Raw genomic sequence first — 105132 nt, 5'->3', positions numbered from 1 at the left:
ATCATTTACAACTAGCCGGTGAATATGCATTTCCAGATTAGACACTCAATAAAAAACCCCCATGCTCTTCCTTTGCTCCTTTACTGGTTATCCCATTGCTAGTGTATTTCGTGTTGTTGTTTAAGTCCCCTATCTCAATTTGTGGTACCGTAGCTGACTCTGTCTTTGGGTTTTCAAGTGGGCCTGGAAATTTGGCCTGATAATAGTAGTTGGTCTTTCCCTTTTGGTTTGCTTATTTTCAGTTTTTCTTCCTGTACTCCTTGTGCGGTCTTTCCTTTCCCTCTTCTAGGGGTGGGAAAAAGATCCGGAAGACCGCTATCCGACCCGTTCGACCGAGATAAAAAGTGTCCATGGACACCCGATGGTCATAACGGTCAGTGTCCGACCGGCCCGAAAGAATTGGCGGACGGTCACGGTCAAAATTCTATGTCGAAGGACCGACCGCTGACCGACCGGTACGAGTGACCGAATAGGTTGACCGACTAAACTGTCCTCATTTTTAGAAGTTGACCGTTGAATTTTCTAGACATATGAATATATGATGATCGTTGGCTATAGTCATATAGTCCTCTGGAAGACCAAACATTAGTGCATGGCTTAATTATATCTTGTCAAATGATGATCCACTGTGTTTTTTCTTTTTTATATTTACTTTTGATTTCTTGGCTAAACATCTTCATTTGTAAGTAATTTTGTTTGTGGTAATAAAAATAAAGTTCTGAATTAAGTAAATTTATTGGAAAGTCCGGACCGAGACCGTCCGGTGTCCGACTGGACCGGTAAAATAAACGGTCTTGGACGGTCAATGGACAAAGAATTCTTGAGAGTGACCGTCCGAGTCCGCCCGAGTAAATAGGTGGTCACCAACAGTTTATGTCCGAGTCGACCGGTTCGATGAAGTTAGAGTCCGATACCGACCGGTCCGGACCGATTCCCACCCCTACCCTCTTCTTCCTGCACTCTTTCTCTTTGAGTTTTGTTTGCCTTTTGTCATCTCTGTGACCTCTAAGTTTTCTCACCATCTCTGCCTTCTCCTTCCTCGGGAGTGTTTCTTCCTCCTTCGGCCTAGCTTATTCACCTATCTTACATGCCCATGGAGAATAAAATGCATCAATACACTAACACCACAATACTCCCGTGGAATGTCTGTGGTCGCGACAATTACCTCAATAGAAAACACTTAATCTCTTTTATCAAATATAAGAACCCAGATATCATTTTTCTGTCGAAATTAAAAAAAAAAACATTAGAAGTAAAATCCAAAAATCCATTAGTCTAAACAAGGATTATGAACTTCATACTATAGAATCACATAACAAGGCAGAAGACCTCGCTCTGTGCTGGAACCGGAAGCTTAAAATGAGCATCATGTACTCTGATAATAATATAATTCATGCCAAGGCTACCCTTTGCGACCTTGATCACAAATTCACGCTTGCCGGTTTCTGCAGGAGCCCCTATAATAACAACTAACTCAGACCGTGGAAACAACTTGACAAACTTACTTAAGATATCTCTACACCTTGGACGGTTATAGGAGATCTAAATTCTACCTTTCACAAAAGAAGGCATTCCCTCGGTCTCATCCAAAATCCAAGCCATAGTTAACCAAACGGGCCTTCCGGACCTTGGTTACTTGGGCTCCCCCTTCACTTGCTAATAATAAACAATTCTATGGTAATTCAATCCAAGAGAGACATAGCATAACTCTCTCTAACAACGACTGACTCCTCCATTTACCTAATTGTAGATTCACTCATCTTAACGAAGTTGGTTCAGACCAATCCTAATTCTCCTCACTACTTCCCAAACAAACCATACCAAACCCAGGGCCTTCAAATTCCTATGAACTTGGGCGTCACGCCTCGAATGTCATCAATTGATCGAACATAACTGGCCTCAGTGTCCCCTTCGTAATAATAGTCCCAACATTCAATTAAAACTCAATAACCTAGGCAAAAAGTTGGCCAAGTAAAACAAAATAGTTTTCGCAAATATTGACTAACAAATTAAGACTATTTCCACTACTCTGTAGAATACGATGGGAAAATCGGCTTATATTGCCCTGAATAGCCAGTTAGAAATTTATATTGCAAACATAAGAGTATTTGGAAAGAAAAATCTCGAAACTCTTTTGTTAACCTTGGGGATAAGATACCAAATATTTCCACTCCACGGCTATTAGTAGAAATGGCAGTACTATAATCTATTTGGTATCTTATCCCAGATCTTCACCTCGCACCTTGATGCATACGAAAGGTTGCAAATCCAACAGAGATGTCAAGTAATATCGAGGTCAATCCATGGGGATAGGAAGATATTTTGAATATCGGGTGACTTTTGTTTGCTCAAGGCCCTAAGTGTTAAAAGATAAACTTAGGCCTAACCTAAGCACCCAAATAAAAATAGAAGATAGGGGGTTTTTATGATTGAGAGAAATAATATGAAAATAAAGTGCACGAAAAGTAAACAGATTGAGAGAGTTTCAAGAAGAGTCGAGAAACGGTTGAGAGAGGTATCGATGTCTGGGAATCCGTCATGATGATCCTACAACTATGTATTGTCCAATCTAATGTATCGATGCAAAATATCTAAGTTCGACCCAGTGCTACATACATCCGGAGATCATGTGTAGTCAAACAAACATATTAGTGGATTAAAACCGACTCATCGAGAGTGTCGTCTAGTCGCCTAACTATGTGAAGTACATGACAAGACACATGAAATGTTGATCTAGACTGCGATCGATATCGATTACTTCGCTTCACCTATTAACTATGTGAGGTGCATGACAAAACACATGAAAATACGATTGAAACGATAATTCAAATAAAATGAGTATCGATTTATAATTAAAACATTAAGTCATAACATATACAATTATAAAATTTATCACAATTTCATCTCATAATCGACACGCAAGAGTTAGCTAAACATGGCGAACAAATAATAAATGACAAGAAGATTAAGAAAGAATCCCTTTTCCGATGTTGCGCGAGGCTAGGATTGTCAGAAAATGTAAGGTCATTTTTGGCGCGGGGAATGTGATTCCTGGAAATCACATTCCCGTAACGTGATTCATGGGAATCATATTATTGTAGTTTGATGTTTGGTTTGACCAGGAATGGGAATTCGATTCCTGACATATTTTTAACTAGGTGTTTGGTTCATACAGGAATAAGATTGTAAATTTTTGTAAAAGTTCACTCATATCCTTACTTAAACTACATAAATTACACATCAACTTTGTTATATATTTCAATCAGTATTATTTGTTCAAATTCGTATATATGAAATAGTAACGCGATACACCAAATGGGTAGTATTTAATGATTTATTTAAAATAAATAAAGGTCTTAATAAAAAAATTTGTTCATAAACCTAAATGAAAATTCATCTAACATAAAATTTTCTTCATAAACTTAAATAAAAATTCATCTAAAATAAAATTCTGTTCATAAACCTAAATAAAAATTTATCTAAAATCAAATTTCGTTCATAAACCTAAATAATACTTATTAATAGTTAATTCCATAAAAAACAGTATAAATAACTTTTTATATCTAGGGCTTATTTTTTCCAAGTAGTTGAAGAACTCAATATAGACGACTTCGGTTATAGTTTCATTTTCTTGGTTATGGGTAAGACCTATAACCATCTTCTCCAAATATTTCATCGTTCCTTCAACAATTCTTTCAATCGAACTAGCAATATTGTTATGACCGAGCGGGGTTTTCTATGACAAACACGAGTATCCAAGAAAAGCAATAGAAAATAGTAATGAAACAATCAAGAAACAGAACACAGAGAGATTAATCGTTCTTATATGTCTGCCACTTATTGAACATTTTAGATGCTAATTCGTCCCTCCATGTAGACCACTGTCCTAAAGAATCTATATAGGATATTGGATCACCATATGGGTGTGTATAATTTAACATATTTTGGTCTAATGCTTATTCTAATGGATCGACTAGCATTTCTTGGCGTATGAGACTATGCAAGAGACAACAAGTCATTATTATCCGACTATGCGTCTTAACGGGATAAAATGAAGGACTTCTCAAGATGGTTCATCTAAGCTTTAGTAACCCAAAAAAAATCTTTCTATCACATCCCAAGCACTTAAATATTTCATGTCAAAAAACTCTGCAGCAGTGGTAGGTGTTTGTCGTTCCCGCCAATCATTTAGATGATATCGTTGACCTTTATCCGGGGCAAGAAATCCTTTACTATTAGGATATCCAGCATCAACGTGCTGGAATATGTGTGTATCTAATACAACTATCTAGTGTTCTAAGCGAAATCTCAAACATCTATATCTTAACACTAGATTACCAGGATCGATAAAGCATGAACTAATCAATTAACTAGAAGAGGGATAAATACCTTGAACGCGTTTTTCCCTCGAACCTTTCCAATCACGTGTGAAGATCGAGAGCTTCAATTGTAACTCCTCTACTTGAGACACCGAGTGTGTTGACTTGATCTCCCTTACTTTCAGACTGCTAGGACTTAATAGAAGGTTGAGAAGAACTCTTCTTCTTGACAAGATTAATAGAACGGGAGCTTTTTCTCTACAATCCTCTCTCTCCACTAGCTGTATATTGAGAGAGAGAGAGAGCTGTATATTTTTCTTTCTGAGAAAAATCTACAAGAAAAATCCACACCTTTTCTGTTCTCCAATGACCCTTATATAAAGAAAACCTAATTAGAATCATATTCAAATTAGGTCTTTCTATTTTCCAGGTCACAGAAAAGCCCACAATGGGCTTTACATGGCCGGCCCACTTACCTTGGTCGGCCATCATATGACCGGCCCAAAAAGCCTTGCTCCGGGCACCTCTTTTAGGCCCGGTTCTTTCTATCTTGTTCTGAATCTCCATTCGAACCTTTTCGGCTTATTTAGTTGGATCCAATCCATCTTTAGCCTGTTCCCGTCTAGTCAAGTCTCTCCGATCAAGTTACCACTCTTATGTGTAACCCGTTGTAGGATCCGGTCTATGTTAGCTGCGAATCACCGAAGTGATCCGACGATCGTAAGCGGCTTCTAGCAAAGCATTACGATCCCTAATTGGACCGGACTGGATGATCTTCAGGATGAGTTCATCGTTATCCTAACTGACAAATTGATCGCGTTGCCATCTTGGTCGAAGGACACTCCTTCGGAAGGACATCTCCTTCAGACCGAATGGATATATCCTTTAGTCTCCCATTTGTACTTAGAACAAGTGCAATGCTCGATTCCCATGTCTCTTCATATCTCATCTGATACGTCATACCTTTCAGACTTTCTTGATCTGGAGAACAACTGTCAAAGTAAATGATTAATCATTAATCCATTTGAGTGTGGCCACACATTTTCCAGTTGCTTCTCCTCAAGTGGCCTGGAGATACTAATCCTAACCTAATAGGAGGACATAATCCAGTCTTGTACTCCCACTTAAGTTTATGTCTATCATGTCTCCCCCAGTAATCCGCCTTTATAACCTCCTTTCACGGCACGACGTTTAACGGTATCAAAGTTCGACATTAATACATAAGATTAGTGGAGCACTCATGTTTTAAGGAATCTCTCCAATCTTGCCTATGAGTGTTCATGACGTTTTTCATCTTTTGAGGAACTCTCATGTTTGGGTTATCCAGTGTATATTCCCTAATCATACACCCATGTAATTGACTCGAATACTATATTCCTATAGCCCATGAAACTGCGCTATCAGTCAATCTCCCATTCTAGTCTTCATGAGTCATTGCTGGCCACGCAATGACCTGGACTAGGGACTTAATAATGAATCTATTCCAAGTTCACTTAGCAGGGTTTTATTTACCAGATCACGCATCTGATAAACCTACTCGGAATGCCTCATTATTTTTGGACTGTCTATTAAACACTAAACCAATATTTAATGACTGAAATAATTTTTATTTCTTTTATTGAATGTAGCTAATTGATTTACATAAAACTCCTTTTATTAACTCAATTACATCTCAAAGCCATTCATCGATGCGCTTTATACCAATGCCCCTTGTATGACTCTCATGTTTGGGCTGAGGCAGCGGTTTAGTTAACGGATCGGCTACGTTGTCGTCCGTATCGACTTTGCAAATGACCACATCTATTCGTTCTGTGATTTCCCTTATCACGTGGTACTTCCTTAGGATATGTTTGGACTTTTGATATGCTCTTGGTTCCTTAGCTTGGGCAATAGCTCCATTGTTGTCACAATATAGAGTTATTCCCTTTTCTATGCTAGGAACGACACCAAGTTCTGAGATAAACTTCTTGATCCAAACTCCTTCCTTGGCTGCTTCTGAAGTAGCTAGGTATTCTGCTTCTGTGGTAGAATCTGCTACAGTAGTCTGCTTTGAACTTTTCCAGCTTACTGCTCCTCCGTTTAGACAGAAGACGTAACCCGACTGCGATCGGAAATTATCTCTGTCCGTTTGGAAGCTCGCATCCACATGGCCTTCCACGATTAGTTCTTCTTTCCCGCTATATACCAAAAGGTAATCCTTCGTCTTTCTTAAGTACTTCAGAATATTTTTGGCTGCGGTCCAGTGTTCCTCAGCTGGATTAGATTGGTAACGACTACACATGCTCAGGGCATATGAGACGTCTGGGCGAGTGCAGATCATGGCGTACATGATAGATCCTATTGCCGAAGCATAAGGCACCTTGCTCATGTGTGCTAGCTCATCAGGATCTCGAGGATTTTGAGTCTTGCTTAGCACTGTACCATGTGTCATGGGTAGAAATCCTCTCGTAGAGTCTTGCATTTTGAATCTCTCAAGAATTTTATCGATATAAGTTTCTTGACTGAGTCCAATCATCTTCTTTGATCTATCTCTATAGATCTTGATGCCCAAGATGTATTCTGCATCTCCTATGTCTTTCATTGGAAAGCACTTCCTAAGCCACTCTTTCACAGAGTTAAGCATTGGAATATTGTTGCCAATGATCAGTATGTCATCTACATATAGGACCAAGAAAACTAGGTTGCTCCCACTAACCTTCTTGTATACACAAGATTCTTCTTCGTTCTTTAGAAAGTCAAACTCTTTGATTTTCTCATCGAACAGAAGATTCCAGCTCCTACTTGCTTGCTTCAACCTGTAGATGGACCTTTGAAGCTTGCAAACTTTTCCAGCATTTTTGGAGTCCTCAAAACCTTCAGGTTGTGTCATGTACACATCCTCTTCCAGTTTTCCATTCAGGAAGGCGGTTTTGACATCCATTTGCCATATCTCATAATCGTAATGAGCTGCAATTGCTAGAATAATCCTAATGGACTTAAGCATTGCGACAGGGGAAAAGGTTTCTTCGTAGTCTATCCCTTGGACTTGTCTGTAACCTTTTGCCACGAGCCTAGCTTTGAAAACGCTTACGTTTCCATCCTTATCTGTTTTCATCTTGAAAATCCATTTGCATCCAATGGGTTCTACTCCATCGGTCAAATCAACCAAGTTCCAAACTTGATTTTCAGACATGGAGTCCATTTTGGATTTCATGGCTCCTAGCCATTTTTCGGAATCTGGGCTCGTCAAAGCTTCTGTGTAGGTGCTGGGTTCATTATCTTCTATCAACAAGATCTCTTGTCGTTGAGATAATTCAATAAGTTTTGTAGACCTACGCGGGGCTTGAACAACATGTGAGACACTCTCAACTCCTTGAGGGTTGTCTTGCAAATCCAATTCGCTTTGTGCGGGAGGATCTCCGAGATCTACTATCTCTTCCTCTGTTCCCTTTTCCATTGATTCTGAATAGTTAAGAATCGCGACTTCTGACATCGGTACAACGGTGTCAGTTTGTTGCTCGGATCGAATCTCTTCGATCTCTATATTTCTCCCACTTGTCTTCTTGGAAAGAAACTCCTTTTCAAGAAAGACACCATCACGAGCATCAAACACTTTGTTCTCTGATGGGTTGTAGAAGTAATACCCCTTTGTCTCTTTTGGACATCCAACAAAGAGACATTTGTCTGATCTTGGTGCTAGTTTATCTCCTTGTAAACGTTTTACATACACATCGCAACCCCAGACTTTGAGAAAAGACAACTTTGGGACATTTCCAGTCCATAACTCATATGGCGTCTTTTCTACAGCTTTTGACGGAGCTCGGTTTAGTGTGAAAGCGGCCGTTTCTAGAGCATATCCCCAGAAAGTGTTAGGAAAATCAGCTAAGTTCATCATCGATCGAACCATGTCCATTAAGGTTCGATTTCTCCTTTCGGACACACCGTTCTTCTGTGGTGTTCCTGGTGGAGTGAGTTGAGATACTATACCGCAACTCCTAAAATGATCCTCAAGCTCTTGACTCAAATATTCGCCACCTCGATCCGATCGAATGACTTTTATTTTCTTGCCAAGTTGATTCTCTACTTCGTTCTGGAATTGTTTGAACGTTTCAAATGATTCCGATTTATGCTTCATAAGATATATGAATCCATATCTAGTGAATTCATCGGTGAACGTTATGAAGTAGCCATAGTTACCTCTCGCGAGTGTACTCATAGATCCGCATACATCTATATGTATCAGTCCTAATGGTTCACTCACTCGATCACCCTTTCCTTTGAAGGATCACTACAAAAACGAAGACCATTTATGATGGAAAGGATCCGTCGAAAATAAAGGGAAAGCCGTCGGAAAAGACTTCTTACGACGAGGCGAGACCGTCGCAAAGTGGTCGGAAATGGTGGCGACGGAAATAGTATTTCTGACGACGTCGGTCGTCGAAAATAGATTCTTTTCCGACGAATAACTTAGAAAAAGGCGTCGGAAAACATTCTCGTAAATGTCAACCTGCCTCGGCTTATTCGATGGTTTGTTTCTGATAATCCGTCGGAAATAGTGGCAAACTATTCCCGACGGCTCCTATCCTACGAAAATACTCAATTTTTTTAAAAAAAAAAATTTAATTTTGGTTTTTTCCGCTGCTGCTGTTGCAACAGCATTATCAATTACATAAACCTGTTGACAAAAATAACATAAACCAAACATTCACAAGAATAACAAATTAAAAGTATTGGATATTTCATTACTGAAGTCATATACATGAAAAGTAATGAAGTCGAAAACCAATAAAACTATTGGTTTCATACAAGCATATATACCGTAAAATAACAAAGTCGCTAAGTAATGTAGACGATAAAACCAACCGAGTCAAAATCGAGGCTGAGATTCAAAAATCCAATTGATATTCCATTCAACACCACAAACGACTCGAGATATCATGGTAACTGCATTAACATACATACAAAATGAAGTTAGTAAGTGTGTTATGATTTGAAACTAGCAATTATGTGAAATTCGACCAAGGCAAACTAAATCCTTATATAAGTATCTTTACTAAACCTGAACTAAACATGAGACTCTGAAATTCGACCAAGGCAAACTAAGTAGATATAGATGGTAAAACTGCTTTGCAGTATATATGCAGCAGATTCATCTTTAAGTGACGAAGAAGTTCTCATACTTTTAACGGACACAAATAGATAGAATCACTTTCAAATAGGATCTAATGGCCGATCACTTTCAAATAGGATCGAAATTATGTATAGTTTAATGGTATGAACTGTTTTGTACTAGGTTTCCACTATCTTGTCAAAGAAGTGATTCGAGTGGAACCGTTTCTTTTGGGTGTGTTTTGGTGTTATTTTATATCATAAAAGGAGATACTTTTGCAAATTGGTTGGGTGTAATAGTAATTAACGTAATAAAAATATAAGTTAATTATACCGCTGACGATGAACTTGCAGTGTGTGACTGCATGAATCTCTCAAATAACTCCATCTCTTCTTTCAAAGCCTCAAATTCATCCATCTTCACTTTCATAGCCTCAACTTCTGCCGTTAATGTTTTGTTTTTCTCCGTTAAATCCTTAATGACACCCGAAGATGACTGTCGACCCCATATGTCTTTTGGTTTTACCATTGGAAGACACCGAATACGGCCACCTCTTTCACGTCCCATGACGGTGCCAAATACGTCATTCGGGCTTGGCGAGTCGTCAAAATCTTCTGGAGTACTCCGGGCAATTCTACTTGCCTGTAATTCATCCATTTGTCTCTGCCAAGCAATACAAAGTTGATTACCTTCCACGTATTTCATATACATAATAAGATATTAAACATATCAAATGTTAATATGAAAAGAAACTTACTGCTTTTTTCGCAGAATCCTCATTTAAAATCTCTTTAGCACCTTTAGGAGTTCGAGTGACTTTAAAAATTTTTGTTCGACTCTCGATTGTGATGCCTTCTTCTATTTCGACCTACAAAAATTAAAAAACGAAAAGACTTCACAAGTAATAACATTACAACATAACAATAATGTAAGTTGCCAAAGCATTTTAACAAACTTATGTTAAGTGAAAGATGAAGCTTTACCTCCGATATGACTCGTGAAAAGGATTTAGAACCCGTAGTGTTAAGACACTTCAAGGCAGCTCTATTTCTGGCATTTCTTTCGGAAACTACCTATATTACAAAAATTATAATACTTTAGAGAACACATCAAACTTTTACCTAAATGTGTAAGAAAATAAAATGTTTGTACCTTTGAATCATCAGTTCCCCAAAGCTCAATCAAAGATAACCACTGTGTTGCAACAACTCCTTCAGGTACAAACTCGCGACATCGGTTTTTGTCTTCTTCGTTCTTGTAGTATGTAGTTTTCAAATAATTTTTGTGATCTTTCCATCGTGAATTTAATCTCTCTCTTAAAAAGTTATCAGAAAACAAAGAAAGAAAAACACATGTAATTAAATGACACATTTACCTTTATCGTTTCTACGGCGTCATCGATCTGTTCTCCTAACTCGTTCCACTCTTTCGTGAGTGAAAACCTATTTCCGTCTTTCGCGAGCAAAGAAATATAGTGCGCCAATGCTAAAGCATTTTGTCCTATTGGTAAGTTATTTGCATTGAGTTCTATTACTATTTTCTCGTTTGGCTTCAATTTTTTCAACCACCCATTCTTTCCCTTTCCCCTTCCTCTCTTTTTTTGATGTTGTTCATCACCCATTTCTCATAAACTGCAAACAAAATTTCAATTGTCGTTAGAGGTATGATGAAACAGATACGACTAATGTAGTGAGATAGAGAATCATCAATGCGTCATCTCGTGTATATAAAACGAGTATTAACTTTATTGCATTATCAATACAAAAACTTCAGCCAACACAAATTAGCATAGTTTAGTTTGCAGTTGTCAAGAAACAAATTAGAAATCATTGACGCTGCTTTATCAATAAATATATATGCATAAAATCGACCTACGCTGTATGGAGTCTGTGTTATAAATCTACCATCATTTGAGACACATGGTATGGTACCTTGCTGGAATAATGTGACCTGCATTTGGGAAATGTCTCATAAAATGTTTTGTTGTCCGGTAGAGGGATCTGATGTTGATCAGCCTGAAGCCCAAAATGTTTTTTTTTTTTTGGCATAAATCAGCGGCCTTAAGGGAACCCGAACCCAAAGAACAACAAAACAGAACAAAGAAGGCTAAAAAGCCAGTTCTAACATCACCAAGTCACTGGGAAAACCCAATGGCATAAAAGCACAACCTTAAACCACTAATGCCAAAAAGTAGAAAATCAAATACTCAATCTATTTAACCCTCTGTCGGACTGCCCCTTGCTGTTCTTCTTGCAAAATTCTTTGGAATTCAGCCCCAAGATCTCCAAGTGCAAGCTCCTCCTCACCTATACTAGGTCGTGTGCTAGCCAACATATCAGCAAGCCTGTTGGTCAAGGAAAGGGAGTTTCTGGACAGCAAGGAGGCTCAAAACAGCATGCCAAATAGCGTTAGAGAAGTTGCAGCCAAAAATCAAATGATAATCACCCTCCTCACCAATATTACAAAGCACACAGGTAGCATTTGGCAGAATACCCCACCTATGAAGCTTACTCTTAGTTTTCAGAGCCCTCCTCATAGCAATCCAAGTGATAAAGCTTTGCCTAGGTAATTTTCCTCGATTTATATACAGCCTTAGACCTTAACTATATATCTTTGTTTTCTTATTTTGTATTTGTACTCTTCTACTTTGCTTTTGGTTGTTCGATTGTAAAGAGAAACGTATTTGGTAGTCTATTTCTCTCATTATAATAACTCTTCGTTGCTTTTGAACTGCAGCTCGTTTCGATTGTAAAGTAGATTAGCATAATCAGATCAAAGATACAGAAATTGAAGAAGGGAGTAGTTGAGATGAATTCCGAGAGCTATCGCTCCAGATCTGGTTAACAAATCTCTTACTCAAACTTCCGATTCCACCATGTAAGACCTACAAATAATAGTCATGACACAATTTACAACTTAGGCAAGTATAAATGACAAGCTAACTAGAAATAGTTTTCAATCGAAATGCAAAAGTGTAAGCGTTAATCAGATTCAAAAAGCTGAAATATCAAGCTAACTAGAAATAGTTTTAAATTATTTGAAACAGTTAACCAATTACAAAATCAAAATTTTAAAAGGATAAAATAACAAAGTAATTCTTAAGCTTCATCGTCGTCCTTATCATTCTCTTCTTCATCGTCGTCTTCATAATTCTCTTCTTCATCGTCGTCTTCATAATTCTCTTCTTCATAGTCGTCCTCATCATTCTTAGGATCTTCTTCTTCTTCATAATCGTATTCATGTTCATCACCTACATAAGTACTCATTTCAACATCTTCATATGTCTGATCTGTTACATAGTTGATCTCATCATCACCATCATAGACATTTGTAGGATTAAGGATTAACTCACTATCTAGTAGTTTATCATCTTTATTGTTACTCATGTCAAAAGTATCCCTTGGTCTATTCTTTACCACAACTTGCCAATCTGTTTCAGTCGGATCTTGAACATAAAACACTTGTCTAACTTGCGATGCCAACACATAAGGATCTTCATCTTGGGTCTGCAATAGGTGGTTGAAATTGACAAGTGTAAAACCTAATGGATCAAGCTTTGAACCTCTGCCTTTTTTGACAACATCAACCCAATCACATTTGAATAACACAACTCGGTGACCTTGTCGATAGGTAATTTCAATTATGTCGGTTACACGCCCATAATGTGATAACACTGCATCAACTGGATTTGAATCTTTTGCACTCGAGAAAAAGTTTGATTTGCATCAAGCGTGACGCCACTATTCTGTGTTTTCGCTCGAATCTCATCGGAATAAAATCTTGAAGTTGTAACCATTAATTGTATAACCTTTAAATCGTTCAGCATATGGAAATGGACCATCGGCAAGGATGTCGAGTCCTTCAGCGTATTGTTGTTTCGCTTGCCTAAGCATTTTAAGGTGTTGTTTGAACCACTGAGCAAATTCTTGTATGTGTTTCTTCTCAATTGCAAGAGAAGTCAACTTCTTTTTGTACAACCTATGTAACATTGCTTTGTGATGGCTGCAAATTGAAGCAACGATTTATTATTTTCAACAACTTTTGAAAATTAACATGAAAGTTATATATCATTTCTAAAAATATTTCTTACTCAATATAGTAAGAGACATCGTTGTCATTTGACAAGATATAATAATGCACCCGATTAAGCTCAGCTTGATCTAATATAAATTTGACCCCGCCACGAATCGAAGTGTTGTCTTTGTATCTTGGTGGTTTATTCGACCGCGTTTCAACATTCTCCATATATCTTGTCACAAATGAGACACACTCATCGGCAATTGATCCTTCCGGTTGGGCTCTGTTGCGAACGTATTTCTTTAAAGTACACAAGTATCTATTCGCACAAGTAAATAATCATTAGAGAAGTAAACACAAATAAGAAGATTAATAATTAATGAACGAAATAACATGTTATATACCTTTCGATTGGATACATCCATCTATAATTGACTGGACCACCTATACGTGCTTCTGATGCCAAATGAATAGACAAGTGGACCATTATGTCAAAAAAAGTTGGTGGAAATATCATCTCCAAATTGCACAGAATCAAGGAAATTTTATCTTCGAGTCGTTGATAATCCTCAACTCGACCCACTTTTGAACACAAATCACGAAAGAACATGCTGAATTCCATTAAAGTAGAGCAAACTTTCTTCTGTAACGATTTTCGAATCGCCAAAGGTAACAATTGTTGCATTATTACATGGCAATCGTGACTCTTCAACCCAAGTATCTTCTGTTGTTTCACATTGACACAACGAGCAATATCCGAGGAATAACCATCCGGACACTTGAGATTTTTCAAAACATTGCAAAACAACTCTTTACGAGACTTGTCCATAGTATAACATGCCGCTGGAATGTAAAATTTTCCATTTTCCTTTTGTATAGGGTGGAACTCAGATCTAATTCCCATTCTAACAAGGTCTAATCTTGCCTTCAAATTGTCCTTTGTTTTTCCTTCAATGTCCATAATAGTACACAAAATATTATCACAAATATTTTTCTCGATATGCATAACATCTAAATTGTGCTTAAGCATGTTATGTTTCCAATATGGCAATTCATAAAAAATACTCAACTTTTTCTAGTTATCGGGCATATCTTCTGTGTCCTTTGTAACCCTTCTTCTTTTGCGACTAGTATCCCCTCTCAAACTCTCCTCAAATTTCTAACCAAACACATGTGGTAAGTCTCTTAACTTTTGCAAGATATCAGTACCCAAAAGAGGGTTAGGAGGTGCTCTCTTATCAACTTCACCATCAAATTCCTTCCTCATTTTGCGAAATCTATGATCCATAGGCAAGAAGCGTCTATGACCCATATAACATGTCTTCCGCCATTTAGGCAAGTATAAATGACTTGTTTGCTCATAGCAAGTTGAACATGCCATTTTACCTTTAGTGCTCCAACCAGATAACATAGCAAGTCCGGGATAATCACTAATGGTCCACAATAAAGCTGCATGCATTTTAAATGTTTCATTCCTAGAAGAATCGTAAGTATCTATCCCTTCTTCCCATAATTCTTTGAGTTCATCAATCAACGGTCTCAAATATACGTCAATGTCGTTTCCCGGACTGCGAGGTCCAGGTATTAACAAAGACAATATAATGTTAGGTTGTTTCATGCACCACCATGGTGGTAAATTATATGGCACAAGTATAACTAGCCACGTGCTATGAGAAATACTCATTGTTCGAAAAGGATTAAACCCATCACTTGCCAAACCCAATCTCACATTTCTTGAATCCGCAGCAAATGTCGGATTCCTAGCATCAAAATCTTTCCAAGCTTCAGAATCTGTGGGATGCCTTAATACTCCGTCTTTATTACGTTCCTCATCATGCCATCTCATGTCAGTTGCACTCTTTGATGACATGAATAGTCGTTGTAATCTTGGTTTCAAGGGGAAGTAACGAAGAATTTTTGCAGGTGTCTTTTTCTCCTCATTCTTGTAGCGAGCCATGCCACAACGAGTACAATTTAGAAGCTGAGATGTTTCTTTGTAATACAACATACAGTCGTTTGGGCATGCATTGATCTTTACATAGTTCAATCCCAAATCTGAAAGCAACTTCTTGCATTGGGTAAAGTTTTTTGGTAAGGTACACCCATCTGGTAAAGCATCTCTCAGTAATTGAAGTAGTAATTTGAAAGAGTTATCGCTCCATCCACCAATGCACTTATAATTCCATAGTTTGATAAAAAAAGATAGCATAGTCATCTTATCACAACCAGGATATAACTCTTTCTTCGATTGTTCTAACAATCTATAGAACTTATTCGACTCAAAAGAACCATCATTTTGTACTCCTTCGGTTGAACCATCTATATCTACTCCGACGCCATGAACTCCACATATGTCTCGTACCATACCCTCTAAGTCTTCGTCATCTTCTACCTCGTCGTTGGAAACTTGTTCATTTGTAGCTTCCGTTGGTGCATTCATATGAGTACTTGTCGGTCTAGGTTCCCCATGAAAATACCAAGTTACATAACTTCTCATCATCCCATCCCTTACCAAATGTCCTTCAACTGTATCTCTGTCATAATACTTAGTATTTAAGCATTTGGCACATGGACATTTTATCTTTTTCTTCGGTGACAAACCCGTGAGCGAATGCAAAATCTAAGAATGCATTTACACCATCTTCGTACTCTTTTGTAATCCTATTAGCACTCATCCAAGACTTGTCCATGTTCTACGCAAAAGACTTCAAAGATTCAAACAATGAAAACTAAAATCAAATTAAAGAGGGTTGAATATCTTGAAGATGATAGATATAACATAAACATTCTAAAATCATATGTTCAAATAAAACATAGAAACCAACAAATTATAAATAATACAACTTAAAGGATTAAGAAAAGAAAAAAACTAATCTTTAGGTATATGCAGTTCCATCTTTAGGTATGTATGTGATTCGCTTCCTCAGGTCGAATCTAGGTTTGCTATTTTCTAAGTAGCTATTCGGGAGATACTATCGACATCTCTATGTCAAACGTGCCTTAAGTTTAGTTTTTGTAAAATTCGGACTAATGGCTCGTTTTAGTTTTATCCTATAAGATTTTGAAATTGTTTTGGAAAAACTCCGTTTTGGGCTTTCGGTTGGCCCGGGTCGCTTTCGAAAAAAAAATATGGTTAAAGTCGGAAGAAGAAAAGTTGAAACCTCCCACTCAAGTCAAGGCCCAAAAGGCCTGAGTCAAACTCCAAAGACTTAAGTCAAACTTGGTCAAGGGACCCTTTGACTGGTCTTGGGAAGACCAAGACAAGTCACGGTCAAGGTCCAAGCCAAGGTCTGACCCGGATTGGCACGTTCCAGAACGTGCCAAGTCCCTCGGGTGGACGCGTCTTGGCCCTAGGTCAGGGGTGTCCCATGCCCATAGACGCGTCCTAGACGCTCTGTCCAAGCTTGCACATCTCGGACAGGAAGTCCGAGATGGTCGGGATGCGCCAGACGCGTCTGACCTGGGACGCATTCTAGGTCATCTCGGACTCCAAGTCCGAGATGGCTTTGGTTTCTCCAAACGCGTTCTAGACGCGTCTGGAAGGGATAGTGTCGGTCGTGTCAATTCGAGACGCTCTCGGATTATGCTGGTCGCGTCTGCTGACGCGACCTCATGCGGTGAGACGCGGATCTCTCGGGATCCCAGTTCGAGACAGTCTCGGACGCGTCTCTGTCCGAGACAAACTCAGACGCGTCTCTGTCCGAGATGGTCTCGGATTCCCAGTCTGGGAAGGACTGGGACGCGTCCGAGACGCCCGCGACTGGCCAGATGCATCTTGGGACGCGTCCTGGTCAGTCCGACTCTTGGACAACAGCTTCTCCCTTCCTGTTTTTCTGTTCCAACCAACTTTAGCTGTTGTTTTTGATGAAAATTCATCAAAAATAGCAGATTTTGAAACTTGTTTTCAAAAAACCATTAACTTTTAAAACTTCTTTTTCGAAAACTCTTTGAAAAACTCGAAATTTTAAAGTTTTATACATTAAAACCCTTTCAATTTCTATCCGATTACGTCTAAATCTAATTTAAACTAATCAATTTCACGTCTAAATCTATATCCAAACATAAAATTATCTAATCAATCAAGTTCGAATCTAATTCGTCTAGTCAGAGATAGTTTCATGCAACTGGCTCGTGATGCCATTGCTGGAATATGTGTGTATCTAATACAACTATCTAGTGTTCTAAGCGGAATCTCAAACATCTATATGTTAATACTAGATTACCAGGATCGATAAGGCATGAACTATTCAATGAACTAGAAGAGGGATAAATACCTTGAACGCGTTTTTCCCTCGAACCTTTCCAATCGCGTGTGAAGATCAAGAGCTTCAATTGTAGCTCCTCTCCTTGAGACACCGAGTGTGTTGACTTGATTTTCCTTCCTTTCAGACTGCTAGGACTTAATAGAAGGTTGAGAAGAACTCTTCTTCTTGACTAGATTGATAGAACAGGAGCTTTTTCTCTACAATCCTCTCTCTCCACTAGCTGTATATTGAGAGAGAGAGAGAGAGTTGTATATTTTTCTTTCTGAGAAAAATCCACACCTTTTTTTTCTGAGAATCATATTCAAATTAGGTCTTTCTATTTTCCGGGTCACAGAAAAGATAATTACCAAAATACCCTTTTAGGGTATTTTGGCTATCCCCTTTAGTGTGGCCGGCCAGGACAGCCACTATGGGCTTTACATGGACGGCCCACTTACCTTGGTCGGCCATCATATAGCCGGCCCAAAAAGCCTTGCTTCGGGCACCTCTTTTAGGCCCGGTTCTTTCTATCTTGAATCTTCATTCGAACCTTTTCGGCTTATTTAGTTGGATCCAATCCATCTTTAGCTTGTTCCCGTCTAGTCAAGTCTCTCCGATCAAGTTACCACTCTTATGTGTAACCCGTTGTAGGATCCGGTCTATGTTAGTCGCGAATCACCGAAGTGATCCGACGATCATAAGCGGCTTCTAGCAAAGCATTACGATCCCTAATTGGACCGGACTGGATGATCTTCAGGATGAGTTCATCGTTATCCTAACTGACAAATTGATCGCATTGCCATCTTGGTCGAAGGACATCTCCTTCAGACCGAACGAACATATCCTTCACAACGAGGTAGTTCAACCTAATGAAAAAAACTACGATTTATAATTTTCATTTAAGGTGAGACAAAAGACACAAAAAAATAATCACTGAAACATATGGTTACACCTTGAGGAACTTTCAATATGTTTTTCCTAAGTAAGCATCTTTTGGAACTCGAAAATTTGTTGTTGATCCCTCCCAACCAGCCAAAAAGTGAATGAATTGCATGCCTTGAGAACACACTCCTAATACATTGGTAGCAATATCACTCTTTCTTGTGCGATAACGAGGTTTGTCATTTTTAGCACATTAATTCTTATGTACGTTCTGTCTAGAGTCCCAAACAATTCTACATCAAAGTTAATTTCTTATTCGATTAAGATGTATTTCTTACTTAATCTAACCTAAAAACCTTATTACTCAAAGCATAGATAAGGTGTATACCTTGAACCATTTCTATTTTGAATCAGTTGAATTCTCACAGAAATCGAATTACCCCATCTAATTAACACGTTATTGAAACATCTACTAATTGTTCCGTGGAACGAAAAAAAACTTATTTTTATAGTTTTATTCTTCACAAGTTGGGCAAGTATATGCAAAAATATCGCGACCATTTGTTATGTACGTTCTGTCTAGAGTCCCAAACAATTCTACATCAAAGTTAATTTTTTATTCAATTAAGATGTATTTCTTACTTAATCTAACCTAAAAACCTTATTACTCAAAGCATAGATAAGGTGTATACCTTGAACCATTTCTATTTTGAATCAGTTGAATTCTCATAGAAATCGAATTACCCCATCTAACACGTTATTGAAACATCTACTAATTGTTCTCTGGAACGAAAAAAAACTAACTTTTATAGTTTTATTCTTCACAAGTTGGGCAAGTATATGCAAAAATATCGCAACCATTTCCTCCACATGAACCTCATTTGTGTCATTTACTTTACCAATAGTACGCAACATTTTACACAAAATGGTAAAAGTTTTTATGTCCATCTGAAATTGTTCTCTCCACACTAAATAAATATCTCAAATCATTATCTGCATGTTCTCTCTGCGTGTTCGACTTGTGTGACGACCATTACAAATAATAACGTCAACATATTTAATAATAGCCTCCAATTATCTAAAGTAATCAAGATTTTTTATTTTCTCAAGGTGGTTAGACGAGCCATAACTACATATGAACCACGTGTCAGGTAATTGCAAATTACCATTTTATCTAAGTTATAAAAAAGATATGTAGATGTTATAATATAAATAACACATTATTGAAGTTGTGATTCTATGAACCGAATAAATTCTATAATATTGATCATAAGATATCAAACAAAGACATCATATTGTGTTGATCCTATATTATTAAATAAAGACGTCCTTTATTCGTAAGATATGTGTACAATATCATGGAAAAACTGAAGAGCAAAGAATAACTAGGCCACTGACAATTTATTTGGTTGCATTTAATTTAATGACATGTACTGGAAATTAAAAAAAATAAATACACGCCAAAAAGGAAAGAGGGTTATATAGACAGACACTTAGCAAAGCAATCCGAAAAAGAGGAGAGCTATTTTCATGAATTAAATGAAGAAAGTGGTGGGAGATGATCTTTGTATAGTGGAGTGATTAGAGTCAAAGAAAAAATTACATGTAGGTTTGACTAGTACCTAAAAAAAAATTACACAGGTGACAATTTCCATATGCATGCTTGTTATGCAAAGAGAACTAGAAAGAGAAAGAGATGGTACTTATGACACCACCCACTAAACCGTGATGATTACCACCATCTAATCAATTTATGACTGAATACCAAAACAAAAAAAACTATGTAGGTGAAACTAGCCAATAACCATATGCCTGTTTGATATGAAAAAAAAAATAGAAAAATAAAGAGATAAAACTTACATCGCCACCACTCCATACACAGTGATGATTACCCAATCCAATTAGTTTATATGCCAACACCCAATTCTTTCGATTTGACGCCTACTTTCAACAATTTATAGTACTTGATATTGAAACTAGGCAATTGTTATTTGTATGCTTGATATGAAAAAAACTAGAAGGAAATGGAACTTACATCTGAAGCTCTAACTGAAAAAGAGAGAGAGAGAAAACTCGGATGGTCTGTGCTTAAAACCGTAGTTTACTCATGATTTTCTATCCCACGTGATTTTAAAATTGGTAATTCCAATATTTTGTTAAGGAGATATTTGTTCATAAATATTAACACATGTGATTCCGAGGAATGGGAATCACAAACCCACCCCCTGTGTTTGTTTTACCCCTTTTAGGGGGAATTCTGTTCCCAAGGGAGTATGATTCTCACGCCATTCTCACAAGCCCAATAATGATCTGGATTGTGATTTCCGGGAATCACATTCCATTCTCACGCCACTCTCGCATGCCAAACATGGTCTAAGTGTTTAGATGCAGTCGATTTCCCCTTAACGAAAGTCTAAATACAATTTAGAAATGCAAAATAGGTGGCTCTGAGCAAAAATCAGGATTCCCCATAGCAAATCGGCATCATCTTCTTTCTCTCAATAATAATCCATAATGAAAGCTTCACCCAAGCTTTCTCTCTCTCTAAATTTCAACACCAAACCACAATCAAACACGAGGCATGCAATAATGGTCATCTGAAGGTCTTTGGGTGTAAGGCGTTTTTGCACATTCCCAAAGATGAAAGGTCGAAGCTGGAGATGAAATCGCGACAGTGTGTGTTTTGTTGGTTCTGGTCAGGATGATTTTGGATATAGGTTCTATGACCCAGTGGAGAAAAGCTCATCAGGAACAGAGATGTTGTGTTCATGGAAGATCAAACGATCATTGACAAGTCCAAAAATCCAGCTTAGGGTTATGAAGGTTTGATTGATTTGGAGGTGCTCCTTCTACATCTGTTGATGGTCATGTCGAGGTTGAGGTTCAAGTTGATACACCCGATGTTGATGCTCCCGCACAAGAATATGGTATTGGTGGTCATGGTGACGATCATGATGGAACACCAAGTACCAAGAACCTCCCTATTGTTAGAGGATCTGAGAGAGGTCTGAGACATTCGACAAGGTATGATCCTAGTGAGTATGTGTTACTTACTGATGGAGGGGAACCTGAAAACTTTGGTGAATCTTTAGAAGATGAACATAAACATAAATGGTGGAATGCCATGAGAGACGAGATGTATTGTCTAGAGGAAAACCATGTGCTCGGCTGGTGAAGTTACCTAAGGGTAAGAAGGCAGTGCTTAACAGGTGGTGTGTAGAGTTAAGCATGAGGAGACCAGTTTGCTCCCTCGATACAAGGCTAGGTTGGTTGTGAAAGGATTTAACCAAAGAAAGAGAATTGATTTCGATGAAATATTCTCTCCTGTTGAGAAGATGTCATCCATTCGGGTTGCAATTGGATAGGCAGCAAACCGTGATTTAGAGGTTGAGCAAATGGATGTAAAGACTGCTTTTCTCCATGGTGATTTGGAGGAAGAGATTTACATGATGCAATCAGAAGGCTTTGTGAATAAGGGGAAAGAGGTCTACGTTTTCCACTTGAAGAAAAGCCTTTCTGGATTGAAACAGAAACCTAGACAGTGGTATAAGAAGTTTGAGTCAGTTATGGGGGAACATGGTTATAACAAGACTACTTCAGATCATCGTCTTTTTGTTCAGAGATTTGGAGAAGATGATTTTATCATCTTGTTGCTGTATGTTGACGATATGTTGATTATGGGCAAGAACTCTGGGAGAATCCAGGACTTGAAGAAACAACTTAGCAAGTTTTTTTCCATGAAAGAATTAGGTCCAGCGAAGCAGATTGTTGGTATAAGAATTGTTCGAGACAGAGAGAACAGGTTGATTCACTTATCTCAGGAGAAGTACATTGAGAAGATACTTCAAACGTTTTGCATGGACAAATCTAGAGCTGTCAACACGCCTCGTGCTGGACAATTTAGATTGAGCAGTCAATAGAGTCCGAGTATAGATTCAGAGAGGGTTCCATGTAGCTTCTGCAGTTGGTAGTTTGATGTATGTTATGGTGTGCACCAGACCTGACATAGCTCATGCAGGGCGTACTGTTAGTAGGTTTCTTTCTAATCCGGGGAAGGAACATTAGACTCTAGTTAAGTGGATCTTGAGATATCTTCGAGGGACTTCGGGTTTGAAGTTTAATTTTAGAGGTGATCAGTCATTACTGGTTATTTATACTAACACTGATACAGCTGGGGATATTGATTCAACGAAGTCTACTAACATTTGCAGAGAGAGTTATAGCATGACAATCAAGGCTGCAAAAGTGCGATACACTTTCTACCACTGAAGCTGAGTTTGTAGTCGTAACTGAAGCTTGTAAGGAGTTTTTGTGGATGAAGAATTATCTTGAAGAGATCGGATTCGGTCAAGATAAGTACGTATTTCTTTGTGACAATCAATGCAATACATCTCGACAAGAATTCGACGTTTCATTCACTTTCGAAGCACATCGATGTGAGGTATCTTTGGATACGTGATGTGGTTGCTTCCAAGGAGTTAAAACTGATTAAAGTTCATACAGACGAAAACGAAGCTAATACGATGACGAAGGCTTTGCCGAAGGGAAAGCTGGAGGTCTGCCGACGGATAACGGGGATGGTTGTTCAGGACTGTCGAGGAACAATAGGGCTGGTTGTTTCTCCCACCTAGTCGGAGGGGGAGTTTGTTGGGTTTTCCTCCTAGTGTGGAAACCTAGTTAGGTTTGGTCTAGTAAATTGAATCCGGGCCCAAGTCGAGTTTCTTAGGGTCGGTGACTTAGGTCGGTAGAATTAGGGTTATGGGGGAGTCTATAAATACTACCTTAATCTTAATTAGAAGTGAGCGTGAAGCACCGAAGAGAGAGCACAATTAGAAACACACAAGAGAAGAGGGAGAGAGAAGAGAGGTTGTCGAGAAGAGCGGGGTTGAACCTTTTCAGCACGCATAGTCTTCGTTGTTCGGGAAATCCCACGGTAAGATCTTCTCTGATTAAGCTAAAATTTTGCAGAGGTATTCCTGACTTGTTCATCTAGTATTTTTAAGGTGTCATTGTTGATTGGTGGCCGGAATCCTAGTGAATTTAGGGTCGTTTTGGACTGCATATTTTTGGGTTGTTTTTGTTCTTTCTTGTGAGGGGTTCTTCGTGTTTGAGGTTGATTCCTTTTGGAGTCTGAGTCTCGGGTGTTGTTCTTCTGAACAAGGAGGGCGTAGTCTGTAACATTGCTTATTATAGTTGATTTGGTTGGACTACTAGTCCCGTGGTTTTTACTTCTCATATTGAGGAGGTTTTCACGTTTAAATCGTTGTCTTATTTACTTTCAGTTCCTTGTTTATTGCGCCCACTATTCTTCATATTATCCTCGTAACTAATGGCCGCAGCTTTGGGGAATAAAGAAAATTCTCCAGGGAATAAATTCTCGAGGGAATCCAGATTTTTTTGAAAGTTCTCTGGGGAATAAATTTTTATGGGGAATACAGAATTCATTTTTTGAAAGTTCTCCTCCATCTCATTTGTTATCTCTGCCACTTCATCGTCTCGACACCTCATCATCTTCTCCGGGGAAGTCGCCGGCCGGCCGGCGACCTTCAGACATAAATATTTTTTTTTTTTAATTTTCTCTCTCTCTCTAGAACAGATCTAGAGAGACAGAAGGTCTGTTCTCACGAGAATCTAAAATCCACAGGAACCCTAGAACTGCTCATAAACCCATTTCACCAAAACTTCCATGATATTTACTAATCAACATAAAATTTTACATTTCTATACGATACCATTAGTTTGTTGGATTCTAAAATGCATGAGATCCAAGCTAGGTCAACGCCTCGTGAAGAAACACCCCAAGAATCTAAAATTCACAGGAACCCTAGAACACGCTCATAAACCCATTCAACCAAAACTTTCAGAATGTTCACTAATTGAATAAAGATGTAAATTAACTTTTACATATATGAATCATTATTGAAGTCTATCTAGCAGGACTATATAATATAAAAACCCCTAAATTTAAACTAAACAAGTTCATAAGCTCAATCTGCTGACCCTAGAAATCCAAATCAAAGATAACCCAAATCAACTACAAACCCTAAAAAGTTCAAGAATTAGTAGTTACCAATAGATAAACCGGCTGTCGAGATCAAATATATGAATAGATTGACCCATAGATTGCAAGATGTTCTTATGACTGAAATTAACAGTAGCTGGTTCACTTCTTCTTTTAGGTTTCCGGCTACTACTAGTAGTACTCTCCTTCAGCAATGGAGTTGCATGTCTAAACGAACTAGAAGAATCCGTACCTGGTTTACAGTTTGCCCTACTGGTCTGCTGGTCTTGCTCTTCCCCATCTTTTACCCTGGGAGCAACCAAGCTCGATTTTTTAGGTAAACCCAAGTTAGATCTCTGATTACCATAACCTAATTGAGGTAAAATTTGATCAGTTGTGGGAGGCGGAAGAATTAATTTCGACATTTCTCCAAGGAGTTGAGCATGCCCTGCTTCTAATTCTTGGATCTTCTTAAGCAATTCTTCTGCCAATAGGGAGTCCATTAAAGATTGCCCTTTTTTCTAGAGAGAGAAAATGACAACATCAGTTCAAGGGTTCCTGTGGGTTTATGAGCAGTTCTAGGTCTTTGATTTGTGAGAACAAACCTTCTATTTAGAGAGAGAAGAAAAAAAAATTTAGAGAGAGAGAAATTTATTTATTATTATTTTTTTTTTTATGTTTGAAGGTCGTCGGCCGGAAAATTGGCCGGCCAGCGACTTTCGCCGGAGAAGGTGATGAGGTGTCGAGAAGATGAAGTGGTAGAGAGAGGTGATGAGATGGAGGAGCCTTTTTTATAGCATCTTTTAAATTAGAAGCCCCTTAGCAATAAAAAGAAACATAAAAAGTCAATCCTATTTGACTAGTTTTAAGAGAAGTCTTTATTCCCCGGAGAATTTTCTTTATTCCCCAAAGCCGCGAATACAATGGGGAAAACTTATATTTCCGTTGCATCGACTCGACCCGTTTTTTCCAATAAAATCACCATCACCCTCATACATACACACATACACAGACAGAGATATATGAGTACCAACACACATTTTTGTCTCAATTATAATTCTCAACCTCTTAAAATCTGCATAAGGTGAACACCAATAGAAACTGCAACAAATTTATTGTATGAAATCACATAGTCTTTGGACAATAACTGATGCAGAATATTTCATCCCATAGAAACAAAACAAAGAACATAGTTTTCTGAAATACACTTAGTATTCTAGGTTGTGTTGTTTTCTATCTTCATGAACTCAAGGTATGATTTTCCATCAAGCTCTCGAGAAAACAAGTCATGGAAGTATTTCTCTACTCCAACTCTTTTAAACATAGAAGGGGTGCTTGGAGTAATTAAGCTATCTATAGGACCTATTTCGTTTTCTACTTTTGGGCTAAGGAACGTAGCAATCGATAGCCTTTCTTTTGTCGAGTTCACAACAGCACGATGTTGAACACTGCGATAAATTCCATTCGTCAAAATCTGCAAAGTAAAAGAACAAAAATTTAGTGATAGAGAACAATTTAGGTCAAAGTTCAAAAGAATGACTGTGTATATAAGATATTAAGCAACTAACTGAAAAAAGCATTTGCATTTCTATTTGATGTGAGTTAGAGGTTTATTAATGATTGCCATAAGCTAGTTAATGGTATTCCTGTAGTTTAAGCTTTTAACTACCTCTTCCCAGTCTATAAACTATGTAAACTCTAACTGATTAATACATGAAATTTTATCTCTAAAACCTTGCATAGTATCAGGGAGATACTCATCTTCGTCTTTTTCTTTTTCTCCTTCCTCTTGTTCATATTATACTATTATGGCATCAAATAATAGTAAAGAGCTACCTGCAATCCCTCACTTAGATGGTCATATTGACCGTTGGAGTGATGGTTATGTGGTGTCATGATCGATGTTTGTTAGTTAGCATTATTCTTGTAATTTGAGCTTCTAATTACCTCTTCTCACTTTATAAATTCCGTAAACTTCAATTGATCAATACATGAAGCTTTGTCTCTAACACCTTATACTATATGTTCTCAGTGTTACTATCAAATCTCTGATTTCTCTAAATTCTTAACTTGTAGAAAGAGTTGTTTTTTTTCGTAGTTGTGTAATATATTTAGTGATGGTGATGTGGTGTCATGATCGATGTTTGTTATCTTGTTTACCTCCGGCCACTTCAACCTACTATTACAAATTAAATGTTTGACCTAACTTTGGAACTTTTGTGGTTCAGATACCACGTAAACCCACCCTTTTTTTTAGATTAAGGTTGAAAATTGTGAAAAGTATATTTACTTTATGTGCATGTATGCAGAAGTTGAGACGTGGACCTCGAGAGTGACAACAAAAACATCATTGATCATCGATCTAAGACGATCATCTACAACGGTCCAATGGCCATCTCAAGATCACATTACATCGATTCGGGGAAAATGCAAACAATTTAAAGTCATCATCTACTCGCACATCCCTCGGAAAGGCAATTAACAAGCAGACAAAATTGCCAAATGGGCTCGGCAAAATAATTGTAACCCTATTTGGACTGTTTTTCCTTCTTTTCTTCTGAACTAGTATGTGCATATGCTTTTGTTTTATCTAGTTTCAATTTAAAAAAAAAAAACTAGCCGCAATTGAGGTGGATGTAGTATATGTAGTACTTACCTCAAAAATATCTCCAATGTTGACAATTAGAGCATTAGGGAGAGGTTTAACAGGAACCCACTCGCCATCTTTAGTAACTTGTAGGCCTTCAACTTCATTGAGTTGAAGGAGAACCGTTAGAGCCACCGCGTCAGAGTGTGGTTTGAAGCCCACGACTCGTTCCGGTTGAGGACAAGGTGGATAGTAATTCATCCTCATGCTCTGTAACCCATCTTCAAATAAGTCTTCTATCACGTTGGTTTCTATTTGTAAAGCCCTTGCCATAACTTTCATGAGAGTCATTGCTAGATTCTTCAACTCCAATGAATAGCTTTCTATTGCATCTCTAAAATGATGAAAATTTAAGTTGGTTATAAAGTTAAAGTTCAACTTTAAGACAATATGCTTTGAATAAAGAGAAGAATACGAAGATTAACAACATAAGAAATCTAAGACAATAAGTAAACCTCATTCTCTTTTGGGTTACTTTGGTTTTGTCCCCCAATTTGTGACCAACTCCCTGTTTTAGCTTCAGAAGTATATATGGTAGTTCGATATTTCAATTTTTTGGAAAATACCCTTTCCTTGTCACTAGAATTATTTGAGAGAGAGAGGGAGAGGAATAACCTGAAAGATAGAGGAAGCTCTGGAAACAAATGGGGTTTCCTTCTATAGATAGGAAGAGTAGTCAAGAAAAATAAGTCTGACCAATCAAGTTTCTGCTCTTCAGATACTACAAAGTGTTGTCCAAATCCTTCAACTTCTCCTTCATTCTGCCAATATTTCTTCTTTTCTACCATTGGAAGTTTGAAAAATTCTTGAGTCTCTGATTTTACTTTTTCCACCAACATATAGCTAACTCCATGGTTTACAACCTGCAAAATAATTTCAATCTTTTTAAGCTGAGATAAAACACCTCCAAGAGAGGAGTTGGTTTCTTCTTTTACACATGCATTTGGTAGGGGTTTTGTGAATATAACTTATAATCACTATATAAGTGTAATAGTGTCTGTCTTGTATAAGTGCCAATTATATGTGTATATTTATCACTTACAAGTGTTATGAAACATGAATTCTTCTCCTAGTTTACCTAAATGTATGATTCTTTACTCTTCTTAAGTTTTGGACCGTTCTTAGTAATTTATTTATGAGGGAAAACTTACTTAAGTTCAATTAAACATCGTCGTAACATAGTACTTAAGTTAGTATGAGGTAAGAAATAGAAAATAGGTGTTCACTATATAAGAGTAAGTATCAAGGTGTTTTAGGAGCTCTCTACAAGCTTGTGGCCCATTCATCTATAATTAAAATGTAGAACATTATTTTATATGGTTTCGAGTCCATATTTACTCTTCTTAAGTTTTGGACCGTTCTTAGTAATTTATTTATGAGGGAAAACTTACTTAAGTTCAATTAAACATCGTCGTAACATAGTACTTAAGTTAGTATGTGATAAGAAATAGAAGATAGGTGTTCACTATATAAGAGTAAGTATCAAGGTGTTTTAGGAGCTCTCTACAAGCTTGTGGCCCATTCATCTATAATTAAAATGTAGAACATTATTTTATATGGTTTCGAGTCCATAGTATGTCATTATGACCTTCACCAATAATATCTCTCTCTATAATATTTCCATCAAAGTGGTATCAGAGCTCAATGATTCATTCACAAGTTCTGGATTTATTGATTGTTGAACAAAATGGAGTGTCTCTAACTCTCTGTGCCTTGGACAAACAACGAACAAGTGTAAAAAAACGATGTGGAAAAATAAAGAGTTAGGCCGAATAAAAGGAAGTGGAAGATCTCTCACATGATTTGGAAAAGGGAGATGCTAAAGTGCCCACAAGTATGACCAGTAAATGTCCAAATGACGTGGAATTCACTAAAAGACAAAGTTTTTTCAAAGTTTGACTACAGTATGGACCACTTTTGTTTTTAAATGAGGAAATTTGGACATTTTACTGGTCATACTTTTGGGCACTCTATCATTTCCCTTTGGAAAAATGAAGATGAAGTGCACATAGATTCTGTTAGAGTATGAGATGGTGGTGTATTCAAGGTGTTAACTTCTAAAGATTACAAAAGCTAAGTATGGTGGTATTGATAGAAGTGGTGGGTGCTGATAGAAGAATTCTGTTAAACAAATAGTTATGAACTAATAGTTTGTTAAGAAGTAGTTAAAGTTTGTTAATTTCTGTTTTAGTTTTCTCTTTCATAGGTTAAGAGATTATAAATACTCAAACACTTGTATCTTTTAAACCTAATGAGAAATTCTCTTTTCTTCATCTTTCATGGTATCAGAGCGGGAATCAAATTAGTTTTTTTTTCTTCATCTCTCTCTACTGTAATTTTCTCTCTCTAAAACTCAATCATGGCTTCATCTTCTTCAACAACTCTTACTCCATCAAATTCAAGTTCATCGATCTCTCATCTATCAAATTATGTATCTGAAAAACTAGATAGCACGAATTATTTGATTTGGAAAGATCAATTTGTTTCGATTTTGATAGGAGCTGATCTATTTGGCTATGTTGATGGTTCTATTACTGCTCCATCTCCAACTATAGTTGAAGGAGGAAGAGAGATACCTAATCCTGAGTTTTTCTTATGGCGAAAGACTGATAGTTATGTCAAATCTTGTCTTAAATCTACTTTCAGTCGATCTATATCTGCTGATGTTCTTGGATTAAACACTGCTCATGAGATTTGGAATTTTCTTTCTTCATCCTTTGTTGAAGAGTATGAATCTAGGATTACAACTCTAAGATATCAAATTCAACATGTTAGAAAAGGAGATTCATCTATTACTGAATACCTTCGTTGAATCAAGTCTTTATCTGATGCTTTAATAGCAGTCAATGAGAAGATTTCAGATAAGGAATTATGCAGAATTACTCTCCAAGGTCTTGGCAAAGAGTATAATCAATTTGTCATTATTATGCACAATAAGGATTCAACACAATCCTTTGCTGATCTTCGAACAAGACTTCTCCATCATGAACAGTGGCTTTCTATTCAAGAAGGAGATGATATCAATTCTGCTTATTATGCCAAGAAGGAACCAATTAGGTTTTCTAATCAACAAGCAAAACCACCTAATCGATCTTCTTCAATCAACAGAGGTAATTTTCCATCATCTCAAATCTCATATTCTAATAAACAGTCTTTTATCAATAATTCTACACCTAAATCTTATCAGTCTGGTTTTAAAGCAGCTGAATTTGATTTTTCAACCATTCCTTGTGGTATATGTCGAAAATGGAGTCATTCTGCCTCAAAATGTAGGTTTAGATACCTTCCAAATGATGATCTACCAAATAGCCATAACCAATACTATCAATCCAACAATAACCATAATCAATATCCAAAATATAGCAATAATTTTCATAATAGCAATAATCATAATAGCAATCATAATCATAATAGTAATGAGTTTCAAAATCAGTTCAAGAAACCTATAGCTTATAACAATTCCTATAATCAAACAAAACACAACTTTGCTGGTCTTCACATTTTTGAAGAAGGTGAGTGTTCAGATCAGAATCATCACAAAATTGATCTCAACCCCTTCTCAAATTCCGAAGAGGATATATATGAAGCTAATTTTGGTAGTATGGCTGAAGAGTTTGAACATGAAGAAGCTCATATGGCCTTCTTGGTTCATTCTGAACAAGAGGAGATCTCTCCAATGTCAACACATACCACTGAGTCAGTATGGCTAGCAGATACTGGGGCATCTAGCCATATGACTAATGATATTGCCACAATGTCAAATAAGAAGGATTATGATGGCAAGGACTCAGTCATGGTGGGCAGTGGGATGTGTATTCCCATTAAGAGCACTGGTGATGCTAATTTGAACACATCATCTCACAATTTTCATCTACAAAATGTGCTACTTGTTCCTCATATCCAAAGAAATCTACTGTCAATCTCTCAATTCACCAAAGATAATCAGTGTATAGTTCAATTCTCTCCTTGGGGCTATAAAGTAAGAGATTTGTGGTCTGAGAAAGTGTTAAATGAAGGACCTATGGTTAACAACTTATATCCTATTACTTTCAAAGTACAAAAGCCTTCACCTATAGAGGTTTATACTTCTGTCTTAGCTGCTTCTTCTTCTATTTGGCATCAAAGACTTGGTCACTCTTCTTTTTCAAGCTCATGCTCCTAAACATTTTTGGTTTGAGGCTTATGCTACTGCCATCTATACTATAAATAGGCTTCCTACCAAGGTATTAGGTAGTAAATCACCATTTGAGGTTCTCTTTGATAAGCTGCCTGATTACTCTCTCTTTAAACTGTTTGGTTGTGCCTGTTATCCACACTTAGAGGCCTATAGGGAAGATAAATTGAGTCCTAAAGCTATCAAATGTGTCTTCATTGGATATAGCTTAACTTTCAAGGGGTTCAAATGCTTGGATTTAAATAGTGGTAAAGTTTACATGTCTAGGAATGTGATATTTTCAGAGACTGAGTTTCCATTTCAAACTTTGACTCATTCTTCTGCTCCTAGCACATCTTCTCTTACTGCACCATTACAAGTTCTTAATCCTCCTTTACCATACTTTAATCCTAGTACTGCTACTCAAGAAAGTCCTATTGATAGTCCTACTTCATCTTCAACTTCTCAATCATTTATTCTACCAACTCATGGTATGACAACCAGATCAAGAAATGGGATTACTAAACCCAAATATTTGCCTGATCATGTTACTCATTTCACTATAAGACATCCTTTACATTCATCTTTCTTATCCATTCTCAATGAATCACAAGAACCTAATACTTTCAAACAAGCCAGTTCAAATCCAAACTGGTGTAAAGCTATGAATGAGGAATTCTTAGCTCTACAACAGAACCACACTTGGTCTCTAGTTCCTGTTCAAGAACATATGAATGTCTTAGGGTGTAAGTGGGTGTTTAAAATAAAATATAGATCAGATGGTCAAATAGAGAGGTATAAGGCAAGGTTGGTTGCAAAGGGCTTTCACCAACATGAAGGATTGGATTATACTGAAACCTTTAGTCCAGTAGTGAAAGCAACCACTATTAGGACAGTATTGAATATTGCTATTTCCAACTCATGGCATATACATCAACTTGATGTATCAAATGCTTTTCTTCATGGTATTTTAGACGAAACTGTTTACATGAAGCAACCACAAGGTTTTGTTGATCCAGATAGACCCAATCATGTTTGTCTTCTACACAAAAGTCTTTATGGACTGAAACAAGCTCCAAGAGCTTGGTTCAATCGATTTGGTGCTTATCTCTTAACTTTGGGGTTTCTTAAGAGTGCTCATGACCATTCTATGTTTATTCATAAGGTCTCTTCTCATATTGTAGTTCTTCTTTTGTATGTGGATGATATTATCCTTACTGGAAGTTCTAACACACTCTTGGATCAACTAATTGATAATCTAAGCACAGAGTTTGCCATGAAACATTTGGGGTACTTACACTACTTTCTGGGTATTGAGGTGAATTATGCTCCTACTTCATCTGAAATTTTACTAACCCAAAAAAAGTATGTCCTTGAATTGTTAAAGAAAGCTGATCTCTTGGATTGTAAGGCTAGTTCAACCCCTGTTTCTTCAGGCAACAGACTCTCAAAATTAGATGGTACTCCTATGACAGATCCAACTGTTTACAGAACTTTAGTAGGGGGCTTACAGTACCTGGTTACAACAAGACCTGACATTTGTTTTGCTGTTAACTATGCTGCTCAGTTTATGCAACAACCATGTGATTCTCATTTCCTACTTTTGAAGAAGATATTGAGGTACTTAAAAGGAACAGTGGACTGTGGAATTACTATTTCAAAGGGTGATATTACTAAAATTGTGGCATTCTCTGATTCAGATTGGGCTGGTTGCCCTGACACTAGGGGAAGTACTACTGGTTTCTGCATTATGTTGGGAAATTCATTGGTTTCTTGGAGCTCTAAGAAACAACCAACAGTAGCAAGATCCTCAACAGAGGCTGAGTATAAGGCACTGTCCTTTACTGTTGCTGAAGTTCTATGGATCTCTTATTTGTTGTCTGAGCTTTATATTATTCCTACTATGCCTTTTATGCTCTATTGTGATAATATAGGTGCTAAGGCAATTGCTTCCAACCCTGTGTTTCATGCTCGAACGAAACACATTGAGGTTGATTATCACTTCTTAAGAGATTTGGTAGCAAATGGCTCTGTGGTGATTAACTACATTTCTACTGAGGATCAGCCAGCAGATCTATTTACCAAAGGCTTGCTTTCAGCTCAATTCATTCATCTTCGAACCAAGCTCATGTCCCTCTCGGTTCCTGATCTTGAGGGGGGATGTTAGAGTATGAGATGGTGGTGTATTCAAGGTGTTAACTTCTAAAGATTACAAAAGCTAAGTATGGTGGTATTGATAGAAGTGGTGGGTGCTGATAGAAGAATTCTGTTAAACAAATAGTTATAAACTAATAGTTTGTTAAGAAGTAGTTAAAGTTTGTTAATTTCTGTTTTAGTTTTCTCTTTCATAGGTTAAGAGATTATAAATACTCAAACACTTGTATCTTTTAAACCTAATGAGAAATTCTCTTTTCTTCATCTTTCAGATTCGACCCCAAGACAAGTACGGCAGAAAGCAGATGGATTGTACAAAGATAAAAGTCACAACCGTGAAGGAGAATCCTGAAGAAAAGAGTCTTTTTTGTAGAGGAAAAAATTCCAACGACTGAAAAGGACATGAAAATGTGTGTAATCACTGTGGAATTAAGTAAATACAAGGAAGACCCAAAAACGGGTGTCTCAACCACGTGATTCAAGGGACAGAGCCTCAGGTCAGATGTGATCAAGCTTAATAGAGTGCGAGAAAACCTATGAATCCATTATTATCAAGCCTTGAACAGCACAAAGAAATGCAAAATGTGTGGGAGTTTGTGATACTACCAAAGTGGTCATTTGAAATACACCATGATGCGAAGCTTTGATTTAGATCTTGAACGCTTTAGGTTCTGATTTAGATTAAAACGACTTTGTCTCTCTCTCTTCTTCTTTATATACGAGTCTTCATCTCTCTCTCTCTCTCTCTCTCTCTCTCTCTCTCTCTCTCTCTCTCTCTCCTTCTTTGCATCAGTTTCCAAAAGTAAATATGTGATATACTTTGGCTTCAATGATCTGTTTTTTGTTTATTTATTTGTAACGATTTCATAGATTTATAATGTATGATCTAACTTTTGTATCAATGATTTGGTATTTCATAATCTGATGTGTGTTCTAATTTTAAAAGTATATCTACGATCTTGTTTCTGATTTGATCTTATTTATGATCTCACTTTTTATAAGAGTATATTATTGGTTCTGATATTTTTGTGATCTATGTTACAGACCTTGTTTCCCATAACTTTTGTGAACTCCTCTCCTGTTTATAACCATTTGATAGTTTGTTGTAGTTTGATCTTCATCATCATTTTAGTTCAATTTTGTTTTGATTCCATTCTCTTTAGCTTGTGGTTTTTTTTTTTTTTGTTAAGGAGTGTGATATTATTAAATATTAAGAGTGTCATTACAATAGAACTTTAAAATAAAGAAAGGTATTCTGCTCCAGGATTCCGATCTTTGTTTTTTCCGCGCCCTCTTTGCAAGCTTATCAGCCGTCGCATTTAGTTTCCTGCAAGTGAAAATGAAAGAGACTCTATCTAGCTGGCATTTGATTTCATTGATCCTTTTAATGTGTGTGTATGATTGCCATTGCACTGTGTTTTTATTATTTTGGATGTTCTGGATAATATTAATATTATCACTTTCTATTATGATATGTTTATAATTATGATCTATTGCCCACCTCAGGCCATTCAAAATAGCTATAGCCTCCCCTTCTTCACTAGTTCTGCACCTCTCCAGAGAGGTATGAGCTTCTACAAATTTAGAGTCAGAGTCATGAATAATAAGACTGGTTCCTGTAATTTCATGAACATTCAAGAAAGATGCATCGACATTGATTTTTAACCATCCCCTACTAGGAGGGATCCATTTTGGTTCCAAAGATCCATTTTTTGTGATATTCATGAGGTTGATTTTAGGGAAATTTTGTATCATGTTAATAATTTGAGTGAGATTATTGAACTCGTGTTGGAAACAATGGTCACATCTTACCTTCCAGATAATCCACAGTATATTAGTTAATTGATTTTGGGTATTTCGGTCATTAAGGGGGGCAGAGTTTTCCCAAGAAAAGATCCAGTCCGTTACATTACTTATGTTTTCAGAGATGATGTTGAAGAAGAACCATATATTCTTCGCCAACGGACAATGTAATAGAGCATGTTCAATGGTTTCTACTTCCGCACAGTTGGGACATGTAAGGTTACCATCTATAAATTTACCTATTCTTTGCCTAACTGGTAATGTTTTGGTACATATTTTCCATATAAAGGTTTGGATTCTTGGGATAGTCGGCAACTTCCATATGAAATTCCAATTTGGGTTGTGTAAAGGGGGGGAATGCATGCTAGTGGTCAAGTATCTATACATGGAGTTAACCGTAAATCGGCCTGATTTATTAAGAGTCCATTTCCTTTCATCTTCGCCTTCTGTGTCAATGGGGATGGTTTTAATTAAGTTTTGGGTCTGAGTGTCAAATAAAGCCGAAATAACCTCTTCATTCCATTTATTATTATGAATGAGCTGAGATACTTTGGTTATGTCTGATTCATTGTTATTGTTCAGGGGGGTGTTAATATCTGGAATCCAGCTATCTTTCCAAATATTGATATTATTACCCTTGTGAACCTCCCAAGTTAGAAAGTCATCTATCAGATACATATGTTTTCTAATAGTATTCCAAGTCCAAGAGTAGTAGGGTTTAACGGGACCCGGATTATCATTAAGAGGGAAATATTTATCTTTTAAGAACCGGACCCACAGCGAGTTAGGCTCCGCTTTAACCCTCCACGCTAGTTTGCATAACATAGCCATATTGTCCACTTCTGGGAGGTGAATACCCAACCCACCTAGAGCTTTGGGCATACAAATAGACTTCCAAGCTTTCGTGCAAATACCTCTAGACCTACCCCACCAAAATGACTTTTGTGAAGTCATTATGCGTTTGCTTATGCCTTTGGGAATGGCGAAGCATTGCATTTGGTATCGGGGTACGGCAGCAGCTATTGTTGTAGCAACAATAGTGCGCCCTGATTGAGAGAGAAAAGAGTGATTCCAACTCTCAAGCTTATTCTGAATCTGAAGAAGGATATCCTTAAACGCCTTAGTTTTGTTGGCACCAATGAAAAGTTGCGCTCCTAGATATTTCTCTGAGGTGGAAGCATTCCGAACTTTTAATAAGCGCATAATAATTCGTTTGAATTTCGGGTGGGAGTTTTTCGAGAAGAAAATGTTAGACTTGTTATAGTTTATCATCTGTCCTGAGGATTCACAGAAGGTTTTGAGAATGGACTTGAGGATATGGATATTGTCAATGGAGTTGCGGCCAAAGATGATGCAGTCGTCCGCAAATAAAAGATGCTTGATAGCGAGGTCTGGGTGGTTAGAGGGGAATCCTATGAAGGATTCCGAATCTCTATCTGCCGATAACATTCTGCTTAAGCCTTCCATTGCCAATGTAAAAAGGAAAGGCGAGAGAGGGTCTCCTTGCCTAATACCTCTGGATGGAAGAAAAATTGGTCCTGGGCGACCATTAATAAGAACCGCCATCGAGGAGGTGGAGAGACAACAATCGATCATTTTGATCCAATGATCGGAGTATCCTAGTTTTCTCATAATGCTTGTAATAAAATTCCATTCTATCCTATCGAAGGCTTGTGGTTAAAAAAGATGATTAAATGATCGATTCAAATTGTGGTTTGTTTTCTACAAACAAATATTTATTTTCTACAAATTGCTATTTGTTTTCTACAAACTGTTGTCTTTTACAGAAATCAAATATGTTCTGATTAATGGTGATTCTTTTCGATCTGTAACTGAATTTTAATGAAGCTTTAGTATTTTCGTGTATTTTCGTGTTTGTATTCATCTATGATTAATGATGTTTTGTACCTGCTTTGATCTGTTTGACATATTTATTTGATATTTTTTTTATAAATGTTTGTGATGTTTTGTAAATCAAATCTAATTTCCGAACATCTTTCGGTCAATGGAAACATGTGTTTCTTCGATACAACTCGTTGTTTGTTCGATACAAACACTTGGGGCAATGGGACAAACATGTTACCTAGAAAAGATTGAAAAAGAAAAAAACTAAAAATTATAAACAAGTAGCAGTTTGCTCAAGGTAATAGTTTGTTTGGGGAATAGTTTAATCAAGACAAACACTAGTTTGTTAGACATACCAGTGTTTTTAGGGGCCAAACGGGTAGAAAACAAACACTTGTTTGTGACCTAACGAAAAAAATCGAAAATAAACTTTAGGTAAAAAGAAATAGTCAGAAACAAAAACGAAAAATATTCTAGGAAAAAATCAACATAAAAAAGTAAAGAAAAATATTTTGAAAGAAAATTATAGTAATAAAAAGTAAATAACATTTTAGAAAAAAAGAACTTTGAACACTAAACAGAAACATAAAAAACTGGAAAAAGAAAACGCAAAAAGCGCTTCAGGTATAAATAAAAAAACAACGCAAATATCAATAAAAATGAAAACACGTTTTAGATAAAACAATGAAAATAAAGAAAACACTTATGGTGTGTTTGGTTGCAGGATTTCTAAGTAGGATTCCTATCAAAAGTGGGATTTGGTAGGAATCATAAATCCTTGGTCTGTTTGGCTACCAAGAATCCTGAGACTCTTGAATCCTAAAGATTCCTAATTCCAAATTTTGTATTGGACCAAAATCCCACCTTAACCCCTAGGATTTGCTAGAATTTTGGATCAATAAACTTAAAGCAAAAAAAATATATATATTTCCTTGCAGAAAATAATTATTTTAAAAATATTGTTTTTTTAAAAATCATTTCTTTCGCAAAAATCAGTTTTTTTTTCCAGAAAATCATTTTTTCTCCAAAAATCATTTTTTCTCCGTAAATCATTTCTTTTCCCAAAAATCATTCTTTCCCCGAAAATCATTTTTTTCTTCAAAAAATTTACGAAGAAAATGGAGAGTTCTCGAATAAAACGATATTTGAAAAAACGAGTTTCGAAAACAAGGTTGATTCAATATTTTTTTTAAAGAAGCGTTTGAAAATTATCAAATAATAATAAATCATAGGATTCCTATTAGTTGTCAAACAAACCAAAAAATGTTACTTGGATTCATGAATCCGAAGGACTCATGAATTCGCGGATTCATGATTTCGCCGTCCAAACACACCATTAGAATATTTTTTGGACAAGAACCGTTAAAAAGTAAAAAGAATGAAAAAAAAATTTTGGACAAGAACAGTTAAAAAGTAAAAAGAATGAAAAATTTGGAGGAAAATAAAGACCAAGACATACACATAATTTTTTTTTTTATCTATTACTGTCTATTCGGTAATTTCACACCTACTGTTTTAAGCAGGAAAAAATGCCATTATAGTCAAGAAAAAAGATGCCATTAGAGCTTATTACTAAAACCAGTTAACTAGGCCTCTTCAACCACATCCAACTTACTAACCCTAGCCAAACCAACCATAAGGGTACTAAGTATTACCTGGAAGAACCCCCATTCTTTGCAAGCAGAATGCAGTTTCTCCAATTCCATCTCTCCAGTAGAACCTGGAGACAGCAAATTCTGTAGATCTATAATAGGAACAGAGAGTTGAGGCAAAGAAGCATCAGTGATGATAGGTATCTTTTGATCTGGTTGTAAGTACCTAGGTGGGATCTCTACAAGGGGCTGCTTAACCAATTCTTGAACGCTTGGTACTAACAAAGACCTTCCTAACTTTAATTCTTTTGGCATCTCCATTGATTTGACACAAGAAACCTTAACAAGATGAAGCCTTCTATCCCTCAAATTTGAAACTTTTTATGATTTGAAGGAGAAGTAGTTTTTTTATAGTAATCCTATTATGAGAGTGGTTAACAAAACGTTTTGGTAATCATTACTCCCTCCGTCCCAAATTGAATGACTTAATTTCTATTATGGATTGTCCCATTTTAATGTCCTATTTCTAAAAATAAAGAAAAGAACTTTTCATTCTTTCTAATAATATCCATTACTATAAATTTAATGACAACTTTATTTAAAAGTAAGTTCAACTTTTTCATTGTAAATTAAAAAAATTAATGAGGATATAATTAGAAAAACTATGTTATTTTTTAAAGTCAAACTCTAATTAATGATGTTCCCTTAAAAAGTTGGGTTTCCAAAATAGGTCATTCATTTTGGGACTGAGGGAGTACTTATTAACTTATGTGTTACCGATAAGTTTAACTTTTTATCCATGTGGCTTGAAGACCCATTTTTTTAAAAATATTTTCCAGCTTTAACCGGTCAAAGTTCAACAGTGTAACGGTAACAGTCATAAATGTTAGTAACATCCAAGGAAGAATTAATTTTTTGATAACTTTTATTGAAAAATTGACTCACTCCGTCCCATTTTGTTTGGGCCATTCCTTTAAAGGAAGTCCCAAAATGTTGGTTCACTTACTTTAAATAAGACTCATTTATTACTAATTTGATTGTCATTTCCCAATCTACCCTTACTTTTAATAAGGTTTCACACTACTTCCAATATAGTATTTATTGTAATACTTTAAAGTAACTATGGATAGATTAGGAAAATACATTTAGTTAGCAAGCAATAAATGAAAATGAGGGACACATGAGGGAATGTCAGAATATACGGCGCATGATCTTCCTCCCGAGCTGCAGAAAATAGTGAGAGATGATAAAAGGGGTGTAATTAGAATGCGGTATACTTAGAGTTTTTTGTTGGTGATGTTTTTCTTTACGATTCTTTTGTTACTTGCTTATTCTTAGTTGTTTTTTTTGTTCGGGGTCGGGCCCTTTAAACCCGTTGACAAATTCAAATAAAAAATAAATGAAAATCCTTAATAAGTTGGATTTTCTAAAGGGAGATTTTATAGTATACAAGCCTCCCCGCTAAAAGCTCCCCTCATATTAAGCAATTTGGTTATAGGGCCCCCTCTACAAATGAGCACCTCCTTCATCTATATTTGACATAACGGCAAAGTTAACGCCATTAGGTCAAACTTAAACCCAAGACCAGAATAGACCCTAAAACCAATTGACCTTCTCCTTCCCTTTCATTTCTACACTAAACTGAAACAAAGAAAATCTCTTTCTCTCTCTCTCTCGCCCTCTCTCTCAAATAACCCAAACACAACAGCGTCTCTCTCTCGGTTTCTTCTCTCTCGGGTAGTATCTCTCCCTCTCCTTGTATCTTTCTCTATCCCTGTATCTCTTTGTAAATCAAACCAAGAAAAACCCTAGGTGATAATTTATTTGATTTTTGAAATTAATGGATTAAACACTTCAATTGATTGATTTGCAACAGAAGCCAACAAATTTCAGATCTAATTCGTAGTTCATTGCGTCTAGTAGTGGGGGAAAGAGAGAGAGAGATAGAAAACCCCCAAAATTTTCAGGTAAACCATTAAATCTAACCTTTTTATGATTTTATTTAGTTGTGTTTTGATTTTATGATGCGTGTTGTTATGATATTCATGATTTTTGTTCAATTTAGTGTGTGAAATTCAATTAGAGTTAGTAATTTTATTGTTTGAAGATCATCATACGGTCACACCAGACCGCTAGGGTTCTTGGATAGAAATACGGTGGGTTCGAACCGTTATTTGTGCCATTAACGGCTCGAGCCCACCGTATTTGGTTGTCACAAAGGTGGCAGTAGTACTGTGCAATATCAACGGCTCGAACCCACCGAAAATTTGCACAGTAGGTACTGTGCAATTATTCAATGGGTGCGAGCCGTTAAATGTCAAAAATTCGGTCTTCACCCACCAAAATATTGCACAGTACTTACTGTGCAATATTTCTGTGGCCTCAAGCCGTTGTGTGCTCATAATTCGGCCTTAACCCACCGTTTTACATTAGTAGCTTCCTAATGTCATTTTTTCCATGTTGTTTGACTTTATTTATATATCCTATTGTTACTTTTAGTCATGTCTGAACGTGTCGCACAAACTGTGAATGCGAGAAAGAGGAAGGAGGAAGTTAGGAAGAAGTAAAGGTTCGATGACTCGACGACTGAAGCAGGTTCATCTCAGCCGGTGACAATTGGTCTGAACGATCCTTTTCTAGGAGGATCGGCGGACCGAAGCATTCTCAAAAACTATGAGAACCGTATTGCATATCAGATTTGAAAGGGCGAGGTATGTGTATGTTTTTCCGTTTTTCGCACTCATCAATGTTTAGTATAATGATATATTTTTAACTTTCAATAAACGTAACTTTTATGTTTATGTAGGATCGTTCTGTTTTGCAACTACATAATCACGCAAGTGATGTGCTAGTGGGGGCCCTTCAAAATAAAACTATACGAGAAACAAAGAAGGAACATGTTTGGGACCTAGAACTTGAGTGTAAAGTAGTTCGTGAGAAGGTGCAAGCATCAGGACTTATACAAATCGCTAAGTACTCTTACCAGAAACTTGACCGGATTCCTATCACGGCTTTCAGCGAGAGGTGGCATGAAGAGACTAACACCTTTCCTATGCCCTTTGGAGAAATGACGATCACACTAGAGGATGTGCATCGTATTACAAGACTTCATATTAAAGGTCACTCGGTTCATCTTGATAATGATCATGTAAATGAATGTGCACTTCTGGTGAAAGGTTTAGGGGTGACACCTGAGGATGCGGAAGCAGAATGGAAGGTGACTAAATGCAAGAGTGTCTGAATGTTATGGTTGAGACAAATCTGTTCGGGTAGCTTAGACAAAGATGATGCGAGGAAGAAAGATATTTGCGTCAGAGGGTACCTTCTCCATCTTATGGGCTCTACTCTTTTCTGTGACAAGAGTGGTTCGAAGGTGCCTGTTTGCTACCTTAGATATTTGATGGACTTGACTAAGGTCCCTAAATATTCGTGGGACACGTCTGTGCTTGCTTACCTTTATAGGCAGCTCAGTCATGCTTCCACTAAGGGTAGACAAATGGCGGGTTATCTGCCCCTCCTTCAAGTATTTCTCACATCATTATAAGTTGATTGATTTAGGAGTCTATTTTTTTTAGTAATAATTATTTTCTTGTATAGGAATGGATTGACGAACATTTTAAGCTTGGTCTGTCGGATTTGAGAAAGGATTTCGACATTAGCTCGGATTTACCTCTGATGGGTAGATAGATGGAGCATGATGCACATGAAAATCTAGATGACAGACTGGTTAGCCTCCGAGAGATGATCGACGATTTGGAGGATCGAGAGGTAAAATTCTATGTACTATGGTATTTTGCATGTTAATTGACATTGAATGAGCATCTAGTATAATAATTGTGTTATTTAGGTTATTTGGGACCCATATAGACTCATGGGCATTGGTGAGTCATCTCCCCCTCTATACGTCTTCTACAGCGGTTGTATCGTATTTGATGATATTGCCGAGCCGTATCAACCCGAAAGGGTGTTGAATCAATTTGGTGTGGTTCAACATATTCCGTCTGCTCTCATGAGAGCAACAAAGAAGCAAAGGAGAGAAGCAAAGGATTATGGAGAACATACATGGTATTGGGATAACTGGACTCATCATGTCCTCAACGAGACAGCAGGTCACACCGAGTTGGTTCGGCTTGGAAGGTCGATGATAAATATGTTGAGTGGTTTAGTCGAATTTCACACCCGAAGGTCCAAAACCCAATCCATCGGAAGATGAACCAAGCACAAAGCTCACTCGGTTCGATTGCTTACTACGTAAGTACACATAAACTATGTAATCTACTTTATTTAGTATTGATGGAAATACATGTTAACAGACTTAAATTATTTTTTAGAGAGATGGTGTTCGGAATGTCCTTGCTACATTAGATGTGTCTGGGTTGGAGGCAAGAAAGGAAATTCTTAAGAAAGTATTGAGGGAGGAGCAACTGCCAGAGGCACCCCGGATGTCTCAGGAAGAAAATACAAACAAGAGGATGAAGTCAAATGCACTGGGCAGGAGGAAGACCTAGACATAGGACTAGTATTTCGATTTTAGATACTTTTATATTTTGATGTGTTAAATGACATTTAGTTGTCTCGGAATTTTTATCTTTTGATATGTTAAAAGAGATGTTAAAACAGATGTCAAAATAGATGGTTTTATATGGTGGTAATGTTATATTTTGATATGTCCAAAAAGTTGGTTTATATGGTGGAAACGTAAATTTTGATGTGTTGGGAATGAAAGTTGGGAAGCATAGTTTCTGTGCAAAAATTCGGCCGTTGCAGACCGAAAATTGTGCGAAATTCGGTTCCTTGCCGCCATAGGTAATGAAAGTGAGACAACAATGTTACTGTGCAAAAAATCGATCGTTACAGACCGAAATACAACTTCAACTAACATTTACGTCTAAAAAAACAACTTCAAACTAAGTTGGGTTCTTCTTCTCCACATTCACGATCTCCAATTTTAAGACATCCAAATTCCTATGATGCTTCGTTTCCTTCGGCTGCATCATGCCACCTTTCTTGTGTATTAGGACCTCCAAAGTCCCAAGTGTCTGTAGTAATTTGTAATGGAAGTTGAGAAGTAGTCACAGCAGCAAAGTCCTACAGGAAAAAGAGAATTTTTTTCAAAATGGCGGCTCAGAACCGACATATACTTTTCCGGCGCGAGGCCACCGTAGATTGGTCACACCTAACGGTGTCGTCCCGCCGTAATTTTGTAAAGTAACATTGTATGGCTGTGAAATTTAGATTTCTGCTACCTCGAACCGAAATGATAGAACACCTATCGGTGGGACCAGACCGAAAAAACCCTTCGTGTTTAACACCCAAAAATTTTTCATACAACTAACGAATAAATCATATAACATGAAAAAATGTGTTAGGATATGTTCATATACCTCTTGGGAAACTGAATCTTGTCTAGAAATTGATGATTTAGGATCCTTTAATATTTCTCCATAATTTTTGGAACTTGGTTCATCGATGGTGGTATTCAACAATGAATATACTTCGTAGCTTCAGATATGAGTGCAACAACAATGTGAGATTGCTGCACAACTGCGATGAACTTTCCCCGTTGATAATGATCGCGAGTGATGTTGACAATTCCGGTGGAAGAAGAGGGAAGAAGAATATAAGAGAGGAATGTCTAGGGATTTGGGTTTTAGGAAGATTTATAATTTTCACAACTAAATTCGTAACGTGGGTGAAATACACCTTTAAAGGGGGTTTGTTACACCCATTCAAGGAGGGGGGGCCTTTAATCAAGCTAAGTCAAAGGTCTTTTACTAAGTCAATGAAACCATGGGAGGGCCTTTTAACAAGAACGAGGGGGGGGCTATAAAATCACCCTTTTCTAAAAGGTCAAACAAATTGGGGCGGAGGGAGTATTTTTTAGTAGAAAATTTCGATAAACTTGAATATTAAGTTAGTCTCATATTTAGATTAGGTCCATGCATCCATTGCTATTAACATTTTCTTTGTTACCGGTCTTTATGTACTGTTGTGAAATCATAAAAGTAAAAAGAAGATTGGGACTACATAGTTGTAGAAAAGCTAAACAGGAAATAACAAGAAACTAAACTTTTACTTGAATGTTTGTAGGAAATTTCCATATGTAGGTACATGATGTAGATTGTTGCGGAAGCGTAAAAGTAATGGAATCCACCATTAAAAACAATGATAAAATAACTAAATAAACTGATAAAATAACAAATAAAACGATAAACTTGATTAATAATAAACTCGGTTGATAATATTCTCAGATCTGAATAACAAAGAGACAAACCTGACTTCCTTTTATAGGAACTTAATCACTTCTAGATAGACTCGAACTAGGATTCCTAAATATCAAAGATACTCAAACATAGAAACTTCTAAACCTAGACTTAGTAGGACATACTAAAACCTAACCTTAATGGACTCGGCCGTGAGGCCTAATGGCTTGGCCGTGAGGCCCATGTTGATGATCGTCATCATACTCCCCGTCCGAGAAAGAACTTGCCCTCAAGTGAGACTCAACAATGCGATTCTTAATTCCCACTTTGCAGGAAATTTGCCGAAAATTCAAAGAAGTCAATGATGGACCAAATCACTAGCATAACTCCCATATTGTCAAGAATCTCGCAAAAGCAATTGTGGGAAAGAAACTTCCAACAAATTTCGACATCTCCCGTCATCTTTTAGTTTGATGGAAAAGATCACAAACAGGAAATAACATTTTATTGGAAAAATCAACATTGAATTTCTTCATCCACTTCATCACTCTCTATGTTACTTCCCGCCTAAGAACAAATTAAATTATCTTTCCACGTTCATATTCGTGAAGCGTATAAACTAAAACTCTATCGTAAGTTGTCATGTGAAGAATTCGAAGGAACAATTTATCGAACATGTGACAGGCATCAACGTCGACACCAATCTCTTTCATAAGATCATATGCCTTTGTAATTCTCATTGAACGACAAAAGAGATCGATAACAAAAGAGTAATGTTCTTCAACTAACTCAACTATGTAGTAATCTTTCATAGTCATGAAAATCTCTAAGCCCTTCACGACAAAACCACCCGTTAGAACAATATTATGAACACTGTTTTTAGCCATCTTAGAAATTCTCAAACACTTCTCAAGTGGCTCCATACGCTTCCTAAAGAGATTCATGGTCAATTCCTCGAACCTAGCACGGGTAATGGTGGTACAAACATCAACACGCGCATACAAAGCATCAATCTTGATTGTGGTTTGGGTAGTTGACGATAGCATCCTTTTCACCCTCTCACAAGATGTTCGCAATCTTCTTAAAGCCCTAGAATTTCCACTTATATCTTTCTTGTGCTTCTTCTTAAACTCTTGCATAAAAAGATTCAATCATGTTATCAAAATCTTGTCCTCTAAGATGGTTATTTCCAGCAGTTGCTTTCACTTCGAAAATACCTTCTACAATGGTGAGAAGAAAGACATCAAAAGCACCACCAAGATCAAAGTGAAGGGGATTGTACTAGGGTATCTCATACACCTAATTCTCTAGTGTTGGTAGCGGAATCTCAAACATCTATATGTTTAACACTAGTTTCCAGGATCTATACATGAACATACCAATGAACTAGATTGGAAAGATGATAACCTCTTAATCGCTTTCCCACGAACTAAATCCCGACCAGTATTCGGAAGATAAGAGCTCCAAGTGTAGCTCCTCTACTTGAGACACCGAGTAATGACTTGAACTCCCTCCTTTCAGTCAGCTAGGACCTTCTTGAAGGTTGAGATGAAGAACTCCTTCTTCTTGACTAGATACTTGAGAAAACTCCTTTTCTCTCTCTCTCTCTCTGAGATGTATATTCTGAAACTCTTTCAGACACTCAGAAAAGATCTCACAAACTTGGCTCAGAATTGCTCTCTCTTTAGGTTGTATAATTAGGTATATATAGAAATCCCTAGAAGAGGCATTAGACTCAAACTAGGATTCCATAAACCTAATTATTAGGCAACACCCAAAATACCCTCCTTTGGGTCACTTAAGGTGGCCGGCCAACATAGCCTTTTATGGGCTTCCTTGGCCGGCCCACTTAGGGCCTAGCCGGCCATCACATGGCCGGCCCTATTGCCTAGGTCGGCCATCACTTGGCCGGCCTACCTAAAGCCTTTCCGGGCCTCCCTTTTGGGCCCGGACATGTTTGTCTCTTCGGACTTCTCCGAACCTTTCAGGACTTACCAATAATGGATCCAATCCACTTATTTGCCATTATCCATCTAGTCAATTCTCTCCGTTCAAATCACTACTCTGTTGTGTAACCCTTGTAGGATCCGGTCTATGTTAGCCGCGAATCAACTCTTGATTCGACGATCGTAGTTGACTTCTAGCTAAGCATTACGACCCCTAATTGGACCGGACTAATGATCTTCCGAGTAAGGTCATTAAGATCCTATTAGCCAAATTGTACGCATTGCATCCTTGGTCGAAGGACATTCCTTCGGAAGGATACCATTCCTTCAGACTTTAGGCATTATATCCTTCAGTCTCCCACTTGTACTTAGAACAAGTGCAATGCTCGATTCCCATGTTTTTTCGCATCTCATCTGATATGTCATATTCATCAGACTCTCTTGATCCCTAGGACAACTTCCAATCCAAACGATTAACTCTTAATCCGTTTGAGCACGGCCATGCATTTTTCAGTTGTTTCTCATCAAGTGGCCCGGAGATACTTTATCCTGATTTTACTCAGGAAAACATAATCCATTCTTGTACTCCCACCCAGCTTCATGTCTATCCTGTCTCCCCCAGTATCCCGCTTTTATAACCACTTTTTACGGATGGCGTTTGACAGTACCAAAGTTCGACATTCCTTCTATAAACTGAGTGAGTACTCATGTTTTGAGGAATCTCTCCAATTTGCTTAAATGAGAGTTATGACATCTTATAACTTCAACTCTTGAAGTACTCTCATTTGGCGGGTTTCCAGTGTATCAACTATATACCCATGAAGTTGACCTTTAAATACTCCTATTCCCATAGCCCAAGAAACAGCGCTATCTTGTCAATCACTCATGCTAGTCTTCTTAAGTCATTATTGTCCAACTAATGACCTGGACTAGGGACAGTAAGATGGTGTGTGCTTCCATGTTCACTTAGTAGGGTTTCTTTTATTAGATCACGTATCTAATAAACCTACCTGGAACACTCCATCCTTTTGGACTGTCGTCTAAATTCTAAACCACAATTTAGATGACGAAATAAACCCAGTTTATTTCGGATAACAAGAGTCTGTAAAGAACTCTTTCACGTTCTCAATTTTACAAGTCATCTTAGGATACTCTTTCCTTGATCCTAATTCCTTAGATTCGAGCATCTCATGATCGTTCTAAGGTGATAGTTTAGTTTCCTTTTCACTTCGCTTTGTTATTATCTTGCTTTCGAACTCTTCGTAAGCTGTTACGATAATATCAGTTTTCTCCCACTGAAATTAGTACTTCCCAAGTTCTAATTTTACTTTCTTATCTAGTAGAGTTAAGCAACGACTCCCAGCATGAAAAACTCTTTTCCATCTGTTAGCCCTTCCTAAAAGATTCCTATCTTTATTTTCGGAAGATTACTTTTATGACTTTCTTCAATCTTCTGACTTGTATGGGTGACGACATCTTTTGTACTCCAAGTACTTCTCAGATGTTCGGGTAAACAACAATCATCTCATGATCGTTCTTATGTTTTTAAACATAAGTGTCTCTCCCATGTTTATCACGGGAGCTGGGTAGAATTTCTCTCCAAGAGATCTTCTTATTCAGACCTCTTCAAAACTCCTTTTGAACGAGTCTTTATCATCCTCTTGTCTATCTCCATAGACTTTGATGCCCATGGTTAATTTACCCTCGTCTTCTGTCCTCTCGTGTATGTCTCCTACATATAGGACATGAAACTCGCTTGTTTCACTCCCATTTACCTTCTTGTCACACAAGATTTAACCATTCTTACTCTTATCTCTTTGGATTTCCGATCCAATTTCAGAGTGGTTTCTGCTATAGTTCTTTTGAATCTTCTCAAGACTCATTGGGGTTTTTGAGCAACCTTCTTAACTCCTTAAGAAGTTTCTAGGCGATTGTCCCTTGAACCATTCAAGGCGACATCCCTCGTCACGTAAGCCGAGTAACTCTTACTCTCTTTCGTTTTAAGGCAAGTAACTCCTTACTTCCTTTTGTTTTAAGGTAAGTAACTCCTTACTTCTTTTTGTTGCTCTTTATCGAATCCTATTCGATTTTTCCTCCCACTTGTCTTCTTTGAAGGACCTTCCTTTCAATGAAGACACCATCGAGAGCAACAATCTCATTGTGTTTCGATGATTTGTGCGAAAACCCCGTTCTTCTTTTCGAAGAACTTATGTCTAACACGCTTTAGACATTAGAATAATTGACAAATTTTAGAACTCCTTCTAAAATAATATCCATATTCATATGGACTCAATTATTCATCTAAGATGCGTCTGGTCGCTCCAGATGCATCCTGAATGCGTCCGGACACCCGTCCAGTGTCTCGGTCCTAGACCGAGACTTTAATAGGTTCCCTCGAGCGCGTCCAAGCCGCGTCAGGGATGTCCGAGACGCTCCTATCTCGGAATCCTATTCTGTTTCGGACTGGGATATCCCAGACGCGTCTTCCACGCGCTGGGACGTCCGAGACCCGAGAGTCTCGGACTCCTAGTCCGTGTCGGACTGGGATATCCCAGACGCGTCCTAGACGCTCTGGGACGTCTAAGACCCGAGAGTCTCGGACTCCTAGTCCGGCTCGGACTAGGATTCCCGGTCCTTCACGGACTGGGATTTCCAGTCCGTGTCCCTGTCTGTCTGTCCGAGACGTGCTGGTCCGGCCCGGACGCGTCCTGTCCGGTCCGGCCAGCAGGGATTCCAAACTCTTTGGAAATCCAACCGTTCCAACTGATTTTCTTTTTGTTTTTCTTTGTTCTAGCTGCTGTTAGGTACTGTTTTTGGTAAATTCATCAACCAATCTTCATGGTTTTGATGATTTTTATCAAAATTCTTATACCCTAAAGCTTGTTTATGAAAACTCTTTTCATAAAACTATATTTTTAATGTTTCTAGGTCATGAATCTCATTCAAAAAACCCTAATTTGATCTCATCAAACTATGCTTGAATCTCTATTCAAACATCATAAACACTAGTATCTAGTTGTTCAAGTATGAATCTAATTCGTCTAGTCAAAGATAGTTCATGCAAACGGCTCGTGATGTCACTGAAGGGGATTGTACTAGGGTATCTCATACACCTAATTCTCTAGTGTTGGTAGCGGAATCTCAAACATCTATATGTTTAACACTAGTTTCCAGGATCTATACATGAACATACCAATGAACTAGATTGGAAAGATGATTACCTCTTAATCGCTTTCCCACGAACTAAATCCCGACCAGTATTCGGAAGATAAGAGCTCCAAGTGTAGCTCCTCTACTTGAGACACCGAGTAATGACTTGAACTCCCTCCTTTCAGTCAGCTAGGACCTTCTTGAAGGTTGAGATGAAGAACTCCTTCTTCTTGACTAGATACTTGAGAAAACTCTTTTTCTCTCTCTATCTCTGAGATGTATATTCTGAAACTCTTTCAGACACTCAGAAAAGATCTCACAAACTTGGCTCAGAATTGCTCTCTCTTTAGGTTGTATAATTAGGTATATATAGAAATCCCTAGAAGAGGCATTAGACTCAAACTAGGATTCCATAAACCTAATTATTAGGCAACACCCAAAATACCCTCCTTTGGGTCACTTAAGGTGGCCGGCCAACATAGCCCTTTATGGGCTTCCTTGGCCGGCCCACTTAGGGCCTAGCCGGCCATCACATGGCCGGCCCTATTGCCTAGGTCGGCCATCACTTGGCCGGCCTACCTAAAGCCTTTCCGGGCCTCCCTTTTGGGCCCGGACATGTTTGTCTCTTCGGACTTCTCCGAACCTTTCAGGACTTACCAATAATGGATCCAATCCACTTATTTGCCATTATCCATCTAGTCAATTCTCTCCGTTCAAATCACTACTCTGTTGTGTAACCCTTGTAGGATCCGGTCTATGTTAGCCGCGAATCAACTCTTGATTCGACGATCGTAGTTGGCTTCTAGCTAAGCATTACGACCCCTAATTGGACCGGACTAATGATCTTCCGAGTAAGGTCATTAAGATCCTATTAGCCAAATTGTACGCATTGCATCCTTGGTCGAAGGACACTCCTTCGGAAGGATACCATTCCTTCAGACTTTAGGCTTATATCCTTCACAAAGATCAAAACCTACTTTTCGCCAACACTTGATGCTTTCTTATCAACCACATTCTTCATTGATGTACCAAGAAAGGCATCTACTATTTCACGCGTCTTAACCATTGACGAAATCTTCTTACGTGCGAATTGCTTCGTTTCTCCTTTATAGTTGAGGACAATCATGGGTTTATTACCAGGTCCAAGAATAACTATATGAAGTTCCGATAACGACCACATCCAAATATCATTGTTTTCTTCATCAACTACCCAAAACGCCAATGGAAATAGATTACCATCACCATCAAAACCAGTAGCAATTATATTCTCAACCGTTTGTTGTCTCTCTTTTTTGTTCTAGAGTATGATGACACTGCAGCAGGAATAGTCGAACAAGACATTTCAGCAAGAAGATTAAAAATCTGAATTCCTGGTATCCAAACAAAGTATCAAGAAAACCATTTATCATTGACATGAAGGGAACTTATTGTTACTAGATCTCTATCTAATAGCATTGGTGATGGACTTCTAGGTGCATAAAAGGAAACATGAGAGTGAACCCAACTCATCTCTATTGTGTTGTTTCCTGTGAACCCCAACTCATGGACAATAAATTCCATTAGTTCAAGGAGTTTGTCAACTCCTCCAATAAATAACATGGAGAACCGAGCTTGAATTGTTTTTCCACTTGTTGGGTAGATTTAACTGCCAAAATGTTGACGCCAAGGCAGTGGTTTTGAACAATCTAATCGGTGATATAATGTCACTTAGTAACTAGTCTCGTTGCAGCTTGTTCTAGGTTGGGTTAATTGTCACAATAGTAACTGTGGGTGGAACCGGAACTAACCTGACTTTCCATAAGATTGGACGATCGAAATTGTAGTTCTTCATGTAAGTCTTATCGGTTATATAACGCTTAATAGTTTGACCAGGACCTCCTTCAGCCTTGTTGTAATCAGGATTTAAATTTATAATGTCACGTTCATCTTGAGCTTCTTCTTTAATATCAATGGAATCATCTTCTTCTATTACTTCTTTATGGTTTAAAGATATAAGAGCCGTGGAAGATGGTCGTGGTTCGCCGGGTAAAAAATAATAAACAAGAGATTATCTTTGAGAGTTTGACTAGCATAACCAGCACAATCTTTCCAAAAACTAGGGTTTAATTGAATTTTAAGAGATGGAATCAATGATGACACAGATTAAGGCGGAAGACTTTTATGTTTCGAAACAACTAATTCTTCTCTAGGATTATATAAGGATCAAACAAGTTAATCGGGCTTGTGTTATTCAATTGAATTTCTTCTTCTTTATTCGTCTTATAAAACTTTTCTTCCATCGTCATTGAAAACCTAGTATTTTTTTTTCAAGAACCTCTTCTTGAACAATATCGATCACGGTGGTCGAAAGAATTTTGGAAGAAGGTTTTCACGATTCAATTCTTGCGTCAACATAAGATAAATAGTCATTCGTAGGAAGAAAAAAATACCTGAAAATATTTTTCAATTGAGTCCAATCATAAACGAATTTTGTTCCTTGATCAACGAGTATCCATTGCATCTCGTTGAACTTTTCATAGACTCTATCAGACAAGTGTTGTTCAATGAGAAACCTTATCTTTCGCATGAACATCTTGATTTTTAAACAAATCTTCCATGTGTTGAATCCAAAAATCTATGTGAAATTGATTGTTGAAAAGTGGAACTTTAGAAACTTTATTAATTCTCCTCTCGTCTTCTCGATCAACATAAAGACGTGCATCTCTAATAAGATCCCAACATAAACGTGGAAAAATTTTCCAACATTCAAGAAGAGACGTATCCATAAAAAAATTCATTTGTTCCCAGATTCTTCAAGCTCTGAATACCAGCTGATGTAGATTGTTGCAGAAGCGTAAAAGTAATGGAATCCACCATTAAAAACAATGATAAAATAACTAAATAAACTTATAAAATAACGAATAAAACTATAAACTTGATTAATAATAAACTCGGTTGATAATATTCTCAGATCTGAATAACAAAGATAAACCTGACTTTCTTTTATAGGAACTTAGACACTTCTAGATAGACTTGAACTAGGATTCCTAAGTATCAAAGATAATCAAACATAGAAACTTCTAAACCTAGACTTAGTAGGAAATACTCAAACCTAACCTTAATGGACTCAACCGTGAGGCCCAATGGCTTGGCCGTGAGGCCACGTTGATGGTCGCCATCAGTACATCTTGTTTATTAACTAGACTTTTTATTTAGTCTTCACACATAGTTACAAAAGTAATGGTGTTTAAATACAAAGTAATGGTAGAGATTTTAAAGTTTTGGGAGTTCAACACTGTAGTGGTTATTTACACCAATCTCCTAGATGTCCACCAAGTAAGAAATTGCCTCATTAAAACCTTACTAATAAAACCCAATGAAACAAAACCATAGTTAAGAAAAAATTATATAAAGTTTTTTATCTTAAAATCTTTGAAGGAACACATAATTTGAACCATTATAACCTTGTTAGGAAAATACCATGACAAAAAAATCTTAACAAATGAAAAATAAAATAGTATGAGAATGCAATAAATTGTGTTTTCATAAACTCAGTCCCGTTTGTAAAGGATGATGGTATTGTTTATTTTTTTGAAAGCGACGATGGTATGATGGTTTTGTTGAGATGGATGACGGTATTGTTGAACCTCTTATAATCGTGTCCCTTGTGTGTATATATACACAAAAATATAATCTGAAGCATTTGATATTTAAGTTGCATACATGTAATGCTTTAAAATTTATGTAGGCTTTAGATTTAAGCTAGTTAAGTCCTTCAGGGACTTGAGTTGAAGTCATCCCGGCTGATCTTTATGTGTATATCATGTGCATTGATAAGAAAATTATAACATCTTCTGAAATTAATGTACTAATCACATTTCAATATGATCCATTATAAATTCTGTACACAATCTACATCTCGCACATAATAGGTGTTATAAATCAGATTTTGATAACTATTATTTAAGATAATTGTTTCCAAAGTTTTGTCTAAAAAATCCAGCAGGACAAAACCTGAAAGAAGAAAGAATGGTACAACTTTTTGAAAATTAAAATCTGAAGTATGCATAGTTGTCTCATTAAAACTTTTAAAATGCAAAACTCGGTGGGACAAAACCTTGACAAAGAAAAAAGGAATTGAATTTATAAATAATATTGACATCTTATATCATACTTTCTTTGACACAATATCATTATAAAAAAAATTCTTTTTACATGAACGTATGAATTATGGTTGATGATCAAAAAAATGGTCATCAGTTGACTGAAGTCAATAAGTCAAGAAATACCAAAAGCCCAATGGGTCAACCTGTGTCAAGTCAACAAGGAGGTTGAATCCGAAAGAGGTCGACTACTCAAACCCGGAACTGAGGGGATTGGTATGATTCTCCTAGGCTCCTAAACCTTGATTTGCTTAAATACAATCAGGTCTGTCTTGAGATTTCTTAGAAGACAAAGGGTTCGTGTAAGTGGAGCCAATACCTCAATCTCGGAATATGGGGGTAGAATTTTGTCTAATGCTTTACCAACTAAATTTTAAATCCTATCAAAGATCCCAGATGGTAAGGATCTAAGGTATTTAATAACTTGAGTTAAAAGAGTCCTTGCGGGAGGAAATTTTTCCCACAAGATAATCGCGATCAGAAACTCTATCTATCCTAAATACCGAGTGTCCCTGAATAAGGGAACTTGCTTGCCTATGTCAAATATATGAGATAATCCACAAGAGAAATCCTAATATCACACCACTACGAAATAGTAGTTTGAAACCTAAGGCAATGGATCTCAACCGCCTCATCTCAGCTGCTCGATGCAGTCGGTCAAACAAGCTTATAAGATGTAATGAACTCGCCTCAAAGAAGGCACAACGCTCATTATCACAAAATGGTACTGTTGAAAGTGTCTTGAATATGAGTTGATATCTAACCAGGTCTACGACCCGCCAACCCGCTTAGGTCTCGGCGCGGAATTTTGGACCCGTTAGCGGAGTTGATTACTGAGATAGGGTTGGTATGTGAAGCAGGGCTTTGAGGCAGAGCTGATCTCCGAGATAGAGCTGGAATGCGGATATATTACGATTTTAGGTGTAATATGAAATATGATTTTTCACGAACTTACAACTCATCACCGTCTAGAGACGCAAAAGAAATTATTATCATCACTTGACTAGAAAATGTTGTAATACAAGTGCAACAAAGATCGTGATAACTTGTCCTCCTTAATTTTTTTCACAAAAATTGGTCACCCTCTACGATGAAGAACTTTTTGAAATTTAATTAGACCGTATATTCATATAGTAAAATGATATTCTCAATTTTACCACTCTATTTGCAATTTGAATCCCGTGTAGTATTTTTCAGATACAAGTTCAGTTGTAATCTTTAAATATTCAATAGAAAATAATTTCAATGTTCGATAAAAATATTTCTCATTCTCTAAGAATGCGTAAATAAATTTGTATTGAAAGATGTAACCCTTTTGGCGATAGTTAACCAACTCATAGAGTAGAACTGTGACTTGATTCACCTTCCATGTCATTTGGCAAGAGAGGCTTAAGGCGTCGAGTTGATTTCCGCAAACCTCCCTTATTGTTCCAAGACCCCACAGCAGAGCCTTAACTAGGGTACTTGACCTAGTTTGTTTTTTAGTGACAACATGACTTAAGGTGCTTAAGAAACTCCTGTCGACCTCCCAGTTCTGGGCTTTGGTGACCGAGCTCTTTCGGATTCGCCTCCCTGGTGACTTGGGTATGGGCTTACCCATTTCATTTCTTGGTCATTGTGTTTAGTTTTTGGCTAGATCAAAACTGACCATTATTTAGCTCGGCATAAAGGTCATCTTTTTGGAGAAATCTTTCACTTAGTTTGTGAAAAAGAAATACTTGATGGTTGTAATTGGCAGATGAGCAAGGTGAATCATGAATGTGAATTTTGTAATAACCTCCTTCAATCTTGTTTCATTAAGTTAAAGTTCTTTAAACTACAAGTTAACTATTAAATTATTGTAAACGATACGGTCAATCTGGAGTGCGACTTGACCGATACCTGATAGGGGAGTGCGGTTAGTCGGACAGAGGTTGATAGTAGTCAACGAAATTGTTCATTTTAATCAAACCAAAAGAGTATTCCAGTGCCTGGAGGAGGAAAATAGGGCTTGCAGGTAGATCGACGGGACTGATTCCCACCCTTACGGAGACGTCACCATATAACAATAGAGATAAAATTACACATGATAGAAAGATACAGAACATCCGAAACAAATTTACGTTGTTACTTACTTATGTAGATACATACATATATACACGGATACGTGCACACATGCGTATACATATATGTGTGTAACATATACACATGTGAATACATAACTACAAAGACACATATATATGCATGAGAACATACAGACAGGTAGACAGATAACACATGACATAAATTAGAATACCGTGGCTACCAAGCATAAAATACCTTAGTTAAGTAATACCTAATAATAAATCTTAAGTAGTGTTTCCATCTATCTTCATGCAATCAAGGTATGATTTTCCATCAAGCTCTCGAGTAAACAAGTCTTGAAGGTATTGCTTAACTCCAACTGTTTTGAACAATGCAGGGGTGCTTGGAGTAATTAGGCTCCCGATAGGACTTATTTCTCCTTCTAGGTTGGGGTTGAGGAATGTAGCAATTGATAGTCTTTCTTTTGTTGAGTTCACTATTGCCCGATGATGGACACTACGGTAAATTCCATTGGTCAAAATCTGCATACACAAAAAAGAAAAATTGATAGAGAAGCTTAGTGTCAATTCCAAACCATGATTAGATATGTTAATTGTTAAATATATACCACAAAATACTTGTTTTCTCTAAAATCTATAGTTCGTGGTAAGACTTGTTTTATTTCATATTACAGCGATATTTTGGGTAGAGAGGTGTGGATCTCTGTGCACCCTCAGGTGCACCCTCAGTATTGATTGAATAATTCTATTTTCTTCCTATCTTAAATCTAATAATACGAAAGGATCGAACCCTTGACCTTTTGGATCTTCATGTTTTAATTCAATGTAAAACGACCTTTTTACTCTACAAGAAGTTATTCCAAAAAGTGTTTCTTTTATCCATACCTCAAGCATATCTCCAATGTTGACAATGAATGCATTTGACAGAGGTTTAATAGGAACCCATTTTCCATCTTTAATAACTTGTAGTCCTTCAACTTCGTTAAGTTGAAGGAGAATAGTCAAAGCAACTGAATCAGAGTGTGGTTTGAGGCCAATGACCAGGTCAGGCTGTGGACAAGGTGGATAATAATTCATTCTCATACTCTGCAACCCATCTTCAAATAACTCTTCTATCACCTTTGTTTCAATTTGTAAAGCTTTTGCCATTACTTTTATTAGAGTCATACCTAGACTTTTCAATTCCAATGAATAGCTTTCTAATGTGTCCCTGCCAAATGGTAGAGAAACTTCTTTAGAAAAATTGTTTTCAACAATAAATATAGTCCTCGACTAAACTGAAGAAAATCGCCTTGGCCTTATTAACCCACAATTTAAATCAAACCGTCTATGATTGGACTATATAGTTAGGAATACAATTTTTTTCCTTTTCGGACTAACATTGTGAGAGAGATGGGGGATAAGGAATAAGTGTACCTAAAAGGAAGAGGGAGCTTTGGAAATAAATGAGGTTTCCTTCCATGGATAGGAAGAGTAGTCAAGAAAAATATGTCTGCCCAATCAAGCTTCTGCTCTTCAGATACCACAAAAGCCTGCCCAAATCCTTCAACTTCCTCTTCAGTCTGCCAATATTTCTTTTTTTCTATCATTGGAAGCCTGAAAAAATCTTGAGTCTCTAATTGTACTTTCTCGACCAGTGAAGAACTAACTCCATGGTTTATCAACTGCACAACAATTTTGTAATTTTACATTAAAATGTATTTATTAGTAGAGTGGATTTACCGGCCGTGAATTCAGAATTTATATCGAGGGGGCTAAAACCTAAAACAAAGTCAGGTATGGTTATCGTAATAGACTTATAGCCTACTCTAGTATAGATCTGCCCTCTGGATTTACCGTCGAATATTGCATACTTTGGGATTCCATTACTTTTCCCACATGGAATATATACCACCTCCATTTAATCGAACCACTTATTAAATTATTCCGTGAGAGTAAAACGTGTTATATAAAGTAGAAACATATATGCATTATTAGAAAACCAAAATTAAAAAATTTTAAACACACAACTCGATAGATATATAAAAAGTTTGAGAAAGGTCAGATAAATATATAAAACAATAACGGACCCTGTCATATTCGGGTGATTATAGTGTGTTTATTAGAATATTTAAAAGACAAAAATGATGTATAACTTAAATATATGGGGGAATCATATCATGAAGAGATGCTTGTAAAATCTGGACCGACTGCATCAGCCGTCGGGCCACGGTCGGTCCAAATTTTTTTTCAATACATCAGGGTCGAAAAGCTGTCAACAAAAAAAAAAAAGGGTCGAAAAAAGAAACCCTAAAACATTAGAAATAAAATAAAAAACATAAAAAGAAAAGATTAGTGGAGCAAAAGGAGCTTTGATGAAGAAAGAATGAGATTAATAATTGAATAAATAAATAAATCTCTATTCTTCATAGTCATCTGTGAAGAAGGAGGAGAGATAGAAAAGTTAACTCTTTTTTGTACCAGGTAGTATTTTAGGAGAAAGAAGTTAGCACATCCAACTGATCAATCAGTTTTTTTTTAATCTGTAAACATCGTATTAATTATAGATCAAAGTTTACAGAATATAAAAGTAGTATGGTATAATTACCTGGAAGAACCCCCATTCTTTGCAAGCAGAATCCAACCTATCCAGTTCCAAGTCTCCAACTGATCCTGGAGTTAGCAAAGTTTGTAAATCTATGATAGGAACAGAGAGTTGAGGCAAAGAAACATCACTACTAGTGATAGGAGTGTTTTGATCTGGTTGTAAATATCGAGGTGGGATCTCTGCTATGGGTTGTTTCACCATTTCTTGAACGCTTGGTACTAACAAAGACTTTCCCAACTTTATTTCTTTTTGTGTTATCTCCATTGATTTTGCAGAAGAAACCTTAAGAAGATGAAACTTCCTTTCTTGAGCTTCTTTTCTCTTAAATGAGCTATGACTTGTGATTTGATTTGAAGAAGAAGCTTGATACCAACTTAGCTTTTACTATCTTTATAGACTTTTAGATTATAGTGACTCTAACTAATGTCATAATAAAAAAATAAAAAAAAACTATTAATTAGGTTTTGCTATCATTTACATTGAAAGTCTGGCCTGCCTCAAGTAAGACAAATGAAATCAGTATACTTACGTGTCAACAACTGATTGTTCAGTTTAGTGTATGTACTTCTAACCTCTAAATGTCCCAGGTTGGATTCCAAAGAGATGAAATTCAGGTTTATTAAACTTGAATTATTAAAGATTTAATGGTATAAATCATGTAGTTAGATAGACTTTAAGCCATTAGTTTAGTTAGACTTTAGACCCCATTCGTTCAAGATTTAAATTTGATGGTTATCGTATTTATCACATCTTACCAGGCCCGTGCAAAGTCCAGTGCGGGCAGGGCGCCCGCACTGGCCCCCAATCGATGGGGCCTACAAAATAGTTTTGTTACCAATCCATTTCGTTTCTTAGGCAGATATGCACGGATAAGTTAGAAAGAGAAACAGGGGCAGGGATAAAGTAGAGAGAGAAAATGGAATAGCTGAGATAAACTTGACTAACCGACGGGCCCACAAAGTTTACATCTTTTAATACACGTTGAAAGTGTTTTAAAATATTATTCTAATCTCTTCCTCCCAATTTGATAAGGATTCTACTTGCCAATTTGTATTTGTATACACCAAAGGACCAAACTTTTCTCTCAACAAAAAAAAAAATACCAAACTGTTTATTTTTACATTAGTATCTTTTTCTCTTTTTTATTTTAGTTAAAGTTTTATTTTGATATTTTCTTTTCACAAATACTTAAATTTTCTTTTGAGAGATTTGCTAGCTGAAAAAAAGATCATGTTAAAGACCTATCAATCAAGAAAGGTCTTAAAGATAAAGGGGAGATTTGCTGTTTGGACCCCCTTTCATATAATTCACTTGCTGTTTGGACTCCCTTTTTCCAGAGTTGCATTTCGGACTCCCTTTTGACGGAATCAAAAGGGAATATTCCGTCTTTGAAGTTATACTTTAAATAATTTCCAGATTACCCTTGTATAATTAATATTGCACTTAGGACCCCCTAGTTTATTTAACTCGGCAAGCCGATGTCTGCCACGTGTACAGAGATCAAGGGTCCATTTTGATTTAAGTCGGACCCGTTGGGCCAACCCTTACACGGGTTAGTGTGCTAGTCCCATCTCTATTTGGGACATTTCAATCACCATCGTGAAGGTTCTTCACCATTTTCACCAGGTTCTTCACGAGTTAGTGATGGCTAAAGAATGTAGATCAGTGAAGAATCATAAGGTAATCTTCCGTCTGATGCAATCTCTCTCTCTGAATTTCGTTTTTCTATCTGCCCTATGAAATCAATGAAGAATCTCTCTCTCTCTCTCCCTCTCTCTCTCTCTCTCTCTCTATATATATATATATAAACGCATATTTATCTCAAACCGAGTTGAGATTTCTGTTAATTGGTGAAAAATTTCTCTCTCTAACTAAATGTTTTGATTTCTCTTAGAATAATGAAGTCTCTGGGGTTTATGAATTGATTTTGATCATAGTAAGAGAAATTAGGGTTTTTTTACCTATTAATTTTTATAATTACTGTGAAAAACGGCTCTGGTACAACCTCACCATCACAACTTCGGGTGAGCTCCTCTAATGTGTTTGTGACTTGTCATCGAATTAATTTTTGGGAAATTGAGTTTGGTTGGTGTAAAAGCTAAAACTATGTTCACTTGATTGCTTTGATAGGTCGAAAACAGAAAGGGTTATATACACCACAAGGAATAGCCATTGTGTATTGGAATAGCCATTGTGTATTGAAGTTATTTCTGTGTCGGAAGGTTGAAAACAGATTGCTAAAACTATGTTCACTTGATTGCTTCGATAGGTCGAAAACAGATTGGCTGCCTTGTGTTCCCACTCTGTGTGTTCGAAGGCATAGCTATTGGAGTTGCAGAAACAAAAGATGATGCTTGGAAGGCGTTATGGACAAACAGATTTTGCTGCAAACCATTTGCTCTCCACAGGGATTGCTTATGGGGTTTTCATTTATGTATCAATAAACCATTTACTCTCCAAGGAATAAATGCACCACAAGGAATAGCTTCATTCAACACACAACATCACGAGTTCTTAGCTGTGACTTTGGGTATTGGAGCTATTTATGTAGTAATGATCACATGAAGAACGGCGATCCTTGTCTGGTTTTTTATCTTCATTTTCTTCAATGTAAACTAAACTATCAATAGAAATTCAATTTTTTTTTTTCATATTGTATACTAGTGACTTGGTAATTACAATTAAGAAGTGCTTATCTTTGAATATTTAAGTACTTAATGAAGTCTTAATCGTCTTTTTTGAGAATATTTGAGTACTTATCTTTGAATATTTGTGGACTCCTAAATGAGTATTTTTGGCTTGAAGTCTAGAGAAAGTAAGAAAGACTTGAAGTTGAAGATAGACATGATTTTGGAGAGTTATATAGGTTATATATCCTTAAACTAAAATATCTATAAGAAAACTATAAGAAAGTCGTTTTTGGATTATATAATAACAAATCAATGTATGTACAGAACTGAATGCTTCAAATCAAATGAGCATAACTACTCAAACTAAACAAGACCCAGTGCATTACTAGCAGCAATATACATCCCAACTAGGTTGCCACCTATACCACTACTCAGACTAAACAAGTAAACATATTCCTTCTCAACTTCTCAGCGTGATTCAGCAGTGGTTTATGTAAATGGTATAACAACATCATTGAGGAATGCTTTGCCCATCGAAGTGTGTCAAACTGATAATGGTTTGTTTCGCAAAACTTCAGAAAGGTCTCTCGGGTGTCGAAAATTTTGCTCTTGATAGTGCCATCTTCATCCTCGTTGTCCAAATGCATACTTTCCGACTTCAAATTCACTACAATGTAGTTATCCTTCTTCTTGACTAAAGATTTCACAAGCTGTATAAAAAAAAATATAGTCGAACAAGTAGATTAGTCGGTTGTATATAACAGAAGAATCAAATAATCATAAGAAATCTTTATATATGAATAAAAAAAATGAACACTGATTTGAGGTACGAAGACGAATCATACAAGTTGGTAAATTAGTTGTTGTTACTTCATCTCTACCATGAGGTACGAAGACGAGATCATACAAGTTGGTGACACCATCAAAGCCCCTCACTTTAACCACACTTTCAGTTTCAAACTCCATCACTTTAAAATCTCTCAATTGGAACTTGAAAAGAGTTTGAAAAAGTGGAAAGTACTGTAAATACATTGCTTGAGGAGTCAAACATAAAGAATAGTTTAGAAGAGTAGACTAGTAAAGATGATGAAGATGTTATGAGTAATGTGTAAAAGTGATTGAAATTGTACATAGTGAGATTACATAGATGAAAATTGCAGGAGTGAAAGAGTAATAATGGTTTGAGTACTTGACCCGAAATTCGAATATAGTGAAGGTGAAGCATCTTTTGCTTGTATAGTTCACAGATTTTTCTAATAAAACTCAGCTCAATATAATTCTATTTTCATATCTATTTAGTTTTCGCTGTTCGTCTATTCGTTATTGACATACTCATTTGCCCAGGGACGGACCTACAGCCAGGCCAAGGGAGGCCATGCCCCCTGAACTGGCTGCAAGTTCCATTAGAGTCGGAACAAGTGAGATAAACCTAAGGCTTCTTAGGAACAAGTCAGGCGCATATACCACACTCACATTTTATTCTCCAAAGAATCGGATCTTAAGAAAAGTACACACGATTTCTTTTTCTTGTATAGGGTTGTAAGAAGCTACACAGAAGTCCTCTCTGACTGTGAGATGTATACTTCGTCCGACTGTCCGAGCCTTGTTCAATGTGCTTCAGTGCCATTCAGTTTTCACAAATAAAGGTTGGATGGTCACTCTCTCTGCTTCTAGTGCATTTATGAATATATAATCTTCTTTGTTTGATCATACTCGATCAGGTGCTTTGATATATACTTCTTGATATAAGAGGTTGGTATACGGAGCTAAAGCAGAAGCAGCATGGCCTATTGGCTTTAACAAATTCACCTCAGAGGCATTGAGGGGTAATACTGGTTCCTACCAAAGTCGATTTAGAAAGAAAAAGGGCAGAAGCCAATGAGGCTCTCATGGTAGAAGAAATCTTTGAGAAAACAAAGGCAAAGTTCCAAAAGTATTCCCAATTTTCAGAAACCCTAGATATTTGAAATCCACAATTGTAAGAAATTCATAATATGTAGAAAAGTGAAAGCGAAAAAATAACTTACATCTTCTTCGAACAAGTTATACTCATCTCCCAATCGATTTCTGTAAAAAAAACTCACAATTTGGACTCCAATAGAATTCTGCAAGAGAAAAACTAACAATTTAAAAAAGAAGAATTAGAAGAATAAGAGTTTAGTGGAGAAGATGAATGTCGATTGAGAGATAAGAAAAACTCACGATTCATTTCCTCCCAGTCGATTATGTCTGTAAGGTATAGAGAGAGAGAGAGTGGAAGAAGACGATGTTTGGATTTTTTTTTTTTTTTTGTTAAGGTGTTCAGATAAATTAATAAACCAATGTATTATTACAGTACATAACATAAAGAAAGAAAGGGATTCTGCTCCAAGTTTCCGATTTATCCTTTTTCCTCGCACGTTTCGCTAGTTTATCAGCTGGCCTATTCATTTCCCTGTTGATGTAATTAAATTTAACTCTATTGAACTGTTTTTTCCATTCGCGAATTTCCTTTAGATGAACTCGAGATTGCCACTGTATGTCATTCTTAGGATTCTTAAGATGGGTAATAAGATTAATGTTGTCGCTCTCAATGATAATGTCTTTGTAATCATGTTCAGCTGCCCATTTGAGACCATTAAGTATAGCAACGGCTTCCCCTTCCTCACTATTCCTGCATCTGGATATGGCTGTTTGAGCTGCAATGAACTTAGCTTCCGCATCATGCACAATTAAACTCACACCTGTCTTTTCATTTATCTTGGTAAAAGAGGCATCTACATTAATTTTCATCCAAGTTTTTTCCGGTGGGGTCCAATTTATTTGTATGGGTTTGCATTTTTTGGTATTTGGGGTCATATTCTTGGGAAATTTAATGATCATGTTAATGATATGGGAGAGGTCAAAAATCTCGTATTGGAAACAATGGTCACATCTAGTTTTCCAGATAACCCATAAAATAGTGGAAAGTAGATTTTGATAAGATTCATCTTTAAATGTAGGGGTATGTTCCCAAGAGAATATCCAGTCTCTTACATTCACAATATTCTCTGAAATAATATTGAAATAAAACCAAATATTCTTAGATAGAGGACAATGTAAAAGCGCATGATCTAATGTTTCAACTGCATTACAATTGGGACATATAAGGTTGTTGTTAATGTACTTGCCTATTCTCTCCCGAACTGGGAGTGCGTTGGTACAGATTTTCCATATAAAGATCTGGACTCTGGGCACATTATTGAGGTTCCATATGAATTTCCAATTCGGAGTAGCATTCATGGGGGAATTCATAATAGTACAAAGATAGTTATACATAGATTTTACTGTAAATTTTCCTGATTTTGTCAGTTTCCATATCATCTGATCTTCACCTTCCGTGCATATAGGGATGGATTTTATTAGATTTATTGTGTTTTGATCGAATATGCTACTAAGAATGTTTTGGATTTGGATTTTCTCTTTTGATCGATAGGTTTTGCTGCTAGGGTCAGTTCGCGGGTCGACTAGTCAGGTTTAGTTAACTTTAGGGTTAAAAAATAGGTTGGGTTAGGTTAGGTTGAGGGTAAAATCGTATTTTCATCCGCTTAGGGTAAAATAGTATTTTCATCTCAAAATTTTTGTTGTGCTGTTATATTTAACTAGTTTTTTGAAAAAGGGAGTCCAAATTGCAACTCTGGAAAAAGGGAGTCCAAACAGCAAGTCAATTTTATGAAAGGGGGTCCAAACAGCAAATCTCCCAAGATAAAGCAAATAGTCGTTTTTCATCGAAATTTTACATAAGACAATCATCAAACGGAGAGAAAAACTATAGAGTTTGGCTATACACGGGGCCCCAACTAAAATTTGGCACTGGACCCCCAGATTCTCAGGCACGGCCCTGCATTTTACTGATGTATCAACGCCTTTGTAATGACTATCGTAGACAATTTTCAAAAAAAAAAATAATTTGATTTATAAGCAAAAGAATTTATGACTTCACATATATTCCTAATTAATTTCAACTACACATTACCCTTAGCATGAAAAAATGTACCTTTCACAGTGATGACCCACATTTTATAAATGTAAAGCTAGATATATTCATTTTGGTTACTACTTTCGAAAAGATATATTCATTTCGGTTACTACTTTTGACAAACAGGATTGTGATATATCTCTTCCAAGTTGGTAGTTGATATTAAGCAAATAGACAATCCATGCACCGCAAGGTTTCCTCTTTGTTTTGTTGTAAACAAACGCTTTAGCTGGGTTCGTTTTTCTTGTTTTAAGGAGCCTATACTCATTCAGACAAGGAGCTAAATGTGTCATTGGATTTTTCTCGTCTAGTTCTTGAATTTAAACCAAGCTTTATTATGCTTATGTCAAAGAGCAATTACCTAGCTATTGTGATTCAGTATGTAAATTATTAATGACATTATTAAGAGGCTTTTAGGGGTTGAGAATGTGAGAGCATCTCCAATGGGACACTCTAACAAATACTTTATAAATCCTAATTGTTAAGTGTCAATAGAGATTCTCTCCTAAATGCCAATATAGAAACACTCTAATTTTTGTTGGTCTCCAATGGAGATCCCTAAAGTCTCTATACTTAGTACACATGTCCCTCTTCAATCCAATTGTTAGTACTAAAAGTTTGCGGAAGCTATCGAACCTATCCTAGAAATTGATCGGATTATAAAAATTAATCGAAAAGTTAAGTCATATGCAAACAAAATTAACGAGGTTCGGCTTAAAAGCCTACGTCCTCGGGCGAACAAGAAAATTTATTGAAGGATAGATGAAAACGACTCACACAACCCGCAAGTTCGTCCTAAGATGATACCGTATAGAAATTAACCTTCTATTCGAGATCATCACGACCGAGAAATTAAACACCACTCAAAACAATGAATAAAATTTCTCTCACTTGCTCTCACTCTATGTTGAATAGTTGTTGTGTTGTGTTGATGTGTCTTTACCAATACTCAAACCCCCTATATATAGCATTGAAAACTTACTCCAATGTTGAGTTTTGAGCAGTTTCTAAATTTTGAGCAGTTTTCAAATTTTGAGTAGTTTCCAATTTTGAGTCCAATTTGAAAATCCAATTTGGAATTGGATTCTCACCAAACCGACTTCCAATTGGAGTCTCACCACCGACTCTCACAATTCTCCACCTCGTACACAATTTGATATACTTTAAATTTTGGACGAACACCAGCTCTACTCCTTGTAAGATATATCTGCTTCTTGTACGTAACTTCATCCGGCTGCACCATATGATCATGGCTGCCTACGTACCCTTTTATAGGATCAAACCTACCGTAGTTCTACCAACCCTTCACATAAAGATTACCTTGTCACCATTACGCCCTTTCGGGCAACTTAACACGAGCCGGTTTGTAGCAATTTCAGGAATGCTGAAACTTGCTACACGTCACCACTTTAGTCAACATGTCCGCGGGATTCTCATCTGTCTGAATCTTCATGAGAGAAACATCACCTTCCTCTATGACATCTCGTACAAAGTGATACCTGACATCGATATGCTTAGTACGAGCATGATGAACCTGATTCTTCGCCAAGTGGATCGCACTTTGACTATCACACCATACATCTACGTACTCCTGCTTAATCCCTAGATCATCCAGAAGACCCCATAACCACAATGCTTCTTTCACACCCTCGGCCATAGCCATATACTCGGCCTCCATAGTAGATAACGCAACTGTAGATTGTAACATCCATCGCCAACTAACTGGAGCACCATGTACACTATATACATAACCAGTAGTAGATCGTCTTCTATCTAGATCGCCAGCATAATCCGAGTCAACATAACCACTTACCTGACATGTGTCTCCACCAAAGCACAAACCCGTATCAACAGTACCCTTCAAGTACCTCAAGACCCACTTCACAGCTTCCCAATGTGTCTTCCCCAGGTTTGTCATAAACCTACTAACCACATTGTCCGCCTGTGAAATATCCGGACGAGTACACATCATAGCGTACATTAAACTGCCAACTACACTAGCATACGGTACACGATCCATATGATCCTTCTCCACCGTAGTTGTGGGAGATTGTCTTCCCGAGAGCCTGAAGTGTGGTGCCAAAGGTGTTGACACCGCCATCGCATTCTGCATCCCAAACCGAGAAACTACTAGTTCGATGTAACCTTTCTGACTCAAGTACAGTTTCTTACTTGACAGCTCTCTCTTAATCTCCATTCCCAGTATCTTCTTTACAATGCCCATGTCTTTCATCTCAAACTCTTGACTGAGTTGAGATTTCAACTTATCTATCTCCACCATGCTTCGAGAAGCAATAAGCATGTCGTCCACATACAAAAGGAGATAAATAAAGTCACCTTCGCGAAGCTTCTTAATGTATACACAACAATCATAGTCACTTCTGCGAAAACCATACTTTAGCATGAAAAAATCAAATAGTTTGTACCATTGGCGAGGAGATTGTTTCAATCCGTAAAGAGACTTCCTCAAACGACATACTTGATTTTCTTCGCCCTCAACCTTGTATCCCTCAGGTTGAGCCATATAAATTTCTTCTTCCAAATCACCGTGCAAAAAGGCGGTTTTAACATCGAGTTGTTCCAGCTCAAGATCACTGTGAGCAACAATACTCAATAGCACCCAAATAGAAGTATGTTTCACGACTGGGGAGAAAATCTCATTGTAGTCGACCCCTTCTTTCTGTGCATAACCCTTGGCCACTAGTCTTGCCTTATCCCTTGTACCCTTGATCTCGGGAGAATCCTCTTTCTTCTTGTACACCCATTTACAACCAATAACAGACTTACCTTCGGGCAATGGGACAACCTCCCATGTCTTGTTCTTGTGAAGAGACTTCATCTCTTCTTGCATAGCAATCAATCAACTCTCTTTTTCCTCTGCGGTAATAGCTTGTTTGAAGGTGACCGGCTCGTTGTCTTCCACCGAGAGTGCATACTCAACCACATTTGTCTGCCCGTAATGCCTAAGAGGTTGGTCTGACCCTAACCTCTGTACCGGCTTATATAATCGTTTCGGCCTAGTGTGTACTGAAACATCCTGTTGTTGTTGTTGTAAAACTTGTGTACCTTCTCCTTGCACCTCATCATGATTGTGTTCATCAATTTCCTCATCTTGAGTACTATCTTGATGCTCCACCTGATCATGATTCTTAGAAACCCGTTGGTCTTCGGCTTCTACTTCCACTACTTGAGCTTTCGTAGACCCAACATCACCACAACTAGGCACCGTAGCTTTTGCCATAGCTACAGTAGATGACTCATCAAACACCACATCTCTGCTGATTATAAACTTCTTGTCTTCCATACATCATAACCGATAACCCTTGACTCCTGTAGCATATCCTAAGAAAATTGCCTTCTTTGCTTTATAATCAAGTTTATTACCTTTGACATGGTAATAGGTCGTACAACCGAAAACCCTAAGTCTCCCGTAATCTGCATGTTCACCTGACCACACCTCCTAAGGTATGCGGCCATCTAAAGAGATGAGGAGACCTGTTCACAAGATAGCAAGCTGTAGCAACAGATTTTGCCTACCATTCTACGCCTAATCCCGAATTGGAGCGTATACATCTAGCCTTCTCAAGTAGTGTACGGTTCAATCTCTCTGCGACTCCATTCTGCTGAGGTGTGTTTACTACTGTCCAGTGCCTCAAAATGTCTTCCAGATTACAAAACTCCTTGAATGCCCCATCCGTGTACTCGGTCTCATTATCCGATCTTAACGTCTTCAGCTTTCGACCAGTTTTGTTCTCAACCATTGCTTTCCACACCACGAACGTGTTGAATACCTCATTCTTATGCTTCAGAAAATAAAGCCAGACAAATCTCGAATGTTATCAACGAATGTAACAAAATACCTGGAACCACCCTTGGAAGCTAACTTTGCCGGTCCCCGACATTGGTATGTACGTAGTCTAATACCTCTTTGCTCTTGTGCTTGCTCTTAGAGAACGTCACCTTGTGTGCCTTCCCGAAGACACAATGCTCACAAACTCCATGCAAGGCTTCTTCATGTCCTTCAACAAGCATTTTCCACACATCAAAGATAGACCCTTTTCTGACATATGCCCAAGGCGTATATGCCAAAGCTTCGTACAAGTCGTTGGATCTCTTCCACTGATTCCTACTGCTACATCTCTCGTAATTGTTGTCCCCAAAAGTTTGTATAAATTACCGTAACGAGTACCTCTCATCACCACCAAAGAACCCTTAATGACTTTTATGGAGCCATTCTCTATAATTATCTTACAACAGTTCCGCTCTAACACAACGAGGGAAATTAGATTTTTCGCAAATCGGGTATGTGTCTTACGTCCGTCAATTTTCTTACCACTCCATCGTGCATCTTGATACGTATTGTTCCGAGTCCCACAGTTTTACATATATTATCATTACCCATTATAACTGTACCACCATCTATACTCCAATATGTAATAAACCACTTCCTATTTGGACACATGTGGTGTGACGCCCATGAATCAAGCATCCACTTATCGGAGATCTCCTCAGACACTTCTGTCACCGAGAAACATTCGTCAGGGTCTTCTGACACATATCTCGCCTCTTGCATGCTTAGACTATCACCAACAAGCATCAAAGTTTGAACAAGGTTCTCATAGGATTTAGGCAATGAAAGTAACAATATGAGGGCTTGGTCCTTATCCTCAACCTTAACATCAATATCCTTCAAATCTGAGATAATCCTGTCAAGCCTGTTCACATATTCCTGAATAGAAGAACCCACTTCCATTCTACACGTGAATAATTTGGATTTTAAGTAGACCCGATTCGTTAAAGTTTTTGACATGAAATTGCTTTCTCGCTTTAACCACACACTCGCTGCTGTTGTTTCTCCGTCTACTAGGAACGCCACGTCCCTCTCAAGACACAACATAATGGTTGCCCGTGCTTCGAGATTTAACTCTTCCCAATCCTCATCTGACATATCTCCGGGTTTCTTTACCGTCGACGTCTTGTGTAATTTCTGCGAGATTAGTAGATTCTTCATCTGCATTCGCCAATAAGAAAAATCGTTTTTCCCATTGAACTTCTCTATCTCATATTTCCCTGATTTGACCGTGCCACTTCTCGATCCCATCTTCTCTTCGTTCAATCTCAACAAGGCTCTGATACCAATTGTTAGTACTAAAAGTTTGCGAAAGCTATCCAACCTATCCTAGAAATTGATCCGATTATGAAAATTAATCGAAAAGCTAAGCCAAAAACTAAATATGCAAACAGAATTAACGAGGTTCGGCTTAAAAGCCTACGTCCTCGGGCGAACAAGAAAACTTTATTGAAGGATAGATGAAGACGACTCACACAACCCGCAAGTTCGTCCCAAGATGATACCGTATAGAAATTAACCTTCTATACTAGATCTTCGACGACCGAGAAATTAAATACTGCTCAAAACAATGAATATATTTTCTCTCTCACTCTATGTTGAATAGTTGTTGTGTTATGTTGATGTGTCTTTACCAATACTCAAACCCCCTATATATAGCATTGAAAACTTACTCCAATGTTGAGTTTTAAGCAGTTTCCAAATTTTGACCAGTTTCCAAATTTAGAGTAGTTTTCAATTTTGGGTCCACTTTGAAAATCCAATTTGGAATTGGATTCTCACCAAACCGATTCCAATTGGAGTCTCACCACTGACTCTCACACCAATAGATAAAAAGTTGTTGAAAAGCAAAGTTTTCTATTGGTTGGAATTTAAAGTAACGTTTAGAGAGTCTCAAGTAGACACTCTCATTTTAAAGTTTCTCTCTCTAGATATTCTATAATAAATGTGTCCACCTCATATTGGAGAGTCTAACAAAGTGTTCCATTGGAGAAGGGTTTTTAACAAAAACTCCAAAAAGCCTTATGTGCCACTCTAAGTGTTAGAGATTGAGTGCCCTATTGGAGATGCTCTGAGTTATACTGAGTGTTTGTACTTTCAGAGCGAAAACTAAGTTTGTTTAGAAATGGTGTGTTTACCTTTTTTAGGCTAAGAGCATCTCTAATGCAACACTCAAACTCTAAATCTTAGAGTGCCACATAGGATTTTTTTGAGTTTTTCTTTAAAATCCATCTCCAATGCAAAACTCAACATGAATCTCTAAAGTGATGTGTCAAGATTTATTTTAGAGATCCTTAAGAGGACACTCAAAATTTAGAATGTCCTCTTGAGATTCTCTAAGTGCCACATAAGCAAATCAATTAATTTTAAACTAAAATATAGGTTTGTAGAGTTTCTCTTGAGTGTTGCATTGGAGAAGGTTTTACAATAGAGTGTCTCTACATGGCCAAATAGGAAAGAGGTCATTTAGAGATCCATTTTTCACACTTGACACGTAGAATTTTTAGGTTTTTCTTGAGTCTTGCATTAGAGATGCTCTAAGGGTACGACAGAGCTAATGGTCTTAAAACACTTACGGTGTAAAAAAGTCCATGAGGGGATTTATGTCTACTGCTTTGTTCATTAATTTCAGCTATGCTTGTTATCTCCATCTAATAATCATGTAAGTGCAACATTACTTTTCTATTTGGTGGAGAAAATAGTTGATGTTAGAGGATCTTGTAAATTAAAGGACTAAACATGCTTAGAACAAGCTACAACGAACTAAAAGGAATTATTATATTTTCTAAACCGGGCATGGACTAACGATAGCGAACTAACCAGTAACACCGTTGACAAGAGTGGTGGACTCGTTGCCCTCTTTTGCAGTTACCGTTATAACTCTGTTAACTAGTCATCACCTTCTCTCCTCCATCTCATCACCTCTCTCTACCACCTCATTTTATCGCCACATCATCGTCTTTCCTGGCAAAGGTCGCCGGCCGGCCACCTTCAAACATTTAAAAAAAAAATTGTTCTTTTCTCCTCTCTCTCTCTAAAAAAAACCCCCCTCTTTCTCTCTAAACAGATCTAGAGAGAGGTCTGCGTACAGACCATCGAAGGTCTGTTCGCAGACCTTTAAGGTCTGTGAACAGACCTCATCTTTGTCTCTCTAGATCTGTTTAGAGAGAAAGAGAGAGAGGAGAGAAGAAAAAAAAATGTTTAATGTTTGAAGGTTGCCGGCCGGCGACCTTTACCAGGAAGACGATGAGGTGGCAGAGAGAGGTGATGAGATGGAGGAGAGAAGGCGATGACTAGTTAACGTAGTTGTAACGGTAACTGAAAAAGGGGGACATCTGGGTATTTTTGATAAAGTAGAGGGCTAGGCAGGAAGCTGGTCACAAAGTTGGGAGCTATTTGAGAAATAACCCAAAAAAGAATTAGCGTATGACTTTTCCTACCCAAAAAATCTTTAATAATAATTTTGTTATGCCACACTGTAGCGGCATAGCCCATAAAGAAAAGTGGAAAACAAGGACAAGGTTGGGCGACTAAACAGCTAACAACCTAACCCTGACATCGTCAACCCTAACCCGCAAGCTGAGAGCTACATACGTTTGGCACTATAGATTCTACAAATACCAAAACGAAGAGAAACTGGATCGACTTGAAGATCAATATGACTATTTGGGTTAGATCGAGATAGTGCATCCACATACCACTGGAGCTTCGCATGTGAATCCTCTTCTTCACCATATGTTAAAGAAATAGCAGCATTCCGATCTTTATATGAATAGTAGTAGCTAAGAGCTATACCATAATCCTTTTTAAATGATGTTATAATATCTTTCGTACTCTTTGTAGGATTCTCTCGGATGTCATCAGCTATTAACTGGCTGACAGCTTCTGTTGACAGCCTAGGCTTACGAGAAGACAATACAAAATCATCACACGTATGGACAGGGTTGAAAGCTTTGAGAACAAACATGGAACGGGACTTCAGAGGAGCAACAGCATGAATGGTCCAACCACAGCTAGGAGTTTTGCATACACAAGTTATCCGGGATAGATCATTCTTAAAGAATTTATAATTGTATCCATGTTTTATGGAATATCGACTAAGAGCTTGTCGAAACGCAGGAGCACCGCCGGGAAATTCCTGCCCAATGGATGTAAAACTTCCGACCAACTATCTGATCGTAGAAATTCACTCCTAACGAGGGCAGTAGATGCATCAGCATGAGTTGTTGAAGAGGGAGAAATAAAATCTTGTGGGAAACTGCATGAAACTTCTCAATGGTTAATTGCCAGAAAATCTAGATGACAAAAAATCTTTCTGGTTTCCAGAAACCTGTTAGTGCACTGGAAACCAATGAGTTTATTGTAAACAAGACTACGCACATATATGAATAGGGTAATTACTATTTTATAGGAAACCAGTTAGTACACTAGAAATCAATGAGTTTACCAAACATAACAATGGTCAATTGCCAGAAAATTTAACAAACATTACGTGTCCAGTGCAAAGTGGATAAGTTCTAATCTAATGGGAAATAATATGAATAGGAACTATCAAGTTTACAGGAAACCAGGTAGTTTACCAGAAACCGATTAGTTTAACGGAAAACATCGACTTTACGAAAACAAACACAGTTTACGCACGTATATGGTTAGAGAACTATCTAGTTGACAGCAAATCAGCTTGTTTACTAGAAATCAGTTGGTTTACTGTAAATCAATGAGTTAACTGTAAATAAGACAATTTACGCACTTATCTAAATAGGGTAATTACTATTTTATAGGAAACCAGATAGTACAATGGAAATCAATGAGTTTACTATGAATTATTATGCAATATGAGGAGTATTAAAGTAGACTACCGCTGTCTTTCCTGTTAAGCAATTCTAGCGTGTGCTACAACTACAGGAGGAGGGGTAGAACAGAAAAAGTCGCGCTCCACCCTGAGTAGTTCAAGTAAACATTGATTCAAGTAATCATTGTAAAAGCAAAAGAGAAGTACTAAAGAAAGTAACATAAACATCCATTCACCAGAGAGGACCGGTTGATCCAACGTTCAAAAGCATTTGACTGAAAGGAAAACAGAAAAGAAATGGGAATACGAATCTTATTATCAACAAGGATTCAATAATAACATAACAATATCAATTTACTTCCGTACGTGAATGATACTGTGTTTGACAGGGTGGTTATTTGTTCAATGTCATCCATTATGTAACGCCAACAAATAAACCTGGAATATAAGAAAGTTTGAAAAAAAATCAGAAACATTCAGGGTGAAACCTTCAGGTTAAATATTCAGGAAAAATATGAGGAATTGGAATGAAGGTAATGGTTTAGGAGAGCATTAATGTTTAGTTAAGAAAGTCAGAAACATTCAGGTGAAATATTTAGGATAGCATTGAAGACAAAGAAGATAATGGTCTCATGGTCTCGGGTAAGCATTGAAGACAAAGAAGATAATGGTCTCATGGTTTCGGGCAAGCATTGAAGACAAAAGAATAAAAAATCAGAAAGTTTCACCTGAAAGAACAAAACAAAGTTAGAGGAAGATAATGACCAATGTAGTTAACTTCCCAAAATCTCTGTATAAATAAGCTTCTCAGATGAAATCTTTCATACTTATGGGTGGGCTTTCAAATTTTAGCTGAAATTTTGGCTGAAATTTTGAAATTTGAAAGAAATAGAGAGAGATGAAACTGTTTTGAGAAAGATTTAGAGAGAGAAAGAAGCAGAAAAGAAGGAGATTTCGAGATATTTAGGTGTGATTGCCAGGGATTTAGAGAGATTTTGGGAGCAATTAACGTCAAATCTCCATCCCTCATTAAATGGTCTTAATTGTTCCCTCTCCATCACGGTGACTAGGGGTGTACTCGAACCGAGCCTATAACGAGCTGCTCGAGCTTGGCTCGACTATTACTCGTGCTCGACTCGAAAATTAACGAGCCCGAGCTTAATTCGAGCCCAAAATCATGCTCGTTTATATAAATGAGCCGAGCTTGATCATTCTTTAGTGTATCACGAGCTACTCGTGAACAACTCGTCTAGTACATAATTATGATATGTATTGAAACTTGTACAGTTGTACATGGAATACAGACCATCATCAACAATTAATTGTGTCTATACAATTACTGAAGCATCCAGAGATTAAAATGAAGGGGGTTCAAAGTAACTTGTTCATCTTCTTCATTTGCTCCATCGAAGAAAAGTCTGTGTTATTCTCCTTTTGTGCAAGCTGCAACATCAAGGAAAAGTAAGTGAATCCTAAAAAAGCTAAGTCTTCTTTAAGAAACAGATAATCTTTTAATCCTCATTCATTTTATTTTTATTATAAGTAATTGAATTTGCTCCATCGAAGAAAAGTCAGTATTATTCTCCTTATTTGCAAGGTGCAAAATCAAAGAAAAGTAAGTGAGTCCTAAAAAAGGAAAGTCTTCTTTCAGAAATAAATATTCTTTTAATCTTCTTTCATTTTTATTTTGGTTAATAAGTAATTGAGTGGAAGAAAGTCTGATGACATCTAAGTGTTTGTTTAAATGTCTAAGTGAATTTTTGAATGTTAGATGTTAAATCTACCACTTTAGCAAGATATGTGAATATAATTTTCTGCCTAATACTTAGTAATCGTGCATATTAATTTCGTTTATAAGCTAAATAATCTTGAATTTGTAATGTTTCTGTTACTTTAAGGGGGTAATTTCTAACTATGATTAGTATCTATAGTATTATTCTAATTATATATTTGTTAGTCCTTTTTTTTTATGAAATATATTTGTTAGTCCTTAGTAATTTAGTATTCAGTTTATAAGTTTCACACATACATAATGGATGGTGAGTAATATAATAAGTATTTATGTTAACATCAGGTAGTGAATTCAGTTCAAGCTTCTTCAAGTGATGCCATGGTTGATGAGACTTGTAACGGAAATCATGGAATCCTTGAGGATGATTCAGGAGTTAGCGCTATGGCTGGTAATGCAACACAACCAACAGAGGAAACCATCAATGTGTCCAATGTTGGAACCGAGGGAAATATTGGAGCGAATGAAAAAGAAGATATATTTCAAAAAAAAAAAAGAGAAAGAAGACATCATCTGTGTGGACTGAGTTCACAGAGATTGAAAAATCAGGAAGAAAAAAGCTGAAATGTAACCATTGTCAAATTCTTATAGCGACTACTAAGTCGGGGTGCGCTACTACTATGCAAAGGCATTTAAGAACTTGCCCAAGACGGATGCAAATTCTTCAAAAGCAGCAATTGCTGAACTTTCCAACTGAAACATCAAACGGCGTGGATGCATCTTTGGTGAGTGCTCTAACAGACGGGAAATATGATCATTCGAAAATGAGAAAGGCAGCTGCTAATTGGATACTAATGCACGAGCATCCTTTTTCAGTCTTTGAAGAAGAGGGCTTCAATATATTAATGAGATGTGGTAATCCTCAATGGGAGAAAATTAGTCGAAACCAGATAAAAAACGATTGTGTTGCAACATATGAGTTGGAGAAGAAGAAGTTGAGAAATATGTTAAGCAAGGTTGGTCGAATTAGTTTAACAACAGACTTGTGGAAGTCAAAAAATCAGAAGATTGAATATATGGTTATCACCGGACACTTCATTGATTCCGAGTGGAAGTTACAGAAAAGGGTTCTTAACTTTGTGCACATTCCTCCTCCACGACGTGGCGTACACATTGTTGCTGCCATATTCAAGTGTTTAAAAGAATGGGGTATTGAGAACAAAGTATACTCCATATCTGTTGGTAACGCTTCGGCCAATGATGTAGCAATCAAGAACTTGGCAGAAACATTCTCGAAGATCCAAAAGTTACCTTGCCGTGGAAAATTGTTCCATGTGCGCTGTTGTGCGCATATCTTGAATCTTATGGTTCAAGATGGAATTTCTCAAATTCAAAAAATTATTGAGAAGGTTCGTGACACTATTGTATTTATTAACCAAAGTGAAGCAAGATTACAGAGTTTTGCAAAAATTGTGCAACAATGTCCTTTACCATCGAGGAAACTTATTCTTGATTGTAAAACTCGCTGGAATTCTACTTATGATATGTTGGCATGTGCATTAAAATTCAGGGAAGCATTTCCACTATATGCAGAAGCGGAGACATCGTATGATTGTTGCCCAACACCGGAAGAGTGGGATAGGGTGCAGAAAGTTTGCGAAATTTTGGAACCATTTAGCACAATTACTAATATCATTTCAGGAAGTGATTATCCTACTTCTAATTTGTTTCTTGGTGAAGTTTACAGGGTAAAAATGGTGTTGGACAGAAATACAAATGACGAGAATGTGTTCATTCGGGACATGGTCGCGAAGATGAAGCTTAAGTTTGACAAGTATTGGGGTGAATGTAATTTATTGATGGCCATAGCTAGTGTTCTGGACCCGAGGTATAAGATGAGAATGATAGAATTTTGCTTCCCTAAAATTTACCCTTACAATGTAAGCGAACAAATTGCAAACGTTCGTGAGGCTTTGAATGAGCTTTATTCACATTACGTGGAGATGCATAAGGATGAAAATACAAGTCAAAGTGTAGGAACTAGCTCAACAATAGCCAACATAAGTAGCGTTTCGGACGCTAGTGACCGGAACACTAGTTGGAATGAATTTAACAACTATATGAGGAGTGTTGAAACTATCCAACCAGAGAAATCTGATTTAGAAGTTTATTTAGAAGAGTGTTGTTTTGTTTATAATGGGGAACTATCCGCCTTCAGTGCCTTGGAGTGGTGGAAGGTAAACCAATTGAAGTATCGCACATTGTCAAGAATAGCTTCGGATGTTTTGGCAATTCCTATCAGCACTGTGGCTTCCGAATCTACTTTTAGTGCTGGAAGTAGGGTAATTAGCACTTACCGTGCTTCATTTGCTGCAGATACTGTGCAGACTTTTCTTTGTGGTGGGGATTGGGTGCGTAATCTTTATGGCGTCAAGAAGAAGAGCAAAGTAAGTGTCTAATTAATAAAAACAGTACTTTAATTTTGCGTTCAAGATACGTCAATGAATGTTTAACATATCTTTTATAAATAATTGTAGACGGAAAAGACAATAACTGTGGTGAATTTGCCTATTACCGATAGTAAAAAGTAGTGATCGTTTCGGGTATGAATGGTTCAATTGCTCTTCCTACTTGGTTTTGAATTTTTTATATTGTTCAATTGCTCATCCTACTTCACATAAAACATTTTATTCCATGTATATGTCAGAATACTAATATTGTTGTTTCTTGTGTAGGTATTTTTGGATAATTTTGGCATTGGCAATGACAACTAGCAAAGAGAGGGACTGACGACATTTTCGCAACATACAATTGATTATGATATTTTTTTAATGAACAATTGGTTATCATTTATATTGACGAAACAAATATTAAGAATTTTAAAGTGAACGTCTTTACTTTTTTGGTTGTGTTCGTTAACAATTATTGTTGTATGTGACAAATGATCGGACGTTGTTTTGATTTGAAGTACTTTAATAAACGAGCTTAAAACGATCCGAGCTCGAGCTCTTTCAAACTTATACGAGTCGAGCTCGAGCAAGTCGAGAATTACTCGAACGAGCTCGAGCTCGAGCTCGGCAGTCAAATACACGAACCGAGCTTGAACATCTTACTACTCGGCTCGGCTCGACTCGAGTACACCCCTAACGGTGACAAGGCGTCAGGAAGTAAGAGTGTCTTCAATGGAAGGGTAAAAGAAGGATTTTTAAAAATCTGCCACAGAAAAGTGTGAAGTGTCACATAAAAGTGTGAGATGTCATAAGGTTTGGACTGGAAATGCATATTTGGGTGAGAAGGGACAAAACGCAAATTTCCCCCCAAAAATTTGGACCAAACGCTCATTTTTTGTTCTACAAATACCAAAACGAAGAGAAAATCCAAAAGGAATTCGTTTTTAGGTTTTCTTTTCGTGTAACAAACAGAAATCCAAGAGCGAGAAAAAAAGATTCCTATAGAGAGAGAGAAAGAAAAGAAATACAGAGAGAGAGAGATGGCAATTGTGGAAACAGGGGAGATTGTTCTTGGCAATAGAGAGGAGATTGCTTCGTCAATTGTTGACAATGGAAAACTTGAAAGAAACATCTTGAAAGATGAATCTGATCTTTCATCAGTTACAAAACTTCATAACCCTCATCTTTTGGAACATTCATGGACCTTCTGGTTCGATAACCCATCTGCCAAATCAAAGCAAGCTACTTGGGGTAACTCTATTCGCCCTGTTCATACATTTGGTACTGTTGAAGAGTTCTGGAGGTATAATCTCTCTCCCCTCTTTCTTTCTTTCTTGAATCTTTTCCTTCTTGAAAACAATTTCTTTAAATTTAGCCAAAGATTAATAAGTTGTTTTCATCAATTGGATAACCAAATTGATTATGTCCTATCAATCTGAAACCTAGGTTTTACATCTGTCATCTTATGCCAAATTTTTGATCAATTGGATAATCAAATACCCATCAATCTGAAACCTAGGTTTTAAATTTTTCATCTGCTTTCAGCCTTTACAATAATATCCATCATCCAAGCAAGCTAGCTCCTGGAGCAGATTTATATTGTTTCAAGAACAATATTGAGCCAAAATGGGAAGACCCAATTTGTGCTAATGGGGGGAAATGGACCATAAGCTTTCCGAAAGGAAAATCTGATCAGCCTTGGTTGTACACGGTATGATTCATAACCTGAACGATCATTCGACAAGTTTATATTTACTCAAAATGTCTTATCGTTCTGTGTGTTTATCTCCACCAGTTGGCAGCGCTGATCGGAGACCAGTTTGAAAATGGCAATGAAATATGTGGAGCTGTTGTCAATGTGAGGGCAAAACAGGAGAAAGTTTCTATATGGACCAAAAATGCCTTAAATGAAACTGCACAGGTAAGCATTTGCATCTTTCTTTCATATGATGAGCTATTACACAGTGTATAGGCCTAAATTATACGCCCAAAGTTGATACCGGCACGCATATATATATGTTCCCACCCAAAGCCCTAATCTATCAAAAAAATGGATTTTCTTTTTCTTGCAATGATCGCACACGAAATCATCAAAGAAGCTATTATTATGCCCATACAGACATTAATAGTACTTAGTAGCATGTCTAGACTGAGGTTCTCGGTAGGTCCGTAAACGCACCAACTCTATTCCGAGGGGTGAATTAGCATCACAAAAGATGCAATTTTTTAAGCTAAGCACGGAGAAAGTTGTTTGTGTCGATAAACATGTATATCCTTATTAGCTATGCATCCATATGCCTCTTCTATTCACTAGTTATATGTCGGGTATGTCATATGTGTTGTAAATATAATTTCGTTCGATAAGTAACTCTTGTCGCAGTCGACTAAAAATAAAACAGCATTTGACCAGCATTGTTCCTCTTCAAAACAGTCATTTCATATCTAAGTGGGAGGAACTAATGATGCAACAAGTCTTATAGCTTGTGTTTTCTGTATAGCTCTTCCCCATTCTTGTTTCTCTTCCTTTTTCTTTCAATACTAATTCAAAGTTTTCAAAAAAAAAACAGTCATTTCATGTTTCACCCCTTAAAAAGGAAAAAAGAAGTGATTCCATGCTTCTAGATAATTGTGTCGAAACCTCCATTTTCTTTTCTTGCAACAAACATATCTAGCGATATCTTTTGATTCATTGATTGTGCTTAACAACATTGAGGGAGTTCAATTATAAACCACGGCCCTTTCTGTCTATGGATTTATTTCTTTAATTGTTGCAAATAATACGAATATGCATATCTCAATTGAGGTTCTTCTTTACAGATAAACATTGGGAAGCAGTGGAAGGAATTTCTTGATTACAATGGTGACATCGGTTTCATATTCCACGTAAGTGATTCTGTAAATGGCATTTTATGCATGCATATTGCAAAGACATGACATACTTTTGTTGATAATTTCAGGATGATGCAAAGAAACATGACAGATTTGCGAAGAACCGATACACAGTTTGAGCTATAATCCAACTTACTGACAGATACTATATTGAGATAAATGGTTAGTAAATCACATTATACAACTACAAATTTTTACATGATCAAAGAAACCATGACTTATTTCTAGTATTGATCATCGGGTTTCTTGTTACAGGCTCTCTCGCATACTCGTGGAAAGGGGCGCCATGTTATTTCGATCAACTTTTAGGAGGAAATCAGGATGTTAGAATCATTAAGTATGGTTAGAATTCATCAATTTTTGTAGTGGAAAACAGGAAAGCACTGTTGTGGAAAATCAATCTTCTTGATAGAAACTAATACTACTTTTAGTATTTCAGATTCTGAATTTCAAATGGTACATCTTTTGTTAGATCAGAAAGTTCAGATACAACTACTTTTGAAAGCTGTGTTTAAGTTGAGACAAGTTGCATATAGGTATAAGCAGTCTTCCTAAAGCCCCATGCCAATGACAACGAATCCCCGATCTATTGCCCGGCCCTAGAGCAATTTTGCACTATCAAATAAATAAGAATCACCCCCGAAACAAAAGCTGCAGAATTACATTGACTCCTTATTCGACCAGTCGAGATTATCTAACCGTTCATTATCAACATTTTATAGAAACACCTTGACACTGAGAATATCTCACCATTCATTATCAGCATTGTATAGAAATGTCATTTTATTAAAATATGCATCTTAAGAGTACCCCCATGATAGTGTCTTCCTTACCTTTAATGCCCACCAAAGATATTGGCCTCTAGGGCTTGAGAAACTTGCTTTTCTATGAAAAGAATATTGATAAAGCATTTTTCGGTTGATAAGTTACCCCTAGATATCAGATGTTCTTAAGCTTGGTTTTTGTCTTACAAAACCAAAATGGGGAGGAGGGCTAAGTTGAGAGACATAATAAAGGAAAACTAAACTCTGTTATTGACATATAGATAGATCGAAGCTTCACCTTCGTACATTTTTTAGGGCAAAATATTATAGGGAATTGATGACAACCATAGGTCTTGTGGGCTAAGGATTTCTAAACAAATTGAAGTATGGCTAATCAAATCTAGAAAGCTAGATGTGAAGACTGATTAAATTACTTACCAAGCACTCTAAATAGAGAACCGGATCACCATCAACGAAATACGTTGAAATCAGATGTCTTCTTTATAACTATGCAGGAGAATGTATTGGTCGCAGCTTCTCAACAACCAGATCAGTCTTGCTAGAAGGAGAAGCCCTAGTAGCTCTAAAAGGGTAAGGTCTTGCTAGAAGGAAGGAGACTCATTAACAGCCTTAACAGGAAGGAGAACCAATCCATTGGATGATTGGACCTCAACTCTCTCAGATCTTCTTTTGATAGTTTAAAATGATTGTATACGAAAAATCGAAGATGATACTTTCGTGCCTATAAGAGCAATATAGGATCTGAAATTTTTATTATCAAAATGATAAAAAATTGGAAACAACTACATTACAGAGAATGAAAATGAACAAAGTAAACCATGTGCAACACAGAAAATGTAAAAAAAGGAAACCCTAGATTATTGTAACATTGATGTTCATCTCAGAAGCTCCTACATCTTGTCTTCATCTCTTGCTACAATTTTAAACTTCCCTGTTTGTTGTTGCTGCAAAAACAAAATTAGATAAAAATCGAATCAGTAACAATTAAAAAGCTTAATTTTCAGAAAATTGAACATCAAAAAGAAAATCACTAAAACCTTTTCCCAAAGTATGGTATGAGTTTTACAGAATCCAGCAACAACCCCTCCTCTTCTTCCTTGTTTATATTCAATAGAGAGTTCATCTTTCAACCCACAAGTAACATGAAACCCTAATTCACATTTGGGTTCTGAGCATTCAATCACACAACCATTTACAGATTTGCAAACATAACAAACCTCTTTCCATCTTTTATTAGGAACCCTAGAACAATCAATGTCTTCTCTACCTTCTGGGTTCTTAAAGAACACTTCTGGTACTAATAAAGCACATAAGATATGAGCTAATCGGCCATCAGTAGTGGGTTTCAAAGCTCCTCCTTTTACTGGGCAGAGACAACAATCATTACTTGTTTCTCTCTCATTATCAACTGATTCATTTTTTGATTGACAACTGAAACAGAACCAATCTCCTTCTGGGATACCCTTAATTAATGGATCTCCATAACAGGTAGAATGAACCATTAAATCACATCCATCACAGAAAACAATTGGATCTGATGGATCTCCATCAGTACTTTGACAAACTTCACACACAATCCCATCATCTTCTTCTTCTTCTTCTTTTTTGAAATCTCCAATGAGTGAATTTGGGGAAAAGGTGAGATTTTTTCGTGATGGGAATGATTTCTTTTCTGGGGTTTGATGGTATTCAAGATTTAGATCGAAAATGGGTTGTTTTTCTGGTGTGGGTGGTTTAAATGCCCAAACCCTTTTTTTGGCCGGTAAACAGTAAGTTGTAGTGGTGGTGGATCTGGTTTGAAATGGAGTTGATGGTGGAGATGGATCTGATGATTTCTTCCTCTTTTTAGCTGGAAGGTTTGAAGAGACTAGATCTTTCTTTTCCATTATTACTTCTTCTTCTTCTTGTTGATGGCGAAGTTTGAATCTCTTCAGAGGATGAAGTTCATTCAATCTGCTCTCCATCTCTCTCTCTCTAAAACTCTCTTTTCTCTCTCTAAAACTCACTTTCTCTCTCTTGATTTGATGGAAATACAGAGGAGGGAATAGGTTTCATTGAAGTTTTAATGAGGTTTTTGAGTTTGAAAGAGGAAATAGATTTGGTGGGAAAGAATAGATTATCAAATATTAACCCGCCACTGATGAAAGACGACTAGTTTTCTAATTTGAATTTGGCGCCAAACTAAATTTCGTTTTTGTTTTATGAATATTTTAAAATTTTAATAGAAAACAAATTTGATGAGGTTTTTTGGCTTTCGCGCTTGGCGCCATTGAGAAAGGATTTGGTGTAAAGCATAATTTGAGAAGTTGTCGTCAGATAAATTAAGGTGCTGACACCTGTCTGTAGTAGATCCCACGGTTAAATTAGCATCCAATCTGGGTTTCTTTTTTTCTTTCTCAAATGTGCATCCAATCTGATAGTAATATGTTATGGTGGTGGGGGGGAGCATCTCCAGTTCTCCACTGGATAACACCCCAAAAAAAAAAAATAAACTCCAATTGTCAAATCCCACCAAACAAATTGGAAAATGTTGTAAAGCAATCCCACATTGGTGGGAGACAGGAGTGTGGCGCTCCTCTTAAAAGGATAAGCACCCTTCTCTAGCAATCCCACATTGATTTTGGGAGGGTGTATTGTAAAGCAATTCCACATTGGTGGGAGACAGGAGTGTGGTGCTCCTCTTAAGAGGTTAAGCACCCTTCCCTAGTGAGGTCTTTTAAAACCGTGAGGCCCAAGTGTGCCAAAGCGGACAATATCACTAACCGCCCGGAAGGCTGGTCCTCACCGTCCTGTAACACGTTATCAGCACGATTCGCTCTACTATGATGTGGTCTTGGGAGGGTGTGTTGTAAAGCAATCCCACATTGGTGGGAGACAGGAATGTGGTGCTCCTCTTAAGAGGATAAGCACCCTTCCCTAGCAATCCCACATTGGTCTTGGGAGGGTGTGTTGTAAAGCAATCCCACATTGGTGGGAGACAGGAGTGTGGTGCTCCTCTTAAGAGGTTAAGCACCCTTCCCTAGTGAGGCCTTTTAAAACCGTGAGGCCCAAGTGTGCCAAAGCAGACAATATCACTAACAGCCCGAAAGGCTGGTCCTCACCATCCTATAACACGTTATCAGCACGATTCGCTCTACTATGATGTGGTCTTGGGAGGGTGTGTTGTAAAGCAATCCCACATTGGTGGGAGACAGGAGTGCGATGCTCCTCTTAAGAGGTTAAGCATCCTTCCCTAGTGAGGCCTTTTAAAATCGTGAGACCCAGTTGTGGCAAAGTGGACAGTATCACTAGCAGCCCGGAAGGCTGGTCCTCACCATCCTCTAACACGTTATCAGCACGATTCGCTCTACTATGATGTAGTCTTGGGAGGGTGTGTTGTAAAGCACTCCCACATTGGTGGGAGGCAGGAGTGTGGTGTTCCTCTTAAGAGGTTAAGCACCCTTCCCTAGTGAGGCCTTTTAAAACCGTGAGGCCCAGGTGTGCCAAAGCGGACAGTATCACTAGCAGCCCGGAAGGCTGGTCCGCACCATCTTATAACAAGTTATCACCACGATTCGCTCTACTATGATGTGGTCTTTGGAGGGTGTGCTGTAAAGCAATCCCACATTGGTGGGAGATAGGAGTGTGGTGCTCCTCTTAAGAGGTTAAGCACCCTTCCCTAGTGAGGCCTTTTGAACCCGTGAGGCCCAAGTGTTCCAAAGCGGACAATATCATTAGCAACCCGGAAGGCTGGTCCTCACCATCCTATAACAGAAAATGTATTTTTTAAATCGTTATGCAAAGACATTGTGGGTGTGACACTTTAAAACCTTATTGATTACTTAAGTGTCATATTTGTCTGATTCAAAAAATAAAATTAAAATAGAAGTATTTTTACATAAAGTTAATTAAACTATGTATTTGAGCATCTCCAAAATGCTAGTATCACCTTTTTCATTGGTCAATAAAAGTAGTGGGTTGATGGACGATTGGTCCAAAATAAACAATATATTGGGTCTAAAGTATAAAAAAACGGGGGATGAGATTTAAGTCCAAAATCGCATGATCAACGAGTCTAGAGACCAAAGATAATCTGAAATAGAAAATAAATCCACTCAAAGTAAATTACATGTCTATCCTCTTATTCTCTTTTACTGCCTAACCTATCCTAAGTTAAAAAAAACCCAAAATAAAAGATACCATAATATATAGATTCATTACATTTATTTCTTTACAAACAAACTTTCGTTCCCCGAAAAAATTTGCCTTTTTCGTTTAGCATAACAAAAAAAAGTAGTCTTTTCTGTTTCAAAAAAATAACCAAAAAAAAAAGTTGTCTTTTCCTCAAATATCAAACCAAAGAGAGAGAGAGAGAGAGAGAGAGAGGGAAACTCTTATCTTAAACACGCCCAAAATAAACCTAACAGAGAGAGAGATAGCATCGAGTAGGAGAGAGGAAGAATCCATTGTTGGTTTCGTTCATCATCATCATCAACAGTAAAGAGTAAGTTATTTTGGTTTTCATCATTTTTGTTGTTCCTTCAACTTTGTTTATGATTTAGATTGATTTCTACAACACAAAACGAATTAGGTTTTGATTTTTACAACTTTAACTATGATTTATTTTTCTGAAATTGATTAGTTAATAAGAAATTTCTAGGGTTTAGTTGTTTCGAAGTGGTTTAATGGAAGTTATTTTCAAAACCCTAAATCAGTTCAAAGTGAAGACTATGTTTCTTTTTTGCATGCAACAAAAAATTTGTATTGTTACCTTGTCTCTGTTGTTGTGTAATTTCTTTGAATAAATGGTTTCTGCTTAAATTTTTTATTTTAGACCGACAATTTAGGGTTCTATCTAATTTAGGATTTTGTATTGTAGACTTTCAAGCATAGTGTTAGATCCAGAATATAGTTACTTTCAATAAAACTTAATATTTTGTCTAGCATTATTAAGTTTCTTATAAAACTTTATCAATGGTTACCTGTCAAACCTGATTTTTTGACAACCATAGAACATTACATGGTGTAATATGAGAAAAAAAACGAGAGAATAAATTGGATTGTAAAAACAATGTCATTTTTTTGTCTAGCATTTTTGAAGTTTATCATAGAACCTTGAAATGGTTACTGTTCAAAACTGGTTTCATAAGAAGAATGACTTGTTTGACTAGCATTTTTTAGTTTCTTACAGAAACGCATAAATGGTTACAATCCAAAGATGTTGAATTGGTTTATTGTTTGAACTTTGACATGCCTGATTGTAGGTTGTATGTGATTTTGCACATGGAAGAACTTTATATCGAATCGAACTATAAATATTTTCCTCACGAGATGCCAAAAGATGATTGAACAAAACTAGCGCAAAGGAAGAGGGGTGAACTAACTTGGTTGTTGCTGAATGAATCGAAGGATATATGGAGAAAAAATGTTTAAGTACTTTAACTTGTATTTTGTAACGGACTATGTGATAAAACGTAGCAAAAATGTTTATGTTTTAAGTTTGAATAACATCTTGAGCAGTTATGGGATTATTTATCAATGTTCTATAATACCACAATTATATTATATTTTAGATGTCGTTCAACAGGTTCATAGATACGATAAAGATGTTACTCAAATTTCTTGGACACTACTGAAACTATACAATTATATTACGTGGTAGGGCAAAGGCATGATGAACTCAAACACTTAATGTTGAATCCATTGATAACATATATAACTAAGGAAACAAATAGTTCGTACAAAAATATATCAAAAACATGGACATTTTGATTAAAATATAACAAAGGCTAAAACCAACCTGCTTTGATTGTATTGAAAATTGCTAAATTGCTAGAAACATCAAATAAATTTTTCTAGCATGGTCGAATGGGTATAAAGATACCAGTAAGATGTTGATAAAATTTCTCCAACACTACCAGCATTTTTCAGTTTTTCGACATTTTGTAACTTATTCTAGCCAAATACATATGAGTATAACTACGATAATATCGTAACCATTGATAAAATTCAATAGGAAATAGGAAAATCCTCTTGTTTAAATACGATAATCTAGTAACATTGATCAAACTCTCTAATTATATAAAAGACATAAGTAGAATATTTATGTTTCTAGCAGAATAAGTAAACGTGCATAATCAAAATTTAAGTTAGTTATTATATAGCTGTCGTGCATGAGGCACTATTGTGATAAGCCGGTTTTTTACACCGACCGCAAACCCTCATTTTTTTGGGTATGTTTCCTGAGTTTTCTCTTCTTATTGTCCTTGGTCTTTCCGGTTTTCTCTTTGTTAATGGAGGTAGTGTTCTTGTTTCTTCGATGTACTTCATTGGCTCATCATAATTTGGTATTGGGTAGACATAACATTGATAAGTCTTGACGAACGCTTGTTTGGTGAAAATGATCAAAAAAAACTTGTCGTATCACCATCATAATTCTTGATGCAAAACATGGCATGTTGACAAGGGATACCATCTATCAACCACCTACTGCAACTACATGTGAGATCAATGAGATTGACAGAGTAGAATAAGAATGTAGAAAATGCTAGTAGATGTCACTAGAATCGATAAAATGCTAGTAGAATACGGAAAATGTAACAACAACAATTTCACCTTATACATTTTAATTACTAAAAAGTGTTTGTTAACCTACTGTAACAAATTCATTCAACAGATACTGATAGAATGTAGAATATGCTAGTAGAATCAATAGGATGCTAGAAAAATAGTATTTGTATTTTAACCTACTGCAATAAATACATTCAACAGATGCTAATGGAATGTAAAAAATGTTATTAGAATCAATAAGATGCTAACAATATAGTATTTGCCTTTTAACCTATTGTAACAAATTCATAACAGATGCTAATAGAATGTAGAAAATGCTAATAGAATACCGAAAATGTAGCAGACACAATTTCACTTTATAAAAAAAAATTTATGAAATTTTTTTTGAATTAATAGAGATTTCAACATTCACTTTTTACCAAAAAGTGATAAAAAATGTTACATATAAGTTTTTTGTTAGAATAAATAATTTTTTTAAGAAGATTGTAGTAATAGAGATTTATAGATTCTGACGATCAATTTAAGTTGGACATACCTCACAAACGAATTTGTAGATGTCTAATTAGATCGAGGTAGAGATAAAACGCAAATCACAACTTCATACTTTCTTGAAGTTCAAAGAACAAAGAGTTACAGAGAGAGAAATTCATTTTTGGGATTGAGCATCTCGTTTTAGGTAAATATCCATTGATTTGGTAGGTTACATTAATCAAATACAACGGATTTAGAAATAATATACTTTCTTGAATTCAAAGAATACAGAGTTACATAGATAGAAACTCGTTTTTTTGAGAGTGCAACTCATTTTTGTTAAATATCCACTGATTTGGTTAAATATTTATGGAGTTTATGGAAATACAGATTGGTATTAAATATCCAACATAAATATTCTTTCATAAAATATATGGAAAGTGTTATTAACTTAACCAGTATAAACCTTTGGTTTACCAATGGTTAAAAAATATTTATGAAAGGGCAAAAATGAGAGATAATTAAAGGATTGATGCATGGGGCCCACCAAATAGTTAATTTTTGGACTTATTTTACATTTTCGGTTTATTTTGGTTTTATTTATTTATTAACTTAGGAGTGGATATATGGCTCATTACCCCCCCTATTTTTGGACCTTAAACTCAAAAATCCATAAAAAAATCCATTTGAAATACAAATTTGTTTTTTTCATACATACAGATACATAAAGTATTACCAATGTGTTTATTGTTTAATGAATGGGTAGGAATAGGTCTACTTCATAAGCAACACAAACTTAATTGCGTGAAGTTGAAAATTAAATTGTATAAGGTTATTTACGTTTTGTCTAATGCAATAAGTTATGATACCCTGTAAAAAATTATTTACTTAGTGAATCCCATCAAATGATGTGTGCAAAAATAATTTGTTTCAGAATATGAAAGTTTTGAATTCTTTTGGACTTTTGTACTTCTTCCGTCCCATTTTGTTTGGAGTTTTGAGAAATTAAACTTATTGAAAAAAAATTACTTAATGTTGATAACTAACATTACTTTACCAAATTATCCTTATTTAATGTCTAATATTCCTTGGAAATAACATTGGTAGAAGTGTTCGTAGAACAAATTAAAAGTAAAGGGTAGTTTTAAAAATATTATTATGTTATTAACTAAATAAATGTTATACAAGAAGAATTAACAAATATTCTGGGACATCTATAAAAATAATAACAACCAAATAAAGGGTCAGTAACTCTAAGACCCAAAATATGAGGGATAACAGGAGAGGAGGTCCAATTCAAAATATTAATGCAAAAACAACACATTCTGTTAAAATACGTTTTTACCCCTCCGTAAAGAAAGACGAGACCACCAAATCCCGCCCAAGTCAACTTGAAAACATTTTTGAAAATGTTTGGAAAAAATTTAGTTTGCTCAGAATAATTTTGTAAATTTCTGAACAAATTCGTTTTTGCTCAAAGTTGGTTTTAATATGTTTTAGACTAACCTAGTTTACTTTTACAATTGTTGTGAACATACTTTAAAATGTTTGATTTTCTGTTGCTGGGAACATTTTTTTAAATATTTTAGACTAACCAGGTTGGATGTATTCTTTTGGTTGGTATTAGTCCTTTTACATTTTTGGCGAACACGTTAAAAAACGTTTTAGTATTTCATGGTGGTTCTTAGTGCTTATAACTTTTCACAACATTGAGGATTATTCAGGACATATTTTGCATTGATTTAAGTAAATTATGTTGGCGTTAACTCAATATTCTTCTGTATCACATTCCAAGATAATCCATATGGTAGTTCCATTCTAGCTGATGAAGATGGGTTCTCTTGATTAATAATGGTATAGAGGGACTCTGAAGTAAACTCCCCTTTCGCAGTATGTACCCATATCAATTTGTCGCTCATACATGTTTTGTTTAAAGGTATTTGCAATATTGCTCTGGCCAATATCTCATCAAAAATATCATCAATAATACTCTTCTTCCACTCTCGTTGTTGGTCTATAAGATCCCGAACAAAAAAGAGGTTCGGGACTTCTTGATTTTGCAGTCTTTTACTTGCTTAAAGCCTTTTAGGTTTGGCACCCACAAATCCTCCCAAATTCGAGCTACTGAACCATCACCCACCAAATAACAAGTTCCATCTTCTAAGAATTTTCTCATTTCTAGCATGCTTTTACAAGTACAGGTACTAGACTGTTTTGCTTTATGGGACCAAAAGCTTTCTGTTTTTAGGCATTTGGCTTTCAACAGTCGAACCCTTAGGGTTCTTGTATGAAGCGTCAAGTCAGTTTTCCTACCATTTATTAATTGACCATTTCCATATCTCTAATGCCTAATCCCCCTTCTTTTTTACTTGCTTGCATCTAGCTCCTTCCAATTTATGTAATGCATCTTGGATTTCTCCATATTGTGTTCCCACCAAAAGTTTCGTTGACATTGCTCAATTTTTTTAATAACTCCTTTAGGCACTATCTTTTTTGATAAGAAGTATATAGGTATAGATGCAGACTCATTTTTGAGTAGTACAGTTCGGCCGACACGAGATAAAGCTACGCTTCCATCCCGAAAATTTCTTTTCTATCTTGTTTACAATAAAATAATAGGAGGCTATCTTGTGCTTCGATTTCAATAAATAATTGCCCAAGTAAACATCGTCTTTCTTCATCTCCTTAACTCCCAATATGCTTAAGATTTTTCCTCTTCTAACTGGATTTGTGGTAATTTATTAAATGACCTCAGCAATTCGTATATCTATCCAATATAATTTTCAATTACTCTACATTGAAATACGAGGCTTTTGCGAAGAAGAATAAGCCATCCGTGAACATAAAATGACTAATACTTGGCGCATAACGATTTACTTTAAGCCCATTGTAGATACTACTATTTTCTGCCTGAACCACCAGTTTTTTAAGAGTCTCTGAACAAATAGTGAATAAGTATGGGCTAAGTGGGCATCCTTGTCTGAGTCCCCTTTTACTGAAAAAATGACCTTTCGTTCTTCCGCTTAATAATAATGAGAAAGACGTCGTAGTTACACAGTTCATCATAAGCAAGTGGGTGTTTGCAATGATTTCATACCGCTTGAGAACCACACTGAGATAAATTCCAATCTACCCTATCATAGGCTTTTGTCATATCAACTTTAATCGCAAAAGATCCATCTTCCGATGTATTTGCGATATTATGAAATATCTCCTAAGCAACTATTATATTATCACATATCTGACGACCTATTACAAAAGCATTTTGGACCTTAGATATTAAATTCCTCAGCAACGGTCGAATCCGATTGGTAATGATTCGATAGAGGACTTTACATAGAGCAATATGTCTGAAATCAACTGGAGTTTCGAGTGATTGCACTTTGGGGATCAATGCTATAAAGGTATGGTTCAAGTTACCTAGAAGTTGTCCTGATTCAAAAATGGTTTTGATTTGAGACGTCACCTCATCAACAATCTAGTGTTCCTGTCATTATCTTCAACCTAATGCTTTTTAGCTCTTTGTTTCTAGAAGAGCTCTTATAATTTTCTAAGTTTCTCCAAACTGGCTAGTACACGATTTTCATCTTCTTAATTCTCCACCTTTGGTGTTCGATTCTGAATCTCTATGAGCAGGTTTTCGTTTTCCTTTAGTTGTGTGAAGAGTTGGCCCACTCAATTCTTACTCCAATTTGAAAGTGTACTAGCCATTTGTGTATGAGTTAAGATGCCACTAGTTTGTTGCCAATTCTCTCTCATAACATTTGAGAATTTGCTAAGATGCATTACCAACTAAGATGAGAACTCAAATTCAATCTACTTATTGAGAAAACCCCATTCTATACCGAGGTTTGGCTATGGAGATCTTTATCTTCATCAGAACAGATACATAGAAGGAGAGAAAAGAATGAGGAGAAAGTGGGAGTAGGAGAGGGATATGATGGTGGTGGTGGTCGAAGGAGAAGAAGAAACAAAAATTTAGGAAATTTTTTTTGAAATGTCGAAAGCAATGATTGTTTGTCGACGACCACAATAGGAGTAAAGAAAAAATAATATGGGTGAGGGAAACAAAATAAGGCCAAAAAGATTTCAATCAAAATTTTGTACTCCTGCATTTTTTTTATCCCCAAAACTGTGGTCTTAACATTTAACTACCCAATATCTCTTTGTAATTCAACGTGCATTTCACTTGAATTTCTGTTGTCCGCCACCTCTTGGTGTAATGGTTGGACACCCGCTACGTAATCTTAAGGTTTCAGGTTAGATCTTATTGAAGTGGAAATATAGGATTTATTAAACTTGGGTATAAATAAAGTAACGGTAGATTAGATGGCCTTTACGCACCTTAGTATGACATTTAAACATTGATACATGGCATTGAAGGGCTCAAGATGTTTTAAAACAGGTTCTGAGCACAGTGCTTATTCAATTCATGAATCTTGATATATCTTTGTATTATCTCTTAATGATGTATCAATGTTTATAATTACTCTTGTAGTCTATAAAAAAAATGAAATTGATACTTCTCTTCAAATGGTCCTTATATATGTGTTCCACAAATTTAATCGGTTGACCCTACCGACACGAGTACACCTAGTATTAAAATGGCTCACGTGATTTTAGTAGAGGACTAAAAATCTGTTCGCCGGAATTGACCTGGCATGTGGACGGACTTCGACAATCATGTGTTAACTCTTTCCACTTTCATGTTTGATGTTTCAAAGACTATTAGTTCTTTTCATATGGTTCTTTTAGTTCTTCCGTGAACTTTTCTTTGTTAATTTTCTTTTTGTTCTTTTTAGTTAAGTGAATTTGATTTACACATCCATAATAATCATATTTAACATCTATTTTCTTGAATCCTCTGCAAATCCTAAACTACTTGCTTGATTATGGGATGAGCGATCTTAATCATGTGCAAAGAAGATAATTGCATAGGTTAATGTGTGGTCCATGAGAATTTTCTAAAATGATTATCAAAGTTATCGAGCTCAGTCATTTTTTACAAATTTTTTTCTTAACTCCTGAAATAATAATGCTTGAAACATAGAACAGAGAACGAAATATGCATCAAATAACATTTTAAATGGTGGCCACTACATAGACAATTAAATTTCTTATGTGGACAACAAAATTGGGTGCAACTAAATATATTAGGTGGACAACAGAATCCAAGGATCTAAAATAAAATAATCATTTTGTTTTTTCTTCTTCCTTCATCGTCTTCTCATTCGCTGCCACAAGTCACTCCGGCCATCCTCATTTTCTGAAACGACCACCATTGTTAATTGTTCATCACCAAAAAGTTTTCCTTTTTTTCTCATGCTACCAACACATCCTCTCGTATTTCCCCTTTTTTCTCTTAAGGGTTTCTTCTTGGCCGGGCGGGCGTTTTCCCTTCATCTCCCTCTGTGTTAAAAAAATCCAAAGTGTTTTTATTGTTTTTGTTTTGCATATAAATCAGTTTTTTTTTCTGTTGGGGTCCCAACAAATTGTAAACGAAGGTGGGTTCAGTAAAACATAATGACATGAGAAGGTTTTGGAGAAGATTTGATATTCATTCCTTCTCAATTCAATTAATTCATCTCTCCTTCTTAGAGAGAAAGTGAAGAACTACATTCTTAGAGAGAGAAAGTGAAGAAGTAGCTGATATTGTTAGGGTTTCCTTGAATTAGGTTGAATGAGATGAGATGTTGTTGAAGCTCTTACTTATCAAAAGGACTAAAAATTCAATTCTTAGAATTGTTCATTAAAGAAGAAGATACTGAATTGAACATTCCGATCTTCCAGGCTATTGCGTAGAGAGAAATAGAAATCAAAATTTGAGATTCCATTATGAGAGTTGAAATAAGTATACTCCCACAAACCCTCGCACCGGAAGCAATGACATGTTTCACCATTGTTGAAGCAACTCGGTCAGGATCATGGTCTAACAAACCTGTCAATAGGTGGTGGTCTCGGCTGAAAACAAGTTTAACCTAGTCAACTATGGAGATGAAGATGAAGAAGTTCAAGAAAAATAGGTATTTATTGTTAGACCCTTGAATTTTTTTGTCCCTAACTTTAATATAAGTACACCCAAACACTGGTTGTCCACCTAAAAAATTTGGTTGTCCATATATTGGCTACCTTTTAAATATGTAATTGGTTGTTGACATGTTTGTTGGTGTTAGAATTATTTGTTTGTTTGGTGCTCAAGTGATAGCTCTGATGGATCAGACAAGTAAATACGAATATTTCACCTCACGTATTCGATAACTTTTTGTGTCAGACAGACATGGGTTATACCCTATCAGTTCATAAATCATAAGCAACAAACACACAAGCAAATATATCATATACCTATGAAACCCTTGAAAAGTAAAAAGGCATTAATCCATAATAGTCGACTAAACACATAAGTTATTTTCCTTCACACCATCCATTACCATTTGTTTTTTGGGATTGGAGCAATATTTTCTTTTCCTTACGACGAGAACATCAAACATCGACAACTGCCCCGGAGGCCATGATAATGAACCCATTAGTGCCCACTAAGAACTATCTTTACTTTAATTAATGCCTACAAATTTCATGAGAAAAATCTAAAGACAAATTATGGACTCCAAAACTTAAACACAAGACCTAATTTCTGGAGTACACAAGTAACACAACCATAATATATTTCCCATTTTCAAGTTCCACTAGTAAGGTTGGAAATTGTTTTATCTCTAGGTATATTGAACATTAACTAACACCCACATGGAACTTAAACTAATCTATTCACAGTAATATTAAAGTTTGTGAGGGAAGTTATCAAACAGATGGTGGACGTGAATGGTACTTCCTAGCAATGTTTTTTTCCAGCAAAATGTTTTGCTATTGGAGCAAGAGATGACATATTTCATTCTATTTTGAGCTTTATGTTAGAAATATAGGGTAGATCAATGGATTAATCGAACAGTAAAAACTTTCTTCGCTATGTCGTGGTATGGAGGCCACTGCCTTGAAAGTGATTTCGGAGTAACCTTAGTGCAAATTACTGTTTCCGTTCACTCCCTGATGAGACATGAAAATGTCTCATTTGAATCTCTTAACTCGGGTTAGTTAGTCCAGTTCGAGCAGCTACTCTGATGATTTGTCTGATTTTCTTTCTCAGGTCTCATTTACGGAGTTCGATGCGAAAACACCATGATAAAGACATACTTGAGGGGCATTTTGGTCATTTTAATGACAAGGGTATTCTGGTCAATATTAGTGCTCATGTGAAAGTAGAGTCCAATACGAATCTATCGGCGAAAACGGAGGTCAAATCGGAGCCCGCACGAGAAAGTTAGATACAATCACATGCTTCCGATGGTCCCTGTTACAGCATATCACATGCTTTTGAAAAACTCCAAATCAACACCAAAATCTCACGTTCTTCCTATCTCTTCTCCATTTTAAGAAAGAGAGCATGAGAGGAATAGCTGGAGACCGAGAGAAGTTAAAGAACAGAGAAGGAAAGCCGATTCTTCTTCTTCTTCTTCTTCTTCCTCTCATCTCTATTAATGGCAAATAACAGTGAGAGAGGATATGGTAGGATATATTATCCGGCTGGAATTGAATAGAGAGGGAAAGCAAAGAACTGTTGATAATGTTGAAAAGGGGGCTTTTAAACCAAATTTGAGTTTGGGCCCAATATTAAAGTGTGGGTTTGAATAAATGGTTTACCAAACTAGAAGGGGTATAAAAGTAAAAGCCTCATGAAATTAATTAAAAGGGTGTAGAGAGTTCTTTTCTTAGTCAAGTTCAAGAACAATCTAGAGAGAGAAAGTAAAAGGAGAATAGTATACAAGAAACTTGAAGAAGAAGACATAGATCTAGTATGAATATTGTGTTTAAGGTAAGAACTAACTTCAGTATCTAGTTTAATATTGTGACAAAACTTTGTGTCTCTTGTTTTATGAGATTGTGTAGATCTAAAGAAGCTTTATTATATGAAAGTATGTTGATGTGAATCTTTTGAGTTTATTTGAGTGTATTGAAGTATCTATACCTCTAATATCCAACAAATTGGTATCAGAGCCATATTAGTTTATCAATTCAAGCTTTTTCAACATTTTTGAGATCTAGGGTTTGTCAAATTTTTGGGGATCTTATAAGAAAATGTCAAATATGATACAACCTCAAATACCTAGGTTAACTAAAGAGAACTATGAACATTGGTGTATTCAAATGAGTGTATTATTGGGATCTCAAGATTTGTGGGATATTGTTCAAAATGGTTATGTAGAACCAACTCAAGAAGAAGAGAGTTTTATGAATGATGTACAAAAGTGTGTTCTTAAAGACTCAAGAAAGATGGATAAAAAAGCCTTATTTCTTATCTATCAAGGAATTGATGGTCCTACATTTGAAAAAGTGTCCGAAGCAAAATCATCGAAAGAGGCTTGGAATATTCTCAAGAATTCATTTAGAGGAGTTGATAAAGTGGTAAAGGTTCATATCCAAATTTTGCGTGGTGAATTTGAAAGATTGAGTATGAATGAAGGAGAACTTGTCTCCGCTTATGTTTCAAGAGTATTGTCTAATGTTAACGAAATGAAAAGGTGTGGTGAAAAATGTGATGATGTTCGGGTGATGGAGAAGATTTTACGGTCTTTGACACCTAAATTTGATAATGTGGTTATTGTCGTTGAAGAATCAAAAGATTTGGAATCCATGACGGTAGATGAATTGATGGGAACATTGCAAATCCATGAACAAAGGGTGAATAGAAATGTCGCAACCTCTTCAAATTGTTCGGTTGATCAAGTACTTCAAGCAAAACTCACTTTAGAAGAAAAACAATATACACCCCAAAAGGAAAGAGGCTATGAGAGTTATGGTAGAGGTTATGATAATGGTAGAAGAGGCTTTGGAAACCAAAGAGGAAGAAATTTTTTTAATAGAGGAAGAACAAATGAACCAAGAGGAAGAGGTAGAGGAAACTTTACTAGACCTTATAATAGCCAAGGTAGAGACAAAAGGGATATTGAATGCTATAATTGTCACAAGCTCGGGCATTATAGTAATGAATGTTGGTATAAAAATGAAGTTAAGGAAGAAGCAAACCTTGTTGAAGATGAAGTAGAAATTAATGTTGATCCTACATTGTTATTTTCTTGTGATGGTCTTGACGAATCACAAACAAACACTTGGTATTTCGACACCGGTGCAAGTAATCATATTTGTGGAAAAAGAGAATTGTTTGTTGAAGTGAATGAAAGTGTGAAAGGGTGTGTAAAGTTCGGTGACTCCTCAAAGATACCGGTGCTAGGGAAAGGTAATATCCTCATTCAACTAAAAAATGGAAAACATAACTATATTTCCGATGTCTATTATGTTCCCGCAATGAAAAATAATATTTTGAGTTTGGGACAACTTTTAGAAAAAGGTTATGATATAAGATTGAAGGATCTTCATCTCACATTAAGAGATAGAAGTGGAACTCTAATTGCTAAGGTAAAGATGGCAAAGAATAGATTATTTCCCTTGAACATTCAACATGGTGATGCAAAATGCTTTAACTCTATTGTGAAAGATGAATCTTGGTTGTGGCACTTGAGACTTGGGCATCTAAACTTTGATGGGATGAAGACCTTGGCAAGCAAGAATATGGTAAGGGGTTTACCATGTATTGATCACCCAAACAAAGTGTGTGAAGGGTGTATCTTTGGCAAGCATCATCGCACAAGTTTTTCTAAAGAAGGTAGGTGGAGAGCATCTAATATATTAGAGCTTGTGCATACCGATGTTTGTGGTCCATTGAAGCCAATGACAAATGGAGGTAACAATTACTTCTCACTTTTATTGATGATTTTAGTAGAAAAACATGGATTTATTTCTTAAAAAATAAATCTGAAGTATTTGAGGCATTTAAAGAGTTCAAGAACATGGTTGCGAAACAAAGTGGTTTTATGATAAAGAAACTAAGGTCCGATAGAGGTGGAGAATATACCTCAAGAGCATTTGATATGTTTTGTAGAGAACATGGGATTGTTCATGAACTTACTTCGTCATACACACCACAACTAAATGGAGTTGCCGAAAGGAAAAATCGCACCATATTAGACATGGCAAGAAGCATGTTAAAAGGAAAAAGTTTGCCTAGAGAATTTTGGGGGTGAAGCCGTTGCATGTGCCGTATACTTGTTAAATAGATGTCCCACTAAAAGTGTCTATATGAAGACCCCACAAGAGGCATGGGGTTATTACAAGCCTAGTGTATCTCATTTAAAGATATTTGGATGTATTGCTTATGCAAAGATACCGGAAGCAAGAAGAACAAAACTTGATGACAAAGGTGAGAAATGTATCTTTCTTGGGTATAATGAGCAAATGAAATGTTACAAGTTGTTTAATCCAATTGCCAATAAAGTTCTATTTAGTAGGGATGTGGTATTTGAAGAAGATTTGGCATGGGAATGGAAAGGAAAAGAAATTGTTCAAGTTGAACTTAGACTTGAAGGAGAAGAAGAAGAAGATGTGCCACCAAGAGAATTTCAAAGAGACCCACAAATACCATCGTCCTCATCTCCATCATCCTCATCATCGGGGGGAAGTTCTAATGAAGGGCCAATGAAAACAAGAAGTTTGAGAGAGATATATGAAGTTGTGGATAATGAAGAAGAATTAAACTTGTGTTGTTTTCTCATGGATTGTAATCCTATTAGTTATGAAGAAGCCATCCAAGAAGAAAAATGGGAAAATGCTATGAATGAACAAATTAATGCAATTGAAAAAAATGATACTTGGGAGTTGACAAATTTGCCAAAAGGATACAAACCTATTGGTGTGAAGTGGGTGTATAAGACAAAGAAGAATGCAAGTGGAGAAGTCCAAAGATACAAAGCAAGACTTGTAGCTAAAGGTTACAAGCAAAGAGCCGGCATTGATTATAGTGAGGTATTTTCTCCCGTTGCTCGTATGGAAACAATTAGATTGTTAATCTCTATAGCGACTCAATATTCATGGAAAATTTATCAACTTGATGTCAAGTCGGCATTCTTGAATGGTATCCTTGAGGAGGACATATATGTTGAACAACCTTTAGGGTATGTTAGAAAGGGGAAAGAAGATAAAGTTTATAAGTTGAAGAAGGCCCTTTATGGGTTAAAGCAAGCTCCACGTGCATGGAATGCAAGAATTGATAAGTATTTTCAAGAAAATGGATTTGAAAAGTGTCCTCATGAGCACACTTTATATATGAAAGTGAAAGAAGGTGGAGGTATGTTATTTGTTTGTCTCTATGTTGATGATTTGATATTCACCGGTAATGATTCAAGACTATCTGATGAGTTCAAGAAGAGCATGATTAAGGAATTTGATATGACCGATATTGGGTTGATGGGTCATTTCCTTGGTATTGAAGTGAAGCAAATGGAAAATGACATATTTATTTCTCAAAGTGAATATGCTAAGGAAGTTCTTAAAAGGTTTAAAATGGAGTCATGTAATCCGGTAAACACCCCTCTTGAAAGTGGAGTGGAGTTGAGAAAATGCTCAAGAAGAAGTGATGTCGATCCTACATATTTCAAAAGTTTGATTGGAAGTCTACGTTATCTTACATGTACAAGACCGGATATTCTTTATGGAGTTGGGCTAGTGAGTAGGTACATGGAGACACCGGATGAATCTCATCTTAATGTTGCAAAGAGGCTCCTTCGATATATTAAAGGTACACTCAATGATGGTTTATTTTTCTCTTGTGAACAAGATTTTAAGCTTATCGGTTATTCCGATAGTGATTAGGGTAGAGACTTAGATGAAAGAAAGAGTACATCGGGGTTTGTATTTTTTATGGGTTACACGGCATTTACTTGGTCTTCTAAAAAACAACCCATTGTGACTTTATCTACTTGTGAGGCGGAATATGTAGCCGCTAGCTCCATGGTTTGTCATGCAATTTGGTTAAGAAATATGTTGAAGCATCTTCAATGCCCTCAAGTTGGTCCAACCGAAGTGTTCCTTGATAACAAATCGGCTATTGCTTTAGCCAAGAATCCCGTTTGTCATGAAAGAAGCAAGCACATTGATACACGTTACCATTTTATTCGTGAACATGTTAAGGAAGGTGATATTGAAGTGATGTATTGCAAGTCTCAAGATCAAATAGCGGATATATTTACGAAGCCCTTGAAGCATGATGTCTTTGAGAGATTGAAGTGGATGTTAGGTATGAGAAGCTATGGAAATTTGGTTTAAGGGGGGATGTTGAAAAGGGGGCTTTTAAACCAAATTTGAGTTTGGGCCCAATATAAAAGTGTGGGTTTGAGTAAATGGTTTACCAAACTAGAAAGGGTATAAAAGTAAAAGCCTCATGAAATTAATTAAAAGGGTGTAGAGAGTTCTTTTCTTAGTCAAGTTCAAGAACAATCTAGAGAGAGAAAGTAAAAGGAGAATAGTATACAAGAAACTTGAAGAAGAAGACATAGATCTAGTATGAATATTGTGTTTAAGGTAAGAACTAACTTCAATATCTAGTTTAATATTGTGACAAAACTTTATGTCTTTTGTTTTATGAGATTGTGTAGATCTAAAGAAGCTTTATTATATGAAAGTATGTTGATGTGAATCTTTTGAGTTTATTTGAGTGTATTGAAGTATCTATACCTCTAATATCCAACAGATAAAACCAGTAGAGAGAGAATGAGATTTGAGGAGATATTTTTAAAGAGAAAGAAATGGAAAGAGATCTTGGAATGTCCATTATAGGAAGGAGGATAATGCTTCAGCTGGAGATTGGAGGAAAGAATCGTGTGGGCTGGAGAGAAGATATTTGAGAGAGAAAGAAGACTCTCGGTTATTAGTGGATACAGTAGAGAGAGAGAGAGAGGATAAATTCTCTCTTATAACAGAGGAGCCGGTCTTCATCATCATGGGGGATCTTTTCTTGATATACAAAGAAGGCAACAAATTACAGAAGAGAGGGAAAGATATTCTTCTCGGGTATAAACAGGACAGAGAGAGCATCATCATTTTTCATCTCGGTTTGGGACAGCTTTCGGCTAAGAAAGAGAGAGAGAAGAAGAACAGCTCGGGTTCTAGAGAGAAAAAGAAAGGATCAAACCCGAGAGCTAGACTAGAGAGAGAGGGAGAGATTTTCTTTTTCTGTTTTTTCTTCTTCTTCTTCTAATTCTTCTCTTTGTGAGAAATAGAAGGATAGATTAAAAGAGTTAAGAGAGAGAGAGATTTTGAATTAATTATAAAACACCATTAAAATCTCTTTTCTTCTTTCTCCATTGTTACTGTTAGAGAGAGAGAGAGAGCTCCTGTGTTTATTATAGAGATAAAGAGAAAGTTTAGAGAGAGAAAGAAAGAGAAAACAGTAGAGAGAGAGAAAAACCAGAGAAGGAAAATAATTTTCTCACCAGGAAATCGTTTCCGGGAAGACGAGAAAATTATTTTTCCTAAGGGTCTGTTTGGCTGCACAGAGGGAAGCTTGCGAGAAAAAAGGTGTTTTCTTCTCCGATTCTTTTTCTTTCTTTAATGTTATTATTTCTCATTTATCCCACCATGATTATGATCTCTTTAGTCATGAGTAGCTAATCATCTAATCTAGGTTTAGGATGAAGCCTTAGTTTTGTATGAGGAAATGACATTTTTCTCACGATAAAAATCTTTGATGTGCTTTGATAGACAAATTTAATTTCTTTGCACTTGTTTCATAGTAACTCCTTCATTGATTATGCTTACATTTTGATGTTACATGTTTAGACTTAGTGTCTTTAATGTATCATACTTAGGGTTTGATAAGCAATAGTTAGAGCATCTCTTAAATTTTTGTCTCGAAATTAAAATATTAGATGTGTACGTCGCTTTGAAAGATTATTATTATCCGAGGTTTGGTACGAATGGTTACCTTCTCTTGAGTTATAAAAAGATTTAAGTTGTGAAGAATTAGGTCATTTTACATACATGATAAGGTGGATTCTGAAACCCTAGGTTTTCTCCTCATAAGTTTCTCCATTAATTATATTTCTGTTGTTTTAATCAAGTTTGTTATTTTTATCGTCTCATCACAAAAACCAATTTCAAAAGAAAACCTTATTAGTTATAGGATTTTAGAATAGATTGACTTAGTCTCTGAGGAACGAACCGGTCTTACCGGAACTATTACTTGACGCCCGTGCACTTGCGGGTGGTGACCTATTCGGGTAACCTTTTAGGCCCATCACTCCCCAAGGATTGACCACAACTTACAGCCTCTGTCTGCACTGACAGAGAAAGTAATGGAGATTGCAGAACTCGAAGCTTGAGCAGACAGAGAGAGGAAGATAGCCGAATTGAGTTATGTGTTTTCTCTCTTGATTTTGGCCAGTATATATAGCCTCTGAGAAAACCCTAACCGCCTAGGAAACGTGGTAGAAAAGTTAAGAGAGTTGGAGATAAACTCGGAAACTAATTGGATTAACCCTACGAAATCAGTTAGAGATATACTCAAACACTGATTAGGTTAATTCCACCGACTTAGTCAAAATTCGAGTTTAAGTGAAACTTACTCTTCGTGGCAAAAGAGTCTTTTCACTATAAGGTCCCCAGCACCCGAGCAGTCGGGCACCCGGGCACACGGGCTCACGGGTCACGACCCAAAGGCCCATAAGCCCAAATATCTAAATAGCCCAAATAGCTAAAGAACCCAAATAGCCAAAGAACCCAAATAGCCAAAGAACCCAAATAGCCAAAGAGCTCAATTCGTTAAAAGCCCAAATGGCTCACATATGTGCGCGCGCGTGCGGGAGCCTTCTCTACTCCACTATGTGCTTTACAATGAGTTGTCAAGCAACTTATTATAAGGCACCTTTAGTTTCACTAGTTGGAAGATGTGAGACATTAATTGTCTAGAGAAAGAAAGCTTTGAATGTCATCTTCCTTCTAGAGGTGGACCCCACCCACGTGCCAACTAGAAGACAAATAGTCTTGACTAGTAGTGAGTGGATGAGGCTCACTCTCAACTAATTATAAGATGGTAATGGGCCCAACCAAGGAATCACCCAAATGGGCCCAACCATGATACAAACCCAACAATTCCCCACAAGATGGCTATCAAAGACTTCTGACTACTAAGCTGGAAGTGGGACATGTACTTAAGAGTTCAATATCTTTCAATTTGAATTGACACATAGTGGAGTGAGGCAACAACCAAAAATAAAGCAACCAAGTGAAATTACTCTTAAACTTGGAGATTTATGGTTGAGACCCCACAACACATACAACACCCGGTGAGTTCTGCTTTCTCCGCGATTCGTTCATGTTCATTAAGTAGGCCCTGAACATACCTTGGGACTGGTAAGTTTTTAAAAAGACTGTTGTCTGTCTTCTATAGAGGGCGGCCTTCCACCCTCGGGCTCACGTAGGTGATCTCTTTGAGTCTACCTCATCGTAGACTTTGACCCCTCACTCGGGTCAGAAATCATTAAGAACTTTGGTAAGTTCATCCTCATCATCATCAGCTGCTATACACCCATATAATCCGTCTCAATAGGACCACCATTACAGAAATGGGCATATTAGCCGTCGGTGCATTCATCAAGTTTGTCTCATTAGGACCATCACAAAGGGCTATGAACACATTAAGAGCCTTAAGCTCATCCTCGTGTCAAGCTCTGGCCCCTCAATGGAGCTTTGCTAGGTTTACTCTAGTTATCTCTGCTCCACGCCATAGGAATGGAAAATCAGCACAAGGGCTTCAACCCCATTTCCCTCGACGTCTCGAGAACTAGTCTCCTCGTTAAGTCTTTAGTGAGAGGGTCTGCCAGATTTTGTTACGACCTCACATAATCCAAGGCTATTACCCCATTTTTCAGCATATGCTTTACTGCAGCATGCCTTATCTTGTTGTGTCTCTTCTTGCCATTGAATACATTGTTATTTGCAATTGCAATGGCAGCCTGTGAGTCACAATGAAGGGAAATTGGTGTCGTTTCCCTTCCCCACTGTGGTATGTCTCCCAAGAGACTCCTCAACCACTCTGCCTCCTGACATGCGAGCTCAAGAAAGATAAATTCAGACTCCATGGTGGAGCGTGCTATGCATGTCTGTTTGGAAGACTTCCATGACACAACCCCTCCACCTAATACAAAAACATAACCACTAGTAGAACTGATTTCATCATTATCAGTGACCTAGTTAACAGCACAGTAGCCTTCCA

The 105132-nt window shown here is 36.7% G+C and overlaps 7 protein-coding genes, 2 long non-coding RNA genes and 1 pseudogene across 10 annotated transcripts; 3 read left to right on the top strand and 7 right to left on the bottom strand.

The window, feature by feature from the left end:
* Nucleotides 1-9735: 9735 nt before the first annotated feature.
* On the bottom strand, nucleotides 9736-11029 carry LOC147548668 (uncharacterized). Its single transcript, XM_086668097.1, has 5 exons — nucleotides 10851-11029; nucleotides 10561-10723; nucleotides 10392-10481; nucleotides 10166-10276; nucleotides 9736-10071 (listed from the first exon to the last, which is right to left on the bottom strand). The coding sequence occupies exons 1-5, from the start codon at nucleotides 11027-11029 to the stop codon at nucleotides 9736-9738; spliced, it is 879 nt and encodes a 292-aa protein (XP_086524223.1).
* A 1477-nt stretch (nucleotides 11030-12506) lies between these two features.
* On the bottom strand, nucleotides 12507-16121 carry LOC147548667 (uncharacterized; annotated as a pseudogene). The gene is made up of 3 exons (XR_015237376.1): nucleotides 13830-16121; nucleotides 13499-13744; nucleotides 12507-13410 (listed from the first exon to the last, which is right to left on the bottom strand). The product of XR_015237376.1 is annotated as an uncharacterized LOC147548667 (transcript).
* A 9528-nt stretch (nucleotides 16122-25649) lies between these two features.
* On the bottom strand, nucleotides 25650-39255 carry LOC147548666 (codeine O-demethylase-like). Its single transcript, XM_086668761.1, has 4 exons — nucleotides 38810-39255; nucleotides 27815-28062; nucleotides 27209-27533; nucleotides 25650-26026 (listed from the first exon to the last, which is right to left on the bottom strand). Exons 1-4 carry the CDS (start codon nucleotides 39065-39067, stop codon nucleotides 25769-25771), a joined length of 1089 nt encoding a protein of 362 aa, XP_086524887.1. The 5' UTR covers nucleotides 39068-39255; the 3' UTR covers nucleotides 25650-25768.
* A 17018-nt stretch (nucleotides 39256-56273) lies between these two features.
* Nucleotides 56274-59318, bottom strand: LOC147548665 (protein SRG1-like). Its single transcript, XM_086670810.1, has 4 exons — nucleotides 58838-59318; nucleotides 57667-57914; nucleotides 57136-57460; nucleotides 56274-56772 (listed from the first exon to the last, which is right to left on the bottom strand). The coding sequence occupies exons 1-4, from the start codon at nucleotides 59099-59101 to the stop codon at nucleotides 56515-56517; spliced, it is 1095 nt and encodes a 364-aa protein (XP_086526936.1). The 5' UTR covers nucleotides 59102-59318; the 3' UTR covers nucleotides 56274-56514.
* Nucleotides 59319-60427: 1109 nt separating this feature from the next.
* Nucleotides 60428-61582, top strand: LOC147548664 (uncharacterized). Its single transcript, XR_015238187.1, has 2 exons — nucleotides 60428-60517; nucleotides 61107-61582. It is a non-coding gene; the product is annotated as an uncharacterized LOC147548664 (long non-coding RNA).
* Nucleotides 61583-61759: 177 nt separating this feature from the next.
* LOC147548663 (uncharacterized) lies at nucleotides 61760-63732 on the bottom strand. The gene is made up of 3 exons (XR_015238433.1): nucleotides 63670-63732; nucleotides 63495-63572; nucleotides 61760-62177 (listed from the first exon to the last, which is right to left on the bottom strand). It is a non-coding gene; the product is annotated as an uncharacterized LOC147548663 (long non-coding RNA).
* Nucleotides 63733-63777: 45 nt separating this feature from the next.
* On the bottom strand, nucleotides 63778-64239 carry LOC147548662 (uncharacterized). Its single transcript, XM_086668096.1, has one exon. It carries the CDS (start codon nucleotides 64237-64239, stop codon nucleotides 63778-63780), a length of 462 nt encoding a protein of 153 aa, XP_086524222.1.
* A 10491-nt stretch (nucleotides 64240-74730) lies between these two features.
* LOC147548661 (zinc finger BED domain-containing protein RICESLEEPER 2-like) lies at nucleotides 74731-78426 on the top strand. The gene is made up of 4 exons (XM_086668095.1): nucleotides 74731-74748; nucleotides 76181-76286; nucleotides 76487-78282; nucleotides 78373-78426. The coding sequence occupies exons 1-4, from the start codon at nucleotides 74731-74733 to the stop codon at nucleotides 78424-78426; spliced, it is 1974 nt and encodes a 657-aa protein (XP_086524221.1).
* Nucleotides 78427-79183: 757 nt separating this feature from the next.
* On the top strand, nucleotides 79184-81678 carry LOC147548660 (eukaryotic translation initiation factor 4E-1-like). The gene is made up of 6 exons (XM_086670083.1): nucleotides 79184-79588; nucleotides 79831-79996; nucleotides 80081-80206; nucleotides 81103-81168; nucleotides 81243-81336; nucleotides 81430-81678. The coding sequence occupies exons 1-5, from the start codon at nucleotides 79326-79328 to the stop codon at nucleotides 81291-81293; spliced, it is 672 nt and encodes a 223-aa protein (XP_086526209.1). The 5' UTR covers nucleotides 79184-79325; the 3' UTR covers nucleotides 81294-81336; nucleotides 81430-81678.
* Nucleotides 81679-82685: 1007 nt separating this feature from the next.
* LOC147548659 (RING/FYVE/PHD zinc finger superfamily protein) lies at nucleotides 82686-84072 on the bottom strand. Its single transcript, XM_086670082.1, has 2 exons — nucleotides 82997-84072; nucleotides 82686-82903 (listed from the first exon to the last, which is right to left on the bottom strand). Exons 1-2 carry the CDS (start codon nucleotides 83921-83923, stop codon nucleotides 82850-82852), a joined length of 981 nt encoding a protein of 326 aa, XP_086526208.1. The 5' UTR covers nucleotides 83924-84072; the 3' UTR covers nucleotides 82686-82849.
* Between the last annotated feature and the right edge of the window lie 21060 nt (nucleotides 84073-105132).

This window comes from Eschscholzia californica, unplaced genomic scaffold (assembly GCF_041429995.1).
Source record: "Eschscholzia californica isolate CP2 unplaced genomic scaffold, dmEscCali1.0.p SCAF_3, whole genome shotgun sequence".
Lineage (NCBI taxonomy): Eukaryota > Viridiplantae > Streptophyta > Magnoliopsida > Ranunculales > Papaveraceae > Eschscholzia > Eschscholzia californica.
Note: the sequence above shows the minus strand (reverse complement) of the source record. Positions and strands in the feature narration are given on the sequence as shown.

Bases quoted from the DNA above. Each gene is read 5' to 3' on its own strand.
- LOC147548668 (XM_086668097.1), bottom strand. From the start codon at position 11,029: ATGGGTGATGAACAACATCAAAAAAAGAGAGGAAGGGGAAAGGGAAAG. The intron at 10,482-10,560 runs GTACAAACATTT...TTTGTAATATAG, and splicing joins GGGGAACTGATGATTCAAAG to GTAGTTTCCGAAAGAAATGC. The intron at 10,072-10,165 runs GTAAGTTTCTTT...ATTGCTTGGCAG, and splicing joins AGGATTCTGCGAAAAAAGCA to AGACAAATGGATGAATTACA.
- LOC147548666 (XM_086668761.1), bottom strand. From the start codon at position 39,067: ATGGAGATGCCAAAAGAATTAAAGTTAGGAAGGTCTTTGTTAGTACCA. The intron at 27,534-27,814 runs GTTATTCCTCTC...TCATCATTTTAG, and splicing joins GAGCTTCCTCTATCTTTCAG to AGATGCAATAGAAAGCTATT. The intron at 26,027-27,208 runs GTAAGTACTACA...TTTACTTTGCAG, and splicing joins ACATTGGAGATATTTTTGAG to ATTTTGACGAATGGAATTTA.
- LOC147548665 (XM_086670810.1), bottom strand. From the start codon at position 59,101: ATGGAGATAACACAAAAAGAAATAAAGTTGGGAAAGTCTTTGTTAGTA. The intron at 57,461-57,666 runs GTACACTTATTC...ACCATTTGGCAG, and splicing joins AAGCTCCCTCTTCCTTTTAG to GGACACATTAGAAAGCTATT. The intron at 56,773-57,135 runs GTATGGATAAAA...TTGTGTATGCAG, and splicing joins ACATTGGAGATATGCTTGAG to ATTTTGACCAATGGAATTTA.
- LOC147548662 (XM_086668096.1), bottom strand. From the start codon at position 64,239: ATGAAAATTAATGTAGATGCCTCTTTTACCAAGATAAATGAAAAGACA.
- LOC147548661 (XM_086668095.1), top strand. The intron at 76,287-76,486 runs GTAATGCAACAC...AAATTCTTATAG, and splicing joins AGGAGTTAGCGCTATGGCTG to CGACTACTAAGTCGGGGTGC. The intron at 78,283-78,372 runs GTAAGTGTCTAA...AAATAATTGTAG, and splicing joins GCGTCAAGAAGAAGAGCAAA to ACGGAAAAGACAATAACTGT.
- LOC147548660 (XM_086670083.1), top strand. From the start codon at position 79,326: ATGGCAATTGTGGAAACAGGGGAGATTGTTCTTGGCAATAGAGAGGAG. The intron at 79,589-79,830 runs GTATAATCTCTC...ATCTGCTTTCAG, and splicing joins ACTGTTGAAGAGTTCTGGAG to CCTTTACAATAATATCCATC. The intron at 81,169-81,242 runs GTAAGTGATTCT...TGATAATTTCAG, and splicing joins ACATCGGTTTCATATTCCAC to GATGATGCAAAGAAACATGA.
- LOC147548659 (XM_086670082.1), bottom strand. From the start codon at position 83,923: ATGGAGAGCAGATTGAATGAACTTCATCCTCTGAAGAGATTCAAACTT. The intron at 82,904-82,996 runs GTTTTAGTGATT...TTGTTTTTGCAG, and splicing joins ATACCATACTTTGGGAAAAG to CAACAACAAACAGGGAAGTT.